The following is a 144,179-nucleotide window of genomic DNA, read 5'->3' as shown; positions in this document are numbered from 1 at the left end:
TCTTGATATTTCAGCATTGCCGGATGGCGCATTAGACGAGTCGCCTGCCTGCGTGACTCGTTTCAGTCTCTGAGGGGCTCCGACGGGGGGGGGGGTGGGAGAGAAAAACGGATGTTAGGAAGATCAAATGATCCGTAACATATTAATATGTCATTGGAAAAGACCGTTTTAGGGCTCTGTCTTTCTTGTGGGCCTCAGGTAGCGCATTCGCGGACATATTCACCGTAAAATCAAGGCTGTCGGTGGGCTATTAACTTGCGCTCCTCTTAAAATCGCAGCATTTCCCACGCCCTGGTAAAAATCTGACTGTCCGATTGGTTCTCTCACTTTTTACCATCTCAAAAAGCAGTTTTGTTTGTAGGATGGCCTTTGACATGCAAGGCATTCACTGCCTCGAATGGACCACTCACGGGTACCACTAGAGGGAGCCTGGTGCACGTCCTACACTTTGAGAACCACTGCGCTAAAAGACCAACTAGATGATCGTGTGCTGTAAAGGTGCCTTAGGAGAGACTTTTCCTCGCTGACGTGCTCCGTATACGGATCGGAAATGTTCATCCCCTTGCAGTATCTTTACGATGGAAAAGAGAGTATTTGACGGAAATGAGAACGACGGCCAATCGGGAAGCAAAGGGAAGGCGTCGGCGGACAAAAAAGGCCGACGCCGCTGGTCATGCCGAGTGTTTGGACAACATATTTACCAAGTCATTCAGAGTTGGCGAATACTGTGGTGACATCGAGGGACAGAACCAATCTGCACGTTGTGACGGTAGATCGACGTGCGCATTTCCAATAAAATGGTCTGCAACTACGAGGAAGATTACAGTTGGAACATTTCTCGATGTAAGAACATGTCGTACGCGTCCCCGAAGCCGTTGACGATCATCTACCAATCTGTTGGCCACGATTTTGTCGCCATTACGGACGATTGTCAAAATCGTCGACTTTGCCAACTGGGCTGAGCTTAGTACGCTAGACTCCCTTTCCAAAGTGAGAGACGATTTCAGCCTTCACAGTTGGCGAGATTCGCTTCCGCCGACCAGGCGTGTTTTCCAACCACGTGCTCCGTAAGTACAACCAACCGACTGGCACCCCGCACTGTACTTTGGCGGCAGCAGTTAACTTCCTACGTTGAAAAGAGGCAGTTAGCTTGTCTTTTTTGTGGTTCTTATTTTTGCTTTGTTTTACGAGCCACATGCATGAGTGAAGGCCGGCGTCAAATGTCCAACACGCCAATAGCAAATGAAAACAGTCACTAAGAGCACAGAGCAGCTGCTCACGCTGATCTTATCTTATAACGGCAATTAAATGCTCAGCAAAAATTCAACTTGTATACTACGGCATACCCGAAATGGATCTGAAAACTTTTGGGGAAATTGGTTAGGTCTTTTTTTGCTGATGCGACAAACTCACTGCTGACGAGCTACATGCAGGTCAATAGATAACCGGTGATGCTTGGCTGAGGTAATGCAGGAGTCATCTTAGCCCCCCCCCCCCCCCCCCCCCCCCCAGCCGCTTGGTTCCTCACTCAAGGACACTTTGTCACAAGCGGACACTCACTTTACTCCCATCGATCTTCCGACCTTCTGCTTTCAGGGGAAAAAAAAGCTTTGTCCCCCACCTGCTTCCTGACAACTGCCTTGCCCCCACCCCCACCTCACCCCTCCCCATCCCCAACGTGTCCATAAATGGCTGAGCAGGTGAACTTAAGTGACACCTTAGACCGCTAACACGATCCTATTACTTACACATAAAATGCCAACCCCCACGATTGTCTGTGAAATTGATTAATCATTCGAAATAATCCCCTTCATGGCAGACTGCTCACGGTTCTTCATCGGGCATGATGATGCCGACATGCTTTGATCAAAGCCATTTAGAAGACTCAAAAACCACAGGAAATGTCACTAGAACTTGAAATACTGGGAGATACTGGCCGTCATTCAGGCATTTTTAATTACATTAATTAATACAAGTTGAAATGAACAATAAACTCGCAGAGCTTGGCCTTTGGAAAGCGTAATGATAGCAAAGAACGCACAACGCCGTTGCCATGCTAACACTGAGTCGTGGAAGTTGCGTTTTTTGAAGCAAAATGACAAATGTCAGAGCATCGGGCTGAAGTCGACGTACAGTCGGACCACGTTTCGATGCATCTCGCTTACGTTTTCACCGCTGTAAGCTTCGCATTTCCAGGGTTCACGTAGTTCATTTTCCATCTCTGAATGTTCATCCTGTGACATGGAAGTGGGCGGCCATTTGATCGGAAATGGCTTCAACCAACTACCGTTATAACGTACGGATTCGTTATTCCCCCGAGGTACGTTATCACGAGGTTGGACCGTGCTGTTGGTCTTCTTCATGTCTGCATGACTTTATTATACTGCCCCCCCTGGCCAAGGCGGGCACACCCAAAGGGGCAGCCCATTGCCACGTTAAATCGTGACTCTTAAGTGCTCCTCTCTAAATAAATGTGACTTGACTTGTATTTGGACTTCCTTTTCCGATGTTCAATCTAAAGTTGGACAGGAAGCAGCATGGAGAAGACCTGTCGAGTATCTTAGCAACCAAATGCGAACACGCGAGCCGTTGCGGCGCCGTCCCGCGGCTTACCTCGTGGCGAAAGCCGTGAAAACCAAGTGCCGTGTGAAATGCTGCAAACCTCGTCGCTCGGAGTGTTGAAATTGGCCCATTGATTCCAAATCAAACCTAGGCAGCGGTTCCTATGGCTTGACGCCACCCCGCCCCAAGTCATTTGTATGCAGCAGTCAAGGCTGCTTTCAACTCTGATCGATGGAAACAGGAAGCGGGGATTTGAGGCCGCGCTGCAAAATGAGCTCTTTTCCTCTTCATCACTTTTTAACCGTTGCTATGGCGGACCTTATGTTTGCGTCCAAGACAGAATGCTTTCATCCTTCATTTGAATGCAAGCTCGGGGTCATCCATTTATTTATCGGTCTTGATCAGGTGGGCGGACGTGGAGTCAAGATGGGTTTTTGCCCGGTTAATTATGCTCAGTTGTCCTCGGTAATCCATGTCGGTGGAGGCGCGGGCAGATGTGGCGCACCCACCTGCAACGAAGGCACATCTGTGCAACAGGGAGAGAAAGAAGAAATTATATTAATTGCTCTGCACATCCCCCCCCCACCCCCCAACTACTTTTTCCAAGGTAAATGTTTCTTGGCATGAACAGGTGTAATTTGGAGGAGATTGCATATTGCCGAGTCGTGGATTGGTTTGGGGAAAGTGTGCAGAAAAGCCCCCCCCACACCCCCTCCCGGTAGGCAAAACTTGTCAAAGCTGTAGGAACACTTTTGAACATTGTTGAACTCATCGGCTGCAAACGCCTCTCGTGTCGAGATTAGCAGTTGTTTCAAAAGTGATTTCTCAAGAGAAAATTCAAAATGTGCGTGGTGTGTTTTTTTTTTTTTTTTTTTTTTAATGAATCGCACAATTGCGGAAGACAAATTGTCTCCCGTCTGCCCTGTCCCCTGTCGTCGTCAGTGTTCTTCATTAGGCCATATTTCATTTTCCAAGTTTGTGGCTTCTCTCTGCAAATAATTGCAAGGCGTCCCACTGGGACCCTCGCACATTTTAATCAGAGCTAACCTCCAACTTTGACATGATTTCTCGTTGTGCATATTCGCTCTTAATTTCTCATTTCAACCCTTGCCGTGAACAAAGGGCGCCACTTGCATGCCGAGGTTACGGAAGGGGAGACGTATGCACAAGCTGTTCATACAATATTTATGAGTCGTCAGTGATTTCCTTTTCTTTCTTTTACTGCTGCCAAGCGATTTCCATGCCACTTTGCCGTCCATCGGGTAAGAGTGCGCATTTCGGCTATCATGAACCCTTTTCGATTTTGCTTTTCCAGCCCAGAATGGAAATGGAATCTTCGTCGGTTCACGGCTTGGGCGGTTCATCAATTGGGCAGTCGGTTTGTTGGTTTAGGCCTCGGCGTGTTTGCTGTTGAAATGACTTGTGACCGGTGTGACCTTTGCAATGTCTTCAATTTGCCGCTTTGCGAACGCGGCGGGTTCCATGAACTCGCAGCTTTTGCCAAAAATGCATCCGTTGCGACGTCTCACTTTGCTTGAGTTTGTTCATTTTACATTCCGTTGTGAGCGGCCAGCCATTCCTGTACCAAACTAATTGGATTTAGTGAATCCTCGCTATTTGTGTGAGGGACCAAGACATGCCTGAAATAGCAACACAAATGATAAGTAACATTGGAGTTGACTCGATGATGACTCGAAACCCGACATACACACCAAACTGACCCCAAATAGTGAAAGAAAGACAGCGAGAGATGCTGGCCTGGAGAAGCAGCGGCTCCTCAGTGCGGCAGTCATCATTAGCCATTCTTTGCAGAGGATAAATAATATACGGCTGTGATTATTGTTAAATTGTCTGGTTTGTGTCTCGCTGCACCGTTTGAGGTCAGACATCTGTTGTCGGAAGCGGACCACCACCACCACCACATCAATGCCAAGTGTTAGCCCGTGCACTTAAGGTGTTTCCCGTTGTCTGCGGATGGTTGTTTCAATTATCTTTGGTTTGAAGGGTTTCTTAGTCAGTGGTTCCCCAATTATATCATTAAAAAATAATAAATAGAATGCACCAACACAGCGAGGACGCTGACATAAAATTCCTTATCTCGACTTGCCGTGAGCCACTTGATCATGCGTTTGGCCAGGTGCTTCACGGATACGTTGCTTTTCTATCCCTGTTACCAGCCGCTCAGCAGTTAACTTCCTCCATCGCAATCCTGACCTTTTGCTGTCTCCTCTTGACAAGTTGAGCACCTTCTTTCGTCTGGCATCACCCTCTGCCCGTTGGACCGCAATCGAAATCTTCAAGCTGAAACCGTTATTTGGTATGCCCCGACTCGAACAATGCCGATTGCAGCTTTTATCCCAAGCACTTCACATTTCTGTGTGGAGAAACTGGGTTGCTGCAATATCGTGGACTGATGCGACACCCAGGAAAGAATCCAGTGGAAAGCACTCATCCCCAGCTGCGTACACGCTGCTCCCGCCCACTTGTGCGCTCGCAAACACTCGTGCAGGTGAAAAGTGGGGTCCCCCGTGCACGTTTGGCACGGCGAGACGTGCCCAGCCGTGCCTAATGGCATCAGAGCACAGTCGAGAGAGCTGATGGCGTTCTGTCCTCCCCTCAGTGAGCTACCACTCTTCCTCTGTGCTGCCCAATGACCCGTCCCCTTGTGCTCCGTCACCTGACGAAAAGTGCCGAGGGCCCGGGGGTGGGGGGTGCTGGGGCTGTTTGATGAGCCATCAGACCACCCTGGCATCTCAAATACTTGTTACTTGTCGAGCAAAGGACAAAGGAAGGTTTGCAAGAGCCACCGCCGTCTGCTCCTGAACTTGCATTGTTGCTTTTGGAAACGTTTTGCCCGAAACACTTCGGGTTCTACGTCCGTTGCAACATCTGTGGGACAAAATTGGCAAGCCGACATCAAACACGCTCATCGGGTGTGAAATTGCGAACAACCTCTCTAATCAGTCATCTCGTAGAACCGCAGAAAGCCGAACATCGAATCGTAAAATCCGGTATTCGTCAACAGGCGGTTTTCAACCTGACCCAGGTTGGATTCGTTCTAATTCAGCTAATGTTAGCAGCGGTCCGACCAAACCTCAAACTTGGGATGGATGAGCAGCCAATCCAGCAGTGGACGAGCTCGACTTCATTCCAGGTCGCCGTGCCACTGGGTAGGCAGCGCGCTAATGCTCCAAGTTCTTGGTTTACTGTCCAGAGATTCCGCCGGGATGGAGCACCCCACCATGGCCCTATCTGTCGCTTTGAAGACCAGCGACTGCACATGTCAAACTTTTTCACGAGAGTCAATGGTTTGACGACCCAGATACAAAGTGCGTCAACCCAGTAATTGGATCGCAGATCGATTTCTGTCTCATTCGCGAAGCGATGGACAAGGGCGAATGCCCCCGTTTTCCCTTCGCCGAAGTTGAGTTCTGACCGCCTCCGGTTAGGGAGCCTGCGGCTGCGAAGGTCTTCGGCAACACCGGAAAAGGATTCAACACATGCCAGCCAAATGCTGTGTTGACGATATTTGAATGGCTCGCTGGGCTTTTACAGTTTGATGTATGTCGTAATAATAACAAGGTAGTGAAGTCAGCGTAGTCGATGGCGCGCCTGTGGCGGCGGCGGACGCGGACGCCGGCGGCCAGCTTTCGCCACACTTATGATTAAAAGACGCATTGATCTCTTTTCCCCGAGCACGGAGCTCTCGTCCATTCCGCCCGACTCACTTCCTCCCTCACCATCCCGTTGCGGATACCCTGCAGTATCACCCGCAATTTCACGGGCGTGTTATTGTTCACAATTAAAAAAAAAAAAAAAAAAAAGTGGGGAAGACGGCTCGGGATGCAAGCACACTCCGTATGGATTTTGAATTTCCTTCAGCATTAGAGTAGGTCAGTGTGAGACACAAATTCAGGTTGCATCAAATGGGACTCCGTCGCCAACGGAGGACCCCGGCCACCCATCCCCCGCCCCCATCACCTAGAAGCCTGGCATGGGCACGTCGCAGCATGATTGGCATCAGCCACAGCTTTTTGAGCACATCAGGCCTGATGAGCGGCGACTCTCTGGAGACGGCTGGGTGAGAACACTGAGGTGGAATATTCATGCCACTGAGCACAGCGGCTCGGAATCACTTGAAATGCGCCGAGTGGTGCTGCGGAGCTGGAAGAGTTACCAAAGTAAAGAGGAGACATTATTCTTTTTTTTTTTTTTTTTTTTTTTTGGGATGCCACACGGAATTCATTTGAAAAAAATTCTTTCAGACAGTTGACATGTCGACAGGCCTTGATGCCCTGCAGATGAAACGGAGTTTGAGCTCCCTACCGGAGCCTCAGAGCAGTCAGCATTGCCAGACTCTCCTGATGAATTGCATGGGGGGGGGGCGTTGTTGTTGTTTTTTTTTTTTGCTTGCTTGTGTGGCAGTTTTTGCAAACCGATGTGGTAAACCTCCGAGCGGCAACAGTAGGGCTCATTTGAAGGCCTCAAGTCACAGTGATCTAAAATATTGTGTTGCAGAGGCCCAGGATTTGCATTTTTCTGAAATTGGTCTCGCAAACGGAAGCCACGGCTAAGTTTCGTTTCCAGGCTTCTCGTGAATTCATTGCTATGTATGAAGCGGGGTCAACAACGACGTCGTCTTGCCGTCATCATTCTGTACCGCTTCAAAAAGACACTTGACAACTAGTAACGCCGTCGTTTTTTTTTTTTTTTTTTTTTGTCTTCTCAGTCTTTGGGAAATGTCTGGGCAAGATATGATGATTCGCTCTTCATTCGCTCACTGGAGCCGTCCAGTGAAAGCAAAGATGGCAGCGTCGCAAGGTAAGATGCTGACATGTGCGTTTTTGAAGGCAATGTGGGGCACGCAAGCGCCGGTTTGAAGCGGCCCCCGTTCCCCGATGCCATCATCATCCGGCCGGCTATTTATAGCCGGCTAACCTTTTGTTACCGGGCCCCGATCCAAAGCGCCCCCTCCCTCGCAGGCTCTGCTGCCGAGCGGCCTCAAGATTACGCGTCCCTTCCGGTTCGGATTTTCACCTTATAGTGCCCAACCGCATCCGCGAAGATGCCGGTGACAAACGTCGTTTTTGTGCTGGCGTGGTGCGTTAGCGTGATCTGAAATGCCATTCAAAGGCCCGGGAGTGAGCCAAAAAGCGCCCCAAAGTGCTTTCCGTTGCCTTTTGGTGTTTTGCCATCCGGCCTGTGAAATCCTGGTGATGCAGCAGTTTGCGCCCAGATTGGGCAACGAACCAGCTGCCTTTTCTCTTGCCGACAGCTGCGTTTGCAGATGATCCATGTACCTAATAGGCAATTGTATCTCAATGCAGCTGTTCGCGGGGGCGGGGTGGGCAGCGGTTGTTTTCGAACGGGCTCATTGAGAGCCGCTGACATTTTCACAGGACGGGAAAGGCGGCAATAGCCAAAGAGGAAAAAAAAAGGCGTTTGACGCTCTTTGCACTCGCAGGATGCAAATTGCGAGCGAGTGACATTTGGAAGCCTAACGTTTCATGCCCATCTTGTAGCGCACCAACGACTGCGCCGCTCCACTTTCTGCTTCCTATTTTGCAAGAATGCCCTCTGTGGCTCCGAAGACGTCTTCTGCCGCTAACTTTGTCTCATGACACCATCCAGCGAGAGACTTGGGTTCTGACAACCTGCAGTTCCCCCATTTCTGAAATGGAATGTGTGTGTGTGTGTGTGTGTGTGTGTGTGTATGTGTGTGTAAGCTAGTGTTTCCAAAGCTTTATTCAGGCAAGGCACCCATTTTACATCTGAAAAATATCACCACACACCATCAAAAGTATTGAAATGATGATCCGGTGTGACTCACAAATTCCTCGGTGGGATCTGAGCCCGTTTCATTATTTGTCTTCTGTTGTCCAAATGTCGACGAGCGGCTACCTTTGTTTCGCCCGTCGCTCGAAGTCGCCGTCTTAAGACCGCATCGCACCGAGCGGCGAAGGTTTGCGAGCACTCGCGCACGTCGCGAATGTTTGTTTTTCAACAGGGTTTGCTAAAAGTTGCAAAAGATTTTGAGACGTGGACAGCCTTTTGCAACTTTTTGCACCCTTTTGGGAATCCCGACAAAACGTTCAAAAAGCATTCGCGGCTTGATGAGATGACACGCCTGAGAAAGAGGAGCAAAGATGTGCATGTCATTCAGTCATTCATTCATTTTCAGTTGTGATGTTCCATACCGGCGGCCCGGTAGTCCAGTGGTTACCACGTCGGCTTCACAGTGCAGAGGTACCGGGTTCGATTCCAGCTCCGGCCTCCCTGTTTGGAGTTTGCATGTTCTCCCCGGGCCTGCGTGGGTTTTCTCCGGGTGCTCCGGTTTCCTCCCACATTCCAAAAACATGCATGGCAGGCTGATTGGACGCTCTAAATTGTCCCTAGGTGTGAGTGTGGGCGTGGATGGTTGTTCGTCTCTGTGTGCCCTGCGATTGGCTGGCAACCGATTCAGGGTGTCCCCCGCCTACTGCCCGGAGATGGCTGGGATAGGCTCCAGCACCCCCCGCAACCCTAGTGAGGATCAAGCGGTTCGGAGAATGGATGGATGGATGGATGATCCAGTCCATTGCAATCAAGAAAACGTTGACAACGATAACTTGAAAATGCAGTGACTGTGGGATAATCAATACATCATGCGCAATAAAATACAATATCCGTGTAACAGGGGAAAATAACACTTGGAGAACTTGTTGACATTAAATGAACTTTTCTTCTATACTCCACTCAGCAACAAAAGGTGACAGAGCTGGGAATCCTGAATGCACACTATAGCTCTTTGTCCATGAACCCACATCTTATTGCATTTCAATAAGTGACATTATGCAGTGAGCCAGTTTGCATTATGGCCCTTGAATGACCCTTGGGGTTGCCGGCGTTTATAGTTGCATTCCATTATATGATTCAAACTCAGATGGTTCCTTCATGGTGGTGATGGAATGTTTGGAGAATAAAGATCAAGGATTACTGTAGACATTCAACACAGTTATTATGTTCAAGGGAGTAGGAAGAAGTAAAAAACTTATCTAGTCCTACCCCGTTATGTGATTGTATCTAATAAATCAATCAGAAAAGAAAAAAGTAAGAAGAAAGAAGTCTCCATTAAGGCTCATACTTTACCCTTAACCGTGATATTTTTACAACTTTTGGTTTGTATCGGGATTATATACTTCCACACCCTGACACTCTTGTGTCAATTTTCTCTTGTATTCATAATGGATATTTCATTACCTTTCTCTATTTATCAACTTAGTTCTGATTTATCATTATATTTAATGTTTAGTATTTATCATTTTAACTCTGATTGATGTAGGTTGTTTGTACTATTTTTTTGAATTTGTTTTTGAACTCAGCAAGCGATTTACTGATTTTCAGGTCCGTTTCGAAATTATTCCACAGATTAACACCTTTGATAGATACACTTCTTTGCTTGATGTTTGTTCTTGTTTTGAGTTTTTTGAATAAGTTGGTACCTCTTAAATCATAGCTCCTTTCTCGAATTTCGAAAAACGTCTAAATGTTTCGGCAGAGCAGGTTATTGTGTGCTTTGAACATTAATTGGGCGATTTTAAAGTCAACCAGGTCATAAAATTTCATCGTATTTAATTTGATAAATAGTGGATTTGTGGGTTCCGTATATTTTGATCTATTAATAATTCGAATTGCTTTTTTTTGTAGGTTGAGAATAGGGAGTGTGTTTGTTTTGCAGGCATTTCCCCATATTTCCACACAGTAGGTCATATATGGTAATAATAATGAAGTGTATAATGTGTACAAAAACAATTAACTTTGATTTTTTTCAGGTTAAGTGACAATTTATTTCTGTCGAACCCGTTTTTTAATTTGTTTAATTCGTTTTCTACGGTTGTCAGGAGCTGTTTCAGATTTATTCCAGAACAGTAGAAAGTTGTATCATCAGCAAATAGGACACATTTAAATTGTTTTGAGACCTTGCAGATATCATTTATATATAAGATCATTTATATATAAGATGAAGATGAAGAGGGGAAAAAAATTTGTTATATGGACAAAATAGATGACAGTACATAGGTCTGTCGAATCACCTGGAATCAAACCTCAGTAGGATGCTCTGAAAGAACTAGGATCAAGCGGTTCGGAAAATGGATGGATGGATGGATGGATGTTCCATACCAACTTTTTCAAATGATACCAGTACGAGTATTCAATCTTTCACTGATACCATGTACCAACACGTCTTGCACTTTTGATATCTAACATTGATGACAAATTTGAAAAGTTGGGAGCGGAAGCTCTTTCACCGCTATGTCAACTGTTGCGCTATAGCGCCAACTACTGCCGAGGAGAATTTACACCAGAAAAATTTTTTCTTTTTTGCTTGAAATATCAATGTATCTTAATACAATGGTATCTTCTGTCCTCACGAGCACCCGACTCCTTAAAATAAGGCTGGTATCGGTCTAATACCGATACCTGTTCTGGGCAATTACCAATCCCTACTTTCCAGACAAATGGAATGAAATCAAATGGCAAGTTGGGGTTGGGAATCGCTGCTGCAGAGTGCGTGCGTGTGCGCGCGCCTTTCTGTTTTCATGTTCCTCAATGTCTGCGTTGGTGAACAGATGATGTTTGAGTTTTCCAAACCGTCCAGGGAAGCAGCATCACAGACACCGGGAGGGAGAGAGTTGCAAAGGTTGGGCCGCCTTGGCAAGGAAAGCCCTCAACAAACACTCTGAGTCTCAAATATTGCCCGTTGCGCAGCACGCCAAGGGCGTGCGGTGTGCCGCATGCTTACGTTTGACTTTTCTGGAGCTTCATTGGCTCTGTTGGCACTCACCATCTTTCTCGAGTGCTACTCGCAGCACCCTGTTTAAGATAAGATAAGATAAGATATCCTTTATTTGTCCCGCAATGGGGAAATTACAATCAGAATTCAGAAAGGAAAAAACGCTGGGTAGGGAGAGGGAACATTTTTTTTACAGCGTTTCCTTGCAATCATCTACTTCATCATTCCAAGTGGTGCCTTTTAGGGTGGGGGGGCAAACGCTGAAATGCAGTACGGCTGATACAACAAATCGGACTGATTTTTGGTATGCGTCGTGTAGCCAGAGCGATCACGTCATCAATTGGCACGTGGCGGCAGGCCAACGGTATATCGCAATAGTTGAATGCCCTCGGTGTCAGCACACGGAAGGGAATCGTGGGAGGAGGAATTAAAAAAAAATATATAAAAAAAACAAGGCGCCTTCTGCAGATAGAGATCTTAAAAAGGGAGCCGCCGCCAAACAATATATCTCGGAACCGGCGCGGCGACCGGTCGTGGAAGATCATATCAGCGTGCAGGATTACGACTGCGCTAAATGAGATGACATTCACTCTGACGAATAATTTCCTACTGTCGTATGCAAATGGCAAAAATGAGATGATTGCGACTTGCCTTTGTACAGCTGCAGGTGCAAAGTGGAACGGAACAAAACAATTGAGACAATCTGTTGCCTTGGTGTCAGGATGCTGCAGAATAGCATCTCCGCCGAAAAATCTTCCTTGTGCCTCTATCGGTGTTGATCAAGCTGTTCAGACTTGGGGGAGCACCTCCCCAAAAATCTTGGCTCTCACCGCGCCACCGTAATGATCAACGTTACATTCGTTAGCGAGTAAGAGACATTCAAGGCAAACAAGCGGCATGTTATGGGAATCACCTGACCTGAGGCTGAATGTCACTTGCGGAAGACAAAACTCAACGGCGAATACTCAAAGAACAAGCAAAAACTGAAGACAGTGGCTGTACTAAAAACGTGGATTTCACATTAAATGAGATATCCCTGAAGTGTACTTGAAAAATATTGAAGGGAAAACCAAAGAAAACACGTGTAAGTTTCTGCAACCAGTGAAGTTATTCTTTCACGTACCACTAGAGGGAGCCTGTCAATGCCAAACATCCATCCATCCATGATCTGAGCCACGTTATCCTCACACGAGTTGCAGGGGGGGGGGTGGGGTGGAGTCCTCGGGCAGTGGGCAGGCTACACCCTGAACTGGTCGCCAGCCAATCGCAGGGCACATGTAGACAAACAGCCATTCACGCTCATGATGACACCTCGGGACAGTTTCGAGTGTTCTTTGAAACTGCCACGCGTGTTTTTGGAATGTGGGGTGAAACCGGAGTACCCGGAGAAAAGCCGCGCAGGCACGGGGAGAACATGCTAATCCACACAGGAAAGGAAGGCCGGATAGAAATCAAACCCTGCCACCTCCACACGGTGAGGTCTTCGCCGTCCTGGCAATGGCAAACTATCAGGTGACCGCAGCCTGATACTCATGGCCGTCGTTTTGCGTTTGTCGTTTCCGACGCCGCCGCGATACAATGTCGGCGTTGAATGACTGAGGAAATATTGACATATTGATATGTAAATATTGAATATTGCAAGATTTCATCTTTTTGGAAGGATAGGATGTGATCACTTCCAATGACTCCCGGCACGTGAAGACGAAGGAGGTGTGAATGGATTGAATTGAATTGCACTTGTCTGTTCGGCGGGAAACACAGGCCCATCTTTGTCTTCCCCCTGACTCGGAGTCCCAAATCAGTATGAAGAGCACATAGTGTATTTTGCTTTCACGAACTCCACGGCCCTCAAATGTTGGGCTGCGCTTATTACTCGCATCATGCACCGCTGTCCTGTAATTGCCGTTTATGGCAACCGAGGGCTGTTTGGTTGCGATTCTGTCTTGTCGTATTCTTCTTTATCACCCCCCCCCCCCCCCCCTTCGGAAAGACCGTGCCTCACACCGCTATGTGTGCTCAAGTCAATGATTACCATGTTGCCGTTTATTGCCGGCGGCCTTGGTGGCATTTAGCATGGATGTCTCCCTGATTTAACGGCGAATAAATAACGTGTTAACATCAATAAAGTCATTGGCTCGATCTTCTAAACTTTTTACAAGTAGGCTTTATTGTTGGCGGCTCGCATAAATGCCCCGGAGCCCCGATTTTTATCAGCGCATGACTAATGTCCTGCCACAAATACACAATCCACAAGCTCAAGTCACTTTATTGCCCCGGCGCACGCGTCGGCCATATATCTGCGATATCGCTTTCGCGTGACTTCTATTTGTTAAAAAAAATGCCAGGCGGTCTGCAACGTGAAATTACGCAGCTTCCAGTCACTGTTACTGGTGCACCCCGCTGCCGATCGCTGTTTACTAATCATGCTCCATTATCTGGGTGGGAAAAAAAAAAGGGGGGGGGGAGGAACATGTCGCCAGCATGCCGCAGCCATCGTTTGTGTTTGCCTTTCCAGCCTTCGCCGGCTCGTTTTTCCCTATCATTGTGAAATCAGGTGTAGCGGCGGCAGGAGACTGCAGAAAACGCATCTCCCGGAGATTCTGCTCCACGGCGACAAAGTGAGGGAAGGTGACGGCGGCGGCTGAGCCAGGCGGAAAGTTAATGAATAGAACAGTTGGAAGTTGGCTGGAGACGGCCCCCAAACATTTGTCACCTCAACGGGCGTCGTCTCTCTTGTGAGATTGGATTTTGCGGCTTCTTTTGATTTTATTGTTGTTCCGCAAAAGGAGAAAAAAAAAAAGTGGGGTCCGGGTGGGGAACGTCACACTGTGTTGCCGAGCACCTGCGGAGCTTCTCTTGTAAGTGGCTGTGCGGTGCTTTTTAATGTGAAAAGTAACACTCTTTTCACCTCCCCGTCGGAGTCGAATGATAATGTAGCACGACTGGAGACTCCGATGCCTCGGCCCACGGACTAGAATCAGCGGGCCGAACGTATACTGTATGAACGCGTCTTTTGAATACAATAGACTCTCACCTACTTGTGATTTGTTTTACAAAACAACCAAATATTTGTTGATAACGCACCTATCTGTGTTGTTCAACTCTTTGTTGGGCGTTGGCCGCGAATTGCGAGTCTTTCCAGTACTCTCTCCAAACCCGAAGTCGTCTTGTCTCCTGCTTACACTGCGCCAAAGAGCTCTCTTTCCCCCCTTCTTCTCCTTTGAACGTTGATCCGGCGTCCTCCTTGCCCTCTTCTGTCTGAAGAAGCCCTTGGCCTGGAGCATTCTCCGCAAAATGAAAGCCTGTGATGTTCAGAACTGGTTAATGGCATACTTGTTCCACGTAATTGGCCTGGAATAGCACTGTAATTTGTGACTGGAGAACTCGGACTTGAGAAAAATGCAAATGGGCGGCATAGCGGCCCCTTGGTTAATCAGTTCTCCACAAAGAGAATACTTTGAGTTCATTAGTGGCCCATTTGCATCGCGTCTCCGTTAAAGGGAGACTTCCAAATGCCAAACAAAAATGCATCCTCATTCAGCCACGGAAAGGGCGTGCACATTTGCCCGTTCCTCACAATGAAAGCAAATTGCAAGTGACTGTAAAGCTCGGCCAAACGGCGGCTGCTGTTTAGCAAACGCCACATTTGAGGACCCTTTTGAGGAGATTGGAGGCTCCAGTTTACTCACAATTGAACTTGCTTTGACCTCAAATTTAGCTCATCCACCTTGAATCCCAACTGGCCCTGGACCAAAGCCTCTCTTTGAGCTCATCAGCTCAAGATTTTTGCAAGTTACCCCTGTTGGTGTGAGAGGCTTGACAAAAGAGCAAGCGTGCGATTGGTCGTCTGGATCGAGTCCAAAGGAGGACAGGAAACTATGCAAAGTCCGTGGGGGTTCTCAGGTGTGAATATCTGCCCGGCTGCGATGATCTGTCCATTTTGTCCTCGTCATTAGACAGGGAGGCCGCGTGTACCTTTAAGTACTTGGAGCACTCGCCGCGGTGCGTTCTGGCCGCAATCTTGACCCGCCGAAAGGTCAGTCCGGATAACACCCTTCAGGTGGCGTCTCAATTATGCCGTTGAGAATTTGAAGAGCACCATTACTCTTTTCTCTGGCTGCTCTACTCGCACACTTCACCTGGCCAAATGGATGCAGAGTGGCCAGTCATCACATGACCTTCACTGACCGTCTATTTTTCCGAAAAGCGGCACGTAAACAGCCGCCGGGTTCGCAAAAGTACCGGAGCAAAACAACTCCGTTAAAATTCTTTCTTATTTCATGCTCAACCTGAACGCCAAAATGACATGCACCCAAACCAACACCTTCTCAACCAGTTTCACTTATCAGAAGCCTGCGCTGTTAGCTAACACCGTCATCAGCGGCTTGAAAGTGACTCTTTCACTCTGGGTCTTCCCCCAGCCAAGCCAATCGGTGAGTGGTGCAAACCGTGTTGGGGCAGGTATGTAGCGTGCCCCCACTTTTTCATCTGAGCGGAGCAGTTTACTAACAAACTGAACATAAGACAAATATGATTCCGCTTTGCGTATCTAAAACAACCACAAAGCTTAGCATTTGAGTCCGCTAGCTTCATGCCAACAGCAGCACTCCGGTGCCAACAAATGACATCAATGTGGCTCTGTTTTAACCCTCTCAGAAGTTGGTATTTGAACACAACTATCTCAATAGCCACAGGCATGTATTCTTTATCTTCAGCCAATAAATATACTCGTCGACTCAAGCAAAATTTTCCTCCTTATTTTTTTGCTGAGGTGTCAAACTCATTTTTGTCGTGGGCCACGTTGTAATTCCCGTTTCCCTTGGAGGGCCGTTATGAATTTTTGGAAACCCTCTAAATGTTTAATCACCTCCACATATTACATACACAGCGCACAACAAATTGACGGATAACTCGTTTTAAATTCAGAAGTCAAGAATAATGACTGGTATTGTGGCTTATCTATGACAATTTGAAATTTTGGTTCAGACTTTAGCAAGCATCATGGAACTTGACATGGCCGATTTGCTTTCACGGGCCACATAAGATGATGTGGCGGGCCAGATCTGGCCCCGGGGCCTTGAGTTTGACACCTGTGTTTTATCGCATTTACTTTGACAAAAGTCAGCAGGAGAAGGCAGGAAGGAAGGAAGGAAGCAAGATGGCACAGCACCGAGTCCAGAGGCTTCAAGTTGCTATTGCCCGACTCCAGAGATGAAGCGTGTTCAACGGGAACATTTCAGACATGGTCTCCCAAGGCCAGTCTGCTCAAACACTTCAGCGGACCAGCCGGCACCGCGGGCCTCCCATCGTTTCCGCGCAGCCTTTGGTATTTCTTTCCAAACGCGAATCATATTGCAAGCAGACCAGTCCGGATGAGCTGTTTTGAAAGAGTCGCCATCGCATGTGCTTTGCGCCACTTTTACCTTCCATCTTCTATTCCTTCTGTTTGTCCTTCTGCCGGTCTCGCGCTGAATTAATTCCCATTTAGCACGGCTCCCTCGCTTTCATTTCCCCCCCGTTTTCTCCGCTGCGAAAGACTCTTCGTCGAAGGATGCGCTGCCGATTTGGATGATGAACTCAAGGCGGTGTCTTCTTCTGCTCAATTCGCAATTGCATCAGGCGGAAGGCACTCTGCGGCAATCCGCATCAGCCGACGCGTGGAAATATGTTGCGGTTCCTCGCCAGGATGATAAATGCGCGAAACTTAAGCGCGAAATGTTTTAACAAGAGGAATGAAAATGGAAAAAGATACTGAGAAAATGGGCAAGACTTTTGCCCTTCAACTTAATCAAGTGCATTCTCTCTTCCCGCTGCCTCTGACCTGATACAATTACTTTGTTACTCTCTTCTTGAGTACATTTTTTGTAAGCTATCAAAAGCTATTATCATTTTTCTCCCTCCCCTCTAGTTAGTATGTATGGACTGTATTTTGGATGTTATGAACGTTATGAATGCATATCGCATGTTTTCACGACCAAAAGGCGCACTTCAAAGTTTTCTCCAAAATGGATGGGGGCGCCTGACAACGCCGGCCGCCTTGTGTACGCACCGAGAAATCGCTCCCGTAACTGACACTACTCCTTTTACGCCTGACTCCTGGACAGGTGGGGGATATTTTAACTGAAACTTGTCAGTCAGAGAAATAATGTCTCTTTTTTTTTTTTCTCCAAAGGGCGGCACAGCGATGGTTGCAAGTCCGCCTCGCAGTGCAGCAGTCCTGGGTTCGATTCCAGACTAGGGGCCTCCCTGCGTGGAGTTTGCATGTTCTCCCGCTCGCTCCCTGCGCGGCTTTTCTCCGTGTACTCCGGTTTCCCCCCACCTTGCAGAAACATGTATCATTTTCAATTTGTCATCTAACGTTTTTGTTTGAATGCAAATTTCTGTATTTCGAACTGCAGAGCAGCGATGACTTTGGCCTTCCTCCTTTGTGTGGTCCCGTCAAAGCCATTTTGAAGGCAAGTTAAGTTAGTTGTAAAAGCGAGAGGGAGGAGGAAGGGGAAGAGAGATAGAGGGAGCAGAATGACACCACAGCTTGGGGATCAGTGTGGGGCTATGCTTGTTACTCTCCCTTCCAAGCGTCCTTTCCACCGGCGGGGGCTTCCAACCGCTTCCCGCACCTGAGCATCTGCGGGGCACGGCCGGGCGGGGGGGGGGGGCCGGCGAGAACCATGAGCCTCGGCGCCTCTTTAGCAGCCAAGCAATCTGCTCGGTGTGATTTCAGCCTCACTGGCGGGACCGCCGAGGGCGCGCACAACTGCCCTGCCACCCGCAGTGGAACATGGTCGTCCATCGGCCAACATAGTTGGAGCAAAACCATCACAGTTTGGTCCTTCGGAAACACTTGGCAACGCTTGGCAAAGTCGCCGGCAAAACTAGTCCCTGACTTAGGTCCATATCTCTTGGAACCCATCTGCCGAAGAGGATCCGGAGACCCTCACGTCTCCTCCCTTTTTCCCGGGCAAAAAAAAAAAAATGCTGTAGGCATATTGCGTGCGGATGAACAGCTGTTTGAATTAAATCTGCAAGAGTGAGCCTTGGCAAGGCCAGCTTTTTTGAGGCACTGTTAACGAACAGATTTGCAGCAAAGTCAAACCGGATTCTCTCAGCCTGGACATGTTTCAGTTAAAATGGTTGACAAGTGAAAACCATCCGTCGGTCAATCCAAATGTTTTTATTTACTTTTTTGGGGGGGGGGGTGGGCTGACCAAACTCAAATCGTAATGAAGTCCCAATGAGCATTCGACTGCCTCAGTTAAATTCCTTTTCAGTTGAGTAGCATTTCATTCAAAAAACAGTCATGAAGTGTGAGAGTCCTATTTGAACAATTTCCGTTAAAATTGCTCCCTTCCCTCTGTGTTATAAAAGAACTTAACTCAAATAGACTTCCCGAAGGGCCGGAAAGAATTTTTTTTCAATGACAAAGGTCCATTCATTGAAGTGGGCCAGGCCTCATACGAGTGATCCTGAAATGTGCTTTTCAATGAAAGCAACACAAATATTGCATCTGTTAAAATGCCACTTTCATTTTGATATCAATTGAAAAGAACGAAATAAAACCGATTTCAGATTGGAGAGCGTCATTATTGGTCCAGTTGGAGGGACGACGAATGCCCATTTCCCAGAGATGTGTTCCTCGAGCCGGTCCTTGGCCTCGAGGACCGGCTCGAGGACCGAGGGGCGGTCCTTGGTCCTCGGCCTTGGCCTCGGGAGTCAAGTCCTTGGCCTTGGCCTTGGCCTCGGATTGCCGGTCCTCGGACACAATGAGGGATTAGAGCCTCGAAACACTTGTATAAGAACCGCAAAAATCACGAACGAATCTAATAAATTCCATCCAAGGAAACCCATATTGATGGTTTAACTCTGGCGCTTTAAGAGGGGCGGGTCTGCCACTGACAGGTAACAGTTAGCGCAACGTATAAAGAGCGGCATCACAGTTAGTTTCAATCACGGTTTGTTGCGTTTGCGATCGGCAGTTTAAATAGCGTGTAAAGCCTTTCTGTCACAGTGGTGTCTTTTATTTAGTTATTTTTGCACAGTCGTCACGTTTGTGCGGTCGCACTAGAATGTTTGTTTGAACCAAGTAATTTGCGTTACAGCTGGAGTCAATAATGTCGGCAGTTCACTTCCGGGTTTGGCCGTTGGGATTTGGAGTCCTTTTGCTCGATTCCAGTAATGTTTGCTGAATGCTTTCTCATGTTTGGAATACCCCTCCGTGAGTCGTCACCTTACCGTGGTGGAGGGGTTTGTGTGTCCCAATGATCCTAGGAGCTAAGTTGTCTGGGGCTTTATGCCCCTGGCAGGGTCACCCATGGCAAACAGGTTCTAGGTGAGGGGCCAGACAAAGCACGGCTCAAAGACCCCTGATGATGATTACAATAAATGGATCTAAGTTTCCCTTGCCCGGATGCGGGTCACCGGGGCCCCCCTCTGGAGCCAGGCCTGGAGGTGGGGCTCGTTGTCAAGCGCCTGGTGGCCGGGCCTACACCCATGGGGCCCGGCCGGGCACAGCCCGAAGAGGCAACGTGGGTCCCCCTTCCCATGGGCTCACCACCCATGAGAGGGGCCAAAGGGGTCGGGTGCAATGTGAGCTGGGCGGCAGCCTGGCGGTTCGATCCTCGGCTGCAGAAGCTAGCTCTTGGGACATGGAATGTCACCTCTCTGCCAGGGAAGGAGCCCGAGCTGGTGTGTGAGGCAGAGAATTTCCGACTGGATATAGTCAGACTTGCCTCCACACACAGCCTGGGTTCTGGTACCAGTTCTCTCGAGAGGGGTTGGACTCTCTTCCACTCTGGAGTTGCTCACGGTGAGAGGCGCAGAGCAGGTGTGGGCATACTCATTGCCCCCCGGCTCAGTGCCTGTACATTGGGGTTCACACCGGTAGACCAGAGGGTTGCCTCCCTCCCCCTACGGGTGGGTGGACGGGTCCTGACTGTTGTTTGTGCATATGCACCAAACAGCAGCTCAGCATACCCACCCTTTTTGGAGTCCTTGGAGGGTGTGCTGGAGAGTACTCCTGCTGGGGACTCCCTTGTTCTGCTGGGGGACTTCAATGCTCACGTGGGCAATGACAGTGAGACCTGGAGGGGCGTGATTGGGAGGAACGGCCCCCCCGATCAGAACTCGAGTGGTGTTTTGTTATTGGACTTCTGTGCTCGTCACGGATTGTCCATAACGAACACCTTGTTCAAACATAAGGGTGTCCATATGTGCACTTGGCACCAGGACACCCTAGGCCGCAGTTCGATGATCGAATTTGTAGTTGTATCATCGGATTTGCGGCCGCATGTTCTGGACACTCGGGTGAAGAGAGGGGCGGAGCTGTCAACTGATCACCACCTGGTGGTGAGTAGGCTCCGATGGTGGGGGAAGATGCCGGTCCGTCCTGGCAGACCCAAACGTATTGTGAGGGTTTGTTGGGAGCGTCTGGCGGAATCCCCTGTCAGAAGGAGTTTCAATTCCCACCTCCGACAGAGCTTTTCCCATGTTCCAGGGGAGGCGGGGGACATTGAGCCCGAGTGGACCATGTTCCGTGCCTCTATTGTTGAGGCGGCCAATCTGAGTTGTGGCCGTAAGGTGGTTGGTGCCTGTCGTGGCGGCAACCCCCGTACTCGCTGGTGGACACCAGCAGTAAGGGATGCCGTCAAGCTGAAGAAGGAGTCCTATCGAGCCTTTATGGCCTGTGGGACCCCAGAGGCAGCTGACGGGTATCGACTGGCCAAGCGGAACGCAGCTTCGGTGGTCGCTGAGGCAAAAACCAGAGCGTGGGAAGAGTTCGGTGAGGCCATGGAAGCCGACTTCCGGACGGCTTCGAGGAAATTCTGGTCCACCATCCGACGTCTCAGGAGGGGGAAGCAGTGCACCACTAACACTGTGTACAGTGGGGATGGGGCGCTGCTGACTTCGACTCGGGACGTTGTGAACCGGTGGGCAGAGTACTTCAAAGACCTCCTCAACTCCACCAACACGCCTTCCTTGGAGGAAGCAGAGCCTGGGGACTCTGAGGTGGGCTCTCCTATCTCTGTGGTTGAAGTCACCGATGTGGTTAAAAAGCTCCTCGGTGGCAAGGCCCCAGGGGTGGATGAGATCCGCCCGGAGTTCCTCAAGGCTCTGGATGTTGTGGGGCTGTCCTGGTTGACACGCCTCTGCAACATCGCGTGGTCAACAGGGAGAGTGCCTCTGGATTGGCAGACCGGGGTGGTAGTCCCTCTTTTTAAAAAGGGGGACCGGAGGGTGTGTTCCAACTACAGAGGGATCACACTCCTCAGCCTCCCTGGTAAGGTCTATTCAGGGGTGCTGGACAGGAGGGTCCGTCAGGAAGTCGAGCCTCAGATTGAGGAGGAGCAGTGTGGTTTTCGTCCCGGCCGTGGAACAGTGGACCAGCTCTACACCCTTAGCAGGGTCCTCGAGGGTATGTGGGAATTCGCCCAACCAGTCTACATGTGTTTTGTGGACTTGGAGAAGGCATTTGACCGTGTCCCTCGGGGAGTTCTGTGGGGGGTGCTTCGTGGGTATGGGGTACCGAACCCCCTGATACGGGCTGTTCGGTCACTATACCACCGATGTCAGAGTTTGGTTTGCATTGCCGGCAGTAAGTCGGAATCGTTTCCAGTGGGGGTAGGACTCCGCCAATACTGCCCTTTGTCGCCGATTCTGTTCATAACCTTTATGGACAGAATTTCTAGGCGCAGCCGAAGCGTTGAGGGGGTCCGTTTTGGGGGCCTCAGTATTGCATCCCTGCTTTTTGCAGATGATGTGGTGCTGTTGGCTCCTTCAAACGGGGCTCTCCAACTCTCACTGGAGTGTTTCGCAGCCAAGTGTGAAGCGGTTGGGATGAAAATCAGCACCTCCAAATCTGAAACCATGGTCCTCAGTCGGAAAAGGGTGGAGTGCCCCCTCCGGGTCGGGGAGGAGATCTTGCCCCAAGTGGAGGAGTTCAAGTATCTTAGGGTCTTGTTCACGAGTGGGGGCAGGAGGGAGCGGGAGATCGACAGGCGGATCGGTGCAGCGTCTGCTGTGATGCGGACGTTGTATCGGTCTGTCGTGGTGAAGAAGGAGCTGAGCCAAAAGGCGAAGCTCTCAATTTACCGGTCGATCTACGCTCCAACCCTCATCTATGGTCACGAGCTATGGGTCATGACCGAAAGAACGAGATCCCGGATACAAGCGGCCGAAATTAGTTTTCTCCGCAGGGTGTCCGGGCTCTCCCTTAGAGATAAGGTGAGAGGCTCGGTCATCCGGGAGGGGCTCAGAGTCGAGCTGCTTCTCCTCCACATCGAGAGGAGCCAGATGAGGTGGCTTGGGCATCTGATTCGGATGCCTCCTGAGCGCCTCCCTGGAGGAGACCCCGAGGAAGACCCAGGACACGCTGGAGAGACTGTCACCCAGCTGGCCTGGGAACGTCTCGGGATCCCCTGGGGAGAGCTGCAAGAAGTAGCTAGGGAGAGGGAAGTCTGGGCTTCCCTGCTAAAGCTGTTGCCCCCGCGACCCGGCCCCGGATAAGCGGTAGATGATGGATGGATGGATGGATGGATGGATGTTTGGAATAATGAATATTGATAATACATAGTTTAAAATCATGGTTGATTTAATTAATTTTTATGATTATTGTGAATTTGAAGGTATTAAATTAATTAATGTAGTATTAGTGGGAGTGGTAATAATAGTAGTACTCAGAGAATGTTTAGAGATCAGCCATCTCGTTACCTCTGCGTCCAGACGCATAATTTTCCCACAGGACGCACAGTTCCAAACAATGTGCGTTTTTGGGACGCAAGGAAATTTCTCAGTCAAAACAAATAAACAAACAAAAAAACTACGGCAAGCCTGAGGATTTCACAGTAACAATCGTTACCGGTAGCGTGTCGTTTCCGTGGCGTCATTTTCACGGTACCAAAAAATAATTTAATTATAAAAGTCACTGCACTTGAATTGACTGTGTGATCCACGCGATTTCACTGCGCCTGCATGTGTGTTTGTGATGCGGTGTGGTGTGTGAGTGTTTTTCTTCTAATTTACTTTCATTTTGTTTTGTTTTCAGTGTTGGGGGGGACACAACAGATGACGTTATGTGCGCATGCGGGTTGTTATTTTAGTCCGCAAACTGAGGAATCGCGCGGATGAAAGTTTGAGATGGCGGCGAAAAAAACTCACCAAGGTCTACTAATTACGATATTTAAGAAATGGGAATGCTTGTCTGATTTTTTGTATGAATTGTCCAAAGGGCATATCACTAAACTCACCTGTGACGTATGCACAGAACGCGAGAGCGAAATACGACGGGAGGCACGATTACGAGCCAAATTGGTCATTAGATTTGTAGGCTAATCGCTGTGAAAAATATTATGAAACAGTATTGGTTATTCTATAATTTACTGGTTGTAGCATGGTAACTTTATGAATAAAACATTCGTCACAAGGTGTCGTAATGCTAATGTTAACTGTTGGTAGAACTAATGATGACGTGTGTTAAATTCTTTCGTCAAATTGATCGTAGATTACACATGCATCGTTCTGGGAAGAGGATGTCAAGCCACATCAATACTTACCTGTATTAATGATCATCAGTCAATTAATCTTTGCAGTGTGAGATTGGAAAAAAATACTCTGATGATGCCACATGAGTACACCAGTTTTTGATCCATTATTTTTTTTTTTTTGGAATAAACCTGGAATACACAGCTGCTGATGTGATGTTCATTGTTAATGCATCGTTTTCAAACATTGACCCTTGAAACATTATACTTTTGAGTTTCGGAATTCTTGATTATGAATATCAGTCAAAATAGAAAAATGGGTTCCCGTGATGAACGTTTACGGAACCCAACATTTGTTATCGTGGTTTCCCATTGGGTAATCCGACGGAAGCGAAAAACGGTTACCGTGAATTTCCGAAATCCTCAGGCCTGCTCCTGAATTATTTAAATTTTTGCAGCATTTGTTTATCATTGTATTTATATGTAGTTGTTTGTGTTATTATCATATGCAATTGAATAAGTAGACCCTTTCAGAATTCGAAATTTGGGACTCTCTCAATCCATAATCAACAATCGCTTTTAGCCGAAAAAAATGACCATGTATGTATACTAAGCCGTTTTTAGTCGAAAAAAAAGACCATATATAGTAAGGCGTTTTTAGCCGAAAAAAAAGACCATGTATAGTAAGGCGTTTTTAGCCCAACAAAACGACCATGTATAGTAAGGCATTTTTAGCCCCAAAAAAACGACCATGTATTGTAAGGCGTTTTTTGCCCAAAAAAACGACCATGTATAGTAAGGCGTTTTTAGCCCAAAAAAAACGACCATGTATACTACGGCGTTTTTAGCAGAAAAAAACGACCATGTATATATAGTAAGGTTTTTTTAGCCCCCAAAAAACGACCATGTATAGTAAGGAATTTTTAGCGTCAAAAACGACCATGTATATTAAGGCGTTTTTAGCCGAAAAAAACGACCATGTATAGTAAGGCTTTTTTAGCCGAAAAAATACGACCATGTTTAGTAAGGTGTTTTTAGCCAGAAAAAACCCCCAAAAAAACGACCATTTATAGTGAGGCGTTTTTCAACGAAAAAAACCAAACATGTATATTAAGGCGTTTTTAGCCGAAAAAAAAAGACCATGTATAGTCAGGTATTTTTAGCCCCAAAAAAACGACCATGTATAGAACGGCATTTTTAACCCAAAAAAAAAAACCATGTGTTTTAAGGCATTTTTAGCCCCAAAAAACGACCATGTACAGTCAGGCGCTTTTAGCCGAAAAAAACGACCATGTATAGTAAGGTGTTTTTGGCCGAAAAAAAAACTACCATGTATAGTAAGGCGTTTTTAGCCGAAAAAAACGACCATGTATAGCAGGGCGTTTTTGGCCAAAAAAAACGACCATGTATAGTAAGGCGTTTTTAGCCGAAAAAAACGACCATGTATAGTAAGGCGATTTTGGCCGAAAAAAAAGAGCATGTATAGCACGGCGTTTTTAGCCGAAAAAAACGACCATGTATAGTAAGGCATTTTTAGCCCAAAAAACCGACCATGTATATAGTAAGGCGTTTTTGGCCGAAAAAAAACGACCATGTATCGTAAGGCGTTTTTAGCCGGAAAAAAAAAACGGTGCAAATGGTTTTCTTGATTGGCAGTCGGCCGGGTGAGGGTGCCCCCTCCCCTCTGCCGATGGCCCGAAGACAGCCGGGGGAGGCTCCAGCACACCCCCCTGACCCGACCCTTGTGAGTATAAGGGGATGAGAAATTGGATGGGAGGGTGGACGGACAACACCCATGCCAGCAAGAAGAGAACACACAAGAGCGACAGGCCGGAGCTGGATTTGAACCCTGGACCTCTGCGTTCACACTCCAACGCACGAACCAGTGGACCACGGAGCCAACCCAGCGTCACATTCAAATGTATAAGTGAAAGCATAAAACACTTTTTAAAAAAGAGTTCAATACAACACATTAAAAGTCATGATACTCTTAATTCTCTCTGTGTTGTCATTTCTTGCTCTTGTGCAGCTTTCTTGGCTTCGATCTTCTCCACCTTTTCCTGTCGGAGAAAGGGGATATGTAATCTGACCATCTCAATCACAAAAGGACATTTCCTGAAATGTCATCAGCCATCTAAGTCACAACAGGATTTTTGCGTTTTTGGCCAAAAAAAACGACCATGGATAGTAAGTCGATTTTAGCCGAAAAAAACGACCATGCATAGGAAGGCGTTTTTAGCCGAAAAAAACGACCATGGATAGTAAGTCGTTTTTAGCCCAAAAAAAGGACCATGTATAGGAAGGCATTTTTGGCCCAAAAAAAACGACCATGTATAGTAAGGCGTTTTTTTCCGAAAAAAACGACCATGCATAGTAAGGCATTTTTAGCCCCCAAAAACGACCATGTATAGTAAGGAATGTTTAGCGTCAAAAGCGACCATGTATAGTCAGGCATTTTTAGCCTAAAAAAAAATTACCATGTATACTAAGGCGTTTTTAGCCGAAAAAAACGACCATGTATAGGAAGGCGTTTTTTTGCCGAAAAAAACGACCATGGATCGTAAGTCGTTTTTAGCCGAAAAAAACGACCATGTGTAGGAAGGCGTTTTTAGCCGAAAAACCCCCACCATGTATAGGAAGGCATTTTTGGCCAAAAAAAACCCGACCATGTATAGTAAGGCATTTTTAGCCCCCAAAAAACGACCATGTATAGTAAGGAATGTTTAGCGTCAAAAACGACCATGTATAGTCAGGCATTTTTAGCCTAAAAAAACGACCATGTATAGAAAGGCGTTTTTAGCCGAAAAAAACGACCATGGATCGTAAGTCGTTTTTAGCCGAAAAAAACGACCATGTGTAGGAAGGCGTTTTTAGCCGAAAAAACCCCACCATGTATAGGAAGGCATTTTTGGCCCAAAAAAAAATGACCATGTATAGTAAGGCATTTTTAGCCCCCAAAAAACGACCATGTATAGTAAGGAATGTTTAGCGTCAAAAACGACCATGTATAGTCAGGCATTTTTAGCCTAAAAAAAAACTACCATGTATCGTAAAGCGTTTTTAGCCGAAAAAAACGACCATGTATAGAAAGGCGTTTTTAGCCGAAAAAAACGACCATGTATATAGTAAGGCGTTTTTAGCCGGAAAAAACGACCATGTATAGTAAGGCGTTTTTAGCCCAAAAAAAAGACCATGTATAGTAAGGCGTTTTTAGCCGAAAAAAACGACCATGTATAGTAAGGCGTTTTTGGCCGAAAAAAAAAACGACCATGTATAGCATTTTTGGCCGAAAAAAACGACAATGTATAGTAAGGCTTTTTTAGCCGAAAAAAACGACCATGTATAGTAAGGCGTCTTTGGCCGGAAAAAAAACCCGACCATGTATAGTAAGGCATTTTTAGCCCCAAAAAAACGACCATGTATTGTAAGTCGAAAAAAAAGACCATATATAGTAAGGCGTTTTTAGCCGAAAAAAAAGACCATGTATAGTAAGGCGTTTTTAGCCCAAAAAACCGACCATGTATAGTAAGGCATTTTTAGCCCCAAAAAAACGACCATGTATTGTAAGGCGTTTTTAGCCGAAAAAAACGAACATGTATAGTAAGGCGTTTTTAGCCGAAAAAAAACGACCATGTATAGTAAGGCATTTTTGCCCGAAAAAAAACGACCATGTATAGTAAGGCTTTTTTAGCCGAGAAAAACGACCATATATATATAGTAAGGCGTTTTTAGCCGAAAAAAATGACCATGTATAGTAAGGCGTTTTTGGCCGAAAAAAAAGACCATGTATAGTCAGGCATTTTTAGCCTAAAAAAAACGACCATGTATTGCAAGGTATTTTTTGCCCCAAAAAATGACCATGTATAGTCAGGCGTTTTTAGCCGAAAAAAACGACCATGTACAGTAAGGCATTTTTGGCCGAAAAAAAACGACTATGTATTGTAAGGCGTTTTTAGCCCAAAAAAAAAGACCATGTATAGTAAGGCGTTTTTGGCCGAAAAAAAAAAACGACCATGTATAGTAAGGCGATTTTGGCCCGAAAAAAACGACATAGTATAGTAAGGCGTTTTTGGCCCGAAAAAAACGACAGTATATATAGTAAGGCCTTTTTAGCCCGAAAATATCGACATAGTATAGTAAGGCGTTTTTTTAGCCGAAAAAAACGACATAGTATAGTAAGGCGTTTTTAGCCAAAAAAACGACCATGGATAGTAAGGCTTTTTTGGCCGAAAAAAACGACATAATATAGTAAGGCATTTTTAGCCCGAAAAAAACGGCATAGTATAGTAAGGCATTTTTAGCCGAAAAAAACGACATAGTATAGTAAGGCGTTTTTGAGCCGAAAAAAACGACATAGTATAGACATAGTATATGCCTTCCTATACATGGTCGTTTTTTTGGGGCTAAAAATGCCTTACTATAAATGGTCGTTTTTTTGGGGCTAAAAATGCCTTAGTATACATGGTCGTTTTTTTCGGCTAAAAACGGCTTACTATACATGGTCGGGTTTTTTTCGGCCAAAAACGCCTTACTATATACATGGTCGGTTATTTGGGCTAAAAACGCCTTATACATGGTCATTTTTTTTTCGGCAAAAAACGCCTGACTATACGTGGTCGTTTTTTTCGGCTAAAAATGCCTTACTATACACAGTCTTTTTTTTCGGCTAAAAACGCCTTACTATATATACATGGTCGTTTTTTTCGGCTAAAAACGCCTTACTATATATACATGGTCGTTTTTTTCGGCTAAAAACGGCTTAGTATACATACACGGTCATTTTTTTCAGCTAAAAGCGCCTCACTATACGTGGTCTTTTTTTTCGGCTAAAAACACCTTACTATACGTGGTCCTTTTTTTCGGCTCAAAACGCCTTACTATACATGGTCGTTTTTTTACAATTAAAAACGCCTTACTCTACATGGTTGGGGGTTTTTTCGGCTACAAACACCTTACTAAACATGGTCGGGGTTTTTTTTGGTTAAAACGCCTTACTATTCATGGTCGTTTTTTTCGTCTAAAAACACCTTAATATACATGGTCGTTTTTTTTTTTTTTTGTTAAAACGCCTTACTATTTATGGTCGTTTTTTTCGGCTCAAAACACCTTACGACACATGGTAGCTTTTTTCGTCTAAAAACGCCTTACTATTCATGGTCGTTTTTTTCGTCTAAAAATGCCTTACTATACATGGTCGTTTTTTTGGGTTAAAACGCCTTACTATCCATGGTCGTTTTTATTCGGCAAAAAACGCCTTACTAAACATGGTCGTTTTTTTTCAGCTAAAAACGCCTTTTTATACATGGTCGTTTTTTTTGGGTTAAAACGCCTTACTATACATTGTCGTTGTTTTTCGGCTAAAAACGGCTTACTATACATGGTCATTTTTTTCGGCTCAAGATGCCTTACTGTACATGGTCAATTTTTTCGGCTAAAAACGCCTTACTATACATGTTTTTTTTTCGTTGAAAAATGCCTTACTATACATGGTCGTTTTTTTGTGGCTAAAAATGCCGTACTATACATGGTTGTTTTTTTTCGGCCAAAAATGCCTTACTATACATGGTCGTTTTTGACGCTAAAAATTCCTTACTATACATGGTCGTTTTTTGGGGGCTAAAAATGCCATACTATACATGGTCGTTTTTTTTTTGCCAAAAACGGCGTAGTATACATGGTAGGTTTTTTTGGGCTAAAAACGCCTTGCTATACATGGTCATTTTTTTGGGGCTAAAAATGCCTTACTATACATGGTCTTTTTTTCGGCTAAAAACGCCTTACTATACATGGTCGTTTTTTTTTCTTGTTAAAACGCCTTACTATTCATGGTCGTTTGTTTCGGCTCAAAACACCTTACTATTCATTGTCGTTTTTTTCGTCGAAAAATGCCTTACTACACATGGTCGGTTTTTTCGTCTAAAAACGCCGTACTATACATGGTCGTTTTTTTGTTGTTGTTAAAACGCCTTACTATTCATGGTTGTTTTTTTTGTCGAAAAACGCCTTACTGTACATGGTGGGGTTTTTTCGTCTAAAAACGCCTTCCTATACACGGTCGTTTTTTTGGGGGCTAAAAACACCTTACTCTACATAGTCGTTTTTTTCGTCTAAAAACGACTCATCGTTCACTTCAAAGAGCCGAAATCCTCAGGCCTGCTCCTGAATTATTTAAATTTTTGCAACATTTGTTTATAATTGTATGTATATGTTGTTGTTTGTGTTATTATCATATACAATTGAATAAGTAGACCATTTCAGAATTAGAAATTTGGGACTCTCTCAATGCATAATGGGACTCAATTTTTTTGATCAGCGAGTCCCTGGGACTCGCTGCCGGTAAACTATAAAGTTATCACTGCAGAGATTACCGCTTTTTATGCACTCAATGATTGACTTCTATGCAAAGTCATTTCTCAACTTGTCTTCCGTGCCATGTCATGCCATGAGTGTTGATTTACTTCACATTAAGAAACTACTGCACTAAAACAATAATTCATAAATGTGTATCATATGCTTTTTTGTTTTTCTCTGTATAAATAACACGTACCCTGACTGTTCTACTCTTTGAATAAAAACACTTCATTCAAGCGTTAGGGAGTGCAAGGGGTTATGATGGAGGGGTGTTGCAAATCATGAAGTCCTTCCAAGTGGAATGATAGCATTGTTTTATACATGTCCTGGGCTATTTCTCAGCTTCAAAATCAGTCCTTGGTCCCTGGCTTTGGAGGCAAGTCCTTGGTCCTTGGCCTTGGCCTCGGAAAATTTCTCACGTCCTTGGCCTTGGCCTTGCCTCGGAAAATTTCCAAGTCCTTGGCCTTGGCCTTGGCCTCGGAGTCAAGTCCTTGGCCTTGGCCTCGGGTTGCCGGTCCTTGGACACAACACTGCCATTTCCATACTTTGAATTGCCGTTTTCACTTGCCGCTTTTGTTTCAGTGGCAGACCTGGAACGCGACATTTTTAGAGAATATCGGCTCCCACCGATGGCTTCATGTCAACAATTGCACACTGCTCATGTAAAAAGGCTTGAGCACTGCAGTGAGCTCTGAAATTGATATTCTGGAAATATACAGTGTGATGTACAGTAGATACGTGCGTGCATCCCAATTATTTTTCCCAGTCTGAAAAGCACAGCTTTGAATCTTGGACCATATTTGCGCTGCTTTATTTCGGTAGCGTTTGCAGCATTGCGTGAAAGCAAGCGTGTGTGTTTGCGCGTGCACCACTCGTGCTTCGCCAACTCTTTTATTTCAAAGTGACTGTGGCAGTTTGGATTACAGTTATAACCTGTTCGCCTCGTCTTCAGATGGCGAGGCTCCTCGGACGCAAAGTGTCAGGGGCCAGCTTATAATTAACTCGCCTGCCAAATGCTATTCTATATTATCAAGGTCTTGACAAAGTCCAAGAAAGTGGCAGTGTTCTTGTTGCTTGGCGAATAAGGTCGCCATATGGCGTGCTCAATAACTGTTATTTCAACCATTAAAACACAACATGTAGTTGTGCTCTCATCCACTGCGTCATACCGTGTGGTTTATTTGCAAGATACACACATAGACAAACATTTTTGTAACCTTGCAAAAAAAAAAAAAGATAAAAAAAACACACACACAATTGTAATGCATTAGAATAGGGAAACCATTTCTTTTTTCCCAAGGAGCCACCGGTTCAAAACATTCTGCACCTGACAGAGCAAAGCAGCCCCAAAACATAATCGAGATCAAGCTTTCTGACACTAGGCAACTTACACTTGCAATTTAGTTGTACCTCAGACAGATTCAAGACACCCAATGCCTGATGCATCAAGCAACGCCACAACATAACGTGCTTGCTCCATGTTTCATTGTCGGTAGGGCGTTTCAAGCAAGTTCAGTGCCCATGATGGATTTCTCCTTCTTTCTCGGAAGTATCTCAACATTTTTGTCCACGTGTACATCAAGGTTTTTGGACTGTGCCGAAAATGGCCGTATGTTACAGGCTCTACATTTTGGAACACAGTGAGCTTCAGCAAGAACAAAGATTCTTCATTTTGCTCAGTTGTTGTTGTTATTGTTTACCTAAGCCCATTGCCTCCAATGATGCTATTTCAGCGGGTTCATAAAGTATGCAAAAAAATGTACTCTCGATAAGTCTGTCCGGTAGAGCCCCCACCCAGCCTGTTTGAGATGTCTCCATCTGCCAACACTCCTTTTTCAAATGATCAGGATCATTATCAGGCTTCTGCAAAGCTTGCTGATGAGCTGATCGTTTTTCGATCTGACTTTTCTGTCAGCTGGAACTTGATTTTTTCAATATTTCAAGCATGTTCCGGGGTCAGAAACATGGTTGGGTGTGTTTACAAAGTCACATTGACGGGTCTCCCAAAGGACATAGTCAAGTTGTTATCCCATGAATTACTGTGTGTGTGTGTGTGTGTGTGTGTGTGTGTGTGTGTGTGTGTGTGTGTGTGTGTGTGTGTGCGTGTGTGTGTGTGTGTGTGTGTGTGTGTGAGTGTGTGTTCATGGATGCAAAGCACCCTTTTATTTAATCCAGATGGAAGGTTTATTCCATAAGGAGCTGTTAACTTGCACTAATCTTGGAAATTTGGATATTACGGGTAATAGAGATGGAAATCGCATTCTTCTAATATTACCTTTGCCACTCGCAATCACGCACGGCGGATTAAATGAATGATTAGCACCGGGAGCTGTTTAGCTTGAATGTCACCTCTGCAGGTGTCAATCTCCAAAGGTTCAAGATGGATGCAAATGGTCCCTGCGTGGCCCTCGCTTGTACCAATCCACACTGAGAGATGACGACTCGGCGCGAGGTGTTGAAGTTCGAATGATTTGCACGCGCTCGACGGTTCGCCTCACGGCCAATTGCAAGAGAACGAGCGGAGGCGTTGTTGCCAATTCGATCCGAGCGTGGCGGGTGGGGGGGGGGGGGGGGGGCGTGCACGAGGACCCGTCATCGCCGACACGCTTTTGTGCTGGTGTTGCGCGTCCCCTGTCATTATTCTCTCTCCACAATTACCGCCGAGTCACGCCTGAATATTTCGCCGTGACGGTAAATGACGAAAGTGACAAAAGGCTCTCTTTACAGGAAAGCGCAGAGGCTTTCTTGGGCATGATTGTGTTGCCCAAATCTGTCGGATGTACACGACGACCCTATAGAATGCCTTCCGCTATGCGGCATAATCACGTCTGCTTGAATGCTTTGTTTTGCTTTAGGCACAGGCCATTTGCTTGAGTGCAAATCTCTTCCTCCTTATTATGACTGTAATAGTCAAAAATAAATTGTATTGCTCAACAGAGACCTTTTCATTCCGAATCTTTGCACCGCGAACCTCATTTGGCTTATTGTTTTCATCCGAGCGAGCAAGAGATTTGTTTCAAACAGATGTGGGAAAGTAGAGTACTCACACACCGTACTGATCTCCGTGTCAGCCATTTCCAGACCCTCCTTTCAAAACATACCTGGGATTGAAAGCCTAGACTCTTCAAAGACATGAAACTATGGGGTCTTTGGGGTTGAATGCATTGAGTAGAAGTACGGACTCGGGCGTAAGACAAGACAAAATGAGTACAAGTACTGATTTAACACCCATACATAGCGATGTTTCAGGGTGGGCTGACTGACTCCACCGCCCTCGCGCAAAGCAGAACACAGTGATTTGGAGCCTGCGCCAACCCTGCAAAAGACACTGATAGTGATCGGTGTGTACAGTATTTGCCAGACTGGAGAGAGAAAAGGTGCTGTCGGATGGAAGCGCTGCAAGTTCCTTGTTAGCGGGCCGTTTGACCTTTCAGATTCATTTAAAATCTTCCTTTGACAACGGCATGCTCTTGGACGGATGATCAAAGGATACGCGCCACTGGAATTCTCACTTGGGTAGACGGATTCAATTGAAAGCAGGGGCGGGCCAACTTTTGTGCTCAAGGGCCCGTGGACCACCCCTACTTTGGTTCGTCTCACGTTCCAAAGACAAGGCTTTGGACCCCCGAGCAGGGAAACTGCCCACTTGGCCGATTTCCCCACGGGCTTCTAATAATAACTTCCTCCGAGGGTCGTTAGGGAATTTCATCTGGAGGAGATTCCCTTAAAAGCAGAGGAAAGACGCCGTCTGCATGTACAAGCAGCCGACGCGCGTGCTCAGCGGGATTATGGGCCAATTTGTTGAGTGCGAAGAAGAGCGGCCTAGATAGGAGCCCTCAAAATCCTCCAAATCAACACCCGCTAGCTTAAAAGGGAGGCGTCTCGGGAACGCCGCGAGAATGCTGCAATGCTTGATTTCCTTGAGACTAAATTACACCAGTTGAGTCGGTACTTGTAGTCCTTCTACTGAAGTCCAGAACGTGAGTCCTTTTGCCACCTGTGCCGATTGGCGTAACGTGATGGTTGCGTCTGATCCCTCAACAAGACTCCAGAAATCGTGGCTTTGCTCCCATGTGCTAGGTGTTAGCTAGCTCTTTTCCCCACCGTCTTTCATCACAAGCCCTCAGGGGGACCGCGCCGGCCAGGCCTCCCTGATGATCGGGCACGCGGTGGGGAGGTGTCATTGTGGCAAGAGCCACCCACGGCGGTAACACCATTAGACAAATTGCTCTCTCTGCCGCGAGAGGGGAAGGTTAAGGCCGCTGCATTAATCCAAGCTAAACTCCACACGGAAAAATGACAGTAGATCCAAAACCTTTGCTTTAAGACGATCCAGGCTATTTACAGTCCATATCACATTCGGACTAAGGACACACGTCATAACACGGGGATATCAAATGTACAACTGCAATTGGTGTGTCTGTGGGCGGGAAAAAACAAACAAAAAAACATATTTTAAATTTCTAAGACTGAAGTACGAGAAGCCCCTGACTTTGAGCTCGTGGCGCTCGGTATCAAGTCCATCGGCACCTGCCGAATAACTCCTGGAGGGGGTTGACAAGTCTGATGAGGCGTCTCGGCGGCGCGGCTTTTTCATTGGCCAGTCGTGCCCTCGCGCTCGTCTGCATCTTGATATCCGGCCAGCTCGTAATTGGCGAGCGCTTCAGCCGAGCAAACAAAAGCCATCGGCGCTTGATTAGTCCCTAGAAGGCTTTGTTGTGCATAATGTTGCTTCTTCCTCTTTTCTTCTCTCTTTTTGTTTATTATTATTATTTTTTTTAATCCAGTACGGAGCATTTGTTCAACACCGTTCAGTTGTATCAGGTGCCAAAATAATGTTCAAGACAAACAAGTGCTCTAATCTTCTAAAACAGCCCCCATTCAACCCCGAGAGGGAATGTTGGGAATGTCTTTGAAAACGGCTCTACCGCCGTCGACCGTGTGATGCAGGCAAGCCTCGGGAGGTAAGTTGAACCATACCAGGGGGAGGAGAGAAACGAAAAGAAAAGAAAAGAAAAAAAAACCCTCCCCACAACAATAGCTTTTAACTCGAGACGGAACAAACCACGTGTGCGCTTGCCTTCAAAGCTCGCCCACCTCTTTCTGTGGTGAGTGAGCGCAGCAAGAGGAAGAGCGCGATCACATTAGCACGAAGTCAAATCTGCCTTTTGTGAAATGCCAAGCCAATTAGTGCATTCTCATTGTGAGCCCCTCTTCCCAAATTGTGGCTCGTGCATCTTCCGCAACGGAACTAAAAGGCACTTTAGCGAGCGGGTTCTGCCCTCCTGCGGTCCCATTCCGAGGTGGCTGCTGAAAGACAAGCATTCAACCCAAAGCGCGTCGAACGCGAGCAAAAATGGAGTGACCGCGCCAATTTCGCATTCGGGAAAACTTCCATGGTCAGTCCATCCAAATATCGCCGGCGTACTTTAAGATGAGCTGAGAGTGACGCTTCTGCCATTCAAGGTGTCGAGTTGACTGTATGTCGCTGCCGAATTGATTGGCATAAAACTCAAGCGCTCAAGATGAGCTTTTCGTCTTGAGAAGAACTCAATCTCCCTATGTGACGATTTCTGTTTTCCCAGACATTTTCCACGCGACGGTTTCGGTTCTCCTGCCGATTTTATGCCAGGGCCGCGCTTGGAGAACCCCCAAGGTCGCGCTAAACAATCCAACATTTCTCCCGTTCACAATTAAAAAGAATGGAGATGGGAATTATTTTTAGAGGTGGCTCTTTGTTCCTGCTTTTGCATTTCACAGTTCAAGACGATTTATCTAACCGCGGCGCTGCGTGAGTGTGCGCGCTGTGTGGCCTGCAGCTATTTTCCACACGGGCAACCGTGAAGTCATATTGACACGAAACATATGGTCGGCCCCCTTTGGAGATATACTCGCAGCCCCCCCCCCCCCCCCCCCCCCCCCGCGTTTCACTTGTCTTAATGAATAATACCGTGGTGGATTCTGGCATCTGGAATCTGTGAAAATTTTTCACCGGCACCAACGAGCACGAATTACTTTACCGCATCTCGACACGGTGCGGCGGCGGAAGACAATGCTTGCGAATTTCATTTTCACATTGCAAGGATGAGGATGGCCAAGTCATTTCTATCCACTGGTGGCAAAGGCCTCCTCTGCTGACCTACATTCACGAGCTAAATTCTTCGATTTGTTGCGCGGAATTGGGTGAAGTTATTCCCAACAGTGTATTCTCTGCACTGCCTTCAGTGTGTTTGTGTGTGTGTGCGGGTGTGTGGACGTTAGATCCCCGAATAAGTGCAACTGTAGTCACAGTCACAGGCTGCTGGGAGATTTGTCTTCTCTCCTTTGCTTTTCATGTGTTTGTCTGTCATTTTCTTTCTAATCTCCAAGACAACTCCTGACTTTGCTTCCTCTGGTCCATGCTTAGTGTGGTACACGCCATCTCGCCAAAACGGGACAGTGACTTCTCGTCACCCCTTAAATAGGCTGACTCACTGATTCAGTTTGAAGACGTATTCAGAATGCGCAGCATCCGACATTCATGCAAAATTGGAGGGACGTGTCTATGAAATCGGAGAGGATGTCAGTGTCCGTTTTTGAGTCAAGCACTGGGCACAAACGTCGTCAGACTCTGATAAAATCAGAAACATTTAAACGGGATCTTAAATTGCCATATTTCCGACATTGCACATATCACGATATTTTGGATGTTAAATTTCACCCCCGGGCGGCCCGGTAGTCCAGTGGTTAGCGCGTCGACTTCACAGTGCAGAGGTGCCGGGTTCGATTCCAGCTCCGGCCTCCTTGTGTGGAGTTTGCATGTTCTCCCCGGGCCTGCGTGGGTTTTCTCCGGGTACTCCGGTTTCCTCCCACATTCCAAAAAAATGCAAGGCAGGCTGATTGAACACTCTAAATTGTCCCTCGGTGTGAGTGTGGGCGTGAATGGTTGTTCGTCTGTGTGTGCCCTGTGATTGGCCGGCAACCGATTCAGGGTGTCCCCGGCCTACTGCCCGAAGAGAGCTGGGGTAGGCTCCAGCACCCCCGCGACCCAAGTGAGGATGAAGCAGTTCGGAAAATGAATGAATGAATTTCATCCTAGCACGTGAATTTTCTGGGAAATCAGAAATGAATCACAGAGGAAACATCCCGGATGGGCAAACTCCGCCAAAGGTTCGAAAAGAATTCTCCTCATTTAACAAGCGTGGCTTCAAATTCAAGTAAGCGAAGGCGTCCGACTGCCTCGCCCTACGCAAGTCACTGTCGGGCGCCATATGCTTCTGGTCATTGGAACCCGTCGACCCGATGACATCGACAATAAGTCCATCTTGCGGCGTCCGTCGGCTGATCAATGGCGGGAAGCGAAAGTTGCACCGGGCAGGTTGGGATGGACGTAAAGGTGTCGGCGAAGTGGCAGGCCAGATGGTCTGAAGCCAAAGTCACTTTCCTGAGTGGGGCTGTCTCTTGTCACCTTCTTGCTCAGACTGTCCATCCAAGCGCTGAATAGGCGCTCCTGTCCGAAGGTCACCTTGCACCGACTTTGGTGGGGTGAGGATTTATTGGCTGGGCCGGGAGTGATTGAAACGCCAGTAAGCAGGAAAAATCAAAGGCCGATTTTGCACGCAAGTATTCCCCTTCGTGTTTTTGATTTGTTGGCTTTGAGTCAGAAACATTCAAGTAAAAAGCCCCCCGTAGGCTGAGCCACTCGTATGAGCTTCCAGCGTGGTATCAGCTCATCTTTCCAGAAATATACTCTTGCAGATTTTCTCCAGCCTGACATTTCTCTCCGGTATGTTTTGACTGACAGATTGGGAGTCTGCTTTTGGAGGTTTTTTAAGGTTGGCGGAGACAGACTGTCTCGGTTCAATTTGATAATATTTCTGGAAGTTTGTCGGGAGATAATGACTTGGAAACTTGGGAAACAGCACACCAGCGCTCTGTTATTGCATGTGGACTGTTGTTGTTGTTTTATCTGCAAAAGTGGGGTGTGCACTTAGCAGCAATTAAGCGAAATATCGGCATTTTCCCTCCCTTGCGATCAAAGTCAGGGAGGTCCAATTCTCAGATATCTGGAAAAGATTGCGAGGAATTATCCCATGGTGTGAGGGTGTGTTAAGAGGGATTTACTCTTCCCCAATCTAATCCTAAACATAACCCTCCAAAGCAGTCCCTCTAACCCGAAACTTGTAAAGAGCCACTCGTTCAAACTCTTCGATATTTGTGCTCAACATTGAGTTATGTTGGACTCTGGATTTTAACGTAAATAAAGCAAGAGTCAGCAAGAGTCACTCCTTCTCGGTAGTCATCATCCTTTTGTGTGCGGTGGTCAACTTGAGTCCGCCGCACACGCTCAGAGCAGTAAGCGGAGTGTTTCAAGCTCCGTTAAGATGTTCAAATCGTGATGCGTGGACGCATCTTTTCCGCACACCAAAGTCCCACTCCAAGTCATGCCAGCCACAAAATGAGCAGACGGATATTGATGACGGCGCAATACCAGTTGGGTGTAATTAATGCCCAGGTTCGACAGGAAGGACATTGACGGCAGCCTGGGCCATTTATCACCAGCGGCCTTGCTCATTCGCGCCCGATTGAGCCCTCGGAGGAGCGAGCCGGCTGAGCAGAATCTTAACTGCCGGCTCAGTAAGACAAGACCGGAAAGCCAAACGGTCGGTCCGGGCTCCTGTCCGCCTTCAATCTTCTTCTCGCCATCATCGTTGTCCATGTGTAATATTGGGAGGGGGGAGCTGGCGGGGAAGCACACGGATCGGCCAGATGAGTGAGCGAACGTGGCGTTAAAGAAGTCTGTCTCATCAGTAGATGAAGTAGCTCCTGAGGACATTTTTTTCCCATTGGCCATCGGTGTGCCTCAAGACAAACACTTGCACTCCGCACATAACGTCATGGCTGCCAAAAAGAACACCGAACAAGCAACAGGGAGCTTACGCTTCAAGGTTTTGTTGGGAACAAAGGCCAACAATTTGGGAGATGATGACGGATGCCATTTCAAAGACCAACAGGCAGTCTTTTGTGTGCGGGTTTCAATTGTTCGTCACGGATGATAAATTCCAAACACACGCAACTGTCTCTTAAGAAACACACGACTCCATCTCTGTCTCTTCTTTCCGGAGCTTTGGTTTGTTGAGTCTTGCTGGACTGTTGTGGAACTGAGCGTTTCTTTGCAAAGTCTCAGAAAACGAGCTCTTGAGGCGAAAGCGGCGCCTTTACGTTGTACGTAGTCAAGTCTGTGATGTTTCTGCTTCCGTCAGCAGATGACTGGAGGAGACCTTTCTCGCATGTACTCGGTGTCCGCCGCATCCCCAAGTTTCTGCCCCTGGAGGCCACGTCTGTCTGTTTTCACCCCCGCGTGGACTCGCGAGGAGCTGTCACCCGCGCTCGGCTTTTCAGGCTCTCAGTGTTGGTCCTCGACGACGGGGTGGGTGGCAACAGTTGCGAGATTGGCCGTCGTTGGCACGCAAATTTGCGGGTGGGCGGCCGCGGCCTCCGCCTGCGTCGAGCCGATTGGCACGGCAGCCGCGCGAGCAGACGCTAATCTGGAGTGCCAGGTTGGAGGCCTCGCACGGGCTGCCGTCGCTTCCGCGGATGAACACGTTTCTCTCTCTGCGAGTGACGCAAGCAAGCGTTTGCCGTCAGAATCACCGTCGCCAATGTTCAGTCACAAAAACTCCACGCGGGCTCAAGACAAACTTAAGATAGACATCAAATATTTGTGTGTTGAACAAAAACTGAGCTCTGGCAAAAGTACTTCATCGTAAAATGCACCGGCCTTCATACTCAAGTACAATACAAGTACCTGATAAAAAAATCTGTTTGAGTGCAGTCAACAAGTCTTTGAAAATAATTACTTTCCCACCATAGGTAAGGTTCGGCGCACGAACATGTGTTTTGTTGTTGCCAAGACAGGCCGTCCGCTGGGATTTCGACTGTTCAACGTCATCAAATCCCCGCGGGCTCATGACTGGTACGTTGGTGCATTAGCGCCGGTGCACCCCGTGTTTGTGTGTGAGGGGCTCATTAGTGCAACACACTTCCTCGCTTAGGGAGGAAGGCAGCCAGCGCAGGTTTTCGCGGAGGGTCAGGAAGCGCCGGCGCGCACCGGATCCGCGCCGAAACAACATGTAAACAACTCGGCCACGGGGATCGTACGCCTCACCCCTCGAGTGCACCGCGAGATGAAAGGATAGATGGAGATGAAGACACATTTTTATGTGTCTGTCACATACGGTATGTACTGGAATTCCAAACCTGTGACACAACGAAGCAGAACTAAAATATAATCTGTAATCATACATACCTTTCTGGGCATATGGATGCCTCCTTCCAAAAATACACATTCAAAAAAAAAAACAACAACAACATGAATTTTGCACTGTACAGTAATCCCTCGTTTATCGCGCTTAATCGGGACCAAAACCACCTGCGATAAACGAAAATCTGCAAAAGTAGCGACCAATAAACATATACAGGTGAAAAAAAAAATTTAAGTCCGCAAAAAGTCCGCAAACAGTCCGCGAGAAGCTGCAAAATAAGAGCAAGTCACATAGAGCAACAGTATACATACTGTACTCCATGTACTGTATATTAAATCCATATATTAAAAAATATATCCGTATACCTATCCATATATTATTATTTTTTTCTTTTTTTGATGAATATGTATGAAAATCTGCAATGCACTGAAGCCGCGATTAACGAACCGTGAAATAGCGAGGGATTACTGTACTACAGCCTCAGATCACCTCTTGGGTTATCAGTACAGCAGTCATAGTTGATCTTTTGCAGAGAAAAAAAAATCAACACATTTTGTGTGTGTGTGTGCGAGACATAAGTATTGTTATACGCAGGCGGCACGGTGGTCGGTTGGTTTGCACATCAGCCTCACAGTGCAGAAGTGCAGGGTTCGATTCCGGGCTCCGACCTTCCTGCGTGGAGTTTGCATGTTCTTCCCGTGCCCTTGTGGCTTTTCTCCTGGTACTCTGGTTTCCTCACACATTCTAAAAAAACGTGCATGGCAAGCTAACGGAACACTCGAAAAGATTGTCCCGAGGTGTGATTGTGAGCACCAATGGTGGGTTGTCGATGTGTGCCCTGCGATTGGCTGGCAAGCACCGTTCCGGGTGTACCACCACCGTTTTTTTTTCTCTTCTTTCAGTCTATTTACAATTTTAGCCTTCAAACTGTACATAATGTTCCTCCGGCTTGCAATCTCCCTTTCCAGTCACCCCACAGATTGCATTCGGTGAAGGTTTTGAGCCGCGGCGCAAAGGCCGCCGTAGTTTCGGGTTGAGTCTCGCCTCGATGTGCCTCATGCAAATACCCCTTGATGAATTATTCATGAGCAAAGTGTCACCTGCGCTGTAAGGTTGCTTTGCAAATTCGGTGTCCGCATGCGGTTGGTTTCAAAGATCACAGGGGGATCAATAGTCCGTTTGTTTATGTATGAGCACATGTTCACGTCGGATGTTGTGTCTCATCAAGGGAATCGGCACAGATAGAAAGCCGTGTCGTTCTATTAGCAGAATTAAATCACAAAATAGTAACGGTGCATTGCGCTTGACTTCGCCTCCGGCCTGGCTTTACCACGCCAAACATAGACCGAGGCGCTCACCAATAATCATGGGCAGCCCACAGGAAGGGAATGCAAGTATCAGGGTCGAAGTAGCGCAGGTGTGCAAATGCCCTCTGGGCCAAGATGCTGAAAGGCCGAAGATCGTAAGACGTTTCATCCTGGGTGCACTTTTGTTGATGAGATATTTGGACCTCTTTGTTTATCGGCGGTCTACTTTGGGCTTTTTCTTGTCTTAAGCTCCCCCTATGGGTGAAAGGGGTAATGACACTTGGGCAGTCCTTTGTGGCGGTATCGTTTATGCCGCCATTCTTGTGATCTTGCTGACGCCTGCCGCCAGCTGTTTCTGTGCTGTAATTGTATTTATCGGATTCAGTCACTGTTTTATTCATTCAAGAAACAAAACATCCTTTGTATTCATTGCCCCAACATTCATAACATTCAAATGGATTCTAATTTGTCTTAATTCCCCACTCCACTTCTCTGCTTAAAAATCCGCTACCCGCTGCTTCTTCCTGCAATTCACAATGCCTCACGAGACGGGGAAATGAGCGGCATTTGCATCAGGACAACAGCAGATTTCTTCAAGGCGGTGTCTTTACAAGGCGCCTAGTGGCAATTGGTCATTCGCCAATTTGCTACCGAAATGTCCATGCAGCGATGACCGGGCACTCTCATGGCTAAATCGGTTTGTCAACATACTCGGCTTGGGGTTCACCCAAAATGGCTGACTTCCTGTTTAGTTTTTGGTTGCCGGTGGGTGAACAGCATGTACTTGTCTCAACTGGTCCATGACCCCAAAAAGGTTTTGCTGACCCCTGCAATAAATGGGAGCTTTGAACCAGAATGGCTGGCTTCTTTTTCTGTTTTGGACATGGTTTCTTCGAGCCCCAAACCTTCCCAACTCTCACCATTAGCCTGACCCGGTGTTTGCGTGTTCTTCCCGTGCCTGCGTGGGTTTTCTCCGGGTACTCCGGTTTCCTCCCACATTCCACAAACATGCATGGCGGGTGAACGGAGCCCTCAAAATTGTCCCTCGTGTGAATGTGGGCCTTAATGGTTGTATGTCTCTGTGTGCGACCGGTTCCGGGTGTCCTCCACCTCCTGCCCGAAGACAGCAAGTCCCGCAACCCTTTCTAATCCGTTAAGCGGATTAGAAAGCGGATACATGGATGGATGGGTGCGTACGTTTTCGCGTTGTCTCAAAGAGCTTTCCCATCATTGCTTATTTCCGATGAGAGAAACGTGCCATACGGTGTTGGGACCGACCGGCGGCGGATGCACCTGAAGCCAAAATGCACAAATGAAGGTTGACCATGTTATATTTTAATTTTCCCAGGGACAAAAATGACAAGCGATTTATTTACACAAACCTGTACAAAAGCAAATTAACTTACATAAAATATCTCATAAATAGAAGTGGACTTGCTTTCAACACACGTTGCCATGTTCAGCTAAGCTGCGTGCATAGTGACTCAAAGTTCACGATGAGAAGTCAGATTTCCTCGATTTCTATGTCAAACATCCACGTCGCAGGACAAATAGCGATGCTTAATATTACAAATCTGGTTACAGGTTGCGGCGGATTCTCGAGGCTTCGCGCCTCGGGCGGCGTCGGAGTGGAATCGCACGTTGACCGTTTGGATCTGTCGCCCCCCCTCCCCCAAATAAGAGCAGTTCAATGTCTCCAAGCAAGTTTTTTTTTCAACTACTGATCATTCTATGCCTCTATATTCAATCCTAGTGCTTGTTTCATGCAGAGAACTTCCGATGTCTCGCGCTCGCTTGTCAATTTATCTCAAATTTCACCGAGGTCGTTCCCAAATCAACGGGCCCGACGAGTGGGACAAATCTGTTCGAGGAGCTCTGATTTCAGATGCGGCCGATAAATTGCGGTGCGAGCGCGTCGAAATTAGCAGAGCGCCACGAAAAACCCGCGACACATTCGTTTTATGATCGCCACCCACGAGCAAGTTATGCAACGGAACCCGCAAATCGCTCAGCAATGCGCGACACCAGGAAGGGAAAGTTCAACACGGGACCGAAGCCCAGTTCAAGTTTGGCTCACCGACACCCGACTGGCGAATACTTCCAGCAAGGTGCGGAAACGTGTCCCCGCTCCGTCCCAAGCCAACGTTGAATCATACCGACTGGTATAAAAAGGCACAATTGCAATTTTGCATTCACTCGATCCTTTTTTTTTTTTTCAAGGACAATACAGTATACAAAGTGGCACCAGAAAAAAACGAAACCAAAAAAAGAAAGGTCATAATACAGAGTACAATTTCATGATCATCTCTACAATTTCAGCTGTCGTAAACAAAATGGCGAAAATGAAAATCGGTTGTTCAAACACGGGGAGAATTTAGTGCCCTTGTGTGAAAAGATGAACCGATGTACTAAGTTGGACTACGTGGCTAATGTTTCATTAGTTCGAAAGTCAGCAAGCAACAAGGTGGAAGCCAATGTTACAGGGGTACTTTTTATACATTTTGTTTTGTCTTTTTTTTTTTTTCTTCTTCTTCTTCTCGTTAAGCGAAGTAAGTTCCATAAAGCGTGCAGTAAAAAAGTAGATATTCATGTGTACAATTGCTAAGTATAAGGAGCGCTGTCTTTCCGACGACGGGTAGTACTTACAGACTATCAAGAGCCCCCACAAAAAAGATGCAGAAATTGCAACTCCGCTCGTTCGATGGACAAACACCTTGTGGAATGTTTTAAGTTCAGCTTCTGGCGTCCAACACAAAGGATCAAAGCGTAAAGTTGATTGTTTCCCATTTGCTTGAGCTGATTCTTACATTCACGCTCCCCCCCCCAAAAAAATGTCACGGACTACGCAGAGCCGCATTCTCGTGCTGATTAGGACCGTTGCGTGTACGCCACCTTTGAGTGCTTGGGCGAGGAATCGTTAAAGAAAAAAAATTATATCTATATCTATATACATAGATAGATATATCTATCTATATATAGATATATAGATATACTGTATATATACAGTATATCTATATATATATATATATATCATGATTGATTGATTGATGGTAAATGTTTACATTATGATATTTATTGCTCAATCTATCCCATGATGAAGTAAAAGCTCTTTTCGAAATCAGGACGCCATCGTGAAGCAATTGTTGTTCTACGTACAGCGTCGCCTGTACACGCGCGCATCATGCCCGTACACAAGGCGCGTTTTTTTTGTTGTTTTATTTCGATTATTCATTTTCATCTCCACTCAGTTGCTTATATATTGTTAAAATCATGAATTGGGCTCGCCGCACGACAACGGCTAACGGTGCGCAGTCTGCGGCCCAGATGTGGCGCTTCACGACGGGGGCTCGGCCCCGCCCCTCAAAAGCATGGCCCCGAGTGGTTCTGTACAATTTTTCATGTCACCGTCCGTACGGTGACATGACTCGTGCCAAAAGAGTTTGGCGGAAAAGACGCGGCGCGCTATGTTTTAAAGCTCAGTCTTTGCCAACGTCTCCTTTCGTGAGGTCTTCGAGTCCGCAAACGCTCCAATGATCGGGACCCACATCCAGGATATCGTTGCAGTAAGCTCCAAAAGAATAGAACACTCCCAACTCAGATACGCTCCCAAGCAAAGTTGGCCAGTCTTTTAGAAAAAGAAAGTCTCTCTCGCCACCCCCCCACCCCCCCTTTTTTTTTTTCCTTTTTTGTTTTTAGTCTCAATGTGTGTGTGATGGATGTGGATGCATGCATGGACTGTTGCGCTCGCCTGTCAAATAAATCGCTTCATCTACAGCTGGACTAGCGTGTTGCAAGAGCCCAACTCGCCAGATTGAAATCCCAGTCGTCGCGCTTAAAAAAAGAAAAAAAAAAAAAGGCCACCTTCTTTGTGAAAGTCTTTGGAGTCCGACTTCATCCGGTGCGAAAGGGGGCGGTGAAAATAACGAGGGCCGTAAACCGTAGTTGCGTTCTCTTTGCCGCCAATTTCCGGCTCGGGGGCGGTGTCGGCTTACAGGTACACCTCCCGCCGCGTCAGAGTACCACAGGAGCTGGGCTTGTACTCCCCGGCGGGCGCCATTGGGATCTCCTCAGTGGGGCGGCCCAACGTCTCCTCTCCGCCACCGGGCGAGCCGTACGGAGGTGAACCGTAAGACGGCGAGCCGAAGGCATCGTAGGAGGAGGAAGAGGAGGCCATCTTCTTACTAAGTAGGTTGCGATTGCGGTCGCCCAGCATGTGGCCGGCGGCGGGGTCTCCTCCGTTGGCCATGGCGGCCATGGCCAGGGTCTCTTGGCTGCCGGGCTGCTCTTGGCTGCTGCCGCCGCCGCCGCCGCCGCTGTTGCCGCTCATGAAAGTAGAAAGCTTTGGTTGTTGTGGGGTGGTGGTGGTGGTGGTGGATTTGGATGGCCGGCGCTCGGGCGACGTGCGCACAGGCATCCAGCAGGAGTCCGAGTGGCCGTACTCGTCGCATTCCCGGGTGCACTTGCCGGTCATGGCTACGTCAGGCAAAGGCCGCGAGTCTGCGGGAGGACAGAGAACAGAGCGGCATCAGGGCGTTTTCAGTCTTTTCCCCAGCGTTGGACTATTCAGTGAGGAATGGATGCTGTGCCTACACTCGACTCTTTTGTGTGTTGACAGAGGCGAGAATCCGCCTTTGACGTTTACGCTCGCTGTGGTACTGGCGCGCTCGCTGATTCGCAAGTGTGATTTGTGTCAACACGTTAAATATCCAAACTTGGCAGAATGTGACAGAAAAGTTGTGTCGTATTTGACTTGAAATTATAATTTGGTCACATTTCATCTTCGGAATTTTTTTTTTTTTTGTATTGAATTTACGCAAAGCGTGTTTTCCGTTTTCATTGAAGTTCGTTTTCTCCTTGTTCTTGATTGAAACACCGAGTTAACGTAACATTTGCAGGAGTAAAACTGCTCCCTGGTGAGGTGGCGCTTGCCGAATCACGTTTGAGGACCACTGGACTTTTTTCACGATGACGTTTTGCGCTCGGTAGCTCTTCATCTCGTCGCGATTCCCTCACTTTTGGCATAAACAACATGAAGCGCTTGCAGTCGGAGGGAAGTGCGCCCAATTGAACGAGCCCATCACATGATTGGATTTCAATTGTCTTCTATTCCCGAATGGGCAACTTTCAACCAATAAAGCGAAAGGAAAAAAAATTAAAAATGAAGCAGGATTATGAACCCCCCCTTTCAGCTTTCATTGTCAAAATCAAAAGAGTGCGGCAAATTATTCCGCCACACAGGTCCGTGATGATTTGCAAAATTGCATGCGGAACCCACCCACCGCTGTGGTTCCCCCATTTTGGCTAAATCGTGCAGCCGTTACCTGCACTTATTTAATTTGTATATCTATATATATTTTTTTTGTAATGTAACAATTTCCCTCCACATATGAAAAAAAAATAAATCTATGACATCATAAGTGACTAGTGGACTTGCCTTCCACTGCGCAGGCTGTAGATGAAGGCAATGTTTTCTTTTCACGCATGCCACCACACCCGGTTGTTACGACACAGCAATGAAAACGGAGACGACTCGGCCCGCTTGGACAGCAGCCTCCCAACTAAAGAACGGTGGCGTGAATTTGGGTTTTGAAATCATGTCATGCTTCAAAAACGTGTTTGTGCTGAGGCGGCGGCGAGGGGGGGGGGGGGGGCTGGGGTGATTGATGTTGTAATGAAGGACTGAAGACTTGTGTTGGAGTTTCGCTGATGTCTGCTCAGTCGTGCTTGAGCGCGCGAGGGTGTTTTTTGGCCCTCCTCCTTATCTGGTGATTGACAGCTGGCGATCGCCGCTTGATCGAAGTCACTGGACAGATTTGCGCGGCTCAAGCGGCCCGGTATTCTCTTTAATCCGCTGATTAGGGTTTGAACCAATTACCCGCTTTAGCGACGGCCTCAAGATTAGCTCGTGTACCGTGTATACGCCGAAGGGAGTCGGATGTGATGCATCGCCGCCCGAGTGGACACGTCATATCGATGGATGTTTTGTTTTGTTTTTTCTTTCGTGAGGTTGATGTCATTTGGTCATGAAAGGATGCATGGGAACTCAAACTCAAGCAGCGACGGGGAGTGCAAAGCAAGCCAAGCATGCCTCTGCCCAAAACAAAAGAGTTGGTGGCGTGGCTTACTTTTAATGCTCTTTTTCTCCTGTAAAAGAAAGAAGACACAACAGAAATCACTCGTTCTGTTTGTCACATCGAATGCGCCGCATTGATGAAAGCAGGCGTGGATACCCACGCGATGCACGAAACACATGATTGAGATCGCGCAAGGGGAAGGTCCAAAAAAACAAAGGGTGCAGCGGTCTTGCCTTTCTTTTTTTGGAGTGCCATTCTGTCGTTCCGCTAGAACCGACTAAAGGCTTGTTGACCAAGCATCGCTCGTCGACATGGAGCCAAAACCTCGGGGAATCGCTTTTAGCATCAGCGGATCCGACGCACGTCTTCATCAATTCAAAGTAGCTGAGTGAGCCAAAGTCAAGGCGAGAGAAGGCGGGAGATGGATTGCTATGACGTCATGGATCGTGGCGTGACTCCCCCCCCACCCCCCCACACACACACATGCGCTTCTGCCAGCTTCAAAAAGACATCCATCATGGAGACAAGCGGACACTGATTGTCCCGCTCATCTAAGACAACAATCGAGCCGCTGGCCAACCCGCAGTTCAAGGTGGTACTCTCAAGACCACGCTGTGAGTGACTGCTCATCCAATTGACTACACCCCCCCCAAAAAAAAATCTCTCTCTCTCTCTCTCTCTCTCTCTCTCTCTCTATATATATATATATATATATATATATATCGAAATCAGGGGTGTCAAACTCATTTTTGTCATGGGCCACATTTTAGTTCCCGTTTCCCTTGGAGGGCCGTTCTGACTGAAACCAAAGGGGAAAAGTCAATAATAACAGTTTATTCAACTATTGTTTAAGTTACTGTAATGAGGGGTTTGGTTACGATAATGTTTACAATATGTCTCTTATTTAAGATAAGATAAGATAAGATATCCTTTATTAGTCCCACACTGGGGAAATTTACATATATTAGATGTAAATTAGATGATATATTAGAATTGTAAATTTTGTGAAAGATTTTAGTCAGCATCACGGAAGTTGACATGTTTGATTTGCTTTTGCGGGCCACATAAAACGATATGGCGGGCCAGATCTGGCCCCTGGGCCTTGACCTTGACACCTGTGGTCTAAATGGAGATCCTCAACACATAACAACCCTATGACGGTGGCTAAGCGCAACGCTTGTCGAAACTAAGCAGCTCAATTCATTCCAACCTACTTCCTTGACACCAAAGCGAGACTTTTCCGCAAGTAAATCAAGGAAAATTCCGAGCCATGAATACGCGGGGGTTAACTGTATATGGCAAGCCTCTGGAGTATTGTGACAGCATTATGGGATGTCTAGACTGGCTCTGGTGCTCTACCAGATGCGTAAATACGTAAAGACGAGGGCTGACGGCGGAGATGCGTTCCGGCATTGGCGATCATCCGTAACTGACACTCACCAAGTTGGATGCTCATTCCAATTCCAGAAAACATTGATGGGAAAAGCGCGTTCTTGGCCATGGTGACGTATTCTGACGTCACGCCAAAGTGGATCACCGACGGTAGTGCAGTCATTTTACGGGGAGTTATTGAACGTCGTGCCTTGGATGTATTTTTCATTTACTGTACTGTAAAAACACTTCCCGTATGGCGGCGACTGCACTAATGGTCCCTCCGTGCACTCCTTCCGGGCCATTTGTGACCTCAAATCATATACGGGGAACAGGGCAAATCGAGGAGGCTTAGAATTTTCAAGTGGATGGATCTTCAAGGCCGCTTGCATCAGGACCGCATTCAGTAATCGGAACACGGCAAACAATATCGGAGAAAAGCCCTGAGAGGACTCGCATTGCAGAAAGTGCTCTTTTGTCACAGGCACAATCAAGCTCTCTGAGAGACACACGGCTCGCTGCACCACTAAAAAGACACGCAAAGGACGGGGCCTTTCTTTCTCTTGCAGGTTTTTAGCCCCGTGGGCCTTATTTGCTCCCCGGAGATCGCTCGGGGGCGGGGGGGCTCTCAGCCGAGGGGAGGCGCTAAATTCCTCATGGCCTCCGACACGGCCCATTTGCCCTGCTTCGGTTCACAAACCGAAACCGGGAGGGAGGGGCTGCGATGGTGGACAGGAGGAGGATGGCTTTCAACCCTCATTGTCACAAGAGCGACGTTTTTTTTTGCCTGGTTTTCGGCTGCGCCCGAAGCAAAAACGCGGAGGCCATCGAATGAATATGACAGTCGAAGCCTTTGCTCGTGGCCAGCGTCTTTTATCGCAGCGGTCCGGCCGTCGGTGAAGGGGACACGAGAAATGGAGGGCGACACCGCGAGGAAGAAGAATTAAAGGAGAGTGACAATGCTGCCAGTGCAGCGAGGTCAGAGCCTGCGAGAGGCGAAGCGGCAGATTGAGCCGAGAAGACAGCGCGGCTGCCTCTGGGCCGTCATCGGCCAAACGCGCTGCCAAAAGAGAGTCGCCGAGACGGCGTTCGAGGAGGAAGGAGGCGCCAACGGAGGAGAGACGTCGCGCTCCGCGGCCGCTACATCCTGCCGTGTTCCCAAATGCGTTCCCGTACGTCAGCTTATCAATACATCAGCACTTATGGAGATTTCGCTCGACAAATACAACAAGGTCCTGTTTTGGGGCTGCGTCATTTTATCGCTTTTACTCGAGCAACACTAGGTGTTCATCGGAGACACAAACCTTGTAAAAAGCTACTTTGGAAAGCGGAGTGTCAGTTTTTGCAAGCCGCGTCCTTCCCTGACACGAATAAGAGGACCGCGTTCCTGTGCAGGCAGAATTTTGCTGGCACGTCGGGGCACTCGGGAATGCGCAGAGTCCAAAGAAGCAGTGAGCTTTTCAGATTTGCTTCAAAAACACCTGAATCGGTGTGTTTGTCAAGAACGGTGCTGCACAACAAAGTGCGGTCTTTTGGGCCAGATCATTCGATTTACGACAACTCCACCCAATTCCCAAGAAAGCTGACAAACACTTTCACCTCCAAATGTAATTCACACGCCTCCACATGTTTCGGATTTGAGGGCAAGTAGTAATCGCGGGCCGAGTGGCGCGGACACGGCACGAGAAGCGGCCTTGTTGAGAACAAAGCTTGGGAAACGATTGCCTCCAAGCGCTCGTCAAAGGCCGTTGTGCTCAGATGGATCTATTTGACGTCGCGGAGCAATCGGCGGCGAGATGACGGCGTACGTTGTCGCGCGTCGCGCGGATGACTTCAAGCCGCCGAGAGAGTCAAATGGAATATTTATCCTGCAACTGCCGCGAATTGAAGAGAGTGGAAACAGGCGGGTGCGCGTCGGCGGCCAAGAAAGACCGGGAAACGGGGCCGGCAATAAGAGGAAGAAAGAACCACATGAAGTCGAGGGAGGTTCAGGAGAGAAAGGGAGCAGAGAACAAATTTGGGGACTAAATTAATAAGAGCTCGTCAGCGGCTTTAGACCATTTACATTAAAAGAGCAAAATTGAGTTACCCCCCCCCTAACCCCGTCTCCCACACGAGACATTTGTCAGAGACTTCAAGGGGTGACGGCAGACAGGCGGCGGGAACGCCACGGCGCTGCGGGGAGACGTGAACAAAAAGCCACTCTTGGGGAGTGCTGACCTTTTGGAAAGCGCACCCCGAGCAACCGAATTAATTGGCAATGTTCACACCGGTGTCGCAATTTCGTGTCTTTCTGCGTCTGTTGTGGTCTATTGTCCGTTGCCCAATTGCTAATGGAATGGCGTCCTCCTCCCTGGCGGGAGCCGAATGAACATCTGAACTGAGACGCCACACCCCATGCGGAAAAAATGGCCAATTGTCGTGACTTTCAAACTTGCCCGTGTGGCACCATGGCTGTCGTAGTACCAAGATTGACCCGCGTGAGGCAGCACGTTGCTACGCGGCCCCCCCAGAAGGTTGCAAAGTGCACTGAAGAAGAGCAGAAGGCAAAGAGGAAGTGGAAGGAAACGGCAAACTCGAGTCCTGGGCAATTGCGATCGTTTTAGAGACCGTCGGGCCTTTGTTGACTTTGATCGCACGAGAGGGCCCGATTTGTCGGGAAGCGTCGCTTCTAACGACGTCGGAAGAATCACTTGGATCTCAAGTCCGACCGCAAAATGCGCCGGATGGGGCCAAAGATGAATGAAAAAGAGAAGCTGAGACGCGTCCTTAAAAACACCTCTCGTGTTCATCCTGAGACGTTTTCATTGTGAAACCTTCGCAATTGGTTCACCGACATCTTTGAACTTTGCAACACGAGAGCATCTTGTTGTTGCCAGCCGCAGACAATAAGACACTTTCATTTGCGAGGACAAACACAACACGTGTGAAAGGGCAGTGGGTGTTGAGAAAATGGTAGGGCTTTTCTTTTTTTTTTTTTTGCGCTACTCTTCAGCTTGCGTGTGCGCGTTTGTGCAAATGGCTCTCCAAAGGTGCTCTCTTCACAAAAGACAATGTCGCCGCGCCTCTTCCCCCCATTGGGCTTATCACCCTTGCCCAGGTTCTCTCTCGCACAACAGCCACTTTCGTGGTGCCAAATGGTTATTTGTCAAAACTATCATTTCTATTAAAGCGCCACTTTGAAAATGAACTGGGGAAAAAAAAAACGATTGTGCTTTTTTTTTTTTTTTTTTTTTTTTTTAGCAAGTCTTGCGGTAGAAGTCATCTAAGTCGATGATGAGTCATGAGAGAAAAATGTGATCCCCCGCCTGCAAAATTGTTTTTGAGGTTAACAATTTCCCTCTCCCTACCCAGCGTTTTTCCTTTCTAAATTCTGATTGTCATTTCCCCATTGCGGGACAAATAAAGGATATCTTAAATGAGCTGGGAAACGTGTCTTTGCTCGGTTGTTTTCTGTTTTCCGCGCAGCGTATTTGAGCTCGGAACGCTCGCCTGATCAGATCTTGTCATGAGATGACACTTGCCCCCGGCTAACCTCAAAAGTGATCACACGGGCTCCCTCAAGGACTGACGCTAAACGGAGGAAGTTGAAAATAAACCGCATCAGTCGACTGTGCGCTGATGAAAAGTGCTCAAAGGATGTGTCAGTCAGCAAAGAGCAAATCTTTCACGCCTCCTCCAGTCGGACCGCGGCGCGCTTCTTTGTTTCCATCCCTCTGTCCGCCGAACGACGGCTTCCGGGAAAGCGAAACGCCAAAGCTTCCCGCGGCACCTTCCAAAGTCATCTGCTCATCAGTTTCATTTGAAAACATGTCAAATATCGGCGTACAACGGGCCGATTCTAAAAATGGCACTCAGTGGAAATGGGGATCTTTGATTTCTCAAGAGCCTTAAAACATGATCCGGGCTTTGTATCCGACGGAGCGATCCAGCCTGATAGCGCCAAGGTGTCCCGGATTACGGCTAGATAGGCCACACTCCCCCCCTCCCCCCCTCCAGGAACGCTGCATTCGATTTCCTGCGGAGCTGTCACCTTCCCTGCTCGCTCGCCGTCTTCGACACTCGCAGTGTAACTTGGAATCAACTCCATTTTTTTTCAATCCACTGGAGACGAGAGGGAGAAGGTCCTTGACTCGATTCTGCCTTTTGTCTGTACAGGAGAGTTTATTTTTCAGTTCTTTTCATGCGATGCCGTGACTCGCTTACCGTGACTGAGGACATTTCAAAACGGTTCTCGATACTTTCCACACCTTTACTTTGTCAAATTGATGACTAGTTTTCTAGCAATCTGCTTATGGTGATGAAGACGTGAATCAAAAGAGAACGTCGACTGCGGGAGGGATTTTCATTGAATAAGGAATCCTGAGCCAATGCCAACTTGATGACAAAGTAAATATCGGTGTGTACTTTTTAACTTGAAGCAGTTGACGAGGGGCGGCCTGGTGCATTGTGGAGCACGTCGGCCTCACAATGCAGAGGCGCAAGGTTCGATTCCAGCTCCTGACTTTTTTTTCCTTTGTGGAGTTTGCATGTTCTCCCCGCGCCTGTGTGGGTTTTCTCCGGGTACTCCGGTTTCCTCCCACGCTCCAAAAAAACCCCTGCATGGTAAGCAAACGGAACACTCGAACAGTTTGTCCCGAGGTGTGATTGTGAGCTCGAATGGTTGGTTGTCGACATGTGCCCTGCGATCAGCCGGCAACCGGTTCAGGGTGCCCCCCGCCTACTGCCCGAAGATGGCCGGGATAGGCTCCGGCACAACCGCGACCCTCGTATGGATAAGAATTGATCAGTTCCTTTACGTTTCCCGCGTGCTTATCTTTTAGTTACAATACAATAGCCCACATGTTTATTTTGCGCTTTCACAAGAGCCGCAGCTGTAACGATGCACTTTACACGACATGGAACTTGTGCTGGAGTGCAGCACGTGAATACTTTGGCCTCTTCTTCCAAATCCACGCTTGAGTCAATCCACAGAGCGCGGCTCACCTGGCAGGTTATCCAGGCGATAGCAAACCGACGCCAGAGCCATCCGCAGTGTATTATTTCAAGCACTGGAAGCCCAATTTGTCACTCTGGTGGGCCCATCGCGGGCGAATATCCTTTCTGAAATGTATTTTTCACACCGTGTGTCGGCGAGATCAAAGCGGCAGCCGCCTGACAATCCCCCCCCCCCCCCCCCTTCGTCTCTTTCCCCCGAGCTGATTCCCACTGACAAAGTCAGTCAATTCAAACTCAGTGGATCCTTTTTTCAAACAACAACAACAACAACAACAAAATGAGAAGCTTTGGAAATAGATTGGAAGAAAGAGATTCAAAGACATGGGTGGATAAGCTCCGCACAGGTGGATGCGTCGTCGTACCTCAAGAATATTCTTGAATGTGGCATAGTTGAGAGCGTGACTGTCCATGAGCGTCCGCGGGGGCGCTCCCTTTCATGCCTTATTTTCATGTGAAATGACAGGACACGAATCATGTCACGTAGCTCCTCTGTCTTTTCTCCTCTTCCGAGTAAGCGCAGAAAGCCCGCTGCATTATTTTATTCGCCGCAGCCCACCATCGCCCCTTTTTCGCCAAGCTCTCGGCCAATGGATTTTCTTCCCCTTTTCCCAAGTCTACCTCAGCCCCCACCTGCCCTTGAATCGAATGCTTCTGGGTTGTGGGAAACGGCCATTCCCAATAATCCGACGACCGAGCCGACGGGTCTTTGATGAGCGGCAGAAGTCAAACCGTTTTTTTTTTCCCCAATACCTTCCAGAGTTCCGTCCCGGACTGCAGATGAACCCGGTAAAGCCCCCGCGTTTTATAGCTTGGGTGGAAATTGTGCTCCATACCTGGGCTAGTTCTTTGGAATCCTCAAGAGATTGCGTGGGACTGCGCGTTTAAAACGGGGAGCATCAAATTTTCATCAAGCTGCCTTAGCACGCAGAGTCTGGCAGCGTTACGGCTCCTCCATGGCGCTAACTCTTCAACATAGTGCCCACCGGGCCAAATGTCAGCATTTCTCCCTCCCGACTGTCGGATGTCTCGAAAAGATTACCCACAGTGAAATGCCCCGGTGTGGGGTATGTTGATGAAACGATCCGCAAATGGTAAACCTGTCCGATGGCCAATCTTGATGTGCGCTGGGCCAGGGACTGCGTCATTATGCCGCAAAGCGTAACATTAGCAAATCAGGAAGCTTGCGCGCTTGGTGGGTACAGCTGCTCGTGTCGAGAGTGTCCTTCGCTCACACTCAGAAGCACAAGGACAAGAATTTGCAATTGCCATGTAGTTAGGGCTGTTGTTTTGCCCATTGTTCTCTCCTGTCCTTCCGCTCCATCTCGGCCCAATCGCTCGGCAGATGGTTACGCGGCGGAGTCGACCTGCTGTTTCACATCTCGTCTTTGGAACTCTTGTTTTCCTCTCTTGTTTCTCTTTAACGAGTGTGTTTCTTGATTTCTTTTGTCGACTGCTACTTGGTCTTCTTTGCATTTTCCCATCAGTGCGGATGCCCTGTGGCGCAGTGCTGCCTGGCAGGTCAGTCCGGGTTAGTCATCGTATCACGGTTGTCAGGCATCTTGCAGATAAGAAGAGTAAGCACACTTGCCGATATTTGTCATGTCATGTCCAAACACCACTTTCAAGACACAAACGTACGTTCAAAAGGCAGACACAACTTGACCAAGTGTTTGCGCCCCAAACGAGGAAAGGGCGAACGCTTTTGAAGATCGCTGACTAAACTGCTCCTTCTGCATTTTCCCGACTGTTCTCACTGTATCTGTTCCCTTTGGGTTCCATCTTAAGGAAACGCGGTTTTCGCTTCCACCGCCATGCGGGATGACTGTCAGATCGATTTTATCCTGTCGTGAGGAAATCATGACCTGGATGGCACTGAAATCCTTGAATTTCATTGAAAAGAAGACTGAAGTGATGGCGTTTGGTCCCACCTGGTGGACTTGGGGGCCCCTGGCTCCTGATTCTTAAGACAACAGTCTCCAACTTGGGTCTGAAACTGGGCAGTGATTTGAAATTGGACCGGCAAATAGGTGCTGTTGTCAAATCCGGCTTCTTTCATCTGAGGCAGCTGGCTAAAGGAAAGCCTCTCCTATTTTTAAGAGCACCTTGAGATCCAGTCCTTCATGCCCTTGTCACATCCCGGTTGGATTACTGTAAGGCACTTGACTTTAGAGTGAGCCAATCCTCCATCATGCGTCTCCAGTCGGTCCAGAATGCTGCTGCTCGCCTCTTGACTGGTACTGGTATAAAGAGGGAGCAGAGAACTCCGACTCTGGCATCCCTTCACCGGCTCCCGTTGAGAGTACTTTGTTTTCAAACCTTGAAATGGCCTCTCCGCACCTGACCTCTCTGATCTCCTCCACCCGGCCGATGTCTCAGGTCTGCGGACCAGACACTACTAGACTCTTTGGCTTTTGACTCAGCATGAGACTTGATTTTTAGTTTGACCGTTTTTGTGCTTTCTGCTGTCTTCGACACAAAGTTAGTGGTTTATGGTTTGTTGTTGGATGAAAGATTTTTGTTCAGTGTGCAGCACTTTGTACGCAACGGCGGTTGTTTCCAGGTGCCCTATAAATCCCGTTGGGTTGAGTTGAGAAAACATGATCCCATTTTCAAAATGAAACTCAAGTAATGCGAGTTGGAAATGACGAGCGCGTGAGGCATATAAGATTGAGGAGCAACATCGGAGAAATCCTTTGTCTTCTCAAAAAAAGCGGGATATGAGAAAGTTACGCGTTGAGCTCCAGTAGAACGTGCAACCAAATTAAGAGAGGGAGAAACACAATCAGCAAGCGTTTGAACGACGCAACTGAGTTGGTAATATGCTTGGGAATTTAATAAGGCTCAGCGCTCCTCGATAATATCGGCGGCTTCACAGAGTCCTTTGGGGAACATGAAATGTGCCGATAAGGAATGATGCTGTCCTCTGACTCACTGGCTTTGCTGAAAGCACTTTTGCCATCGCGAGCGGTGACGCTAATGCGCGGCGGGCCACACGTTCTTAACTTCCCTTTCAGGCCGAAACGTTGCTTATTCAGACGCTCCGCGCGAGGTGACGTGCTCGCCCGATGAAACGGGTGAGCGACGGCGATGGAGCTTCTCAAGAACCTACGCGTGGTGGCAAAGTCGTTGCCATTGAAGTTCATCGAAACATCGACAAAGCTTTTTGGATTTGTCTTCGTCGCACTCGAGTCTTGTGCTGTCTATGTGATGACCTTGTTCTCCGTACGATTAACTTGACCAAAGCGTAAATGTTTTAAGAACAACCTGCTACTTTTTTTTTTCTTTTTGGGGGGGGGCCCCAGTTAGCGTGCCGGCTTCACATCTCAGAGGTTCAGGGTTGTGATCTGGTGCAGTTTGCATGTTCTTCTGCTTGGATTCATTTTTCTAGTAGCAGTCATTCATTTTCTTTCATCTGGTGCTTAAGTTTGGACGCTTTATGATGACATCATGACGTCGCTCCTACTTGGGTCCAAAACCAAACACGTTCTTCCTATGACTTGTTAAGCGCCAACCAAGCACAGCGCAGCACAGCACCGGCCCTGGCGCCCAACCAGCACCAAGTTTGTTTTGGGTGGAAAAGGGCCGAATCAGGATAATGACCATCCAAAATGGATGGGGCGATATCCTCGAACTCGCTTTGTACTGCGGCTTGTTTTTCTCTTTTGAAGATAAAGCCTTCACCTGAGTGAGTTTGGCTGCGGTGCATCTGAGTCTCCTTCAACCGACAACCGTCAGAAGGACGTGTGTTCGCAGTGACAGCGACACAGCTGAGAAATGCACCTGACCCGCAATGCTCTGTCAAACCACCAGAGACTGACAGTCTCTCGCTCCGTTGACTTCTATGACATTTACATACCACACTGCCTGCTAGTGTAGAAATCACCCTCGGGCTGTACCAGACCTCAAATTTAGGACTGACTCCCAAATCAATCTCCCTCGTCGCTATCTTACCAAGATAGACTCGCTCACCCTTGACGGGAGGAAAAAGAAAAAAAAAAACCAAAACAAATATGTACCTGGCTCCACTGCAGCCAGAATGCGCCGTCGGCTTTCTGATGCGGGATGCATCGCATGAAAGGCAAAAACGAGAAAAAACATTGTCCATTTCTCTTCTCTCCCCTCGCGCGCTCAGCTCTTTCTTATCTAAAGTGACATTGATGGTCGTGTCCCCTCGTTCTATCTATCAAAGCTCACCTGCTCTTTTGTTTTCCCTAATCCGTTCTCTCATGCTTGCTCAATCTCCCTTCAATCCCTTTTGAAAATGCACTCCTCACTCCGCCGTCCTCCCTCCCCCGTTTCTCTCATTATCTGCTCGTGTCTCTGCTGATCGGCCAACGACTCCCTTTTGGCACATTTGTGAGATTGATCATCGATCTATCTATCTATCTATACACACATACATATATGTGTATATATATATATATATATATCCATCCATCCATTTTCCGAACCGCTTGATCCACACTAGGGTCGCGGGGGGTGCTGGAGCCTATCCCAGTCATCTCCGGGCAGTAGGCGGGGGACACCCTGAATCAGTTGCCAGCCAATCGCAGGGCACACAGAGACGAACAACCATCCACGCCCACACTCACACCTAGGGACAATTTTAGAGCGTCCAATCAGCCTGACATGCATGTTTTTGGAATGTGGGAGGAAACCGGAGCACCCGGAGAAAACCCACGCAGGCCCGGGGAGAACATGCAAACTCCACACAGGGAGGCCGGAGCTGGAATCGAACCCGGTACCTCTGCACTGTGAAGCCGACGTGCTAACCACTGGACTACCGGGCCGCCCCTATATATATATATATATATATATATATATATATATATATATATATATTTTTTTTTTTTTACACGGGTGGGCGGGTATCCTAACAGGGTCGGCCCTTCCCAGCTACCAGCGCGCTTCTCCAGCGGCTGCGGAACCCCCCAGGTGGCGAGACTCCTGACAGCCCTCGGCTTAACATGCGCCGGGTTAACAGTCCCCCCCCCCCCAAGGACTTTGGGTGAAAGGAAACGAAAGCGGAATCGGAGGCAGCACACTGATGAAGGGTGGCACTCGAGGAAAAAAAAAAAAACATCTTGAAAATTACATCTTAATTCAGCTCACTACTCGAGCATCTCGGCTTCCTTTTATGTTTATACTGCATGCCATTCCATACTGATATGGCTGCAGCAGTGTGTGTGGTGGTGGTGGTGGGGGGGGGGGATCCACATAGTATCCAGTCAAATGCTCTCACTCTACTCAATTGCATATTCTCTGGGTAAAATGCGTCGCGTGTGATCGTGTTAGTGAGACCAGAGCATTTCATATGATCCAAAAAGTCAGTCGTGTGCGAGTGCGCGTCAGTCGTTGGCATGAGAGAGTTTCAAAATAACGGCAGTGGGGGCTTTTGACTGCGATGTATGACAATACAGTAAATATTCCCATCCCCGGAATTCTACGGAAAGGAATATCCTTCACCCGGAATAAAAACCTATGCATTAACATTTTGACTACGATATTACATGTTACCGGAGGTTGCGTAAGCGGAAATTCCACTACCTGTAACCCGGATGGAGGTGTAATGCCGCGGGAGCTTAAATACACGCAACGCCCACCCGATGCGACGTAAAAGACAATGCTGAAACAAGTTTTCACTTTGCGTTTTTCGATCATCAGATTCTAAACGACGACGTGCAAGTGAGTTTTTATTGCCGTGTGTTTTACTGTAATTGTGAATGATTTTAACTTTATTCACTTAAGTCCTGTAGAACGCGGCACTAGCTTAAAAGCAGCACCCACTCGACACGACCGAAGAAACGTGTTCGCTTCGCCGTTTTCATTCATCAGATTCGAAACGAAGACGTGTAAGCGACTTTTTATTGGCGTGCGTTTTACTGTAATTGCGAAAGATTTTAACTTTATTCACTTAAGTCGTGTAGATCATCGCATCGAAACGTAGAAGAACTGTAACAACTGGAGCGGAGCGAGTGAAATGCATCCGTTTGAGCGAGGCTGGACACAAAGTTAAAAAGATCCAGCAGACACTTGGAGTCGGAAAGACGCAAATCTACGAAACTTTAAACAACAAGGCATCGATTCAACTCCTGATGACAAGCCACCATCCAGCAAGGAAGCAATGCAAATGGCAACAAAAATCCTTCAGTATGCACAGGAATTACCAGACATCGGTGATCAAGGGGACAGTTACTTGCAACTCGCAAGAAAACTGTATGACACGCAGGCAAACATTGTCATAAACCAAAGAATGCATCCAACAAAACAATCCAAAATACATATTTTTTTCCCAAGACAGAAAAAAAAATAAACATTAAAATACTGTACGTATTTTACTGTTGTGATTTTTTTTGGATACACCTGTATTGCAGTTTTTGTTATATAAACAGTTTTTGGACAGTATATTTTTGTATTTTATTGATTGTGTTGTTACACGTGCATTTTGTCAACATACTTGCAGGTTCATAAAGGACATGTACCATGCTCATTTCCCAAATGAGGAATTTCTGTTATCAGGACAAATTGGACAGCGCAAACACGAGTCCATACTAGAGAATATTTACTGTATTCCAGTCGAGAGTGTGAGGTGTTCCAGTTCCAGTCCCCTTCCAAAAGTATTGCAACGGCACAATATTTTTTTTTCGTATTTCTTGTTTCCTGAAGCCATATGGATTCCAGATAAAAATTAAAATTGCAACATGTGAATGCATCCACCTGTCGTGTTCACGTTCCTTTGGATGCGTTCAGCGCTTTAGTTTGTTGCGCTTGTGCCGGCAGGAGGAAAGGGGCCTGCGTGATTGTAAGGACAGCAATAAATGATTGCGGTGTTGTTCCCAACATTATAGAGGCCATGCGTATCAAGATGATTGCTCGTCGACAATTTAGCTCTGAGAGGCAAATTGCTCTCACGACGGATGATTTTCTCTATTGCTTGTGTTTTTTTCTGAGAAGTAGCCATTAAAAATGAATGAGCCCCTCATTGGTTTGGGGGGGGGGGGGCTTGACTGCAGAATAGCCAACAGTCTGACGACAGCAACCTTTCCCTATCAGGCATTTTTGGTTTTCTGTCACCAGTGGATCAGTAATGGTCTATTTTTCCACCTGATGTGAGTATAAGAGGAATAGGAAAAAAAAAAAAAGCCTGCCCTTTTGGGATGTTACATCGCAGAAAGAACGATTGCGCTTTAGCCGACATATTTTTGACATCTTTTGCACCACTTGTGTGTGGCAGGTGCTCGAGATCAGACAAAACGCTCGCCTCCCAGGATGCGTTTGAGTGGCGAAAAGCGCAACCGTCGCGCAATATGCCAAGACTGCTTTGAACCTTTTAATTTGTCTTGCTGTGGCAGTGTGTCGCTTCTCATATACAGCAGGCAGAACATGATGGGGGGGTGTGGGGGGGCTTCTCTTCAGTTGGGCCTTGGGGCAAACATTGAAAGCTATATTTGAATGATGGAAGCTAGCGCGTAAATCCCAGCTCAATCTTGAATACCTTTTGAGGTCTAGACGAGAGCTGTAGCAATACTGTGATCCGTTAAGCCAACCGTACACCGTCAGCTGCATTTAAATTTGTTGTTTAGCTTCATGACGAGGCATTGGAAAACATGTTTTGTTTTTGTTTGGGGGGGGGGGGGTTCAACACCATGCTCGGCCCCGACTTTGAGATGAGCCTCTGGATGCAGGCGGCGACATGACGTAAAACCTGGCGTGGCCGGACAAAGGGAAAACTCGACTGAATTGGTCCCAGAGTACTAAAGTGTTGTAATTTGCCAAGTCCTAACTCTGCCGGTTGGTGAAACATATTGCAAAAAAAAAAAAATCAATCGTTGGGTTTCAAGTTGTGTGCAGAATGAGAGGGATAAGCTTTGGATCGGAAGCATCTATTCTTGGAGCGTGTTTGTCCTATATTTTGAGAGTGCCGTCTTGCATGAATACAAATGGCCTGGTATGCTTGAGGGTGTGGGAGTGTGTGTGTGTGTGTGGGGGGGGGGGGGGTTGTTTTGAAAACATAGAGAAACAATGAAAGGAATGACGCATCGCAATAGTACACACTTACCATCCACGCTGTTTACATACAATAGAAGATCTGCGTTAGGCTGCAAATTGGCTGAAAGATCGGAGTCAATATCCCATTGACAACGTACAAGTTTAGTTTGTTCCTCTCAGCTCATCAGTACGGCACTATTATCAGCCATTCTTCGCAGAGGATAATGAATAAATGACTTGAAAGACTGCAGTTTATGTCGGCGCCACAACAAAGATGCCATTTAGCGTTAGCGTCGACACTTTTCAAATTCATGTTTTTCTTATCCGTGACGTACTGCCATTTTGTTCGAGGCAGACATGCGTTTGCATTTTTCCTACTCACAGTTTCTCTCGTTCTTTGAATATGGCGCTCGGCTGGTAAACAGAAGGATGCATCCGGCTGTTTGCCCCCCCCCCCCCACCCGTCCCAATGATTTTCTCACTAGCTGAGGAGCTTGTGACAGGGAGTCTCCCCTCATGCAATCGGGTTATTGATTCGCATAGTGTGGGAGTAGTGTGGGTGCATAAGAGGGTCGAGCATGCCGCTGAAAAGAGTTGGAATGAGCCCTGATTTCTGACACCTCTAGTTAACGTCAGCAATGCGGCCCTTTTCTCCTTAAAGGTAACAAGGCGCTTGCGTAATGAACACTTTGTCCCAATGGTGTAAAATCACTTACGCCGCCACAAGTTGGAAGTGTAAGCCGCAACTTTTTTTCCGCAGCTTGGAACCCTGCGGTCAGTCCATCCATCCATCCATCCATCCATTTTCCGAACCGCTTGATCCTCACTAGGGTCGCGGGGGGTGCTGGAGCCTATCCCAGCCGTCTTCGGGCAGTAGGCGGGGACACCCTGAATCAGTTGCCAGCCAATCGCAGGGCACACAGAGACGAACAACCATTCACGCCCACACTCACACCTAGGGACAATTTAGAGCGTCCAATCAGCCTGCCATGCATGTTTTTGGAATGTGGGAGGAAACCGGAGCACCCGGAGAAAACCCACGCAGGCCCGGGGAGAACATGCAAACTCCCTGCGGTCAGTCAAAACCATCCAACTGGTACTTCGGTGCCAACGCGGCAGTAAAACGAGCAAGTCGAACATGCAACACGACTCTGTAATACGGTGGAAAATTGACTTGTGAATTTGATTCCTTTCGTGACCTGGAATGAAATCATTGGCTTGGTTTGAAACAAGCGCGCTATCCCTGCCAGTTCCGTTAGCTTCACGTCATTTATTAGCATTTAGCATTAAGCTGCGAGCAACACCGGGCCCTAAAATTGGCGGCCTGTCACTTGAATTACTTGTAAATTGGGGCAGGGTGGCCTTGTATTGTCTCTCTGCACTGTGCAACCAAATTGGAACTGCTGGAGCTCAGCTTCAGTTGGGCTTGGTTTGATGCCTCGATTTTCGTGACGTCGTCAATCAGCTGGACCTGACACAGCTGCTGCCACTTGACGGAATCGGACACAAGTTGACTTGAAGCGGCCAACGTTGAGGGGCTAACCTTTGCCGACAGCTTGCTTTCAACCTCCAAATATGATCTCCTGATGCGGTCGGCGTCTTCCTGGAGGACACTGGAGGCAGGTGAGACGGATGACATTTAGAAGCCCCCCACCCCGCCCCTCCTCCCACTCCCCGCAAGGACTGAATCATTAACAAGTGTGGTCGGATCAGCAATATTTCACAGTGACAGAAGGACCTGACAGCAGGCATTCACACACGAGCTCGGCTTCCTCGTTCCCGCTTTTATTTATTTATATCTCGCTCTCTTTCCTCTGCACTCGTACATCCCAAAACGGGAGCAAATTCGAGTGTCGCAAATTGAGAGCGGTATGGCGAGCTGAAAGAGAGACTAGAATGCTGCACTGGAGTTGGAAAGCTGTGACGGGAATCAGTGCAGAATCCCTGTCGATCTTTTGACATATTAGCACTGTGGTCTGACTTGTTTTAATTTTTTTTTTGGGGGGGGGGGGTTATCCATCACGCTCTGCTCCTCCTGTACTTGGATTTGTCCTTATTTGGGAAGAAGTGTCTCTTGGCCCCGGGGACCCTTGTGTACTACATCATTCTCTGCGTACATTTTAACAAGGAGGAGGAAGAAAAAAAAAAGAAAAGTTTGAGAGCATTTTTCTCCTTACTTGGTCCGACCTTCTCCAAAGTTAACCCAAACTCATCTTTAAACAAGTTGGAAATAACAGCACGCTCTCTGGCAGGAATGGAGCGATGTGAACAAACAACTGAGGCATGTAAGCTTTGGACGCTACTGATGCGGAAAGACGATCAATCCCACCGAGTCTCCCGGGGAGAAGTTTTTCTTTTGCTTTCACTCTTTCGGCTCTTTTTGGGTGGCCCGTGTTGCCTTTTCAGATGATAATGTACTCGCACACCCCCTCACTATCTTGCCCATCTGTTCTTATCCATTCAGTCCAGAGATGGACGAGACAAAGAGCCGTTTGTGTTTGTCAGCCTCCGAACCGTCCAAACCCGTAACGAAGGAATCCAAACGTCGCCTCGTGTGCCAAAATTGCGGTCGACGGTCGCTCCAGTTCATGCGGACATCTTTACTCCACACTCACATCAACCTCTGAAACGATGAGAACGATCGCCCAAGTATTGGCGATTGTAGGCTATTTTCCTCTTCGTCGATGCGCTCGCAACAAAACTCGTGTTTGTGTCACTTCACGAGAGATACGCGTCATCCATAAAACACATGACTTCTCTTGCAAACTTGGACGTATTCATGGACGTATTCATCGCATATACGCCTGCCTGGCGAGCCTGATTGTCAGGAACGCCGTGATGGGCTGCTGCAGATGAGCCTGACCATCAAACAAGCAGAAATGACATCGCTGCTTCTATTTAATGTCGGCGTGATGCACAACCCCACATGGGTATTTCACAATGTGTGTGACTCGTTTCCGATAACCTTCCAAAGACATCTGAGAACTGGGCGTTGGCTGACTTTGACCTCAATTTGGGGACCAATGCTCAATTTCTGCGGGAAAGCCCTCAACGTGAACTCGGCTTCACGTTCCTGATTGCTGACTTGCACACCGACAGACAACATACTGGGATCTTCATTTAGAGCGGGGGTCGGCAGCACAAAATGTTGAAGGAGCCATAAAGGACAAAAAACAAAAATGTCTCCAGCCGCAAAAAAATAAAAGCCTTCTATAAAACTTGCGATGAAGTTGTCTGCATGTAGGAGACTGGACTGTCTCAGAATTGTTTATGTTATTCATTCCTTTGTTGTGTGTTCACAAACGCCCCCATAGAATTTATTTTGTAATTTCCTAGCTTGATTTTTTGTTTTGGTGCATTATTTTCGCTTTTCTTAGTGTCAGTGAAGTGATCATAAATTTTTGTTTTTCGGAGGTTGTCTTTGAATGCCTCTCGAGTCGAACAAGAACAGAGAAGGCACGGAGTCGCACGCAGACGTGTCTGTTTGTCGAGACTGTTAAAAGCATAAATAAAGTGTATGTCTTAAAAAAAACACCACAGCTCTCCTTTTTCGGAGCTGCAACATGAATCTATATCTATTTGAGCTACTGTATATGAGCCTACGATCAAAATCTTTTTCCATTTTCAAACATTTTTTATAAAGCTCCAGGGAGCCACTAGATGTCGCTAAAGAGCCGCAAGCGGCTCTTGAGCCGCATGTTGCCGACCCCTGGTTTAGAGACACCTGACAATTGAGCCCCGATAGGTACGATGGGATCGGAGTCAAAACCATGGGTGTTTGTGTACCCCTGGCTGAATACACTTTTTGCAGTTTGGTCACCAGTCCCAAGCAGTGACTAATACCGTTCGCTTGGATCAATTATGTGGATTGGCTTAGGCTTGGTGTTGGCCAGCCCAGGGGGTTGGCAGTTACGCACAAGTCGTCCAATTAAGTAAACGCGAGCGCTTGCCAATAATGTCTGAGTAATGATGGACCTTAAGCCTGAAAGCAATCACTAACTATAGAATGCCATCCCCCCAAACAGTGAACAATAAGGGTCTTGCTAATGAACTAAACATGTTTTTCTGCTGATTTGAAAAGGACACCCCCATTTCCCACACACACCCACCTCTACCAGAAACTACTCTATCTACCCCTCCACCCTCTTTTTCACCACTACAGATCCACGAACAGGACGTGAGACGGCTCTTCAAGCAGCAGAAGATCAAGAAAGCTGCGGGGCCCGACAAAGTGTCCCCCTCCTGCCTGAAAGTCTGCGCTGACCAGCTGGCTCCGGTCTTCACACAAATCTTCAACAGATCTCTGGAGCTGTGTGAGGTCCCATCCTGCTTCAAACAGTCTACCATCATCCCAGTTTCCAAGAAATCGGCAACATCGGAACTGAACGACTATAGGCCTGTCGCCCTGACGTCTGTGGTCATGAAGTCCTTTGAACGCCTTGTGCTGAACCACCTAAAGAACGTCACCGGACCCCTGCTGGACCCTCTCCAGTTTGCCTACCGGGCAAACAGGTCTGTGGAAGACGTAGTCAACATAGGTCTGCACTACATCCTCGAGCACCTCGACAGCACAGGGACCTATGCAAGGATTCTGTTTGTGGATTTCAGCTCTGCGTTCAACACCATCATCCCGGAACTCCTCACCCCCAAACTTCTCCACCTCGGTGTGTCCCCTACGATCTGCCAGTGGATCCTCAGCTTCCTGACGGGACGGACACAACAGGTGAGACTGGGAGCAACAACATCATCAATACGCACCACCAGCACTGGAGCCCCACAGGGATGTGTCCTCTCTCCACTCCTCTTCTCTCTCTACACAAACGATTGCACCTCAACAGATCCAGCTGTCAAACTCATAAAGTTCGCAGACGACACCACGGTCATCAGTCTCATCAAAGACGGCGACGAGTCTGCGTACCGCCAACAAGTGGAGCAGCTGGAGCTCTGGTGCAGCCGACACAACCTCGGGCTGAACACGCTCAAGACTGTAGAGATGATCGTGGACATCAGGAAACATTCTTCTCCACAGTTGCCCCTCACACTATCCAACTGCCCTGTGTCAACCGTCGAGACCTTCAAGTTCCTGGGAATCACAGTCTCCCAGGACATGAAGTGGGAAGTCAACACCATCTCCATCCTGAAAAGGGCCCGGCAGAGGATGTACTTCCTGAGGCTGCTGAGGAAGCATGGCCTGCCACAGGAGGTGCTATGACAGTTCTACACGGCAGTCATCGAATCAATCCTGTGTTCTTCCATCACGGTTTGGTTTGGGGCCGCCACAAAAAAGGACAAAATCCAACTTCAACGGACAGTTAGGACGGCGGAAAAAATCGTTGGCACCGCCCTACCCACTCTTGAGGACTTGCACACTGCAAGAATCAAGACAAGGGCACGGAAAATCCTCCTGGATCCCCCGCACCCTGCCCACCACCTTTTCCAGCTACTCCCCTCAGGCAGACGCTACAGATCCATGCGCACCAAATCCAGTAGACACTTAAACAGCTTCTTCCCTCTAGCCATTAACTCCTTAAACAGTCACTGACGTAGTCACTCTTCTTGTACTACAAATACTGCCACTGGTTACTCTAAAATGGTTCAATGATTTGTTGTTTACGATGATACTAATGCAGCGTGTTATACCGGAGACAAATTCCTTGTGTGTTCTACATACTTGGCCAATAAAGATGATTCTGATTCTGATTCTGATTCTGATTAAGGGGGGTGGGGTGGGGGCTTCATCCGGGAAGCGCTGGCTTTTGGGGAAACAAGAGATTCCTTATTCGCCCACCTCCTCCTTTTTCCTTTTTGCGATTGAGATCAATTTCGGAGCCTCGTGGCTTTGGCGATGTTGTCAGCGTCGGTCGAGGACAATAACCGCAATTGCTCACGCTCGCTCCCTCTCTTTCTCTGCCGCTTTCCTGTCCAAAACCGACAGGTTACTTTTGTGTCACATCAAAACAGCTGTAATTGAATGCACCGCGCGCGGCGTCTGACAGTCGCGTTGTCATTGCCGCCTGGCTGATCACAGGCCCGGCGAGTGGGAGATGCCACCTCGTGCACAAAAGGACCATTTGAAATGAAGACGGCGACGAGCAGAAGAGAAGCGCCTATCTTTGCCTGCCTTCTGTTATCTCGCTTGCTGCCTGCATTTTTCCACCCCCCCCAAAAAAAAGATTATTCAGAATGCGCTGATGTCAAATCTCTATTCTGGTTCGGTGTCGTCGTTGCTATCAGATCGCGCGAGGAACAAACCGGCGCACCGAGTTAGCGGTGATTTATTTCTTTATTTTCCGTTGATTTTGTCTCCACCGTAATCTCTCTTCCTCGCTCGCTTTTCTCTCATGCATTTGAATGCAGCGCATCACGGTGGGCCCCGGTATCCAAAGCCCCCGCCGTTACTAAAGCGCAAAGGCAACGGATTTCAAGCCTACCGCACTTTGCAAAGCGCCACTTGGTACATTACGCTCCCTTCATTTGTCCTCTTTTGGCCTCCGTCCGTTAGTCCCCAGAGGTAGAGGACTCAAGTCAGACTGAAGATGTCGATTTTAGGATGAGGAACTGGCTTAGAAAAAACATCCAAAAGGGTCAACCCGACGAGTCTTGCCTGTTTGCAGAAGATTTGTTTGTGTCGTGTACACAAACCCGCCAACGCACGAGCATGCGGCGCTGCGGAATGCAGACGTCACATCATGAAAAAACGTATTAGGAAGAGCCGAGGATGAGTCAAATTTGAGTCCATGATTTAGCCTTCCATTAAAAAGGGAGACAAGAGAATTGTGTCCTGTTTGCGAATGAGTCAGAACCAAAACAAGGACCACATCAGACTCCACCCTCCATTCGAAATCCCACAAAGAGAGCTGAGCTACGATAACGTCACAGCTTAGCTCAACGTTTGCTCGACAAACAGGAACTATGCTTGATATCGTTGATGCGTTGAACTGAGAAGACACGACAGAACGAGACAAAATGCGGAGTCGTTTCGGCTAATTCGCGCAACGGCCGTGTGCTTGCAAGCTTGATGTTGATATTTGCTGATTTGCTGATTTTATGACATGACTGATGACTGACAAGACCCGACCCGATACTTTTCCACAGTAACTTGCTTGAAATTTAAGTCCCGAGACTTAGCGCTCCCGAGACTTAGCGCTTGCTCATTTGTGACTTACATTGTTTCCAGAGACCATTCGTAGTTTTATTGAAAAGACGAGCAGGCGAAACAACGAAAGAGCGAGCTGGCCACACGGTTACCGGCAGGTCATGATGCAAGAAAGAGAGAGAGAGAGAGAGTCATTTGGTGTGGAGAGGCTCAATGGCCTCATGAATCAAGGCAATATGAACGATGCCGGAACGGTGACGAGACCTGTGCAGGCCGCCTGCAGATTTGCGTGACTTTCGCAGACTGTTGCACGTCTGCACGTGAAACTCTGATCTAACGTACTCGACAGGTCAAGGAAAGTCGATTGAAGGTCAGGTTTCATTTGCTTTCCACGCATCCCAAAAAGCAGCGGTTATGTCTACAGGCAGATGTGTGATGCTCTCTCTCGCTCTCTGTTTCTCTGTGTCTCTCTCCCGCTGCCTCTCAAAAAAACAAAACGCTGTTGATTTCCTTAAAACACCCACCAGACATTCAACTTGACCTCTTGCTCGTCGGTAACAGCGCTGCTTAAGCTGCTAACGCTAATGACGGCAATCAAAACACGGGCGCTAATGCTGCTAATAGTTCGGATAGCGCTAATGAGGAGACTACCTGGGAGGCTGTTTGCTTAAGCTGTTTTTCTGGCTCGCCCTCCGGGACCGCAGATAAGAGGCCCTGATATCCTGTCGTCGCCATCCCCAGGTGGTCCCCGAATGTCCCGGCCTCTCATCTTCGCCGCACGACTGCTAATACACATCGCTAATTAAAGGCAGGGGGATTGAGATAACTCCAAAAGGGCCTCAAGGGGCAACGGCGAAGCATCCTGACTGTTCCTCTCCTTGTGACAAGAGGGGTCATGGAAAAACATTTTGGCCGCACCCCCGACCGCAGAGCGACCAAAGAACGAGTCAAGATGTCCGAATTTTGCTCTGCAAAGCGTCAGCGAAAAGAGCGCTTAAGCTTAAGAGCTTCTCTGTTGAGAAGGGCTATTTATGCGCTGTATTTGGTGTCTCTCAACAAACACTGTGAGGGAGGGAGGGATTACACCTTTTGTCTTCTTAAATCCCATGACTAATCTGCCAGTATTGATTGGCACTCACAAAATCGGGTTATGAAACGGCGCGATGTGGGATTTGAGGTGAAAGGACAAGGCGCTCGCTCCACAACGGACGGCGCGGGCAAATCACAATTAGAATCGTGGTTGGTCAATGAAGTTCAAGTCCCAATTTGTCTCTGGTCGTTGGAAGCGCTTTCGTACCACAACAAAAACGCCGCTGGAAGAAAAACTGCATTTTGGACAGACGGTAGGCGGAGTCTTTCCTTCCGGTCTGACTGGACGAGACTAAGCCTGACAGGACTGTACGTGATTTTCTTCATCGTGGTGAATTAGACTGTTCAGTGTGTTTGTAGTTGTGGGGGGGGGGGGGGGGGGTAGTTCTTTTTTGATTAAATCAGAGGTTGGTATCACGAAGCAAAACCGTATACTTGGCATGAGAGAAAACAATGGCGGCATGTTTAGTCCAGACAATGAGGCGTGACTCCGAAATGCATGGGATGAAAGGAAAGCTCGGAGAAGTCTTCTTGCAACAATGAGCATAGGAGCCCCCCCACCCCCCACACACACCTTCAGTTTGGCTATCTGACTGTTGCCCTTTACAAGTGAGAGTCGGCAGGCTCCGTTCAGGAGCCCATTCCCCTGTTTGGTCATTAAAAGCGGTTTCTCGAATGGCATCCATCTGCTGCGCCCTCATTACCGCGGTGAGTGATGGCGGTAATCTTCCGAAACACGGCAGTGGCGAATTGTCGCCGCGACCCTTGACTCGGGGAGTGGACCCAAGCCGGATAATGATGCCAGCGCATGGACACGAGTGAGCGGACGAGCTTCCAAGTTGGAATCGATGCAGGTTTGCGTTTGCCCGTTGCATCATTAGGAGAAAAAAAAGTCGGCTCAGTCAAATATTGCTCACTGCTGGTGCCCCCCCCCCCGTCAGTCAATCCCCCCCACCAGCCCGAGGAGCATATTCTTTTCTTTGTCGCCTTCGACGGATGGAAAACTCAAACGTGTGAAATGAGTAATAAAGCGTTGATAAAGAGCTAAGCCTGTGACTCAGCGAATGGCGCATTCAGCGAGGATAAATGCCTTTTGCACGGCAGCCATTTTGATTTTGCATGCGCGGCGTCAAGTCGGGGCTACACCGCGCTTTTATTTTTTCGGAGGAGGGCAGGGGGGGGTGTCGCTCTCCTCAAAGTCGCCTTTTCCTCCCCCAAATCATGACCTGCTTTTTGCAGCTCGCAGCAAGGGCCGAACAACACTCATCCTGCGTTTGGGCTCATGTTGTCATGCCACGCAAACACACACACACACACACACACATGCACACACGCACACAAGATACGAACTGCACCGCCAACAATCACCTTTACATGCATGTGGCCGTAAAATTTGAATACGCAAACGAAAAAGCAACTCAGCAGTCGTGCTTACGCAACCCTCTTCATGAGGCGCCTTCGTACGGAGTAGCCAAAGCACTAATGAGCTCATTGTCTCGGCAGCCCGATCCCTCTAGCGTAGCGTGTGCACGCGCGCCTCCCCTCCCCTCACTCTCTTGCCGCTCTCCTCCAACGCTGCAAATTTGACATTTTGCTTTTCCTCCCTTCTCGTCGCCATGTCCCGTTCCCGAGAGGCTCTTTGCTGGCATTGCCGTCGAGCGGGTGAACTCGGGATGTTTGGAGCGCGGTGTTGCCTCGGAACGGTGGCGAGAGAGAGCAGTGGTGGGAAGCCAGGTACCCGGGATGTGACCTTTTGGGAACCAAGGCAGGTGGGCTGCCCTCTGCTGGACATGAAAAAGACTTCCGAAGAAAGTGCCCTCGCCATTACCTCTCGCTACGTCCGGCTCGCTTGAGACGGACTTTTTCTTTGTGCTAACGAAACAAATATAAACGCCCACTTGTTCCGCACGATGGGCGCGCAATAAAAGGGCCGCTCTAATCCCATAAAAGGTCTCTTTGTGCTCGATGCGGCCGCTGCACTGCAGTCTTCTGCACTTGAGCTGGTAATTATCACCGTCTCGCCGGGGAGACGGAGAAAGTCACGCCACATTCCATACAAAGTCCAGCAAAAATGGAGGATGCGGTCGTAGCCGATGGAAGGTGTGTCGCGACTTTGCCGTTTGTCTCCAAGCGCAGAGGCGATCCGCTCAGTCCCCCGTGAACTCGCGGCTGTCAGGGAGAAGCGATTGTGACCATAAAATGAATTTGAATTTGCCTCTCCGGTTCTCCAATGTTATTCCGTAATTCCAACTTTAATTACTCACCCATTTTGTGGCCGTAGCGCTCCTTGATTAAAATGGTCACTCTTTTTAATAACCGCCCCCCCCCCATAAAAAAACACACCTCGAAGATGGAATAATTAAAGTAGCGGCGAGATGAGATTCATATCCTCTTCCGACCCACCGTCTGAAAATGAGATGCTGCTCCAACCAGAAAACCGAATTGACTATCGGAGTTGTTTCACCCCAAGTCAATTTTAGTGTTGATACTTGGCATGACATTTTGACATTTTACTTTGCAGATGTGCCGCGTGCCTTTTCTAATGCCGTATATGCGCCTTGGGTCAGTAAAGGCTGGGAAATGCTCAACAATTCAGGGGAGGGAGTGGAAAAGAGAGGAAAAAAAGGGACAGTTTTTGGAAAGCCTTCAATGACGATCCAGTGTCTCAAGGTGAACGTGGGCGGGGTAGCGCTGTTGACTTTATATGTCCAGCCGTGCCGCCCCCCCCCCCCCCCCGCCACCCCCTCAACCAACCCTCTGGGAGGGAGTCTATTTAAAGGGAGGGACGGACATCATGACTCTCCTCATCAAGAAGTGAGAAGTGGGGCAGGACGTTTGCAGTGTCCTCCATGCAAACTGGGAGTGCCACGTTTTCCATTTCATCACCTTCCCACAATGCTACTGGCTTTCTCGGTTTCCGACTCAGTTCCGCTCTTGCGGCGGCATAAACCCAATCTGTACTCAAGTTTGAGCCGTTGGCTTTGCTAAAACAGCTGAAGCCTTCCTGTTTTTTTTGTATGAGAAAGAAATTCAGTCAAACCTCGGTTTTCGGACTGTTCTCGACCAAATCGGTTTTCGACCAAAAATTTCGATTTTTTATACCTCGGATTACGACCGAAAATCGGTTCCCGACCAAACTGAGCGCACTTGAATGCACCACTTGACTCCTCTCGCCTTCCATACACGAGGAAGTGAAGTTTTTTTTAAAACGTGGTTTTGGTTTTTGAACAAATCGGTTTTCAAATAGCCTTCTGGAACAGATTATGGTCGAAAACCGAGGTATGACTGTATATTGCCGTAAATTTGAACCAATCAGATGAAAAACAGGAAGTGCGTGGTAACTGAGCTTGCCGCAAGAAGATGTATTCTGGCACCGTGCTGCTATCGTTAGCTTACGTTAACACATTAGAAATATCATAAATGCAGTAAATATTTTTTTCATGAAAGGCCCCAAAAAATGGTACGTAAATAGAAAACAAAATACGTTCAGTGGTAACTCAGTGTGCCTCTTGCGTGCCATGTGACAACGTATTCTCATGCCACCTGCTATTGCTAATTCATGCCAACAGATTAGCCCAGTCATGATTACAGTCAATATTTGTATGAGATAAGCATGTCGCACATACATAGAACACTGAGTGTTCCTTCTCTTGCTCTGTGACAATATATTCTTAAAGCAACTGGTGTCTAACGCTAACACCCCAACACATTAGCCCAGTCCTAGTCACAGTAAATATTTGTATTAAATTTGCTTCTAGGCCATAAATACAAAACAATAACAGTAAGTGCAGCTGGAACTGTTGTGATGATAAAACAAAAAAAAAACAGAACTATGGCAGTAATTGATGTACACCTACACTGCGGCGCAAGCTAGTTGACTGCACAAGGTTCGGAACATCAAACGCGTTTGTCGGGTCCGTCGTAACCACAGAGCCTCCTGTACTAGACTTTGTCACAATTTATTGAAGATTTTGGATTATGGTGACATAGGTACAAAAATCAACGCTTCAATGTTTTCCCAAGCATTTTATTCCTGTCATCGGCTGGGATGTTTCAGAAGCCCCAAATGGGTGATAACAACCTTGGAAGCACCGATAGCAGCCCGTGGTGCATCCTGATTAAACAGGCTTTATTTGTGGGGGTGACGGTGGCCCATTTAACGAAGTCGCAACCATCAAACTTGGCGCCGTCGCGCTCTGATTTTCCGTCGAGATATTAAGAGCGTCTCGGCATGTAGCCTAAGCGGGTTTGTCAGCATTCCTAACCTGTGCGCCCTCATGGCCTCACCTAGTGAGAAAGCAACGGCTCGTTAGCTCGGCAAAGACGATAGGGCTTGACACATATTTACCGAAGCCACGCAAACAAATGGCCCGCTTTTGCCAACAGCATCCCCTCCGGCCGTATTACGACTCGCTCGCGTCGACTCGCTTCCTTCCATTACGCCGCAGCCGCCCTCGCGTCTCTTTCTCATCCCTCGGTGCTGCCACGCCAGTCTGAAGCGATTAGCGTCATACTTTGCTATGAGCTTCAAACATGGGGGAGGTGTCCCTTTCATTCTGGCATAATAGCATCTACCTGAAAACGTAGTCAACTTCTCGTCCACTTGGGTTTCAGACAAAAAAAAAAGAGTCAGTTTCTGAGAATCCAACTGTAAAATGTACATGCTGTAACAATATACACCTTAACCTTTGAAGCAGTGGCTGTCGATCTTTTTATGTCAAGTATTGCTTCCAAAAAAAAAAAAAAAGACGTGGCTCAGCATGTACCACCTAACTGAGAAAAAAGAAACAAAGCTTTGTTCCCAAAAATATATTTCACAGTATTGGAAGCCAATATATTAACACCGTGGTGTGCCTTGACATACAAGTGATTTAACTTGCAAACTTTTCAAGTTACAAGTTGATATATATACAGGGTCGGGTAAAATGATCTGACACATTTGTAAGTTAAATAAAAGGCAAAAAAAATTTTTCAGAAAGTACATATGATGCCATTCTGTTTCATTGTGTTTTAAAAATTAAATCAGTCAAATGGGACATTTGCCACATTGCCATTAACCCTACCCCTAAAATAATAAACACAACACATAACATAAAGAAAGTGACTCCTATTAGTGTTTTACAGCCTCATGGTTGAGTTGAGGAAAACTGCTCCGGAGACCCAATTCTTTGTTTACAGGCAATTAATTGAAGACATCCCACCGTTTGTCAAAATACACAGCCACAATTTACGAAATATTTGGATGTTACACACACTATTTAGCCTGCTAAAGTCTTTGAACGGGCTGCTCAGGGAGTCGTCTGACCGAATGAAGCAGCGAGAGCGACTAATGCAAAAGGACGGCTGCAGAGTGCATGGGGAAATTACCGTGCACCGTCCAGGTCAGCGATTCAAAGTTGAAGTTGTCCTGAAATTAGTGTTCAGACGAGCTCCGATGAAGCCGACCGACAGCGGGGACCTTTCCCAACGAGTGTCTGCTGTCAAAGCCGGCGCGACTTTCTCATTGAAACCTTCAGCGCTTGAATCAGGGATGACCCGAGGAAGCCAAATCATCCTGAAAGATGTCCATTTGGCGGATGAGGATGCCCTGAATGTCTGAGAGCTCAATACGCTCCATAAGGTCGAGTTCTTTCTTCATGCGCAACGCGTCTCGGTTACGAAACGCGTCAGGAGAGCAGGTGGGGCTGTCATCAGCAAAGACAAATAAACACCTCGAAGGCACTCAGCCAAATCTGCCCTCTGTCGCTCGTTTTTCCTCTCGCTTCACTTTGACTGGCGGATGATGCACTGCTCCCAAAAAGTTAGCCGTTTTCAGCTCGCAGGTAAAACTCTGAGATGAACCGAATCAGCACCACAACCGTTACGTTCAGACGTCATTTGACCTCGAAACCTCTGCTCAACCCAGCATTTGCTGCTCTCTAAAAAGGTGCAGAACGGCATTCAAAAAACGGACGGAAAGGGAAAAAGAAAAATGTCTGACATCACTTATGAAGTACCACAAGGGTCAATTCTTGGACCCAAACCGTTTATGGTATGTTATCCATGAATGATTTGGTAAGTGCATCTAAGCTAACTTGTCTGAGTAATAACAGAATGACACTCAATCTCTAAAGAAAAAAAATAAATACCTGTATATACTGTATATATATATATTCTTCAATGTCAGAAGCTTAGTGAACATACTTAAAAAGCTTATTAAGTCAGGGGTATTAAATAATGATGAAATTGTTACTTAAGACAGTGATGTGCGGTAACGGTAATAAAAAAATAATTTTGATTGCAAAAGTTTTTTTTCACGCTGTAAAAAGGCACAAACACATTTTTCCTCTGCTCCTTTTCATTTGTCTTGTTTTTTTTGTATTTTTTATGTTTTTTTTAAATGTAAATGTCTTTTTTTCTATTAATACAGTATGTCATAAACTAAAGTCCCTAACTTGTTGGAAGTCAGGATCCAACATGGACTTTGGCCCGATGGCACTGGGCCAGTCTGCCAATATGCTGGGCCACCACATAACACATTTTTGTATTTTGATCACAAATATTTTGACTTTTACGATCCAATATTTTCTTCAAGGCTTGAAATAAACGGTATCAACACACTAAATATGAAAGGAGGGGTGGGACACGCAGACTGACGACTTGACAGCAGAAAGCGGCAACCTTGATCCTGGTTTAGCAGCACCATCACTTTTTTTTTTTTCTTTTCAAACAAAGCACCCAGTGGGTTTTGCACTAACTGGAAATGTAACTTGTCACCCAAAAAACACACAAAATACACACATATGGAGATGGGTTGGGCATCTAAATGCAAAATTCCAATAAGCTTATGGCTGCTATTGTGTCAAGTCTAATTGCGGGAATAATCTACAAGAACAAAAAAAAAAAAAAAAGGCTAATGCTCACATATCCTCAAAGGGGGATTACAGTTCCAAACTGGAGACTGGCAGCAAAAAAAAAAAAAAAAAAAAGGGTGTCACAAATGGAGATGGACTGTCAGGCGGACTAATTATGCCTGTTGAAAAGTGCAAGGCTCATTTCCCGGGCTTACGTCGAGGGGAATCATTCAGTGGGCGACCCCGTCCTTGATGTGATGAAAAGAAACATGTTCATAATACTGACAACTCTTTCTCTCCAGAGTGGCTCAATTTGACGGCTAAATGCTGGCTTTTGCAAACGCGGCAGCTCGACGGTAATGCATAGTTAGGCTATGACAAGCTCGTATTCACGGGGGCAGTCGCCCCCACCCTTCTCCCACGTGTCTTTATGATATGCCGGTGGGGATCAAATGTGAATGGCGGTCGGCTGAGCTTGAACCGATTGACTTGCTGAGAGAAAGGTGGCCTACCTCTAAAACGAAATGCCCTGCGGCAAGGTCAAAGCCAGGACAGTGGCGGTGATCGATGCTAACGTGATTAGCGACACGCAGAGGCGGCTGCTGGTTAGAGGCCCGCTTTCTCATCATAGAATTCCAAGGCAGGTTGGGAACAGACATGTGCAGGTGAACGCGCTGTTGCCCCTGGACTCTAATCCGTTTAGGACTGTAAACAACAGAGGGGGGGTAGCGCAGGGGGGTTGGGGGGGGCTGCAGGAGACATCGATTGCCGCGCCCACTCGATCGCCTTCTGTGAGAGCTTCAGCTGAATATAGAAGTTGGAGAAATGTTCTCACGCAAGACTGATTTTTGATGATGATTATTATTAGCCTAAAATGAGCATTAATTATTTTGTTGTGTTAGTTTAGCATGTTTCTCCCAAAAGAATTCAAATGTTTTCTTTCTCTTCGTTTATCTGATGGCATGTTGGTGCATCGTAAATGCATTCATAAAACCTATCGTCACTTTCCTGTGGAAAAAAATAAAATAAAAACTGAAATGACAAAAATGCACAGGAAAGCGACCATCGGAGTCAAGTCAACCATTTTTCATCGAGCGCTGCTGTCAGCCTCAGCTCGCATCCAGATGTAACCCTCCACTATGCCAAGCCCCGCCTCTCAAAGACAAATATCGATGACTATTTCTGATGTATGCCCTCGGAATTTTGTGCCTGCAGATCATTTTTGGGTGCGTCAATATGTGTCGAAACGGCCCGCAACCTTGCAACGTTGCTTGTGCCTCATCACGGCAATACGAGCCCCTTTGCCGACGTCTTCGGCATCCTTGGTCTTTTCTTAGTCACGCAAGTGGCTGCGCCTTGCCTTTCTCTTTCTGTCGCCGCTGTCACCGCAGATGATGACCTTCTAATTGGCCGCACGCATGTTCCTTGCCCGGCGCGATGACAATCGACGTTTCGGAAAATGCCTTGACCATCGCGTGGGGACTGATTACATGGAGGGCGGGTGGTGGGGGGGGTGTGGCGCGTCGATGTTGGACGGCACTGAAACAACAAAAAAGAGAAGTTTGGAGAACAAAGAGGAGCCCTTGCTTGGCCGTCTCTCTGCGCTTCAAATACTTGGCATTGCCTTTGGTTTGGTTTGTTTTTTTGCTGTTGTTTTTTTCCCGTCCTCCCCCTGTTTCTGCTCGCAGAGGAGGGGGGCAAGGGGGGGAATGTGCAACTGCACGCCCTCACACAGGGAGTCGAGAAAAAGAAAGGCAGCCGGAGAAACATTGCCTCTTAATATCAGAATAGACAATTTGTTTATCGACCATATGTGAAATATATACCTGATGTGGAAAAGCACTGCGATTTATCCATTTTGTATTTATATTGCACTTAATTGAACGGTGTTTGTTTGTTTTTTCTTCTTTCTTCTTTCTGCCTACATTCTTGCTGCTGGAGGGTGTAAACTTCCCCAGTGTGGGACAAATAAAGGATATCTTATATCAAAACACAAGTCACACTCTCTAATCCAAAATCGGTGGACATTCGACTGGTGCCTCAAGCGAAATACACACACACACACACACACACACACACACACACACACACACACACACACTGAAATATCTGAACTCATTTTTAAAACCTGAGCGACCCCACGCGATGAGGAAAATTTGATGACCGGTATACCTGAGGTGACCCACCATAGCCAATTATCGTTAGATGTATACTAGGGTTTGAATACTTCGGGATTTTTCCAATATCGTTAGTTTAAATTTAACATTTATGATTACTAGCCACCAACCATTTCCCGAGGCGAGTGAAAAGAAATAAAATGTGCTTAGCACAGACCACACCACATGATAATCGCTCATGATAATCTTTCAGCGATATTCGCCGATTGGGCCTTTGCCGAGAAAATGATCAAATGATCAGGATGTGCCCGCTTCCAATTGTTTCCGTTGTTGACCCCCCGACTGCTTTCAAAGCCGATCGGGGGGACGGATCTTTCTTAACACAGCGCACACCACATGATAATCGCTCGGGAAAATCTTTGGGTCTTCAGACACTCTGACTTTGATCTTTGACGATGCAAAGGAAGAGAAAATGCTGAAATTTGACCCGAGTGACATTCCACATGATAAGATAAGATAAGATAAGAAAAACCTTTATTAGTCTCGCAATGGAGAAATTCCCAATTCACAGCAGCAAAGTTATGAAAGGAAGAAGTAGAACAACAAAATATAGGAGCTGCTGGAAAGGCAGCCACTCACGCGGCGCCATTTTGAAGTCAAAATAACAAAAATAACACAACACAACACATAGGACACAGACAGTCGTGCAATCTTCACCACTTTTCTGCATACACTTTGTTGTCTGAAGCAGTTATAGATGAAAGAGGAGAGGATCAAAGTGTCCTTTCACCAGTGGATCAGAGACGTCATGCTGAAAATGTGCACACGTCTGCTACAAGCTAAGTTTTGAAAGCAAACACGAAGCTGTAGCGTCCATTGACGAAAAAGAGATTGGCTCACATCTCCTGTCCCATGTAAATCCACTTCAATTCCAAGCCGCGACTCCCAGTTCCACATCCGCATCGGCGCTCCGCGCTAACGCTCCTTTCTTCTCATCGTCGGCTCCTCAAGCCTTACATCCATCCAGCCGCAGACCGTTCAACAGCACCGATCTCTCCGCTGAACAAAGCGGGGCTGTGAAAAATGCTGCCCATTACAGGCGCAAGACACAAACGCCCCGGGACAGTCCAGCAACGACAGTCAAATGGCGCCGACATTCCTCCCAGGCAAAAACAGTGCTGGTATACCCATGCTGCCGAGAAGGCGCAACCACCAAGCACAGAGTCTCCTCCTTGATGAATGTCGTGGCCAAAAAATACTGAAAAAAGTCCACATCAGGTCCACACGACGTAACGACAAACACAAAGTGACAAAACAAACCAAAAAACAACAAAAAAAGCAAGGCTCATGAGAGCACTTGCTGACGGCTGCCTACTCGGGCGCCATCTTGACTTCAAAGTGATGTCAAAATGATGATCCGCTCTTTCTCCTTTTTCGATGGATAGCCAGTCAGTGGCCCGATTTCAACTTGGACCACAAACATTTCTCCCTGAAAATGAAAATGGTTGCGGGCGAGCCCCACCTCGATAGTTTACAGCGGATTTCTTCACTATCAGCACCTCCAAGGAATTTCATTAGGAAAATGTGCAACAAAAAAACGCCGGACGTTCCATTTCATTAGTCGAAGTGCTCTCGCCTTATTTGTTTCTCATTATTTTCTCCCTCTTATATTTGCATCAGCCTCTGCTCAGATTAAACCGCGGCGCGCACTTCATCTCAGGAAGAAAAAGGCCAGTTTGCAAAATAGCTTCCCCCCCGCGGATGCGCTCCCGCGTCTTAGCGAGCCAAAAACCACCGCGAGGAGCCGCCGGCATCGATGCGCGTCGGCTCCTTTGCGGCCGCCGCTTCTCGTAGGCGCCCGGAGGCCTCCGCCTTTTGATACTTTGTCCTCGCCCGGGTTGTGCCAAAAGAGAGGCGGGGCAGGATTACCGTCTGCATGGAGGTATTGACGTGGATTAGGCCTTGGATGCCGTTAAAAGGTCACGACAAGAGCATTTTGGGGAATTGGTCAGCAGGGTCTAAGCCTGGATAATGCCCCAAAGACTGTCGTAAAGTCGCCCCAAAGCAGGGGCAGTCATCAAAATAATCATAAAAAAAATAAATAAATAAATAAAAGAAAGGGAGGCAGCCATCAGAAACAATCAAGAAATGCCATTTCTACTCACAAAACCATCTGCTCGTCCTAATCGGTGCTTGCTTTCGACGGAGATAAAGCCGAACTCCCTGTGAGCTCAAGTCAGTTAAATCTGCCTCGCCCCCCCACCACCCCTCCCCAACTTTGTATTTATGAAGCTGTATGTGTGTGTGTTTGTGTGTGTGTGCGCATCTGAGGAATCAGTCATGGATTAAGACGATTTACCTCCGATTGAAATGTGAGGTGACGGACAGGCCTACGTTTGAGCGTGTGGATAAGAAGTGAAACTTTCTGCACATTGTGCGAGCATGAACCCAATCTGTCACTCGGTCGAGATTTTCCCCCAAAAGCCCGAGCTGGAAACTTGGCGTAGGTGGGAAGCGCCACTCCCAACGCGGTTCTCCCGGCCGCAGCAAAACAACAAATCTCTTCGTTCCTCACCTGCCTAAATGCAACCCCCCCCCCAACCCCTCCGTACCCCACCGAGAAGCTTTTTTTGCGCCCCGTCCGACAAAGCGACAGCTCGAGGGTCAGATTAAGCCGGTATTGGTTTCGCCCCATTCACTTGCGGGCCGCGCCGCAAACAAAAGAACAGGAAAGAGCCAGTCAAAACATTTGGCCAGGTGTGCTCCCGGCGCGCTTGTTCCATGGCTTCATCTTTGTGTCAAGCCCAGCCCCAAGTCAGCCGCTGTGCAGCCAGAGTCGCGTGACTCGGCTCCGGATGGCAACCCTCACAAAAAGCAGCACTTTTTGTTTCATGCCTCTGCCAGGTCAAGATGACTTTTCAAACCAAACAGAAATGAACAAGAATGGCACGTTGTGTAACGAAAGCTTTGGCTTTGCTAGCTTGATGGTCAATAGCATCCGGGTCGCAGTGCTACAACCCTTTAAGATTGAACACAAGCAAGGCAGCAGTGTGTGTAAAGGCCAGACAACGGTCCTCACAGGTGTTTTCTTTATCCTATGTGAAGAACGGCTAATATCAGTGCAGTTCTGATGAGCAAAGAGGAGTTGTGACTCTTCAATGAACAGCAGAATTGATGGTTTTGTACTGGCACACCTGTGAAGCAGCGACATTTCAGAGTGTGACAAAAAAAATATTTTTCATGAATTGCCATGTTTTTATGAAGTATATTATTATGTACTGCAATTTTTGCATTCATTAAAGTACAAGTGACAAAATATTTTTGGGGAAAATGAAGTCATTGCAGTTTTTCCCCCGAAATATTGCAATTGTATTTCAATTTCAAAGTCCTCATCCTGAGTTTATTTTTTTTAACACATGCAATAAATTCATCCGAATTACACACACACACACACACACACACACACACGCACACACACACATACACACACACACACACACACACACAAACACACACACACACGCACACACACACACACACACACACACACACACACACACACACACACACACACAAATAGACTTATGATACATAAATGTTTTGGTCCTGACAAAAAACGCAAATAAAGGCGAATGTACCATGAATGAATCTGAATGATGGACTTGGGTTGGCGTTGTTCACCACAAATGGTTGCTTTGCGATTTGTGAACTGCCATCGACTCCATCGCAATGTCAATTTAAGCTTGATTAATTGTTTAGCCCTAAAACAAAATCGAGAAAAAGGCGGGGCTGCTCCACTTTCAGCTTTTGGATGCATATTCATGCCGAGATCAAAATGGCATCCGTGCAGCGCCCCCCCCCCCACCCCCCCAGCCGCCACCGTGATAATTCTCGAGCCGTCAGCGGATTGTGTTCTGCGAACGTCTTTGCATACTGCTGACGACGTCTCACTCCGGCTTCCGATCTGCGAAAGGAGGGCAATGCGGTGGGAACAATGGCGACTGGCAAACGTGTCTTGTGTACCGCACCGGTGAAGCGAAAAAGCTCAGCGCTGTCGCCTTTTAAATGGGTCAACAATGCAAGCGGCCAGCTTTGGCGCGCAGTTTCTTTTCCCCTAATGGGGGTGCGCTCGCGTGCGCGGCCCAGGACGAACGGCCGTCTTAAGTAGCGCGAGGCCTTCATAAAACATGCATGGCGCTAATGCCTTTTGTGTCAAAGTCTGGCGGTCGCAAAAGTCGTCCCCGACTTAAAGCCATCCGCTTTGCCTCTCGGGGGTTGGGGGGGGGCCTCGGAGTTAGGAGATAATGAGCATCCTGCAATATTTAGATACTTCTCTAATCAGCCGTCCACTTGCAGAGGATTTCTTCACCGCAGTAATTGTCTCCTTGAGCGAGGTTTGCTGTTTTGGGAGGGGCGGGAGAGCAACTCCAAGTGTGGCCGTTGGCGTCCCTTGACCCAGTGGAGAGCCTTTTTAAAAAGATTTCAAAAGGTGGATTGCGGCATACTTTTCTATTCGTCTTTTCCTATTGTAATACAAATGGCATCGATCCGTTCCAGCTTGCCCCAATAAAGCACTCCATAATATTGTACTTTATAAAAACATACAACGTTCAACAGAATGTTGACATTTCAGCCACAAAATGCTGCCCTTGTGGGGTGTCCACTTTGGCCACCTGGGGGCAGTAAAAGTCAGATGGATATCCTGTTGACGGAGAAGTTCTCATTCGCACCTGCCCCCGTCTCCTTGCAGCAGCCAATCATATTGCAATGGGGCGTGTCCCGCCTGAGTATTCATCACTAAAATCAGTCACTCTACGCAGAGGATAAAGAGATTAAGACTGAGTATTGTAATGTCGTCTGTCAACATGGTGAACAATTTTGTGCTGCCGAAGGTGTGAAGGAAGCGCCGCGTAGATGCTAATTTAGCATTAGCCTTATGCCTTTCTTGAAGTGTTTGTTTGGCTGTCTTCGCTTTGCTTTGTCGGAAAACTGTTGCTCTGTGTAAAGTGCGACCAGACGCACGTCTCTCATCTCATCAGCCCAGTCAGTCGTTCCTCAAGGCGCCGTTGTACCAGCACACAGCATCAGAAACAACTCATGTTGTGACGACCACCATCCCCAAAACTGCAAAACCCCAAATTAATAACCCCAACAAACGATCGGTTCACCGCCAGAGTAGGAAATGCCATCCTGGAGAAGCGAGGGCAGCAAGCTGTTCTCGCAGCCCAGAAGTTCTTATTTATTTAGTCAAGTAGCGCAAATGTCAGAGGTTAAGCAGCTGGCAGGCCTGGTCGCTGCATGCATAATACAAACTGAAGGCTCGGACGAGAACGTGTACAAACATCGGCGAGGGGGGGGGGGGGGGGGGGAATGAGTATACACATTTTGATGATTGCTATCTTTAAAGGTCAAAATGGCAAGAAGGTGTGCAAGCACAGACATCTCCGTCCAATAGGGAATAGAATCAATGCGATGAAATGGAAGCGCGCAGGTCATCGCTGTCCAACGTGTGCTCATGAGTCCCTAAAAGGTTGGGATTTGTGTTTGCTGCGGCCACGTTACATCTGCTCTGAGCGGCAAACACGCACTTCAATCAGACCGCCGCGACACCAGACATGAATTAAAGCGCTGCGGCCCGGTTGTCGTGGCGACGCCCGAAGCCGACGCGTCGCCGGCGAAACTTGTACCCGGGAGTTATTATGCAGCCAGCATCTGTGTGTTGAGCTCCCTCCACTCCCACAAACTGCGAGAGATGCTTGGCGGCTCCATGCATGAATGCATGAGGGCGCCGCAGTCCCGGTGTCAAACCTACAGAATGTGTGAACGCCTGAATATATACAGTATGTGTGTGTTTTTCAGCACCTCCAGCCCACCCCACCCCCCTTTTTTTTTTCTTGGCATGAAGTCAGCAACATATGCACAGTCCTGGCACAAGAAGGCATTCAAAAAAATGACAACTACGACATTCACAGTCTTACAGCTCATTCACATTCCCTCACAACAAAACATTACCCCCCCCCAACACCACCACCACCACACACGCATATGAGATGCTAATGAGACGCTCCATGCTAACTGGAGAAAAAACAAGAGGCCGGCCGTTGTCTGAATGGAAGCCAGACTTGTGCTTGGCTGCACATAAACATGACTGCAGGCCCTCATGAAAAACACAATTATGTCTCTGCACCGTCTCGACAAACTGTTTCTGTGTGCGTGTGTGTGTGTGTGTGTGTGTGTGTGTGTGTGTGTGTGTGTGTGTGAGAGAGAGAGAGAGAGAGAGAGAGAGAGTTGTGTGGCCACCTCAAGATTACCATTGAACACATTTTGTATTCACATGTATTCATATTCAAAACAAAGGATTCTCTCGCTTGCTGTTGCATTTGGATTTTTGGGGCTCCAACTTGTTTTAGGTACGCATTGTTTTTTCATTAAAAAAAACATCTTTTGAAAATGGCACGACATGTACTTTCATTTTTGTTGCAATTGTTACATAATGACAAGCTACATATGTAAAACTATATCTACAGCTAATTTTTTTGGGCGGGGGTTGTTTTCATTTTTGTTGCAATTTATTATTATTATTATTTTTTTTTTTGCTGATACGCCCTTACTTTGAATGATCACTATGACATTGTTACCCTCACCTCCCAAAAATGCCATCTTATACAGTGCGAATATTAAAACTGAGATATGTAAAACATGTAATAAAAATCCAAAATGTATAATAAATAAATAAAGAGACATATGAATGATGCATATATTAAAATATATGATGATATATATATATCTATATATCTATATATATACAGTATATATATATATATATATATGTATATATATATATATATATATACAGTATATTTTTTTTTGAGAGAGAGAGAGAGAGAGAGAGAGAGCTCTAAAATAATCAATTATGTCTTCTTGTCTGCAGTTTCTTCAAGATGAGTAAATATGGATTTTCTGTTACTTCCCTGTCCAAATGCTCTCTTCCCAAGAGGCAGATTTCTTCCTCCGTAATGAGCATTTCCACGTTCAGGGATTTTGGGGGTGCACAACGGGGGCTTTGTGGCGCGCCTGTGCGTGGGCGCGGAGGCAGTGAGGAGGTAGCCGGACCTTTTGGATGCGACACAAGGGTATGATTTGAATACCTGCCTGCTCCAGCCGAGCAGTGATCAATCACTTCTTTGTCAGCCGCCACTCCCCACTGGCTCTTATTCCACGTTGCCTCCTCGACGTTTTTCTTTTTTTTTTTAACATTCATTAATTAATTTTCTCCCTCCGCCTCGCCTGGGCCTCTCCTGCCTCCCCACTGTTCCATCTGCTTTCCGAGCTTCTGTTGTGCCGTTTTAGTCATTTTAGACGGCCATCTCGTCGCCGTCGGGTCCCTCGACCCGCGTTATCTCACCAGGTCCTCTTGTTCTATCTGGCTCACTGTCGCCTCGCCTGCGGCGATATCACAAAGGGAACTAGGGGCGGCGAGGAGCAGGTGATGGATAGGAGGCGCGTACTTTTAATCTGCAGGCGCAAAATAAAGAAATAACAAATAAATAAATCAAAATAGAGCCTCCTCGGCATGTTGTCCATTCAACCACAAAGTCTCGCATTGATCTCGCAATTTAAAACCAAAACGCGCAATCCCGACTGAGAGTCGTACACGCGACAGGTGTTGTTGTCGTGCCCGGTTCTGTCCCAATTGCCGTTTTTTGCATTGCGGGCAATTTAATTTGTGTGCACACATGGGCCGTGACCTTTGGGAGGGGGATGGAGAAGGCGCACGCCTTCTGCCTCCACCAGGTTTGGGGAAATCAACCCTAAGACCGGCACCACCGCCGCAGTGGCTCTTGAAATATGAACGCTTTGAATTCAACACACTTCCTTTGCCATCTGGCCCCCACGATCGGGGCTGCCTCCTTAACACACACGCGCACTCATTATTACCCGGACTTTGGAAAATGCCAGACAACAACGATGACGATGTAGTGAAGCAATTCACATTGCCAAAGGGCAAAAATAAATAAATGAATAAAATCCAACCAAGATGAAATATTGTACCTCAAAGTATAGAAAATAACCCGTCATAGCAAAGGGTTTTCAAATAAAGTGCCCACATCGGTTCGGTTTTTCTGTTTGTTGCCATATGAACACCTCCAACATTTGTAATCTCCCACTAAGGTAAGTGTCGGCTCCCCTGTCTGGCCGCCAGCACTAAAGAGTGTGGGAGGCATGCTCAGATGAGCCATTACTCTTTTTCGAGGCTGCAATACATTTGCACTCTGCATCCGTCTCGGCGGTCGGCGTGAATGAACTCCCGGTGATGTCCGGGCCAGTAAAAGGTTCTTCTATCTGCAAGTGATCATCCTTAAGGTGCCGCAGCGGCTTGCCGGAACGTTTTAACGATTTTCCCGCTCCCGGCGACTCGCTTCGCCTGCAAAGTTGTCAGAAAACAACGAGATGGGCCTTCCTCAGGATCGGTAAATTCTGTCCAAAACAAGGCAAGCTAAAAGGGGAACGCGGATCGCATTGACACAACTGTGTGAGTCAGACCACTGTCCAAACCGCACAGACTTTGTCAAGTGGCAAATGTGGGAGGAAGTCACAAGTTAAGTCTCAAGAGTTAACCTCCACTATTTCAAGCCAGTCCCAAGTTGCCGTGGCAACAATATCCAGCAAGTAATCACCGCTATCAACTCAAGCCAAACAGTCTTTCCTAGCCATATATACTGATGTCTCGCAGGAAATTCAAATGCTCAGGATCGTTATCAGGCTTCTCAGTGTTTGCCGATGAGCTGATCATTTGAATCAGGTGTGTTGAAAGGTAGCGACATGCCAAAGAAGCTGGATCCAGAGGTTCTGAGGCCAAAACACATCAACAGTACGCCAAACTGCCAAGTTCATTTCGCGTAGCCGTCTTTGTGTGTTTTTATAGTAACGGATGGTGTGAGGTGACAGTTGTGGTTGTGTGTCTTGCCTTTGAGTTGCAAACATAGACTGTCACCTTCTCTTTTTCCTGATGAAATCAAAAACGTAATGCTTGAATACAAATTCAAGAATCTTTGGAGCGCCTGCTACGGTACGGGTTTCATCAAATGGCCTCTGCGCTCCTGCTTCTGAGCGTACCGATGGGTTGGCAAATTGGCGAACACAACAGAAGGAAAGACGTTTTCTTTCAGAAACAACACAAATCATTGAAATGCAGATTTTTGAATCGTACGAGCAAAATTTGTCAAGCCGTCGAGTCTCATGCATATCAAGTCCAAGTTAAGTCGAGTCTTTCGTCAATTTTAGTCCCAAGTTCCACAACGAATTCTGACTGGCATCAAGTCACGTGACTGGAGTCCGCCACCTCTGACATCGAGCGCCGGCGGCTGTTCTGATTCTGAGGTTTGACATTGCACCGCTCGCTTGGGACGATGCGGCAGCATGTTGTTTATTTGAAGATGAAGTTTGCCCGAGAGGTTGGGGAAAGCCACCCGCCACCCCTTCCAGCGACGTGCTGATCAATAGGAGGTCACGAGGCGTGTGGCTGGAAGAACCTAATTGGCTGTTTGACTCACAAGGCTCGCCATTTATGAATATCTGATGACGTGTGATGACTGAAGCAAAAGGACGTACGCACTGCGATACAACAAAAGCCGAGTGGGTCACTGGACAATGACCAAGTTAAAGCCGAAAGATATGAAACAAGGCAAGTCCGAGTGGGTTGTCCGTGAGAGAGAAACTCGTCTTGGAGGAGCTAATGAGTTCAGTTAGCTTGAGCGGTTAGCGGATATTTGCCCTCCCCTTTGATAATTGCATTCATTTTGCGCTTAGGTGTGCAACTGATGCCCTCTTAAGCACAAGTGAGTGGGCAAAGGTCTTCCTCAAGGACGCTTTGGTTTCAAGGGCTTGGATCGCAGCGCCAGGAACAGCTTATTTCCTGCTTGATTGATGGTTACTTGGAAGTAGACTGCAAAAAAGCGCCGATTGTCTGAAGATTTCTACAAAGTACACGGCTCTGTCCTCGCCAAAATCCCCGATCAGTCCGCATGAAAGCCAACATGAGGCGTCCGTTTGCGTTGTCCGAGTACCCGTCAAGTCAAGTCAAGTGTATTTCTCGAGCACTTTCAAACAGCCATCGCTGCATACAAAGTGCTGTACATGGAGCAATTTAACATCTACAATAAACAGTAAAACAAATCGGTAATAAAAAGCCATGCGTCAAAAGGCGCGGTTGCTAAGACTTGAGCACTCAGATTTGTCTGAAAGCGCTGCCAGTGGAAGGCGATACTGACGTTACGACACGGAGGCATCGACCTCGGTGTGAAGAAATTTGCCTCCAACTTTAACTCTGTCTGAAGTTTGATTCAGGACTTGGTTGAAGATGCGGACATTTATGGAAACGCTACGTGTCGTTAACGGGCGGGAGTCTCGCATTCTCTCAAATGTACGCTTGGTCAAATTCAAGCTACTTGACTCGCTCACAATCTCACTCAGCAGCTTTGTCCGGCGTTTGGAGAAGCACGGCCTCCGGGCAAACACACAGCAAGTGCTGACACAGCTGCTTACCAATTCAAGTAGGGTATTAAACCCCCGTGGTTCCCCCCCCACCCCGCCCCACTTCACGTTATTTCGAAGAAAAGGTGAGATACAGTGCACAGATACAGTTCTTTGGGAATGATTCAAAACAGCCTCCAGAAAGAGGGGAACGTTGGCCTGCAAGTTTTTGATGTCCTACAGTTCTGTCGGGCGGCAGCACGATGGCCCAGCGGTTAGCACGTGCCCTGTGATTGACCGGCAACTAGGCCCCTATAGGCTCCAGATAGCCCGCGACACTCACGAGGACAAACTTCGAATGTGAATGGGTGGATGGGTAGATGGACGGACGGACGGATGGTTGAAGTCAAAGCCAGCGCGCCGTGTTGTACGCACGTCAGCAAGTGGGTGCCAGTGCTCTATCCTGTCGCAGCAAGTTTGCTTCTAAATACCCCAGACGACCTTACACGTCCGCCGGTGTCTCCCCGCCACCCTACTCCAACGCTCTGCGCTGTATGTGCGTGTATGTGTTCCCTCTCTCTGATCTCAATCTCCTTTCAGTGTTTGCCCCTACCATTTTCCATGTGCTCTGCCTCACCGACACTGCCATCCGGCGTGGTCCTCTCGTAGCTGTCCTCGGGCAGGGGCAGGGCGCCCAGTCGGGGCCCCGACGAACTCTTGCTGCTGGGCGTCTCGGACTCGTCCAGGCCGCTGTCGTAGCAGCTCTGCAGCGATCCCTGCTGGTGAGGGTCCTGGGGCTGGCTCACCACCGAGAAGGTCACTCGGCGAAACGGCTACAAGAGAAACCAAATGGCCGGGGGTCACTACAAAAGGGACGCTTAGGCGGAGTTCTGTCCTCGGATGGGAGTTGAGGGAAGAAACAAAGCAGACAGGTGTCAGAAGGCTTTTTCGCAAGGTCCCAAAGAGAGTCAAAGGCTCAAGCTGGCGAGTACGCGCGCATTGCCCAAATCGCAGTTCAGCGTTCGCGGCGTCACTTATTTGCTGATCGTTTTAGGAACGTGTCCTCTGTTATTCATTGAGTAACTCACAAATTGACTGTTTTTGTCCCGATTACATTGGGACGATCTTGTGGAATGTTGATGTCGTTGCTCGGTTGAATTCTTTGGTCTTTTCCCTGTGAAATGTCCTGCTCGGTTGGCAAAGTGAATGTTGGTTTTTGCTTCTCCTGACGTAGCTCTCAATAGCCTGTGTGGTCTGCTTTTTGGATGTATTGATTGATTTCTTTTTTATGGCTGGAAAACCAAAACGTGAGTTTCATAACTTTTGAAGTCAGCTTAAGTCACACAGCTTAGGTTCCTACCAGAACAAAGAACACATTACTCCGGTCCTAAAAGCACGACGCTGGTTCCCAGTCAGCTGCAGAATACGTCGTCGAATTATGCTCCCGGTCTATGAATCGCTGAATCAGTTTAGGTCCTGAATACATTCAAGAAATGCTCATTGCATATAAAGCCAGTAGGGTACTGAGGTCAGCAGACTCAGATCAAGACTTCAGAGCAAACACGGTGAATAAGCAAGTTGTGCTTATGCTGCATGCAAATGAAATATGCTGCCAACAGCGCTGAAGTTAGCCCCAAGTGGAAAAAAAAAATGCATTTCTGCAATCAATTTGTCATGATTCGGTTTGGGACCAACAGGTGGCACTGTAGGATTCCCCCTGCAGCTGCACACCTGTTGTTCATTTTGTAATTAGTTGTATAAAAGGACTCCCGCCCGACCACACATTGTTGGGTCATTCTTTGTTTGCTTGTCCTGTCATATTTGTTTCTGTCATGGTTCTGTTCTAGTTTTTATTTCGGTTTTAGCCCTAATGCGAGTTATGCTTAATAACGTTGGCCTGTGATTATTTTGGAGTAGTAAAACATTAAATTTAACATTAGTTCAACTGGTGTTGTAGCCTATGATTGATGTTCTGTATGTATATATAAAACTTCCCAGAATCGCGTACACCCACTTAAAAAATCCCCACTACACTACTGGTTGTAGTTTTAATTTTGCAAAGCACATTGAGCTACCTTGCGTATGAAATCCAAATACCTTTAAGTGCGAGCGTGCATATTTGTTTGCTCGTCTTGTCCGTTTGCGTTCGCGTGCTATTCAGTTTAGCATGCTGGCTAATACTAGCGAATGAGCTCAGTATTTAGTTTGTGCTAAATAATTGAAGTCCAGAGTACAGGTGTTTATGTAACATGCTTTCATGATTGCGTACGTGCGAGAAGCTGATGATCTGTTTCCCATGATGTGACAGACCATAGCTAGCGGAATCTTGAGGCAAATACGAACCCCTTGAAAGCGTGAGTCGCGGCAGGGCTCCGTCCCGAGCCCCCAAGTATAGCAGGGATGCACGATAATGGCGACCACATGTTCTCCTACAGTATTTCCCGGCAACTTTTAACACCCGCAAACGCATCGATGGGACTCTGCGGATCAGCGCGGTAAACATGGCCGCCCCCCCGGCCTCGGTGCTGGCCCGCAGGGGAAAAGAATGTTTTCCCCCTGATTTATCGAAGAAGGGCGAACGAGGGCCCCGCCCGTCTGAGCGCAGGTGAAGATAAGCGCATTCCCACCCGGCGGAGTCTTTGCCAGAGGAGCCGCTGTCGATACGCGTTGCTTGATCGAAGGCGTTATTGAGCAGCGTCAGTGAGTTAAGCAGTTAAGAGCATTTCATTAAAGCAGAAGTCTCTTTCTTGCCCTCCCCCGCTGTCTCGGTCACCGCCTGTCGAGCTCTCGTTCCCTATCGGCGTGCCGCGCAGAGGTAGCGGCAAGCGGGAAGGTGATGAAAGACGTGGATTCGACACTGGCTTTGCCGTTATCGTTATAAATGACTCTGCAAATGGTCGATGCCGTTCGGACTTTGTAATGAGATGCCGACGTAGCCCCGGCTCGCCTCCGTCGCCTGGAACTCGTTGCTTCCTGACATCGCCAAGACGTGATTCCATCATCAACCCAAATTGTCTTCCCGTTCTGAGGCCGTTCAATTCCGTGTTTGTTTGTTTTGTTTTGTTTTTTTCATCATCTCCAGCCTGCCACGACGCATCCCAAATATGTCTGAGAGCCCCAAATCCGCATTTGAAGCAACGCAGTGTGGATGCAGCCCTTCACGCTTGCGAATCTTTGCCCGCGTTTCCACACCAAGCGCCGCATTTATTGACTTACTTGCACCCACTTCACTTTCTCTGGCTGACTGACGTGCACGGCAATCCTGGCAATAACTCATGTTTCTGTGTAATTACAATCAACACTCAACAAATGAATCGGTATAAATATTCATGCAGATCTCACTCGGATAGCCAAACATTTGCTGCGCAATTAAAACCGCCAACCCAGAAAGAAAACGGCTCTGCGAGTGTAACAACACTTGAGTCCATGTTAAGATGCTAAATGTTGCCTTTGTTTCTTTGTTTACGCAACCAAACGTTTGGTCTTTTTGGGGGGGGGGTGCAAGATGTTGCTTGTGGATTCGTCTGGTGGTGTGACGCTCTGTTCCTGGGAAAACTGTTTTCTCACTGACATAAATGCAATGAACGCCGCCTAATGAGTTGGAAACACTCGGGCAAAGAAAAGAGAAAATTAGCTTGCGGAAATGAAGCTCGGGGAAAATATTTGATTCACCTGGATTTCCTCCTTTATTGGCTGCGCAGCGAGACGGTCGACAGAAAGCTAATTTATTTGCAGAGCGGCGACGGAGTTCGCGCCAGGATTGCCGCGGGGCTTTGGATCGGAATCTGCTGCAAGCACCATCTGCACGGTGACCTTTTGCTCCTTTCACTTCTCAAACTTTTCTCGATCTGCGAAGCGTTTGGTTCTTTCCCAGGTTCACGTCAGCGAGAGTGGAAAGCGAGTGTTTCGAATGAAATGTTGCCAATGTCCAACATGCGATTCCCCTTGCATATTTATGACCAAAGAACAGACCGATTTCAGTTTTGATGGATTTCGGGGCAGTTTTAGGCTTTGTCAAAATCTTCACAAAAAATGGAAGATTCGAGCACCCAACGCAACGGTTGGCTCTCACGACGGTTGGTGAAGTTGGCTGCCGCCATCGAGTGGCGGAGTGGCTGGAATCGGGATTGGTCGCTTTGCTCGCAAGGCAAAGCAAAACCTTTTCCCACCCGACAGCTTATATGTTGAAAAATGCAAAAGCGTGGCGCTCCCAAGTCAAGGTTACCACGCCATCGTGGCTGCTAATAACGTCGGGGGGAAGGTAACAGTTTATTTGCAGCAGGGCATGAATGGACAAGAACTCAAATAAGGAGCTCCGCACCAAAATGTAAGGGGGGGCTTTCTTGGCTATTTGACTTGTTTTCGCGGCAAACTAGCGAAAAAGAAGCTGTCTGTCAGTGTTACGGTGGAAATGGCAGCGGCGCAGACTCGACCCCCACTCGGCACCCTTTCGGGCCCCGTGCATTTGTTAAGGCTGACCGACAACGTGCCCTCCTCCCGCCTCCTGCCCCGAAAGTTCACCCATCTGCCAATCGAGTCCAGCGAGGGAAGCGCTTACACACAAATGCGCAAACACACGGCCCGGGTCCAGCTTGTAAAAGGAAAACCTTTTATTCGCCTGCGTTACTTGAGCTGCTGTTTTACTGGGCCGATCGAGAGGAAAGCTCATAAAAGTCCCCGAGTTTGTTGATACTAATGGTAATTCAAGAAGTGCTACAGTGTTGTTTTGTGGATGTTTTCAGCCCCTGACTAGGATCTGGGATTGGGGGGGGATTTGTCAACCTTGAATTCAGGGATGAGAAAAAGATCAAAACCTCATCAAATGGCTCTGCGCTGTGCTCGCGTGCGGAAACGCGCACATGGCCGCGCACACGCGAGTGCATGGCTTAACCCCACGCTGCGCCCGCGCCCAGAGTTAGCACGGCTTTCAACATAGCACTTTCATTACAAGTTAGCACTCGTCGTCGGCTTGATGGTTACCAGATGCCGGGACCTCTCAGAGGGGGTCGACGTCGGCATCTGCATCCTCCGGGGGGTGGGGGGGGGGGGTGCGTGCGCGGTCGGGGGCGCGCCCGTGATTGAGAGCCAGCTGCGACAGCCACGGCTGATTGAGCGATGAGCGAAGCTTCCGTCCTCCGAGATGAACAATGCAAACAAAGTCGCAGGTAGATTCGGAGGCTTAACCGGGCCCCGTTTCCTGTCCGGGAGGGGAAAGAAAACACGCGGCTTTTCTGACGCAAGTCTGCGGAGAGCCAGTGAAAACACAAGCGCGGCTTTCGCCGCAATAATGTGCGACCTCTTGGATTTGATTTTCATTTCCTTCATCCCTGAACTGTCAGCAAGGCTCCCCATAACACACACACACACGTTAGCTCGTTTGTTTGGAATTTGTGCAACACTTACAGCTTATTGGGAGTCGAGCATTTGGCGGCGGCGAGTAACTCCAGCTGTAAATACCTTGAGCAGATGGCAGTCAAGATGAAGGAGGACGGGGAGATGGAAGGAGCGACTCAAAATTTGAGTCGAGTGAGTGCGTAAGCGAAAAATGGCAATCGAGTTTGCGGATGTGGAAGTGGCGTTTCACTTGAAACGGGGAAAGCAGACGGCGGCCTGCGTCACGCCACCCGAGACACGCGGAGAGTGCCTAGTGGATCCCGCTGGTGACGATCAACCCGACTGGAATGTCAATTCAAACCGTCATCAGATACGCCCAGGCGACAGATGAGACCACAGCCCACGAGGCAAATGTCCAAGGGGGCGCGTGGGGGGCTTATCAATTGCAACCTGATCAGGGAGGGGTTTTAGCTTCTATCCGATTGCGGCTCATTTCATCAGAGCTCAGCTTCAAAACACAGTGGTGGTATTGTCCTGAAAAAGACAAATGCTCGATTGTGGACGGTCTCTTAAGCGAGTGACCGGGGAGAATTTGAATAAGGGCGAGTCTCTGGAATGTTGGCAATAAACGCTGCGGCTTCCTCAGAACAGACTCCCGCCGAGTCAAAGATATCACTTTCTGGCCGCGCTGATCGTTTTGTCCAACAAGGCCGTTCCCCAAATTCCCTGCACACCGTGGAGCTCCTCCGGCTCTCTTCTTCAATTCCTTCCCCGTCTCCTCGGCACGCCGACTCCTGCGCCTCCGCCTCCGCGTTCTCTTTCCTCCCGTAAGGAAAGACGGGGAGAGATGAAACCGGGCTAGCGACTTCCCAGAAAAGCACCCGAGACTCCCGAAGAAACGACTTTTGCGAGTTCAGCGTTTGATTTTGCTAGCAAAAATAAAATAAAAATGGTGTCCTGCTCTACTTTGTCTCAGACAATGCATCGTTCAACGTCCTTTTACGCAGCCAGGCACACAAGGACAAGCAACAACCACAGCTTCTGCTTTTCGTTTTTGCCCAAAAATGTGCACAGACCAAAACAGACGGAAGAAGATTCGATTGAAGTAGCAACTGTGGAAAGGTTCTGACCGAGAATGATCATTTTGTTTTGTTTTGTTTTGTTTCTCCTCTGCTTTTCAAGCGGAACGCTTGGCTGGATTAAATCTTTACCGAACTATTTCCTCTAACGTCTTAGATTTCTGCGGTCTGACTTTCAATGGTGTCATGAGGCACATGACACGTCTGTGTTGGGATCCTCCCCAGACCCTCTTCGTTGGCATCGAAGTCAACGCCGGATTCCAAAGTTGAGAAGAGATGAGTCGGGTGAGGGTGGGGGTGGGGGGGGGGCGGAAAAAGAAAAGATCACACGGTTACTTTCTCAAATTCTGCGCTCAACTCTTAATTGCTCTTCAAGAGACGGATGAGGTCACTGGTGTAACAGAGATACCGTTCTTCGGGGCGATGCGTCAGAACATCGACACAAGCTTCGGCAGAGTGTTGATTGGTTTGGTTTGCAATCGTTGGCGGGGGTTGGTTGGATCGGTTGCGGGATCCGAGTCCTCAAACTGACCCTTGGTGCCATCCTGTGGCCTTGAGATAGACGGCAGTCATCAAGCAAACGGCTTTCTCGCCCGTCAGATTCTCAGAGTGCATTCCAGAGGTACGCCCGACTCGACTCCAGTCAGATTTCAATCGACCAATTTTACGACGCGAGGATTCCGCCTCACGGCGATGGCATGTGACTTCGTCCCGTCGAAGCCGCATTCCGCCATTTTGTTTGGTACGCCCTGCCAACCTGAGCTGAACGGTGCACACGTGACACAGAAGTCGAGGCCTGGCGCAGCTGCGCGTGTTTGTCATGCTTTTTGCCATCTTAACGTGTCAGACAGCCATCAGCTCAGGAGCCCCCCCATCATGCCAGTCTCTCGGGCACGAGGGGAGCTATGCGGGTGTCGTGTTCAGGGATCCGTCAGCGTGTCTGACCAGTGGCCCGCTACTGTCAGGTCGCAGCGGGCCTGCGGCCGTTGCCGGCGTCGACTTGTTGTGACACGGCGCTGGGTTTCGGCAGGGAGCAAGGCTGTTGGCCTGGACTTGATGCAAAGTGGGCCGATGCGACGTTCCGCATTTGCTGTCACAGATGCGAGAAGGAGACGCTAACTTGTCTTGCTACGTTGAGCATTTTGATGCTGAATGAACAGTCAGAGACAGAGGAGAGAGGGAGGCGGGGCAAGGCCGTGATGGGCAAACTTTGGTGTTTAAAAAACAAATGGGTTAAAAAAGGTGAGGGGGGGTGTGGGGGGCTAATATACTCAAATAGAAATTAATTCTCATGTTTGTTTGTTTTTTTCCCAAATCTGCTTTAGATCCCAAAACAAAAAAAACGTTTTGTTTCAACAAATCAACCAAATTTTAAATGGCAATTCAAGAAAACCGGAAAACAATTCATGAATGCTCGTCTGACTGTTATTTTGATAATATAATCATGTTGTACCATCAAGCCAAATTTATTGATGCAGCCCTTAACTTCGGGCGAAAAGCGGACTACATCCTGAACCGGTCGCCAGTCAATTACATGGCACATCTAGACAAACCATTTGCATTCACAATCACGCCGATGGACACTTTTTTAGAGTGATCAACCTACCTTGCCGGAGTACCAGAGGAAACCCGCAGCAAGGTCGGAGCCAAAATCGAACCCATGACCTCTGCACTGTGAGGCAAACGTGCTAACCAGTGCTAACCATATATATATATATATATATATACAGTATATATATAGTGTGTGTGTGTGTAATCTCATGTTTTAATGCTAATCGGCTATTTCAGAAAAAAGGACACACTTGAGAAAAGTACACTAAGTACAGTGATAAAACATTTTTAGTTGGCAACAGTACTTATTTAATGATGTAGCCTATTATTTCGTATGATAAATGTACAAAAAACAAAAAGGAATTTCAGTGAGGAAAGAAACAGTCCAAATGAATGCAACATATTGAGAACGTAAATGCCCTTTTGGTCCGGATTAAAGAACTCGATTGGGCCATCCTTTGTCCACCCCTGGTGGCAGATGATAAACAACTTTATTTGCCGTCCTCAGTCATCAGGAGAGCGCGGCTGCCATCCAGGAGCAAACCAAGATGGATTGGCGGAGGATGTAGCGTGCATTTAACTCATCATCTTAAAAAGAAAAAAAAAAAACAGCCATTATTCCCTCACGCCATCATTTCCTTTGCCAAGCGTCCTTATCGGCGCACGCACACGCTCTCGTCCAGCTGCCACATTTGTGATTATGATGCATTACAATGAGGAAAACAGATGATTCAAATCGCGGTTTGCCCAACCTTGATTAAGCCGAGGTGTGTGTCTTACATAAGAAACATCTCCCAGCATCCCGCCAAACAAAAATGCCACAAAAAAAGTGTAGTGACTAAAATAATGACGTTGTCATCTCAATTTACTCAGTAAAGGACTCACTCGGGCCCTTTTATTCCGTTGGACTGAATAGCGCCGTGCGGATACGTGGCTTGTACGTGTATAATCTGCCATCGAACGGAATAGCATTCTTCTACCTGTCACTAAAACTCGGCGGCATCGATAGGTGAACAACGATACATGAGCGCTCGTGAATAAATTGTTTTCCGACCAATTAGGGGAACCTGTATAGTGTGGATGAGAATCGAAGTCATTCTACTAAATAATAATTTGGTGGTTGAGAATGGGGGCGGGGGGGTGATGAAAAAAGCCAAAGGCAAATGGGGCAGAGGAGGAATGATGGTTCCTTTGTCGGCTTATGCAAAACACAATAACTCCTACTTAGACGTTTGATGGGCCGCCAGAATTTGCGTCGGCGCCATTTTTTTATTTTTTATTTTTCCCACTGCCGGATTTCTCCCCCGTCATGTCTCGCCGTCCCTTGTCCGCATTCATCATGGCAACTTATCTCGCAACTTGCCATCTCTGTCACTGTCGCCCGTTCGCCTCTGCTGCGGCCTCGCTATTGTCGGCGGGATCGGGCGAGGTCAAAGCTCTCCGACGCTTGCTTGATGGATGAAAATGGAATGAAGCTAAAAGCACACTTTTAGATCATGAAGATGCGCGGCGGGAGATGAAGAAGCACGGCGGGGAGCTGCTGACGTGCCGAACGAGTGAACTCAAAAATGCGTTGGCGTATTTGGCTGGGAAAATATTGTTTTCCCCGATCCGTCGGCATGACAAGGCTATTATTTACAAGGTGTATGATATAAATGGCAAGGAGCGATACGCAGACGTCTTACAATCCAATCTCCACCATCTCCACCGGCTCCGAGAAGCCGGATCAGCGTGTTCCAAAAGACGGCTGAAAAAGGGATAAGGCCCCCCCGCCCCACCATGCCTCACGAGGCATCAAAGACACAGACTCTATCAAGCCGTCACATCAGCTGGCGATCATGGCGATATGGGCGCTAATCCGCATGTAAAATGGTCCTCGGAGGCACTTTGCTAACAGTTTCGCCCGATTTATCGCCACCGAATTGTGAAAGGAAAACGACGCTCTGAGGCCTTCATTTTTCGCCGTCGGCCTTATTAGCTCTCGTTAACTCACTTGTTGACTGGCCGGCCATTTCGGGGGCTGCTTAATGGCAGATTGGAGAAGGGGTCTTGGAGTTGCTGTGCTCCCGAGGCACGGAGCCACTTTGCTCGGGCCACTCAACGCAATTAGCGCTCACGCGTTTATTCCCGCCTGTCATTGGGCACGATAAGTCCAAATAATGCGGAATAACACTGCCAAAAACAAGCTAATGCTGTTTTGTTGCAAGTTGTCACAGAATAGAACGAAGGGGGCGATTCTCGCTCTCCCCGACTTCCTGCTAAAACATCCCCACTTCTGTCGCGCTTGTTCTCATGAGGGTGAGTCGGAGCGGGGTAAACCCCGGACCAGTCCCCGGCCAGTGGCAGCTGTCAACAACTTGGAGTCTTCGGTGAGAGACGCGCAAGCCGCTCATCCATCGCTCGGTCCGGAATAAAGAATGGATTTCCCCGATGTGAGGTTGCAAGAAGTTTAGCCCTTGTAATGAGTGGACACCCGTGTGTGCGCACCGCCAGCAAGTTTCCCTCATGTGCATGCGCGCCCATCGCCTTAGCAACAGCTGCTATCCGAGGAACGCTCCATTCATCAGTGAAGGTGAGCGGGCCACCAGATGGAACAGCTCCGGTTCCACAACCCCCCGGCCCCCACTCTGTCGAACAGACCCCCTCCTGTTAGCCTGTACAGGTGGCTGCGCCTCACCGTCACCGAACGCTCCCTTCACTGGTCCTGGGAACCCCGACCTCTTTGCATTTCACACGTTCATTGACCCCCCCCCCTTCCCACTCAATAATCACCATTCAAAACCAATCCGACAACTCGGCGTTCCAAATTTAGACCGTATTTTCTGTACTATAAGTCGTAGTTTTTTTAATAATTTGGCTGGGGGTGCGATTTATACTCTGGAGCGATTTATGGGTGAAATTATTAACACATTATTATATAATTTATCATGTTATTTTCACATGAAACCACAAGAGGCCGCTCTAGACTCTATATTGACGTAAGCGACGTAGAAAACATTGATGGTTTGTTAAATTTGTTAGCATGTTCTTTGCGCTATAGTTGTCTAAATATCTCTTAATATGTTACTTGAACATACCAGGCACGTTCGCGTCATGTAACGTTAGCATATCGTACACTTATTCAGCGTGTTGTTTTCAGTTTAATTTTTATTTTAAATTGCCTTTCAAGATGGCATGTATGTTCTTGGTGTTGGATTTTATCAAACAAGTGTCCTCCCAAAATGCGATTTATACTCCAGTGCGGCTTATATGTTTTTTCGTTCTTAATTGTGCATTTTTTGGCTGGTGCGATTTATAATCCGGAGCGATGTATAATCTGAAAAATACGGTAATTAGCAACGTTTGCAGCCGACTTCTTTGGCAAAGAAGAACATCCGGCGCACTCGCTCCTCGATACGAACCGATGGAGTGTTGATGGTGACATGGAATGCAGTGCGAGTGACTGCGAGGTGGTTATTGATTTCAGGTGACACGGGGCTGACATGTCATATAATAGTGACGAGTACGGAGAACTGAAGTATCCTTGATGTAGAATCAATACGGCGGCATGGCATCAGGTTTGCCGGTATGCCGTGTCCTTTGCTGAAATTTTCAGTGACAACCGAATCAAACATGGCAATTTAGAGCCACGGAGCCGAATGCACATCCATTTCGTCTGAACTTGTTCCAACGCCTCGGCCGATTCTTCAAGTGCCGTATACGTACTCTACTTGAGGATTTCTTTTTCGGATGATGTTTGGCTTTCTCTGCTTCGTACCTCGTCAACGGGGAATTGTGACTCTTTTCGGCGTCCCGATGACGACACCAAGTAGCGGTGATTTCTGCTTCAGTGCAGACTGTGAGCATTCTTGCCCCCACTTGGACTTGGATGAAACCCAAGGAAATCGCGCAGCGGGCTTCCACGCTAATGGCCGCTCCCCCTCGGTGTAAATTGAGGGGTTGTCGGGGGTCACGCCGAGGAAGCTCGCCGTGGTTGATCTGAAACTGGGCCGAAAGCACTGATTAGATCTGTCTGGCTTTTCAAGGCTAAAAAGGAAACCTCCTTGTGCTCTCTTGACCACATTATTAAGAATCTGGGGCATTAAGCGAAGGCTGCAGATTCCGCCCACGCTTGTCTTCAAAGCATCGCGTCCGCTTTGCTAGGGTGCGGATGCGCCTTTCATCAGAGAGAAAAGCATGGTCCCGCGTGAATGGCTGCAGGTAATCAAGAGAGGTGGCGTTCTCCACGCCGGCACGCATTCTCCCAAAGGGGCCTGTTTGTTCAAAGTGCTCACATAGCCACCGTCGGGCCACACGAAGAAGCATTCCCTGGCTTGTGACCATAGTTAGCAGAGGGCAGGTTTTTGGCTGTCTTTCAAAGATTGCCATGAGCGATAGTCCTGTGGTGTGGGATGGGTTTGTCACCGTAGCTCCTCCCCCGATCTGCTTTGAAAACAGTCCATTGTAACTTTGAAGGAGGGTACCCCCTTCCGTAATCGGGTCAGAGTGAAGCCTTTTTTCGCTTCTCTCTGACTAAAGTCCACAAAAGCCAGATCACCGGGTCTCTCCAAAAGATTATCCCGAACCATTATCCGGTGGCGCGGGCTGTGATGAGTGATAATTCCTCCCCGATCTGCTTGGAAAACTGTTCGGCGGCACCGCCAATTAATCACCTCTTCAATTCTTGTATTTCTTTCACGCTACACATTTAGCCTTACCCTTGATTGAAACAAGCTACTTTTTGCTTTTCCAAATGTACTCGTTTTGTTTTGTTCGATTTATGTTGTCGCTGATGGGATAGTGGTCCACTCGCCTAAGTTGTTTGCGGGCAGCGTGCGATCGGTTCCCTCTTCTTGACGGTACGCATGTGGCTGCGAGCGGTCGTTTGTCTCTGCGTGTGCCCTGCGATGGACTGGCGATCGGTAAAGGGTGTCGTCTGCTTTCTGCCCAAAGGGGAAGGCTTCGGCAACTCCCCGTGACCCCGTTCAGGAAAAGCACTGTTGAAAAGGGATGGAGAGATTTATGGAGGTTTCTTGATTTCTCTTTTTGGTTAGTTCTTTCGACAAGCGCTCTCCAAACGAAATGTGTTCTTATACTTATTAAGGGGAGACTTGCTGGTCAAGTGCAGGAAGAAACTATAGGATCATCTCTGGACATGAAGTTGAATCATTGACTGTGTGCGGAAAGTCTTTTTGGTCCTGTCCAGCAAAAGGTCGGCGGTGCCGTGTCAAATGCTGCAGCAAGGATGGGTTTGATCTGCGGTATCAGAAGAAAACCATGACCGGGAACATCGCCAAAAGCCTGGAGGCAGTGAATCCAACCTGTCATTTATCGGCATGATTGGGTTCTCGGTTGAGTCCCTGAGTCCAGCTCTCGTGGCGGCGTGGTGTGGAACGGCTGATCGGGTGTTCAGCACTTCATGCCATAGGAAATTCTCTGGTCAGGCAATTTCGATTCTGCTCTGAAGCCGTCACGGTACGTTCATTGAAATGTTTTTGCGCACGGCTGTATTCGACTGCGTGTTAATGGAAGCGCGTAAGTGCAGTCTGCAAGTGGAGCATTCATATTGAAATGGTTCCTCCACTGGAACATGACATTGTAACCGAGTCCTTCCTCCCAAACCCATCCAGATGTCGTCGTCACTATTAGCAAACTAGGGTTAGTTTTTTTTTTTTCCATTTCCCCCCCAGCATTTCCATTTTGTGTCCATCTGTCAGGAATATTACTCGACACGAATCATCCATCACACTCCCTTCCGCTGCCTAATTCTGCCGTATCCCGCTCTGCTTATCTCAATACTTTGGAGCTGAGGCGTAATACTAACAAGGGAGCGAACGAGATGAATGGCTTGTCGGGTCGTAAATCCGCGCGATAAGGTTAGCGCTACGTTTCACATTACGGTTTGATGCCACATAAGACCTTGGAGGAGCTGGTATCTGGCGCGCTCACTCGGGGAGTAAATGCCCCTGTCGCTCTTCCCTTAACGAGGTCTATTTAATTCCCGCATTCCTTTACGTGACCCTCTTCAGCCCGAGGCGTGTCGGGTTGCAGCCGTTGCTCTGTTCCATTACGGCCCATCTCAACCAGAGTGTCACAGTCTTGTTAAAAGTTGATCAGGTTGGCGTATTCGCACGTCGGCGGGTCACACGCTGCGCTCCGGCAGGCTGCAAATCAAACAGGAGACCTGCGCTCGCTTCTTGAATTCTCCTTGCCCATTTTTCCACCCTCCTTTTTTTTTTTTTTCAAAGAGAATTAACAAGTTGAAAATTAATTTGCACGCTCGCTGCAGAGAGCAGCAGGCGGAGGAGGTCCAAAAGGAAGGGTGGGGAAAGGGGGAGCGGGGGGTTGAGGAGGGGAGTAATGGAGATAGCAAGAGACCGCCGGAATCCACATGAATAAAATAGGATTTCCGTTTGAACGTATTGAGCTGCAAAATGAAGATATGCGAGCTGGAGGTTCTCTTTGGTCTCGGACAAATTCCTCATTTAGGAAACTGACACCGCTGCCGAGTTCAAATAAAAATGAGCGTGAGGGCCGCTAAACGTGTATTTGCTCTCTAAATGGTGTACCTCCTCTTGTTTGTCCTCTCCAAGGGACATCTGGGCAAGGCTCATCACGTGCCCCGCGTGGGTCTTAAGTCCGTGCACGGATTCTGAGGGTTTACCCTAGATACGGAATCTGAACTGGATTAACAATGCAAGATCTTTGCCAGTGACCCTGCCGGTTCCTCCTGGCTTAGCGGCGGCTTTGCTTGCCATACCTGCAAAGTGAAAACAATGCAACGTTGATGGCGGGCTGATCAAACAAACGCAGCGAACCGATTAGCCGAGTTTCTCATGATTTACTGCCACTGGGCTTCTTTTTTTGTCATGGGAAGTTTCTTGGTGGGAATTTGTCAGGAGATTCGCCCTGTTGGTAATAACACCGACTGTGTTTTGTGCACTAGCTCCTCCGGCGCCCGTCTGAATTTGCGTCAGGTCCTTTTCATTCAAGAGATCATGAATCATTGATTTGAATCATGACTTGAATCTTTTGATGACAACGCTACGGGTTGGGTTGGCCTTCTTTTTGGGCAAACCTCGGTTTCGAATACCCGCGCGACTTATTGCCGGATGTACACACGGCGGCTTTGGGATTGCTTTGGAACGGTTTCAAGGGATCTCAGTCCCTTTATCGGCTTAGGCGAGCTAATACACAAACAGAAATTTGGCCAGCTCAGGGAACAATGCACGGTGCTGCCATCTGAGAAGCATGCGAAAGGCTTTCAACTGCTACCGTCGTCGCTCATCAAGTCAGAGTTGCTGGTTTGGGACTGCTGATCCTTTGCACCGACCACCCGCCCCACGAGTGGAGTCGTAGTATGTTCTTCCATCGGTCGGAAGACAAACGAGATGCGACGGGTAACTGTGGAGTGGCTCGAAATCATGTTCAAATTTGACGATGAAAAACAATCCTCTTTGGCGCAGGCATGTCCCTGCTGGGCTAATTTAAGCAGGCAACCGATGCGGGCAGCTCAGTAATCTGGCAAAATAAAATAAAAACACAATGTTCCCCAATGCTGCCACCCACCCTCCGACGTCTTGGCCAAAATCATCCCTTGAGATTAAAACCTAAAGATCTACAGAGTGTTTTTTGTGGAGTACTGGTACAGGTGTCCAAAAGAGGGATGCTTGATGATCGGGGGCACTCGAGCCCAATGCCCCCCCCTCAAAAAAAAACCCCATGGCCTGTCAGTCACGCATTAGTCGCCGAGGCGAAGGAGGCGGAGACCGATGCTGAATGCTCATTAGCGTCTGTGAAATCAGATCCCCCAAAGCTCCTCTCACGGGCTTTCAGTCAGCGATGTTTTTCATTTTGCAGCCGCTCTGTTTTCCCACAAAAAAATGAAATAAAATGAATATTTGCTCTTGCAAGCAATGCTACATTGCAGTAAAATAGTTCAACTGCCTCCAAATATGCAAATGCCTTGCATTTTATCTATTTTTTTGTTGTTGTTCATTTGAAAAAGGTAATCTTACAAACACACACACACACACATTCATTGTGGCACACAACCGCACGGCGCCCACGCAGTGAGGACCCCCCCCACCAAAAAAAAAAAAAAGAAGGAAAAAAAGCATGACGCAAGCCCACTTCGGCGCGTTCTGCGGTCGATTGACGTGGCGCCTAAACGGATGTGACACAGAAAAGCGGGTGGCCGCGCTTTTGGATTGCAGCTGGTTTCCGAATCCGTCCGAAATGAGCACGTCGTAACGCATTTGTCAAGCGGATGATTTGAAACGCACATTTTGAGGGCCGTGCTTGGAATGGTTCCATGTACCCTGATTCGGAATCACATATTCAGGGGTGTCGTCATGCTTGCAAAGGAATCAATATTTGCAAAGGTCTGTGTCCAGTTCCCAATCATGACCTCCTAAAACTGATGAGGAAGTTGCAAACATTACGTGCGACTAAAAATAACGTACTTTCTCTCATGAACACAAATGTTCATCTTTCGGCGGCCATTTTGTGGCCCACTTGCTTGAAGGCTGGGCCTGGACGATTTGAAAATATTGGCCGGTCACCAGTTCTGCCTCTCATCACCAAATTCCAAGGACGTGAGTAACATGAGCGAACTCACAAGGTCTTCTCAAGGACCCTGGCGACAAAGTATTAATTGTATCGGAAGGCGGCCATTTTGGTTTGAAACAGCCATTTGGGAGCCTGAATCCCTGAACAGGTGGTCTGGAAAGAAAACGACATCGCTCCGGTTCTGGCTTTCACCCCTTGACACAAGCTTTTTGGACTCTGCCATCTGATGCGGGCGGAGCCCATCATTGGCTGATCATTTTGGGGCTCGGCCATGAAAAAGGCAGTGTGAAGGGCCCGTCCGTCACAATTTCTTATCGCTCTTCTTTGAATTCCACTTGGGCGACGCGGCCATCAGTTAGAGCTTGAGCGCATTTTCAAAAGGTCCTCCCACTCGTGGGTCCGCTCGATGGCTTTTGTGAGTCACCGGCTCCAAGCAAGTGATTGGACTACGAATGCTAGCTCTAATTCATGATAGTTGACTTCCTTCTGTGACCATACTCGTAACTTGGAGTGCTTGCATCTCAAAGGTGATGTCGCCGTTGAAATGAAGGGGGAAAAAAAAATCAATCATTCATCCGTTCCAGGTCCGCAACAACAAAACAATGATTTCACTGCCCCGATATCAATGCTAGTTGTGCGAGCATAACATTTCATACTGTGATAGTATTTAGCTCGTGAACGGTCATGTGTGTTCCACAGTAAACTTCAGCGCATAACTTGGACGTTGAGGAACTCGTGAGTCAAGGCACCACTGTATTTTATTTTATTTTTTAGATTCCAAGAGGCTTTTCGGATTAGAATCCCCTTGTAACCCCGCCCCCTGCGCTCCTCCTTTCTCCCTCCTGCTTCCTGGTGTGTATCAACTCGAGGGTTGACCGCGGATGGTGCTTCAATCTGCTCGCTGTTTGATCTCAGCACGGCTGCGCCAAAAGAACAAACAACAAAATCGCGCAAGGATTTTGCATACAAGCGCGACGGCAAAGAGATACAAAGCAAACAAATGCGCGTGCCAACCCGTGAGAAGCAATCCGGGCCGAGTAATTAGGCAACATTCATAATACATGACCGGAGGGAAGAGGAAGGGTGAGGGAAAGGGAAAGCAAAGGAGGTTGGTTGGTAAAAGCTTGATGCGCCGTCGTCGATCACGAGTGCGAGCTGGTGCGTTCTCACCACGCGGGCCACTGCTTTGTCCGAGTGTGATCGTGAAGGAAGGCCGAGAGCCCGTGGCAGGTAGAAAATGGCCACGGCCGTTTCATTTGACACCGCGGCGCCTTCAAACAAAGTACCCGGGGCCTCCATAATTCATTCAAGGTAGCGAGCAATTTTCATTATTGACTGGTGAGAAACACAAGCGGTGGCGAGCGCAGGATGGGAAAACCAAAAGAGACGAGGACGGCTGAGTGGAGAGAGACTGAAAAGAGTGACGAGGGCAAAAGTGGAAGAGATAGCGACGGGAGCTGTTGGCAAGAGGGAACGTTGAGAAAAATGGATTGTAAATAAAGAGGGGAGGAGAGTGGAGCCAGAATGACAGCGGCGACGGAGAGGAGGATGCGTCTGCAGTGGAAAAGGCCGGGAAGCGGCGAGAGGATCCGGACCTTCGATCGCTGGGGGTTCTCGTCACGCGCGATGTTTCGGTGGTGGATGATGGACAAAATGCCAAAGTGCAAAGCGAGCGCAACGTTCGGCGGATTCGTCGAGGATCACAAGACGTACCCAAAAGTGTCAAGGAACATAACGTGAATCCAAAATCCACGAATGCAGGAAAGCTACAATAGAATCCGCTCCCCCTTGTCACCAATTTCATAGATGACGGAGAGGGGTTGCTTCTCGAGTGGGAAGAGGGGCTACTCAAGATGGCGTCTTGCTGGACGACGGGACAAAATGCCCAGAGAGTGAAAAGCAACGGAACGTCACCGCCGCTCGTCATTTTGCCGGCTTACAACATCATGCCTTGGAGATTTGTCAGGAATATTGACAGTGCATTTAGGGACAAACTCATTGCAATGCGGCGCGGCAAAGCGTTGAGGAAGAAGGGGGGGGGGGCTTGGGGCGGCGAAAGAAATCCCTCCACACAGTTACGAAGGAAATCACAGCAGTGTGCGCCGTTTAAGCTCTTATCAACTGCGTGCAACCTTTTTTTGTTGTCGTTGTTGTTTTTTTTTTTTTTTTGGATGATGCCGCTCCCACCCCAAAACAGAGAATAGAAGTTAAAGAGAAGTAACAATAGAAAGTCCAAGTCAAGTGATGCAATTCCTTACCCGCCGCGTTTGAATCCATTAGCAGTTGGGGGGCGGGCTGTTGGACTGTCAACACATTGACTTCTACCCTGCTGGGACTCTCTCGTGGCTACATTTGCATCCCGACATCAACAAAGTGAATGGCTGTAAAAGCCACTTTTTCGCTACTCTTCCCGGAGCAAGATACTTGACGCCGCATCTTTTGTGTCCTCACACGACACGACTCCCGCACAACCTACGGCCCAGACCAGGGCTGTCCAGACTCGCTCCTCGAGTCCTCCAGTCCCGACATCCTGCCTGTTTTCCGTCTCTCCCTGCTGCAGCACACCTGATTCAAATGATCAGAACAGTCGGTTATCTCGCTTCTTCGGAGCTTGAGACAATAAGACAAGCTTATATTTCCACACAAGCATAACCAATTCAGTTCAGAGTTCTTTGCTTCCAAAGCCTTCATGTCACCTCCCTTGAAACGCACATGTGCCCGCTGCTCTGACGCACAGTTAGTCTTTTCAGATTTTTTTTTCCTTAATGGCCAGGACCAGGATCCGAAGCTGCCTCTGTCAGCACAATATGGCCCCTATAATGGATGGTAATCATTCATCCCGCATGGCGGCTACAGCGAGCTCCGAGAAAGAAGAAATAAAGCGAGACAGGGAGAGAGAGCGAGAGAGAAGCCGGGGCTCTCTTCCTTTTGCTAATCTTGGCTAATGGCTTCTGCAGAGGCAAGAGAGCGCAATGTGCGCTAATAATGCAGCCTGGGAAGGAAGTGAGCGTTTGGCCGTGTGAGGGAGGGGAACCGAAGTGAAAGAGATGGAAGACAGTGAAGGAGGAGGGAGCTAAGTCAGCTTAAGTGAAGGATTTAATAGCGTCATTATCATCGGGGTCACACACACACACACACACAATATGCAAAAGTCAATTTAAAGACCGGATGATCGGTCTCGACTTATCATGTACGATTTCCACCAGGACGTGGTCCCGATTAATGTTAAATACATTTCACTGCAAAGATATTGTGATATTCTGACATATTTTGTGTCACATAGCAAGGTGGTGGTGGTGGACCCCAAAAAGCAGGCAGGAGGGAGGGGGGGTGTATTTGAAGAAGTGGATTGATAAAACACAGAAATGAAAACAAAACAAATCCAAAGTAACAAACAAACACCATGGCAGAAACTAAAAACTCTCAAGAACAAAAACATGACCAAAACATGACTGAAGCTAAAACATAATGAACTAAACGTGACTGAAACAAACATGACAGAAGCCACGAACAAACAATGAGCCGACAGCGAGTGTTCGGGCTGGGAGTCCTTTTAAAGCCGCTAATTATCTAACGACCAACAGGTGTGCGGCTGCAAAGTACAAACAGGCAAATAGACAGGTGTCAAACTCGAGGCCTGGGGGCCAGATCCAGACATCCAGCTCCACTTATCAGCTTTCAGCTATCAGCATTTTCAAAAGAGAGGACAGAAGTCGCTGAATCTGTTTCCGTTTACACTCGCTATAAGCAGTCCATCAAGTCACCGTCCCGATTGCTGTGGCGGTCCACTCGCACGACTTGTGAGCCTGACAGAGTGGCATCGGTTCCCACTCGGGGACGATGTGGATGTGGGGATGAATGTTTTTTTGTTGGAACTGACTATGGACCAGTTCAGGCTGTAGTCCGCTTCAAACCAAGGTGTGCACCAAACAGTGGTTTGAAATGCAGCTGGATATGCTTTCACTCGAAGTGGCCCCCTGAGAGCTTCCATAACTATAACCTTGCCTGAACTTTGACACCCCCCGGTCTCGAATCACAAACAGTTGCATTGGTGGGCCATGAAACTTGGGCCCCAACTTGTTTGGGGATGAGGAGTGAGGATTTTCCCTCGATTTGTTTTGCTTGACCGACTTGGTAAAATAGAGGCAGGAAGAAGAGATGCCTCCCAGTCTTGGAGCCAAAATAGGTCAGACTTCAGCATCCGGCATGGGGACAAAGCAGGCGTCTTCTTTTGCGGCCAATAAAAAAAAAATCCATCCGCAGACCAAGACGGCAGAGCGAGGAGGCGGTGGGTTGGAAAGCGAGGGGGGCGGAGGAGGGAGGGGGTGGCTTAAAAATGGTACACCAAAGTAGATGAAAGTCGATGAAAAGAATGAGATCGAAAAGATGAGGGGGAAGATGAATGAAAAAGGCATGGAAGAGGATCACAAAGGAGCTTACGGAAAGTGCGTGCGAGGGACTGCGTGTGTCCACTGTGAGTGAACTTACATTTTACATTTTAGCCATGTGGGCTGCTCGGGCTTTCCAACCACTTTGATCTGCTGTATAATAAAAAAATTAATAATTAAAAACCGGCAGAGATTTTATTTCCTCCTTGGTCTCAATCTTTTAATTAATCTATGACAAGACAACAACTTCAGTCGATCCAAACCAGCAGACAACCGAAGACATCCTGCATCTGCCTGCTTCTTTCTGAAGATTCATGCATCATTCACAGACAAATTCAAGGGGACGTTGTGCATTATGGAATTTTTTTTTTTTTTTTCAATCGCCCGAGTGCTAACTGTGAGCTTTGCCAGAATGAAAAAACAAAAAACAAAAAAACAAGCGCACCTTTGATCTGCTTGATATTTGAAAAGACCTGTTGGGAATCGTGCCGTTTATATCCAGAACGGTGCAAAAAAAAAAAAAAAAAAAGAGCAAAGCCTGCAACGTGTGGACGTTGCACATTTGGCAGGTCAAATTATGTTCCTCCGTCGAAGGTTCGAAGCCATTTTAGGTTCGTTGCCAAATGTCACCCCAAAGCCGTCGGATGATACGTTACCGCACCCTTACCCTCCGGTCATTGAAGTTGACGGCTCTGTAAATGAAAACCGCTTGCACCTTCACAAGGTGGCGGGAAAAGAACAGCGATGCGCACAAAGCCACGTGATTTTCACACGCCGACATGCGTTAAATGCGCTGACTACCAGAGGCATTTCCGCGTCGCCCTTGAACTTGGTAGCTACCTGCTCGATTGACTGGAGGCGGTGTGTCGAGAAGCTCGCTCCGTCTTTCTTGTCGGTGACATTGAAACAGCAAAGACGTTTTTTTGTTGTTGTTGTTGTTGCCAGAGGTGGAATCGACGTGGCTTCGTGGAGAAATGTGTTGACAGAAGAGGGTGCTTCCAAGGCAGAGCTGGCGGGCTGAGCGTCAGATGACGACGTTCAAAAGAACAAAAAGTGCCGTGCTTTCGCCGGGGAGCTCCGGAATCCAACGTCTTAGGCAACTAAGACAACATTTTCTTGGCTCTTGACCCGCCACGAAGGGCATCGCGATCGAGAGAAGAAAGATGAAATAAATGCAAAATACGAACCAGGAAACGGCGGGAAGTTGTTTCTCGAAAAGTAACTCCAGTCAACCGTCGCCCATTTGCGATTTGCTCAGTTTCTGCAGAACGTGACTGAAATTTTGGGGGGGGGGGGGGGGTTTGGTCCTTCTTCTTTCATGTCTTAAGATGCCATCAATGTAAGCCATTTCTTTTTATGGGTTATAGAACCACGTGAGGTTGATCTCAAATGTTTTGGGAGTATCGTTTATGGGGTGTTAGGGGTTCCGACGCTGAATATTGGCCGTTAGAAACATTTCCAGTTGTTTGTGTACTTAGTTATATTTTGCTTGGTTTTGCTCTACTGTCTGCTGAATTGCGAGCGAGATTCTTTTCGCAGTTGCCTGACCTGGGTGAATCCAAACAAGAAAGTATTCTTTGAGTTCAAAACTTGGGCTGTTGCCTTGTTCTTGAGACACGACACACCAAAAAAAGAAAAAGAAAAAAAAAAAGAACCCAGCTCCCCCTCAGGGGACGGATTAGCTTTTGTTGAATTTGGGGCTATAAACGGTTCTTGGGATTGGACATAAGAGTGACAGCTGAGGGCCAAACTTTCGTTTTCAGGGGGAAGTTTCAATCCAGAAGAGTGAAATGTGTCGTCATTATCGCTTTCCCCTCCGTCCCTTTTTCACGTTATCAGGTGTTCTAATGGGATTTGTTGGTCCTCTGCGTGTGCCGTTTGATCTGACTGGTGACACCGCTCCGCTGGTAACGAGGCCCCGCTCGCGAGGACGGAGAATCAAGGTCAAAGAGACGGCGACGATTCCGCAAAGGCCTTTTATCTAATGCTCCGCTCGAGCCTCCGTTTGACGAGCGAGATTAAAGGCCATCGAAAGAGAGAGGAGGATTCAATGTCAATTAAAAAAAAAATGTGAGCTGTCAAAACACGACGCGGCGGTGACTCGAAAGGGAATTGCTAATTGGTCACGGAAGAAGAGAAGAGGTTGGGGAGTGTCGTCTTTCGAACTGCTACTGCCGATCTATTGCTCAACAGTCAACCAGCAGCTACCTGCCGCGAGGGATTCAATCCATTGACAGCCCGCTGTATTTTGGGGAATTTTCCAGATTAGCAATTTGGCTAGCATAGGATTATCGACCTAACTAAAGAACCCTTCAGCAATCTTGAACTCTCGGGTTGTGTTTGATTTTACGACTCTTGACTCGTGGCAGAGAGGCATGGTACACCCTGGACCCGTCATCAGCTGTTGGCGAAGCAGACAAACAATCACAACAGTTTTGGGGTTATAAGGAACCGAAGAAGCCATGTGAGGTTTGGCCCAACAGTGGATGACAGAAGCTTGGAATCTGCCGTTTTCCCTGGTCATTAGTTATCCATCTATCCATCCATCCATCCATCATCTGATCCACTTATCCTGACGAGGTTCGCGGGTTTGCTGGAGACTATCCCAGCCGTCTTCAGGCAGTAGGCGGGCCATACCGGCTGATCACAGGTTACACGTATGTACCCCTTTTCCAGAAAAAAACAGACACAAAAAATGGTGCTGGTCTTTGGAATATGGGAGAAAGCCCACGCAAGGGCAGAGCATGCAAACCCCACACGCGAAGGCCGAGGCCTGCAATCGAACCCTGTTCCTCTGCGCTGTGAGGCGGACGTCCAACCCATTCAACACCAGGCCGCCATAATTTAACGATTAAAAAGAAACCGAAGTACAGTATTCATGTGAATTTAGATCGTGATACAACCCCCGTCACGTTTTCGATGTCCATTTTCGGTTTGCCAGTCTGACCCTGAACCTCAGAGACCAGAAAACCTCACTGTCTGGGAGCACCCTCGACTAGAACACGACAAGTACCAGAGCCGTCGTGTTGACAGCTCTCAAATTTGATGTGTTCCAGATGAACAATGTTGCTGGCTTTTTTGGCTTTTCACGTCTCTCGACACATATGCCGCACGTTGCAATTTTACTGCATGAAAAACAGTAACAATGTTTACAAGTCATTATTGCTACAACGACTGCGACCGCCAGTTCATTTTAATGCAACTCTTCTGCGCTGCCGGGACGGCGCCTCCGGGTTTTCGGAGCAACCACCGGTGGCATTGATTTTTGGCTGCATTGAAAAGCTGCCGTAAAATCTCGGCTGTTAGCTGTGAGAGCCGTGCCATTTTGGGCAGGGCAGGCCGGAGAGTCAAAATCAATATACTAATCAGCTAATGTGGTGCTTGTGGACATAATTCGTCCATGGAATGAAGAGTTTCGGGGTGTGTTCTGAATTCCTGTTTCCTCCCTGTTCCTTCGGAGTGAAGTGCAGTCAAGTCTTTTTGCGACACACCTCCCGTTTCTCCGTTTCATGGCACGACACTCGTATATTTTACAACAGCTAACTCGCAATGGGCGCTCCGCCACCTGTTTCTCATTCATTTGTATGACATCATTTACTCGGCTCAACTTGAGTGTGTTTCTCGAGCACTTTCAAACAACCAAAATGCTGTAGATGGAGCAAAAATAATTCACACCAAAACAAACAATAATACAAGGAATTAAAAATGAAGACAAAAGAGAGCACAAAGTCTTATGTTGAGCCAAAGAATAAAAATGAGTTTTAAGACAAAGTTTAAAGCTGGGCAGCCCGGGGACTTGCCAAACTTTCAGTGAAAGGTCGTTCCAAAGAGAGGGACACGCAACGGAAAAGGTTCGATGCCCTCTGAGCCTCTGCTGAGTTCTCATTGCCTCTAATAGTGCCCAGTCCGCAGATCTGAGGCACCGGGCATGTGCGTAGGAGCTCTGAGAGGTCAGCTTGGGCCATTTCAAGATCAGAAAACAAATAATACAATCTTCAAAAGAACTCTAAAATGAGCCACAGAAGGGATGCCAGAGTCGGAGTTCTCTGCTCCCTCTTTATACGAGTAGCAGTCAAGAGGCGAGCGGCAGCATTCTGGACAGACTGGAGACGCTTCATGGAGGATTGTCTGACCCCAAAGCAAAGTCACTGCCACAGCTCAACAGTCAAAATGACGGTTGTGGTCGATGGCGTTATTTTAGAATTCTGTTTGTCCTCTTGTGAAGATCGATTTGCTTCTGTCCAATGACAGCCTTGGCAGAGTACAACGTTTTTCCTCGCGTACAGTATATGAATTCTGAATTTTCCCAAAGGCTCCAAAGACCCGACTCTCCACATAGCAACCATTTGGGGTTTTTTTCTATCTCGGAAGGAATGGGAGGGTTCGAGAGCGTGGCGAGGTGCACCGCTTGCAAGTCCGCTTGCTGAGCGTTCACGTTGGCCCAATGGGGCCGCTCCACTGCCCCGGCGAGCGGGTGGGGCAACCCGTTCCCTTCCGCTCGCTCTCGCCCTCCGCTCAGTCCCAACAAAAGCAAAGCCGCTCTCCGCAACAGGCCCTCTGATTAACTATTAAAACAGTTGACATAAAACACACTGTCATCTCGCCAAGGCTTCAGCTCTCACTCAACCAAAACAAAACAGCCTGTCATATAAAACATTTTATGATGAATATTTTATCGTGCTCAACGCCAGCAGGTTGAAAGCCCCGTTTTGCCGCGTGTCTTCGGAGCGGCAGATTGTTTGGCTTAAGCCCTCCCCTCGTCTGACCTCCCACCTAATACTTCAGTGGCAGATTTACTTTCTTTTTTGCCATTTGGATGGATGACTAAATCCTGCAGGCTTTATCCAGATGGTCACTCGCCACCAGAAAAAAAAATGCAATAAAAGGCAAAGCGAGGATTCACCCAGATATGGTTGCAGCCTTTAATATTCCAAGGTTTTCAAGTATAATACTTTGGTTCAGAAGCACACTTCTAAAGGAGGGGATGTTGAACCTAGAAAGTAGCAATTCTGTCAAATGGCGGCTTGCAAAGTGTGATTAACAGTGCAGCGTCTGTGGACCCGCAGTGAACTGCAAAATCACGCCGATGCCAATGCCTGAGTTTCGTGTGCAGATGAACCACCAAACATCCGCATGATTAAAAACAAAACAGCAAAACACATTTTCTTGAATTCATTTCACCTTTTCCTCGCCTTGAAATAATTTGGTTGACACGATACGAAAACCGCAAAGTAATGTGTTTACATGATATTCAAAAAAAATCACTGAAATGCTAAGAAACCGATTGAATTGTTGAAATGGAGAATGTGAGGCTTGAAATTGGACTGATGAATGATTTTTAGGATTCACACAAGAAGAATTATTTGGAGCATCACATTTTTAAATGGGCATTTTCACGTGCATGTTTTGTGTTGTTGTTGGGCCCCTGCATACTTGCAATTTTTTCCCCCAATATTTTCAAAACCATGTTTTTACTGTGTGCGTGTTCAGATATACATGACGCAAAGGCTTACGCCAACATAAATGCTCGTTTCCAAAGCTCCTCTGTGTCGTTTTGCCGTGTGTGTCAGCGTGAAACTCGCAGGCATTCGTAGAACGCCACTTTGCATGCTTGTTTGAAATACCAAACGTGTCGTCTTTGTTTTGTATTTAGTTTGACAGTAAACCTACAGTATATATCAACAAATATATATACAGTATATTTTTTGGTCTGGGACCATGTGAGGGTTTTTAAAGAAATGTAGGGCAAAAACCTGTAAGTCACGGCTCCTCCAGCACCTTAAGGTACGTTTGCATGTGTGTGCGTGTGTGTTCCCGCCTCTCCCCGGACCTTCGTTGCTGCTTTTGTGCCTCTGACATGCTCGTACGCTCCGGCTTCTTCTTTCTCCACGCCGCGATGTCATGATCAATTTGCCACTTGGCACATGACGGCCGCCAGCGCCTCGGAGGATTTGAAAGACTTTGAGCGCAATCCCAGCCAGCCTGCCCGCCTCTCTCTCTCTCTTTCTCTCTCTATTTCTCTCCATTTCCCTCCCCCACGTACAAAACGGGGCTATTTGTATGCTCATCCCGCTCCGGGAGCCTCACGAAACGACCCGTCATTTTGCCTTTTTGATTCCCGGTTGTTGTTTGGGTTTGGATTGCCTTGAAGCGTGAGGAACAAACACCAACTGGCGACTGCTCTTTCGGCCAACTTTGTGAGCTGACGGTCAATGTGGACAATCTCCGAGTGATCCGGATGCCTGCATGAACAAGCACTAGAATTTTTGAGCTACCATTCCTTGTTACGTTTCTCAGTATACGGTATATTTTAGATTCAATACAGAGAAACTAATACAGTGAAACTCCTCTACAACGAAATCATGTTTGCAGCAAGAAATTTCTCACAACAGGGGGTTTTTCACTGTAGCAAATTTGATCTCAGATGTAAACATACACACACACACACACACACACACACACACACACACACAAATGTATCTGTACTCTTTATATTTATTCCAATAGTGCATAAGTATGAGCATACACTTGTTTGACACTTCATATAGTCAGTGTAGAAAGAAAAAAAGGGAAAGAAATTGCAATATTTATGATCAGCATTCACTTTCATTTACATCAATTTCTTGGATAATGTCTTTTATTTTTTGGATTGGATTGGATTGGATGCAACTTTATTGTCAAAATTTGTTTCCTCCGTCTTTCATTTTGATCACTTTTACCCTCTCTTCCAGTGTCAGAGCTCTTCTTGTCTTAGCTGCTTGACATCCAAAGGTCCGTTTTGGAGCCATTTTAGCAATTGAACATTCTTGCTGTGTCTGAAACTAACAATAACAAATACTTCCTGGACTAAAGCGCATGTGTAAACCCGTGTGGTGGTTGCTGTTGCCGTTTCTGAACGAAGCAGAAGAGGTCGCTGTTGGATTAGACTTTGTTGTCGTGAATCTCATCGCGAGGCAAGAGCGGAGAAAAAGATTTCGTATAACGCAACAGGGTTTTTTTCATTGTATGGGGGGGCAGGAAAGTGGGAATGGTGTTAATGCATGAAGATTTTTTCACACTAGGGGGTATTTTCGCCCATGTAGGTTTCATGTAGAGGAGTTTCACTGTACTACTTTTGTATAGTGGTTGTCTTGAGTAGTGTCTCCTTGTCCTTTCATTTCCTTTGTGCGGCAGCTTTTTCCCCGAACCATTTTCAATGTTGAGCGTGTACCTCAGTTGTATGTGTGCACGTGGTGTACCTCGCAGTGACGCGTGTATGTGTGCACGTGGCTGCTGTAGCATAGCTTGGCATTATTGTTCCCTCGCTGATTTTATGGTAAACGCCCTCGTTGTTGAGTTGACTCAAACAGTAGTGGCCTTTGCCTTTTGAGTGCGAGCCTTTCCGACTCCGGCAAACGGAGCAAATGCTAAATAGTCGCTCTAATAACGCACTGAAGCAAGAACATCCCGTCGAGGACATTTGCAATTCAACAACTGTCATCAGCGCTAATGTGTGCGGTGCCAGTCCAGCAGAAATGCTTTATTATCATTCTGCTTTCATATGCAGGTTGATGCCTGCGTGCGTAGGCGGCTCCGCATTATTAAGCCGCCCGCTGCTGAACGTATGCGCCGTTCCGTTGCATTGTCCTTTTTCCATAATAGCCCCCCCCCCCCCCCACCCCCCGCCACTCACCCACTTCTCATCCTCACCGTGTGTGTCAATCCCGCACGTTGTGGGTGACTTTTCCATCCTGGTGTTTTCCTGCAAGCGCCACGGGAGCAGGCTTGACTTTTCCTCTGCCTCCTAATTGAATAATGCAGCGTCGTATAAAAATTCCCCCCTCATTAAAAGGGCCCGCTCTGGATGAAAATGCTGATGTGGACACATTTTTCACATGCAGGCGGGACTTAATGTATCTGTCTACCTCCTCGGTAATGAAGTTGAAAGTGTGATTTAGTCAATGGGCTCTAATTCATGTCTTTGCCAGCTCTTATATAACGGGGACATGAGCAGGTTTTTAGGGCAGCCATTAGTGACGTAAACGTGGAACTATACTGACACTGTAACGCTGTTAAGGGTCCAAGGACCACCTCACGATCCAAAATAACTGAACGTGTGCACACTTAAATGCCATCGGGCAGGGGTGCTCAATACGCGACCGACCGGTAGCCCGCGTACTGGCCCTAATAGATTTGTGTGTCTGTGTGTGGGTTATTCTGATGATATATTTTTTTGTGTAGGTGCTCACTGCACCCGAAGCGTCCTATCAGTTTCACTTTCACAAAAAAAAAAAAAAAAAAAGCAGGTCACCTTGAACCTATGGTGCCGCACGATCTGCATCATTGGAAGTTCAGCAGTCAATTGCAGTTTGCGATCAGAGCTGTTGCGATTTATCTTCTTCTTTTTATTATTATTATTATTATTATTATTATTATTACTCTCAAGGAAGTCTGTTTCATGTACAATTCACCGATGGCAATGGCAAAGAATGGCGGTCTGGAGCGCCAAGAGAAGCATTTTCAAATGGTCCACATACATACGATAGTTTCTGCACTTGAGATGCTGCAAAAGTGCATCGCGTGCCTTCGCATCAGGTCTCCACGAAGATAGGCGTGATTTCCTTTGCACAGCCTCTTATATCGACTTCATTTTTCTGTTTTGTTCATGTTAGGGGCTGTTATGACGTTGGCTCATCGTGGCTTGCATGTGCACGTGCGTCTGTATGCATGGATGTGCGGTCACGGGTCGATCGCGGGAGGTCGGTTGCTTGAAAAATAGATCTTTGGTCACAAAAGGTTGGGGATTTCAAAATCAACTGATTTTCAATATGTCACAAAAACAAAGTCAATATTTAGTCGGATTTGCAGAACAAAAAGTTGCAACCATGCAAGAAAGTGTTTATTTTTTTTTTGTGAGGGGCGGGGCTACTTGGTTGAATGAGAAAATGAGTTAAGGAAACAATGTGGCCGGCTCATTAAAAAAGTGACAGAAGTCGAAACATGGTCAAATGAGGGAATCCATGCTAACATGGCCTTTCTTCTCTTCTGCTGACTGCTAACCCTGTGGTGCGCTTACAAATGAGCCCTCCTCATTCTGCCGTGGACACGAGTTTTCTCATTATCCTGAGCGAATGAAAGCGCAACCCAAAAAAAATAAATAAATACGAGGTAAGGAGCGAAATGTATGTTTAATTTATGAAACCAAATGAATTTTTTCGCCCCGCTCACAGCTTTGTTCGCCGACGTTTTCAAGCGCTCGCTTTTTAAACAGGGAAGGAAACAAGAAGACGAGTATAACGCATTGGATGAGCGAAACCTTATGTAGACTTTAGTGAGGTGATGCAACATTGCAGTGCCGAAAAGATGGCGGGGGCGGGGAGCCTACACGGAAGACAAGAAATGGCTTACATGAGCTTTACCAGAAGTACTTTTTTTATTTTTATTTTTTATTGATGTCTGGGTTTTAAAAAAAAAAAAACAAAGCCAAAACAAACATGACATGCCCCTGTGTAGGGAAGCTAGCTGCAATCGCTTCTTCGATGCGGCATTGAACTAAAATTCAAAGCAAAAATAGCATTGTGACTGGGCTGCAGATGCGCACTTTTCTTTGTTCCAAAAGAACACATACTGCAACAAGAAAAGGTCATACGTCGCCATGAAATGCTTTCATGTTGTTGTTTATTTGCTATTTTATTATTTCAGCGAGCTCTGGAATGGGAACATTTGGACTCTTAGGCTAACGGTTTAGTCTTTGCAGTTTCACAGTCACAGTTTTGCAGCTCCAAAATGTATGCTTTTGAAATGACTGAACAAGCTCCATACGTGAACTACTTTTTTTTTTCCCCTTCTTCTCCAGTGTGCGCGAATGTAGTCGCTGCAGCGGTCAAACGCTCGCGAATAAAGCAAGGCGGGACGCTCGCGACGGATTTGGTCTGCACGTAGCAGTAGAGAGAATATCTGTCACAATATGTCAGGCATTTAGATTCAGTGTGTTCACTGGTAAATTTCAAATCTGGAGGTTTTGACCCTTCGAGCGCAGCGAGATTTCAGTCCATACTTCTTGAAGACGGAGGTCTAATTGCTTTCAGGTCATTCAAAAATTCCCAGTGTGTACTTGGAAGCTGCTCCTTTACCTTCCTCATCGCCATCCTTAAGCCACAAGGCAAGATCAGGCATGGCGAATTCAGGACCAAGTGCAGTTGATGGTCATTTTCTGTAGCTTCCAATTTGGAAGCTACAGAATGCTTTCCTGATTGATGATGATGATGATTATGATGATTAAATAATAATAATAATAATTGCAGACTAGTGCAGATCAATATCTTTGTCCTTTTCAGCACATGAGCCTCCTTGCCCATGATGGAAGAGCGATTGGAGGAGTCAGAAATGGAGATGAGATCACAAATAATGCTTATTGGCCCTGGTTTGCACCACGCTCAAATTCTGCACGACTTGCAGCATTTTCTGACGGATTGAAATAAATTTGATATATTACCGAAATCAATGAACAACCATTAAAAAAAAAAAAAAGAAACGGCATAGTGTCAATTTCATGCAAGTACACCAGTGTGTCTTTGTTTAGTTCCTTGGATGGGAATTTCAAAATCTTTTAGATCAAATTCTTTTGCGTGAAAAGACTGCGTATGTGCTGGTGAATCACTAAAGATGTGTAATTACTAATAGGCTTTTTCGCTCCCCCGCTACCGCCACCGCCGTGATGTGTTCCCTTATGTGCTTCTTTTTAACACCAAGCCTCGTAATTAGCCTCAAAAAGTGAGAACGGGTTTTTATTTTTCCCATTGTTGAGCCTTGGCACGTCGCCGCCTTCGGGGATGTCGCCTTGCGCCACTAGCAATTTGATTCAAAGCGTCACATTCGATCAGACCCGCACGGAACTTGCTGGCAATAAAAGTGACGGCAGGAAGGACGAGATTGTCTCCGGTGGGTGCCGTTGCCGTTTAAGCACCACCTCTTCCATCCTAACCACACCTGGGTGACTTCAAAAAGGGCTCAAAGGTCGTAGCCGGCGACATTGTGCGCACGTTTTATCACTCGACGCAACTTTGCCCCTTGCCATCTTCCTGCTGCCTGTCATGTTTAAAAAAAATAAAAAATAAAAAAAAGGAGAAAAAAAAGTTGGTTTGCTCCGGCTCAGATAGACGGTGAACCCTGAGGGGCTACTCCTGCAAGTTATTGTCAATCCTCCTGTACACATAAAGAAAACAATACGACAGAACGCGTTTTCGCAGATTCAAAGTCCGATAAAATGTCGTATTACAGTACCGATTACATCCGCAGGCAAACGCGCACCCGCTTTTTGTGAATTAAGTCTCACGCTCTTGATCTCAGCGGCTTTATATCGAAAGCACTTTGTTGAAAGTATGCAGGAGGTCCTTCTTTATTTCTGATAAAACGCCGGCAATGCTGGGAACGGCCGTCTAGACGGGCTGGGGGAGGGAGGCTGCGCCGGAGAGCCAGGTGCTCTCGATAAACGCTCCCATCAGAGATTGGACCTGGCGCTTGTTTGAATAACATTCCAACATGAATGCTTGCTGTTTATCCAACATTGATTCCCCAGCCCCACATCCATTACGGCCTGATGGAAGAACCGAGCGTTGCCCGTAACCGCCATTACTGGAAATCTATACTTGATACCTTCTGTGTATGAATGCTCATTTCACAACCTCGATATAGGAGGAGCACTGGTGGTCATTTTAGCCTCAAGAAAGGATAAAGTATTATTTTACTCTGCAGCAGAGGATCGGCTGACTCCTTCGAACGTCTTCAATACGAATTTGTTGTTTGTTGTTGTATGAAGTATTTTGGACAGCACTTTGTACACAGCGGTGGCTGTTTTAAAGTGCTCGAGAAATACATTTGAGTTGAGTTGAGCTCTTTCAAAAACCACCAGCTTCCAAAAATTCCCCATCCAATCTACAGAAAAGGCTAATGGGTAGCGAGCTAATTCAGCATGAGAGCTAACTCTAGCTCGCGCTTAACAAGGTGCACCGACCCAGGAGCGGGCCTAAAATAGCAACTGGCGCCGTCTCCCAGGACGCATCTCCATTTGGTCCGGAATGGCAAGCGTGACCCTCATCTCTGCGCTCCTCACCTCGAGCTAATTAAATCGGGCTGCAGCACGGGATATTGTGGAAGCGGATGAGAGAGAACGCGAGTGTGCCAACCAGCCACAATACCTACGGGATAAAAGGAGCATTCCTCAACCAAAGTGGATAAACTTGAACATTTTTTAATGGGAATTTGGTGCATTCTCTGCTTTCTGCTCAGTCCGGAGTGTGGTTATTACTGTGCCATTGTGGTCTTTTCCAGAAGTGACCTTTGTCGTTGATTATCTAAAAAATAAAAAATAAAATACCATATTGGCCCGAATGTAAGATGGTGTTTTTTGCATTTAAATAAGACTGAAAAAGAAAGAAAAGAGAAGAAAATAATAGAAGAGATAACAGAAAATGGAAAAACGTAGAGACAATCTGGAGAAAAGTGGGTCGAAGATCGGCCAGGTTAACCGGCAGCTGAGGAGAAGTTATGATGTCATTTACATTTCAAAAACCAGAAGCCATTCATTTACAAATGGGATTGCACTTTAGTTCACATATTTAAATGTTCAAATATTAAGATTTGAATGAGGCAAAATAACATGATTTTTCTCTCAAATATATTGTTAAAATCATTTGTTTCAGATGTACTGTAATTATTTTCTGTATAAAAATTTATTTGGTGTTCAAAAAGTATTTTTTCAAACTTGAGTCTTGAAAAGGAGGGGGTCGTCTTATAATCAGGGCCGTCTTATATTCGGGCCAATACGGTAATCCTAATAATCATGTCACCAGATGCGACAAAATATTACTCGTCTTTTCATGTAGAATAAATACAAATGGGAAACATTGAGTGGAACAATGTGTCCGGCCACTCTGTCATAATTTCAGGCCAGCCGTCGGTCTGTCAGCAGGCTGTGATATAACATTGCGGTCATGCAGAAATTTCTGTAGTATGGACGGACGGGACGAACGCACTAATGCACAAACTTGTGCAGCAAAACATGATTTGCCGCATGGTCGTCTTCACTTTTCGGGTTAGTGACGGCCAGCAATTGCTTCTGTTGGAGCTTAGTCCGTCAGTGGTTCAAGGTTTCTATTAGTCGTCAGTCCGAAACGTCAACCCTGCCTTAAATGTCGACTGCACACCAACACATGAACTAGTTTGCTCTGTTGTTGTTTTTTTTCCCTTTCTTCCATTCTGGAAGTTTTCCCCTTTTTTCTCACAGCAAAAACAATGTTTGCAACCTATTAATTAGAGCCATTGCAGTGTGATGGAGCATTCCGCCCAATCGACATAGGCCAGACGCGGGCACGCCGAGAGGGATGCTTCGAGGCAGCCACTCGGGTTGCGCTCTCCTGTCTGGCCTCAGCGCTCTATCATCTGCGTGGGAAAGTTGAAAGAGGTCTTGGCGGCGCCGCGGCCTTATAATTAGTCCAGAGTCTGCTTTAAGTGCGTTGAGGTAAACAGAGCTTAATTAGCAAGGGCAGGATTGCGTGTGACATGCTGTTTGCTCAAAATCACACGGTGACCGCGCGGCGGACACACAGCACAGGCAATCGGTCGAACGCTGACCTCCACCATGGTCAAACAAACACCTGTCAGACAGGCATCGGGTCTAATTTAAGGTCACAGACTTAAAAAAAAAAAAAAAAGTGATGAAATTATCTCCAAGAATGAAAAAAAAAAATTCTTGCTTTGTAATTGTGACAAATAGGATGTGGCATGTTGTCCCAGCTTCTTCATTGTGAATCCTCAGAACGAGCACCCATCTTGCATTGTATTGGCAAAAAATAAAAATAAAAAGCACTTTGCCATTGCCCAATCTGTCTCTGATACATACTTTCCAAAAAATTTTTTAAATGAGCTGTAATTTGTCTTGGGTGCTTTCAAACCAACACTATTTTGTGCATCTCGGTGTGATTGAGATGTCCAGCAAATTTGGTGGCCATCAGCAAACGAGGTGGCTTTTGTTTGTTTCCAACTTTCCGGGCACCCTTCTCATTGAATTTGACCAAAAATGACTGCTTCAAACCAAAATGGCCGCCATGGGATCGTAAGACTTTTTTTTTTTTTTCTTCTGATTGACCTGTCCACCAAATTTGACAATTGGTGAAACTCATGCCAGGAGCTTTTGTTTTTATTTTTTTTCTGACCTTTTTGGGGGCGTTTCAATATTTCAATAATCGAATGTGTGATTCCTTGAGGGCCCTGATGAAAATACCTCCCTCACAAGCCCGTCTGTGGTTACAAAACCTACTTAGCGTTCATTGTCTGGGAAATTATAGTCGAGGGTGTTTGCCGAGGTGTCAGTTCACTTCAAACGCTGCGAAACTATTTGTCTTAAGTCTGCAGTCAATCCCCCTGCGAGGTGTGTCCTCGACAGTTTTCTTTGGGGGAAGGCATTCGGGGAATGTGTGCTAGCTTCTGAGGCTAATTGGCATCCACAAAGCTGCTGGTTGAGGGCCCCGAGCCCGACCTCGGCTTTCAGTCAAAACAGCACGAGAGCACTCATCACTGCCGTTGGGGAAATAAATCCAAAGCAAACACATCCGCGTCAGGTGGGCTCCATGTTAGCCACTTTTTTTTTTTTGGAACCATTTCAGCTGTGTGAATGCATACGTAATGAAATTTCCCAAGGGTGGGGGATTTTTGCGCGATTTAGTCATTGCTGGTAATGGGAGCGAAAAAGGTATCCTTTCTCAGTGTCTCGGCGTGGGTGCGGCGGCATGTGTGAGGCGTTCTTTGCTTCTTTTTTTTTTTTTTTTTTTTTTTTTTTAATTGTGCGCCCAGAAGGTGCAAGGATGTTGAGAAGTGAGAGCGGCGCGGCAAAATGTGATTACGAAGCAGGGCAGGGCAGCGACACTTGGTACCGAATCTGATGAACTGTCAAAGGCACGCGTGTTTGGATTTTGAAAGCCGTCAAGGCGTATTCACACAAGTCATATTTCCGGGCGTTGGCGCGATCCTTCAGAGGCGCTGTCGTTTCCCGCCGGAAAGAATACGCGCCGTCTCCGCCTCGGCGTGACTGCTCCATAAAGGTCTAAGTGATGCATTGTGGCGACAGAAAAGGGTAGGGGGCGGGCGACACGGTGTTTACCTTGCATCGGCACGGTGACAACGACAATGGCGACGGTGGCGGGAGGAAGGGCCTTTGTGCAGCGGCGCGACGCCGACACAACACGGAAAGGGAGTGACAACTTTGAAAAATTGGCAAGCGGGCGCTCCTTTGGGCTCGGCAAACCTTTCAAATCATGCGGGGAAGCCAATGAAAAACGGCCGTGTTATTCTCCCGTGTCAAAGATGTGTGTTCTTCCCCCCCCCCCCCCACCCCCACCCACGCCGCGAGCTGACTCACATCCTCATCATCCGGCTCACTCCTCGCTGTCGCTCACTTTCTGTCCTTGAATGGGCCAAGGTATGCGAGCTGCAAAAGGACTGCGGCTCGAGTTCCTTTCCATAGGCGGCCTCGGATAGAGACTGACCCGTGTCGAGATTTTGCACAAACGTTCCTGGGAAGGTCCCACCTTGCTGGAGATTTCTCCAAGCCCATCGCCCAAGACGTGCATCATGGGGTAGAGTCGACCACCGAATAAGCTTCAGATTGCAAGCACGAGGTCGGTCGCCTGCATCTCGACGTCCTTCCGCCACCGTCACCGTGACTCTCTTTCTTTTCTATCTTTGACGCCATCTCCTTTTAATCGCTTCAACTTGACATTCATCAAATCAGAGACCGGTCTCGTCTGTCTGTTGGTGTTTGTTGTTTGTCTTTTTTTTCCCAGATGAATGGCGATTTGAAGTGCAATGATCGCTTGCGGCACGTCACATCAGCGGTAAGCCTTGACCTGGCGTCTTAATACGCGACTCAAGTTTTGCGTTTCATCATATCAAACTCATTATATCCCATTGCAAGGCGGTGCTGCTCGCAAAGTTTCAGGAGGCTCCTCGTGACTGAGCGACCCCGGATTGTTGGCCTTGGATTCGGAAAGCTGACTTTTTTTTTTTTTTTTTTTTTAGCGAGCTCCCAGCCTCCTTTGATTTGTCTCCTAAAATCTTCAAACCAAAACGGCTGGCTTCCTGTTAACTTTCACACGTGGGTCCTTGAGTGTTATACAAGACGTGTCCATCAAGTCACGTGTCCATTGTGAAGTTTGTGACGAGCATTCTTGTTTTCTAACTTTCCAGGCCCGTTTTTTTTTACCTCCAAAATGGCTGCTTTAAGCAAAGAAAATAAAGGCTTACTTCCTGTTCAATTTCGGGCACAAGTCCTTGAAACGATCTGAAACATTTTATGTCGATTGAAAGGGTTTGTGTTACGGTCCGCAGCCACGAGCCAATAGGTTGACACACACAAACACACTGTCATGATTCGGTTTGTGACCAACAGGTGGCACTGTAGGGCTCTCCCTGCAGCTGCACACCTGTTGGTCATTACGTAACTAGTGCTTTGAAAGGACTAACAGCCGACTACTCATGGTCGGGTCATTGTTGCTCTTTGCTGCTGTCATGTTTGTTTGTCAGTCAAGTTTAGGTCATGTTTTTGGTCATGTTTCTGTTATTGATCGTTTTGAGCTTCAGTCATGGGTTTTTGTTTGATACTTTGGACTTTGTTTGTTTAGGATTTAGTTTTTTGTGTTTTAATACAATCTTTCAAATACACCCGGCTCCTTCCTCTTGCCTGCTTTTTGGGGTCCACCACCACCACCTCGCTACGTGACACACACACACACACACACACACACACACACACACACACACTGCAATCTGGTAGGTTATTTGTTTTGTTTGTTTGTTTTTTTTCCAAGCGATGATATCGGTTGTCCGTCTTCCATGCTCTTTGCGAGTGGATTCATTTTGTATTGGTGCGTTTGGCTGCTTATATCGTTTGCTGCTGTCGCTCTCACTTGGCATCAAGGGGCCGCCACCATAGATTTTCGCCAGGGTGCTCATTCTTGTCAGTTTTAGAGATGTCGAAGCCAGATGGAAAAATCATCAAAATAAAAACAGATTCCAAGAGGCTCTGATGAAAACATCGCCTCCTTTGGAGCGGTAAGAACCTGCCTCTGCTATCACAAACAAACTCCGGCGGAGGTAAGTGACTGATCCAGACTTACGCGAGACTGTTGTGTCGTCACCGGTGCGCTCACTGTCTAATTTGATCTGAGGGAGCCGGAACTCGAAAAGAGGTGAGGCCAGTGAATTACAGTTCAGTACAGTACAGTTGACATCGCGACGAAATGAGTCCGTTGTGGCGAAGCAAGCGCCGCCAATTTAGTGTTGAGGGACCTGGGCGTTTGAAATGCTCCCCGCTTCCCCAGGTGGCTTTATCACAAGATTTTAGTGGAACACGGTGTTCCTGCGCCTCATCCAACCGAGGGCCAACTTGTTAGAGCGTGGTGACAGTTTTGAGGAGGATGCCGTCTCTGAGCGATGCTTTGGGCATTGATGGGAGCTGTGAAATTGCTTCACCCCGCCATCACTACCCCCCCTCCCCCAATATCCAGGCATACTGCCATGGGAGAAGTTAAGAGTGGGTGGGGGAGCTGTCGCACTATATTGCCATAGTAACAATGGATTGCCCACCAAGGATTCCTGGGCAAACACAGGCATACGCTTTCAACGGCGACTCAGGCCCCTCGCCAGAATACCACCCCCACCCCCCCGCCCCGCCCGCGTGTTCAAACAAAACCATGTTGGCACTGATAACGCTTTCAACATAAATTACAAGGTCTGCGATTGTCATGTCATGTCCCCGATTCTCGACGAGAGGAGGCTTGCCTGGGTAAAGAAAAGCTTAACTCAAAGAGATTCAAAGGGAGTCGGCGCACACGTGCGCACGCTCTGACATAAATCCAAGCCCCCAAAAAAGCCACGGAGGAAGCCGAGGGAGGTGGCGAGGTTTGTGTGCTAAGCACATTTGCGCAGACATCAAACAATTCACCTCCCCCCACCCCCTCCCCGATCGGTTTCGTGGGGACAAAGTAATCGGGGCCGCTCAAACATTTGCCGCAGCGTCCGCGGAATTCCGATGGCGGCTAAACGCCGCACGTCCGACTGGGGACCTCCACGACACACATTTTAATGTCACCTGTGTTGGCACTTAGCTGCTTATCCAAAAGCGGAAGTGAGAGGCTGGCGTTATTCAGATTCCGTAAGATTCTCACAGATCATGATTCGAGAGCAGTGATTCTTTCTCCAAATCTGCTCTACGTGTAGCTGGCGGCACAGGTGGGCACTCGACCCAATTTTGCTGTCCGCGACCTGGGTACGTCATTGTCCCTCTCACCTTATTCGTAAAATAATCGTCCCCCGTCCTCATCCTTTTGAAGCGCTTCCGGATCTCGCCCACGGCAGATCCCAAGCGCCGAATCTCGACTAATTTACAGTTGGTTCCCCGAGTGTTGCGCGGGACCAACTGCGGCTAAATGTAGCGTGTCCAAGAGCAGCATTTGGGTCTTGATTATCACGGGCCACCCGCCCGCCAACAATTGGCTTTTCTCTCCCTAGGGTGATTGCAGCAAACGGAGCAAAGCGCCATTCCAGCGCCAGGGTTGACCCGCTCGTTTTCAATCCAAAATGGCTGTTGCGCTCCATCCCGGCGGTCGGGTTGATTTGCTGCTCGTTGCTAAGGACTTTGTTGCTGGGGAGAGAGCGAGAGAAGAGAACTCCTCTCTTGAGATGGTGCAAAGAGTAAAAGGTGATATCAAAGCCCAATCCCAAACTAGTGGGCACGAAGCTGCAAATTCCACCGCCTGGAGCGAAATTAAATGTCTGGAATTTCTTCAATCCATTTGACTGACGAGAAGCTCTGTTTTTACAGTCCACTTTGCAACAGCGGGCTACAGAGAATGCGGGCGATTGCTCCGACCTTTGATCCTTTTGACAACTTCTTCTGTCGGGACTTCTTTCAGGACTTGATTTCCATTGCAAAGTGCCCATTTCTGATTACAAGCTCGGATCTGATTTTTGGACGGAAACGAGCTGAAAGACTCCCCTTTCTTGCATGTTTTCCTGCATCAAGTTTTTAAACACACACAATTTCAATTTCGACGCTAGCAGGTGGCAAAATGGCCGCCCGCACCCCCCGAACTCAGAATTCTATTTCTGGGTTGACTTCCCCTTTAAGATATAAGTTCTACGTATTCGTTGATGCTTCCAGAACAAAATGAAAGGACATGGAAATTAAATCTCGTCAATAATTTCAAAAAAGTTTTTTTTTTTTTCATGGGATCAATTGCACAAAAGTGGCCATGAAGGGGAAAAAAATGATATTTTGGAGTTGGAAATGACCAAAACAGACCAAAATCCCAGCCTTTGGAAGTTCCTTTGCATTTGCGTTCATACAGCTAAAATTGTGTAATATATATATATATATATATATATATATATATATATATAAACTTTTTTTGTTGTTTACACTCCTGATCCTCAGCATAGAATGTGGGCACATCCCTGGCGTCATTTGTGGAAAGTGTCACATGTTTGTTTTTAATTTGTATGATGCAGCATGAAATGTTGTGCTTTCTCGCGAACCTTTTCTCGGATGTATCTATGCTTGGCCTACCGGCGATTGAATGGCTCAAGAAATGTTGAGATGAGGTGTCATACATCAGCGCTTGTGACGCATATTTTAAGCAGTAAATCCAAAAAAAAAAAAAAACTTCAACCCGCCCACCCTCACTTGTCATAGCTGAAGTAGTGGTCACGCCTCCTGCCTCCTGCCCTAATGACCAGACGCACTTTCTAATGTGACAAACAGCGAGTCTTGGGTAAACACCTTACGCACACACACTCACACACACACACACGCGCACACACGCTTATATTCATGCAGGATATTGAAATCCTCTCAGGCATGTCGCTGCCTGGCGTGCAGGATGATGGAGAGGCGGCGGCGTGGCGCTCCCTCCCAGAATACACTCCGATACTGTACAACGCGCACCCACTGAGCGCGCAGGCACTGATTTTCCCGCACTGCCCACCTCCTGCCTCCCCGGGCTTTGATAGATGGTCGCCGAGTGTGGCACCTACTGTTTCATACACACATAATCTCATTTAGGCGGGTGGGGGGGGGGGGTTCATACAACCGAAAGAGGGGCTAATACAAGCAGTCAAGTGGTCCTCTTGTCATTGCCATTCTCTTCTGCCGCTGAGCTAATATGCACGGTGCGCCTGCAGACCGCTCATGAAAGGGCGCCCTGGAAATGTAAAGCTTTTCAATGCATTATTTATCCTCAGACAGACCTTAATGTGTCTCACAAAGTCGATGGATTTCTGCACTTGGGAATATTTCAGATCCGTTGCATTACAAAAGGAGCAAGGTCAAAGTCAATCGGCAGAGGTGGGAGTGTAGAGCAGGAACAGGTGCTGTCACAGCCACAAGAAAATCAATGTGAACCTGAAGCCCTGCCGAAGGTTTAACTTTTTAAATACCCGCGGCACTACCTTTTATCTCCAACTTTCTTTCCCGACATACAGTCGTGCTTTGCGCTTTTAATTTGATCCTCAAAGCCAAAACCGAGAATTTAGACCTGTGGTCTAATCACACACCAGAGTCTACCAAGATCTGGTCTCTCTCTCTCTCTCTCTCCCAAGTTTGGGCCAAAAGAGGGAGTCTTGCAGGGCTCCACACTAACCTTTGGGAGCGGGTCGCACCAGCATAGATTTGGTCGCACCCGTTTCTTTGGGGCGGTACAGCCAGACCATATTTGATGTCGACAGTAGTTGTTTCATTTTAAGTACCGTCATTTCAATATTGACAGCGACTGAAGATGTATTGGCAAAAAAAAAAAAAAAAAATCCTGTAACCACAACTTTGTTCGCAACAAGCAGCGGCTAACAAAACTGTTGAGTTACTTTCAAAACAGCAATGAGAATATTCCGCCCGTCGGCAGATTTCTGACCTTTGCGGAACAAATCCTCGAGATAAGTGCAAATGCGTTGAAAGCTTGTCAAGGGATGGTTGGGGCTCCCTTGGCGTTGCGGTCAAGCGACGAGCACGCAATGAAAGAGTCGGGCGCGGACTGCTCATTGTTGACGTCCTCCTGCCGCTAGCGATGGACGTGCGTAAACGTTGGCCTGAGCTGGCGCTAAATTGACCCGGCCCATCATATCATTCACGCCCGTTTACCTGATTTAATGCAGCTTGTGTATGTCGATATGAATCAGGATGGATCGGATGTTTGGTGTATTCGCTAAGCACACGAGGGCACAAGTTTGACAAGTACGTTATGGTGCAAGGTGGCCGCCAGCCGCAGGATCGATGCTGATGCCAGTTGCCTCCTTGCGCGTGCGCCGTCTGACAGACGCAGAGTCGGAGCGCCTTCACCGTATGCGCGGCGAGGAGCATTCAAACGTGCCGTCCCGGCTGAAAGGTGCAGCGGCGCACAATGGAAAAAAAAAAACGCAGCATTTTCAATGGTAATGGTCTCACTTTGGAGGCCTCGCTTGGTGGAGTGAAAAAGAGGCTCGTCGTCACCTGTCACCACTCCTCTTTCTAAACAAGTCCACTTTGCGCTGACAGGTTCCGCAGTTGGCTGCCTGAGCAAAAGGTGGCACTTAGACTAAATTATGGATCAGCGCGGCGAGCTTTCACAGCTCTTATTTTCATGTTTCTCGAAGGCCGAGTGAGACAACACGGCCAGCGGGAGGGGCTTCACGTCCGTGTCCATCGACAAGGGGCGCCTCGGACTCTTCTGCTTGCTGCCTTGACATCGTGGGGGTGAGTCATGTGATTGATCAAGGCCCACAGAAGCAAACAAACAAATAAGAATGAAGTGTGGGCACATGACTTGACTTGATTCAAACTCGAGTCGCCCAAATTTTGAACTGGAGTTTAGAAGGTCTTTTAACTTCATTCCTGACTTGAAAAGCGACAAAGGCAGCTAGACTCGGATGAGTTTATCTTCCCGATAGCTGGTCAGACAGGAACGAAGATTCATGTCATTGCTTTGAGCTGAAAAGACATTCTCGGGCCACTGAATCGATCGCAACTGGACGGTTCTGTACGAGTGACCTGAAGTGCAATGCTCAAAGTTTAGTGGGAGCTCGATTTGGGTGATTTTTTTTTGCCACGGTAACTCGGAACTCCCTTGAAACTTGAAGGTTAAGACTTGAAAGTCACTCATGACTTGCACATATGACTTTGTGCCAGCCTTTGGTAAACAGAATCCGACAAGACCCACGAGAGCCAACCTTTTTGAATGAAGACAGCAGAGCGCCTGAGGCATTTTTTTTTTCTGCACAAAACAACACAACTAGCCACACTACAATCACGCCTGACTTTGCCAGACATGTTTGCAATTTTGATGAGGTACACACGAAACCGCCGCCGTGCCCATTAGTCACACAAACAAGCCTCACTTCTGATCTGTGTTGCGACGCGACGGGTCGACAGGCAAGTATTCATCTGAGTCTGACCGCGGCGCGGCTTAAGTGATGTTCCCAGCCAGCCGGCCTGAACTCCCGCAGTCGATACGGCACAAAGGAAACAGCGGTGCTAGCGTAGCACACCACACACCCCGGGAGCCTTGTAGAAGTCAATTTGCTGTACAAACTCCCGCTAACACTCGCCGCGGACAAACACGCGTGCGATATGACGCTTCTGGCAAAAAGCGGCAGCGCGTCGGCGCCGACGAATCCGCCGCGTGAAATCAAATTGCGCGTTCGATGAAGGCAAATTGAAAGACGCGGCGGCGACGGAGAGGTGTCATCCTCGACGCCGACGTTCACAATCAGCGGCGTGCCGGGCAATCAAGGCGGCTGCCCTCCGAAGTCATTCTCTGTTTCCAACCTCCTCTCTCGCTGCGCTTCTCTCGCCGTATCTTTCTTATCGTGACATATGTCAAGAGCCGCAGCGGCTCCTTCAATCACGAGTGGAGTTTTCTTTCTTATTTATTTATTTTTTTTTCCGAGAGGAATCTCAATCTCACTTGTGCATTTATCACAGGCAGAGAAAGGCTGGAGGGAAAGACAAAGCTTTGTTTTCCGTCACCCCCCCCCAAAAAAATCATCCGTTACGCCGCAGGAGTCAAACTCGAGCTCTGCAACGAAGAGCCACCATCTTTCAAAACGAAAAGGCAATGTTGTCATATGATGGTGCCATTTCGGCTTTGACTGTTTTGACTTTAGCATTTCGTTTGTTCCATGACCATGCTTATTATTCAAACATACCGTATTTCACGACTATAAGGCGCCATTAAAAGTCTCAAATTTTCTCCAAAATGTACAGGACGCCTTATAATGCCGTGCGTCTAGTGTATGCGCCGAGTTCCAAAGCCTGACTGAGAGCACCTCCGGCCGACACGTTGTTTATATAGAGAAAAGGCGGAGTGAGTGACGACAGGCATGCGGAAGTCCGCCAATGAGTGAAGGGTGGGCGTGTAAGAGGACGCTAACGGCACGTCCCTAGCAGGTACCAATCGCCAATGAGTGAAGGATGGGCGCATAAGAGGACGCTAAAGGCACACCCTAGCAGGTACCAGTCGCCAATGAGTGAAGGATGGGCGTATGAGAGGACGCTAAAGGCACACCCAAGCAGGTACCAGTCGCCAATGAGTGAAGGGTGGGCGCGTAAGAGGACGCTGAAGGCACGCCCCTAGCAGGTACCTGTCGCCGATGAGTGAAGGGTGGGGGTGTAAGAGGACGCTAAAGGCACGTCCCAAGCAGGTACCAGACGCCAATGAGTGAAGGATGGGCGTATAAGAGGACGCTAAAGGCACACCCTAGCAGGTACCAGTCGCCAATGAGTGAAGGGTGGGCGTGTAAGAGGACGCTAAAGGCACGTCCCTGGCAGGTACCAGTCGCCAATGAGTGAAGGGTGGGTGCGTAAGAGGACGCTCAGGGCACGCCCCTAGCAGGTACCAGTCGCCAATGAGTGAGGGGTGGGCGCGTAAGAGGACGCTCAAGGCATGCCCCTAGCAGGTACCAGTCGCCAATGAGCGAAGGATGGGCGTATAAGAGGACGCTAAAGGCACGTCCCTAGCAGGTACCAGTCGCCAATGAGTGAAGGGTGGGTGCGTAAGAGGACGCTCAGGGCACGCCCCTAGCAGGTACCAGTCGCCAATGAGTGAGGGGTGGGCGCGTAAGAGGACGCTCAAGGCATGCCCCTAGCAGGTACCAGTCGCCAATGAGTGAAGGGTGGGCGCGTAAGAGGACGCTCAAGGCACGCCCCTAGCAGGTACCAGTCGCCAATGAGTGAAAGATGGGCATATAAGAGGACGCTAAAGGCACACCCTCGCAGGTACCAGTCGCCAATGAGTGAAGGGTGGGCGCGTAACAGCACACTCAAGGCACGCCCCTAGCAGGTACCAGTCGCCAATGAGTGAAGGATGGGCGTATAAAAGGACGCTAAAGGCACACCCTAGCAGGTACCAGTCGCCAATGAGTGAAGGGTGGGTGCGTAAGAGGACTCTAAAGGCACGTCCCTAGCAGGTACCAGTCGCCAATGAGTGAAGGATGGGCGTATAAGAGGACGCTAAAGGCACACCCTAGCAGGTACCAGTCGCCAATGAGTGAAGGTTGGGCGTATAAGAGGACGCTAAAGGCACACCCTAGCAGGTACCAGTCGCCAATGAGTGAAGGGTGGGCGCGTAAGAGGACGCTCAAGCCACGCCCCTAGCAGGTACCAGTCGCCAATGAGCGAAGGGTGGGCGTGTAAGAGGACGCTAAAGGCACGTCCCTAGCTGGTACCAATCGCCAATGAGTGAAGGATGGGCATATAAGAGGACGCTAAAGGCACACCCTAGCAGGTACCAGTCGCCAATGAGTGAAGGGTGGTCGCGTAAGAGGACGCTAAAGGCACACCCTAGCAGGTACCAGTTGCCAATGAGTGCAGGGTGGGCACGTAAGAGGACGTTCAAGGCACGCCCTACCAGTTGCCAATGAGTGAAGGATGGGCGTGTAAGAGGATGCTTAAGGCCCGCCCCTCGCAGGTACCAGTCGCCAATGAGTGAAGGGTCGGCGCGTAAGAGGACGCTCAAGGCACGCCCTTAGCAGGTACCAGTCGCCAATGAGTGAAGGGTGGGCGTGTAAGAGGACACTAAAGGCACGCCCCTAGCAGGTACCAATCGCGTGAGTACATTGTAAAATGTCGAAATAAAGTACAACCGAACTCAGTTTTGCTTCCGTTACCTTTTTAAAAACGTATTTTTAGCGTGCGTGCATGCATGCCGTATGTTTAAGCTGGCGTATGTTTTACCATGCCTGGCTGCGCCCAATAATACAGTGCGTTTTGTGTATGTGTCAAATACAGAAATACCACCCCTTATGCGCCCAACAATGCAGTGCGCCGAATGGTCATGAAAATACGGTACATTTGTGATTTCCCCATTATAGCCGTGCAACCACAATAAGTGCGATGCGGCGTTAAGGAAACAACCCCGGCATGGTGCCAAGTCATTGCGCCGCTCGCTAACCGATTGGCTTATCGATAGAAACTCCTCCATTTGAGTCCCTTTAACATTTCTGCTCGTTTATTAGGCGAGTGTCTGAGTTTCGTAATTTGCCTTTGAGCAAATCCATTCAAATTACCAAAGCAAATGATTGTCGAAAACGGCTTTCTGTCGTAGTTTCACGAGCGCCGCTTGGCTAATGCCGCTTCCATTCCCCACCACCCAGCATGTACACAAAGGGCTGGGAAAACATTGATTGAATCGATCTATAATAGATCCAAACGCAGCCTCAGCTGGTGGTATGCCGGATGACGATAATGGAGCAGTCCAAAAACTATTTATTGTCTTTGTTTTTGTTTTTTTTGTTTTTTTAATCTGTTTCTCAGTAGCCGGCATCTCAGCACGGCACGACCGCTTGCTGGGCAAATGTTTGGACCGACTAAGCCGACCTCAACCCCGGTGGGGTGAATGAAACTCGAGATCTCCCGCGGAGCCTCTTGTTTTGTGTCTTCTTGGACTTGATGAGTGAGCGACTGCCTTCGCGGCCTCACGGATAAAACTATCGGAAGCCCAGCCTGGGAAACTTAAGAGGGACTAATTATTCCTATTCTTATTTTTGATTTATTTATTTTTAAGAAATGCAGGTGAGTGAATCTCCGGGATGTCTGTCCACCCATCAAATGTGAAGTCAAGTAACCGCTTTATCTCGCCGTTTCTGCGAGCGTGCAGTCCACCGTTACCTGATTGTGGCATGACCGGCTTAGGTGGACAAAGATTCAGAGCCAGACTACGATGTGTGAGCCACGATCCTGCAAAAGCAGCAGTGCGACTCCCTTGCTATCATGCCACAGTCAAAAGGTAAGCAGAGCTGCAATGTGTTTGGTTGGCTGCTCAGGAAAAAACAAAAACCGAGACCACCCTTCCGTCTTCAGTTTCCTGCCCAGCCCAACGATCAGTCCATTTATTCGGACCAGATTATTCATGACAACAAAAAGTCAATCGAGTTGAGCTCAAAAGCCGAGCCAGACATTTTCCGAAGGTTTTGCTTGATCGTCATCCAAACGATCTCACAAGTTCTTGGATCGAATCACTTTTGGCGTGACATTTTGCTGCCAAAAACTGTGCTTTTAGACATCCCGTGTTCTCTTGTGCGTTTTGATTCCCTTTTCGTGGCAGCAGACAGGAAATTGAAGAAAACACGGTGCGGTTGTATTTTGGCTACGTGAGCAGAAACGACAAACTGCAACACCGCTTCAAAGTGGTCCTTGGGAGGCGCAATGATATGAAGTGAATCCGATGACCTTTGTTCATCGGGTGGCTAAGTGATTGAAATCCATCCATCCATCCATCCATTTTCCGAACCGCTTGAACCGCGGGGGGTGCTGGAGCCTATCCCAGCCGTCTTCGGGCAGTAGGCGGGGGACACCCTGAACCGGTTGCCAGCCAATCGCAGGGCACACAGAGACGAACAACCATCCACGCCCACACTCACACCTAGGGACAATTTAGAGCATCCAATCAGCCTGCCATGCATGTTTTTTTTGGAATGTGGGAGGAAACCGGAGCACCCGGAGAAAACCCACGCAGGCCCGGGGAGAACATGCAAACTCCACACAGGGAGGCCGGAGCTGGAATCGAACCCGGTACCTCTGCACTGTGAAGCCGACGTGCTAACCACTGGACTACCGGGCCGCCGTGATTGAAATCCCCGCACGATTTTCACAACGCAAACCGCAGCCAAGAATAACGAAGTGGAATGTCCGGCGAGGTGCATGAGATGAAGATGAGGAGGCAGCTGCGCGCGAAGACAGTGTGTTAATATTTTATCAGCTGGAGTGGCAGGAAATGTCCAGATCACTTGCTTTTTTTTTTTTAACGGGATGGCTAAAAGAGAAAGGCCGATAAACCCGGCGCAGTTGCCTGGTTACCCACTTGGCCGGGTTGCCAGATCGGGGGGATGAGGGGACAGAGAAAAGAAACCTGATGCCGAGAGGTTACAGTGAATGCTCGCTATTATCCTTACACGCCCGCCCGCCCCCTCTCCCTCCCCGAGGGCCCTTGTCGGGAGAGCAGGGGCCTTTTCTCTCTACCTTCTAACAGGGCCTTCTTTCTTGTGCCTGATTCAATCTTTTCCCATGGACGGGCCGAGGAGAGAGGTCATTCGAAAGGCCGGGAAATGCAATATGCAGCTGGACCCGGTAGATCTCCACAATCTCAACATTGATGAGCGTTCAAATGGAAATGGCATTTCAAAGATGACCAGAAGACAATAAGAAGGGCAACGGTGTCATAACATACGCCCAAAACATGGCAAACGTGTGGCGGGGAAAATAATGATACCATTGGAGCACACTGACACACAAAACAACCAAGAGAAAAGAGGGCCCTTGTAATTATGCAGGAGACGTCCGGAAGCAACGGCGTTCAACGCCCTCTGGAGACAATACTAGAAGCTGTGACTTTTGGGATGAGAAGAGGGTGAGTTGGTTCCAGAGGCGTGTGTGTGTGTGTGTGTGTGTGTGTGTATACATGTATATACTGGATGTTTGTATATTAGAGGAGACCCGAACACAAGAATAAAAGGAAGCACCCTTCCAACCTCCCCACCCACAAAGAAGGAGTGAAGCGTTGTGATGTGGAGGCAGGCGGAGAATGTTACAGCACGGGGTGGGTTTGTGGCATTGGAGATGGGGGGTGGAAGAAAAGATATGCTGAATGTCAAATAAAACCAGAAACGGATCAATAATTCATTTCATCACCTAATCAAGCGCGACGAAGCACCTCTGCAAATCGCCTGACTGTTTTTTCTTTTCCCCGCTTGTCGTGCCTCCTTCTTTTCATGCCGGGCCAAAAGCTATTTTTATTTTTTTCTTTCTTTATGCCTTGTGAGGAAGCAAACAGAAGGGAGCGAAGACTTGCCAGAGGGCGGAAGGGACGAGCCAAAGTGTTCGGATGGCGATGGAGAGGCAAATGGAGAAATGGAATGTCAGCGTGATGAAAGAGGCGCCGCAACGTTAGCGTGACCTGATGACCAGATGGCGCCTCTGGTTGGATAGCGACAAAAAGCGCGCTTTGCTCCGCGATGAACTCTCATCTACCTGCCTCCCCTTTCGACGAGAAGAAAAGGCCGCTTTGTCAGAGACCGAGGGCGGCCCGCCGACCGCCGACCCCCAGCCCCCGCCAACCCCCCCCCCCCACACACACACATGAGCAGACCCCCCCCCCACTGCCCTCCGCCTCTGGGATGAATTAACCGCAAACCAAACCCTTATGCGAGCTGTCTGCAGCCCTCAAGACACATTAGCGGCAAATGAAAAAAAAAAAAAAAAAAAAGAGTTGGGCCTCGGTCCGAGCGGTCGCGCTTCCCCTCCGATGAGCTCATCGAAACCATTACGGTCCCTCTCAATATTTCATGTGAATGGCACTCCAAACCGAAACAGATCAATACTGCTAACTTGACACACATTAGCAGCATAAAGGCAACACGACTACTGAGACCAGGCCTGTCAGAACGCATTACGCCAGACAAAACGCCGAGAGTCGGAAAACAGACGGCGTTTCCGAAGCGGCGGAGGGAAAAGCCGAGCAAAACGGAGCCGAAGTCCTCTTACCTGCTTGTTGTACTTGTTGATGGTCTGACCGCTGTAGTCGGAGCAGTGGTCCGATCCCAGCGAAATGTTATCCCCGGTGCCGACAAAGGTGTTGGCCGGGGGCAGGTCCTGGACCGCCTGGTGCTTTTTGCCGGCCGTGGGCGACTGCGGGTGGAGCTGGACGGTGGGCAGCGGCGAGCTGGACTTGTAGTGGCGGGCCAGGTCCGGGCTTCCGGGGCCTCCGTTGACCGAGCGGTAGCGGCCCATGCCGGGGCTGTCGGACAGCTTCTCGTTGACGCCGTCGTAGCGCTGGCCATTGGGTTTGGAGGCCTCCACCGTGACGATGCTGCTGTACAGGGGCTGCTTGGATTTCTGCTTGCGCTTGTCCTTCTTGGGCTTCTTGGACTTGTCGTGTTGCTGCGGCGTGAAGAAGTCCTCGTGGTCCTTCTTGCCGGCCTCGTAGCCGTTCTTGTTCTTGGGGCGGCAGTAGCGGGCCATGACCACCACCAGGATGATGAGGATGACCGTCATGATTCCCGAGACCACGCCGATGACGATGCTCAGTCGCTGCTTGCTCAGGTCGTAGTCGGGGTCGCCGGCGATGTTGGTGTTGAGGGACGTGCTCAGGCTCTTGGCCACCTGCGCCTCCACCACGGTGGAGTTGGAGACGGTCTCGTTGACGTAGACGTGGACCAGCGCGGTGGTGCTCTGGGAGGGCTGCCCGCTGTCGTTGACCCGGACCACCAGCCGGTGCAGTCCGTAGTGCTTCTGCTCCAGCTTCGCCACCAGCGAGATCACACCGGTGGCGCCGTCGATCTCGAAAAGCCCGAAGGGGTTCCCGCCGACCAGACTGTAGTTGAGGTCGGCGTTGACGCCCGTGTCGGCGTCGGTGGCGATGACGGTCCTCACGACGGTTCGGATGTTGCTGGAGGGCGGCAGGAGGGTGTAGGAGCTGTTGATGGGGAAGGTGACGCCGGGCGCGTTGTCGTTGTCGTCCATGACAAACAGCGAGACGGTGGCGGTGGCCGAGCGAGGCGGCTCGCCGCCGTCCACGGCCTTCACGCGGAAGGTGTACGCGGTCTTGTGCTCTCTGTCGAATGACAGCGTGGAGAAAATGGTGCCCGTGTCGTTCTCGATTGAAAAGATCTCTTCCTCCTCCTCGATGAAGAGACTCATCTCGGCATTTCGCCCCTTGTCGGCATCGATGACGGTCACCATGCCAACGGGGCTGTTTGGCTCCAGGTTCTCTTTGACGTAGAAGGTGAAGACATCTTGCATGAACTTTGGCTCGTTGTCGTTCTTGTCCGCCACCAGGACGACGACCGTGGCCGAGCCCTGCAAGGCGTTGACGCCTTTGTCCCTCGCCATCACTTTGAACTGGTAGCGCTCGGTTTGCTCCCGGTCCAGGATGGCGTTGACCCGGACGTCGCCGCTGTCCGCGTCGATGGAGAAGATCCCGTTGACGGACGGGTCGAGGGAGTAGCTGATCTCGGCGTTCTTCCCGCCGTCCGCGTCGCTGGCGGCCACCGTCGTCACCCTCTCGCCGGGGGCGTTGTTTTCCGGGAAGGACACTTCCACGACGTTGAGGTTGAAGACGGGAGCGTTGTCGTTGGTGTCGCCCACTTTGACCAGAAGCGAGTTGTTACTCGCCAGGCTGGGGCTGCCGGAGTCCACCGCCACGATGACCACGTTGTACTCCCGCGTGGCTTCGTAGTCCAGCGGCGCCGAGGTGTGCAGGAAGTATTTCTTTTTATTCTGCTCGCCCTCCATCTCGCTGGCCGGCTTGAGCTGGAAGGGCACGTCGCCGACCACCGTGCAGGTCACGATGCCATTCTCGCCCTGGTCGCGATCGGACACCTGCACCAGGGCGACGGGCGTGTCTACCACCACGTCCTCGGCCACGTTGGCGACGCCGTCCTTCAGGAAAATGCGTCCGATCTTGCGTATCTCGATGGCGGGGACGTTGTCGTTCTCGTCCTTGACGTTCAACACGGCGGTGGCCTTGTCCACTTTGGGCGGCTGACCTCGATCGCGGGCCATCACCGTGAACCTCAGCTGGCTGACTTCTTCGCGGTCGATGCGGTGCAGCACGCTCAGCCACCCCGTACTCTCGTCCAGCCGCAGCAGCCTGCGCACCGACTCTGTGGCCGCCCCGAACACGTACTCGATCTGACCGTTGACCCCCACGTCGGCGTCGGCCGCTTTGAGCTGCAGGATGGGGGCGCCGGGGGAGCTGTTCTCCAGCAGGTCGGCCTCGTACACGCTCTTCTCGAAGCGAGGGCTGTTGTCGTTCACGTCGGTGATCATCACCCTCAGGATGGCCTGCGAGGACCGCGGGGGATCGCCGCCGTCCCTCACGCGCAGCGTGAGCTCGTAGGAGTCTCTCTGCTCCCTGTCCAGCGCCCCTTTGATGATGAGCTGGGGCTGCTTCTCGCCGTCGGTGGTGTCGGCCACTTGCAGCTCAAAAACGCCGCTCCTGCTCGCGCCCTCCTCCGATCTCCTCTTGCCCGAGTACGCGTCTCCCGGGCGCCGGGAGTTCTCGCCGCCGTCCTGGATCAGCTCGTACCTCTCGATCCCGTTGCGGCCGAAATCTCGGTCCGTGGCGGTGGGCAGCAGATAGAGGGTTCCGATGGGTCTGTTTTCCTCCACGGACAGCGTCAGCACGGGCGAGGGGAAAGAAGGGGTGTTGTCGTTGATATCGGAGATGATGACCTTTCCCTCAAAGAGGTCGACCCAACTCTGGGCCGGTCCGATGACGGACACCTCGAAATCGATGAAGCACTCGTTCTCGTCGAATATCATCTGGCACTGTTGTAATTTCTCCCGGTCGATCCGTCTCTCGTTGGTGGTGAGCTCGCCCGTGATGTTGTCGATCTTGAAAAAATCCGAGCCGGACTCCAGCGTGAACGTCACCTCGCCGGAGCCCGCCACGATGCCCAGGTCGGCGGCCACGTTGCCCACCCGCACGTCCGGCGGTCCCTCCTCGGCGAGGCGGTACCGGAGCACCTGCTTGGCGGCGGGCTGATGCACAAACTGCAGGATAAGCATGCAGTAGTAGAAATAGTCCACTGCACCAGTAGTCCTCATTGCTGCCCTTGTCAAAGTGTCCACCACAAAAAAAAAACAAAAAAAAAACACTGTGATCGTCTGGATGTTGGAATAGAACGCTACTTCTTCTACATCGCTCTTACTGCAGTGGAAGGCAGCAAGTTTTTCCCCCTCTCTCCTTCTCTATGAATTTCAATGACGCCTCAGCGGTGCTTCAAAAAAATAAAAATTAAATAAAAAATAAAAAGAAGAAGGAGGCTCGGTGCACCAGTGAATTTTCACGCGCGTAAAAGGCGCCAGTCGGGGCAACACGAAGCGCGTGCTGTTCTCATCGTCACTCACGTTTTTCTGCGCGGGATCTCTTCTCTTCTGTGGGCGGTATTCCTCTGCGCTGCGAAATGTCCACTCGAGTCACTGAAAAGTGTGGCGGGAGGGGAAAAAATACGCACACGCAAAAAAAAAAAAAAAAAAAAGCCACCTTGCTCAGGCTGCTCTCATCCTGCAAGTCACTTAGTTGCTTCCCGGTGCGACGCAGATCCACTACAAAAAAAAAATGACAGGAGTGTAGAAAAGCAGAAAAATAGATGTTAATCCCTTGTGACTTTTTTTTGGTGGTAGGGGGGGGATGATTGGATTCCTTAACGAATGCAGCGACCTGACCACTTGCCTGCAGACGTGTGTCGGCAGCCTCTCTCTGCAGCAACCGGAGAGGGACGCGCAAATGATATCCCCCCCCCCCCCCCCTGTCTCTTTCTCTCTCTCCTCTCTCTCGCTCTCTCTACTTCACTCACCCCCACCTCCTCCCCAATAGCGTGCGTAAACAGGCACGCGCTTGCGCCAGGCGTCCCGGCCCGAAGAGTGTGATGCCGTCCGACTGGACAGCGTCACATCACATATTCCATCGGAATTAGAACGCAGTCAAGTACAGGGAAAGGCTGCATGCGTTCACCCCCCCCCCCCCCCCTCCCCCAAAAAACAAACAAAAAAAGGAAACACTTGGTCTTGGTTGATTCGCGCCACTGCAGCGCCTGAGTTCAAATTCACGTTGCGCGCGAGACTGATGAGAAGCTGCGAGCGAGTGAGGAGAGGAGGTGCAGAGAAAAAGCCATTGCGTCTGCATTCCGGCAGTGCTTGTTCCTTGCTGACGAGCGCCCTCTATCGTCGGATTGCAAACAGACACGAGGGCCTTGAACGGCATCATCAGGGATTGAGACGCCGGCGTGTTATTTTTGCAGCTCCGATATCCGCATCGATTCCACTCCATTGTTGGTGTTGTTTTTTTTAGGGTGGGGGCACTATTTATGTGATGCTTTATGTTTCTCAGCTTCATGAAAGACGCAAAATATTCAGCACGGCTCTCTTAAAGGAGACGTACTCGCATCCATGCAGACATAACCGACCCGATTGTACTTTGTAGTTCAGGCAATTTTTCTGTTGCGACCAACATTTGATAACAGACATC

The 144,179-nt window shown here is 48.1% G+C and overlaps 1 protein-coding gene across 5 annotated transcripts; it reads right to left on the bottom strand.

Annotated features, from left to right (window-relative positions):
* Window positions 1–43,023: 43,023 nt before the first annotated feature.
* On the bottom strand, window positions 43,024–143,395 carry pcdh7b (protocadherin 7b). Of its 5 annotated transcripts, XM_086105363.1 has the most exons (4): window positions 139,691–143,395; window positions 90,364–90,583; window positions 47,836–47,854; window positions 46,063–46,207 (listed from the first exon to the last, which is right to left on the bottom strand). In XM_086105363.1, the coding sequence occupies exons 1-3, from the start codon at window positions 142,754–142,756 to the stop codon at window positions 47,838–47,840; spliced, it is 3,303 nt and encodes a 1,100-aa protein (XP_085961489.1). In that variant the 5' UTR covers window positions 142,757–143,395; the 3' UTR covers window positions 46,063–46,207; window positions 47,836–47,837. The 5 variants fall into 5 exon arrangements, with proteins under 5 accessions (XP_085961487.1, XP_085961488.1, XP_085961490.1 ...); XM_086105361.1 differs by lacking the exon at window positions 47,836–47,854 and having other exon boundaries at window positions 43,024–46,207; XM_086105362.1 differs by lacking the exon at window positions 47,836–47,854 and having other exon boundaries at window positions 43,024–46,207; window positions 90,388–90,583.
* Between the last annotated feature and the right edge of the window lie 784 nt (window positions 143,396–144,179).

Source organism: Hippocampus guttulatus, chromosome 2 (assembly GCF_054856545.1).
Source record: "Hippocampus guttulatus isolate MCC_2025c chromosome 2, RoL_Hgut_1.0, whole genome shotgun sequence".
NCBI lineage: Eukaryota > Metazoa > Chordata > Actinopteri > Syngnathiformes > Syngnathidae > Hippocampus > Hippocampus guttulatus.
The sequence above is the reverse complement of the archived record's forward strand: the minus strand, read 5'-3'. Positions and strand labels throughout refer to the sequence as shown.

Coding starts and splice junctions, on each gene's coding strand:
- pcdh7b (XM_086105361.1), bottom strand. CDS start 142,756: ATGAGGACTACTGGTGCAGTGGACTATTTCTACTACTGCATGCTTATC. Junction 90,584..139,690: donor TCAACAAGTACAACAAGCAG/GTAAGAGGACTT, acceptor TTTCTCTTGTAG/CCGTTTCGCCGAGTGACCTT. Junction 46,208..90,363: donor GGCAGAGCACATGGAAAATG/GTAGGGGCAAAC, acceptor GTCCTCCCGCAG/ACTCGCGGCCTTTGCCTGAC.